This window comes from Hippoglossus hippoglossus, chromosome 24 (genome assembly GCF_009819705.1).
Source record: "Hippoglossus hippoglossus isolate fHipHip1 chromosome 24, fHipHip1.pri, whole genome shotgun sequence".
NCBI lineage: Eukaryota > Metazoa > Chordata > Actinopteri > Pleuronectiformes > Pleuronectidae > Hippoglossus > Hippoglossus hippoglossus.
In genome coordinates this window covers 20,089,400-20,203,689 of record NC_047174.1, presented here as the reverse complement: position 1 = coordinate 20,203,689, position 114,290 = coordinate 20,089,400, and the positions used below count along the sequence as shown (strand labels likewise).

General features: G+C 41.5%; 5 protein-coding genes across 18 annotated transcripts in view; 1 reads left to right on the top strand and 4 right to left on the bottom strand.

Annotated features, from left to right (window-relative positions):
* Positions 1 to 1,967: 1,967 nt before the first annotated feature.
* Positions 1,968 to 72,144, bottom strand: fynb (FYN proto-oncogene, Src family tyrosine kinase b). 5 transcript variants are annotated; one of them, XM_034580432.1, is made up of 13 exons: positions 71,919 to 72,144; positions 57,382 to 57,450; positions 32,040 to 32,296; positions 26,226 to 26,322; positions 21,206 to 21,304; positions 19,705 to 19,808; positions 19,229 to 19,378; positions 13,945 to 14,100; positions 12,031 to 12,210; positions 10,431 to 10,507; positions 9,483 to 9,636; positions 5,770 to 5,901; positions 1,968 to 3,625 (listed from the first exon to the last, which is right to left on the bottom strand). In XM_034580432.1, the coding sequence occupies exons 3-13, from the start codon at positions 32,284 to 32,286 to the stop codon at positions 3,417 to 3,419; spliced, it is 1,605 nt and encodes a 534-aa protein (XP_034436323.1). In that variant the 5' UTR covers positions 32,287 to 32,296; positions 57,382 to 57,450; positions 71,919 to 72,144; the 3' UTR covers positions 1,968 to 3,416. The 5 variants fall into 5 exon arrangements, with proteins under 5 accessions (XP_034436323.1, XP_034436320.1, XP_034436321.1 ...); XM_034580429.1 differs by lacking the exon at positions 13,945 to 14,100 and adding an exon at positions 14,441 to 14,605 and having other exon boundaries at positions 71,919 to 72,141; XM_034580430.1 differs by lacking the exons at positions 13,945 to 14,100; positions 71,919 to 72,144 and adding exons at positions 14,441 to 14,605; positions 59,431 to 59,573.
* A 1,801-nt stretch (positions 72,145 to 73,945) lies between these two features.
* On the bottom strand, positions 73,946 to 76,383 carry LOC117758834 (E3 ubiquitin-protein ligase RNF126-like; the record flags this gene model as incomplete). The annotated part of the gene is made up of 5 exons (XM_034580801.1): positions 76,358 to 76,383; positions 76,174 to 76,225; positions 75,608 to 75,701; positions 75,170 to 75,285; positions 73,946 to 74,137 (listed from the first exon to the last, which is right to left on the bottom strand). Coding segments are annotated over exons 1-5 (480 nt in total), but the record flags the coding sequence as incomplete, so codon positions are not given.
* A 7,208-nt stretch (positions 76,384 to 83,591) lies between these two features.
* On the bottom strand, positions 83,592 to 97,375 carry si:dkey-119m7.4 (uncharacterized protein LOC560629 homolog). Of its 5 annotated transcripts, XM_034580427.1 has the most exons (11): positions 96,710 to 96,799; positions 96,528 to 96,624; positions 95,326 to 95,429; positions 95,021 to 95,175; positions 94,171 to 94,339; positions 93,654 to 93,792; positions 91,439 to 91,545; positions 86,350 to 86,561; positions 86,051 to 86,159; positions 85,021 to 85,233; positions 83,592 to 84,410 (listed from the first exon to the last, which is right to left on the bottom strand). In XM_034580427.1, exons 1-11 carry the CDS (start codon positions 96,733 to 96,735, stop codon positions 84,329 to 84,331), a joined length of 1,413 nt encoding a protein of 470 aa, XP_034436318.1. In that variant the 5' UTR covers positions 96,736 to 96,799; the 3' UTR covers positions 83,592 to 84,328. The 5 variants fall into 5 exon arrangements, with proteins under 5 accessions (XP_034436318.1, XP_034436315.1, XP_034436316.1 ...); XM_034580424.1 differs by having other exon boundaries at positions 96,528 to 97,375; XM_034580425.1 differs by having other exon boundaries at positions 91,439 to 91,548; positions 93,666 to 93,792; positions 96,528 to 97,375.
* Positions 97,376 to 106,163: 8,788 nt separating this feature from the next.
* ccn6 (cellular communication network factor 6) lies at positions 106,164 to 112,462 on the top strand. Its single transcript, XM_034580441.1, has 5 exons — positions 106,164 to 106,262; positions 108,568 to 108,847; positions 110,673 to 110,906; positions 111,546 to 111,739; positions 111,825 to 112,462. Exons 1-5 carry the CDS (start codon positions 106,215 to 106,217, stop codon positions 112,104 to 112,106), a joined length of 1,038 nt encoding a protein of 345 aa, XP_034436332.1. The 5' UTR covers positions 106,164 to 106,214; the 3' UTR covers positions 112,107 to 112,462.
* tube1 (tubulin, epsilon 1) overlaps positions 108,649 to 114,290 on the bottom strand; it is a 13,119-nt gene continuing 7,477 nt past the window's right edge. The window contains exons 11-13 of one of the 6 annotated variants that reach the window (XM_034580438.1): positions 113,442 to 113,616; positions 112,670 to 112,830; positions 108,649 to 108,755 (exon numbers count right to left, since the gene is read on the bottom strand). In XM_034580438.1, the coding sequence (XP_034436329.1) occupies positions 112,672 to 112,830; positions 113,442 to 113,616 (334 nt within the window). In that variant the 3' untranslated portion in view covers positions 108,649 to 108,755; positions 112,670 to 112,671. Of the gene's footprint in view, positions 108,756 to 112,003; positions 112,145 to 112,510; positions 112,831 to 113,441; positions 113,617 to 114,290 lie in introns of those variants that run through there. The other 5 variants (XM_034580435.1, XM_034580436.1, XM_034580437.1 and 2 more) reach the window with 5 other exon arrangements.

The window sequence follows — 114,290 nt, the reverse complement described above, 5'->3', positions numbered from 1 at the left end:
ACAGCAAACAGTCATGGTTTTGTTGAATGGCTAGCTCGCAGTGAGGGAGCAGCAAGCCGATTGGCCGATGCAGGGCGGAGTGGACGGGCTGGGGTGTCAGGTTTGAATATGTCCTGGATGTAGACTGGCACAGTACGCAAGTACTAGTGTCTCGAGACGGATGCAGGCAGCCACTGGTAACCAGTTAAGGGAGCAGAGGAGCGGAGTAGTGTGAGTGAACTTAGGTTGGTTAAAGACCAGTCGAGCTGCTGCATTCTAGATGAGCTGCAGAGGTCGGATGGCACTAGCAGGTAGACCTGCCTGGAGGGAGTTACAATAGTCTAGGTGTGAGATGACCAGGGCCTGGACCAGAACCTGCACCGCCTTCTGAGTGAGAAGGGGGCGTATTCTCCTGATGTTGTGCAGCATGTATCTACAGGAGCAGGTTGTTGTAGTAATGTTGGCAGTAAGGGAGAGTTGGCTGTCGAGTGTCACACCCAGGTTTGTAGAGGTCTGGGTGGGGGCTACCATGGAGTTGTCAAAGGTAATAGTCAGGTCATGGGTGGGAGAGTCTTTCCCTGGAAGGAAAAGTAGTTCGGTCTTGTAAAGGAAAGGTTAATTTTCAGGTGGTGTGCAGACATCCACTGAGAGATGACAGTCAGACAGGGAGAGATTCCTGCTGCTACCTGTGTTTCAGATTGGGGAAAAGAGAGAATTAGTTGGGTGTCATCTGCGTAGCTGTGGGAGGAAAAGCAATGTGAGTGAATGACAGAATCGAGAGAGTTGGTGTACAGAGAGAAGAGGAGGGTACCCAGGACGGAACCATGAGGGACCCCAGTAGTGAGAGGACAAGGTTCTGACACAGATCCTCTCCAAGTTACCCAGTAGGTACAGTCATTGAGGTAGGATGAGAGCAGGGACAACAGCAACCCCATATTTTTTTATTCTTGTGATAGGAACAACTGGCCCACCTAGCTCCTCCTTGTTTCACATCTTTTTGAGGCGAGTGTGAACTCTGGGAAATAAAGCATGCATTGCAAATCTTCTCAGCTCATGAGTTGATAAACGAATGACTTTGGGTGGGCCACTCAGCGACAATCAGAAATCTGTCCTGGATACTTAAACGCTTTCTTTTCTCGTATTATTGTCATACATGTTGTTAATGTCTTTAATCATTATTAAAACTATTACTACATCGGTTCCACCATTTGATCTTATTTTGTCTTTTAATTATTTTACGTCTTCTGCATATTTAACCTTGTTTATATCTAAAACATATTGATCTTTTCTTACTTATCTCTTGAAAGATACACATTTGTTATTAGGGCAGAACCTGATTATATTTAATACTGGGTTAATTTTAATTAATGTGTATATCTCAAATAACTGAGAAATAGATTGATTACACTTACATTCTTTACCCAAATATTTTAAAGTTACAATCTCACAAGGCCAAGAGAAGTACAACATTTTAATTCTATCAACGCAAACACAGGCACAGAGCAAATCATGCACAAGAGAGTCGACTGATTATCTGCCTCTTCAACTAACGATGAAGCATTTTTGAAATTGTTATTTTCTTGAATCCGATTGCAGATAAAACAAATCAATGAAAGAATGTGTTAGTTGGGCTCTGATGCAGCAGCCTCACCCTGTCTGAAGTCATCACTCTGTGGTCTCCATTAATGATAGCTTGTATGTCATGAGTAATCCATATCAATACTGAAGTCCAATATTTACACAGATAGATACTGAAGAACACATTTCCTTAAGGGAGCAGTAGTATCCACCTGCAGACCACAATACAACAAACCACGCCCTCTATAAGTAACACATATCACTGGTCAGCTTCAACTGGTTAGGGTCACAGTGCCGGTCTCCACTCCTGTCATCTGAGTCGCAGTGAGACCCTTCCCCGGAGGAACAGGTCCAGTGAGCGACACACACGCAAAAGGCAAGTATACAAACACTGGCATGTAGAAAAGAAGTGTCTCGGAAAGAGTGTAAAATGTTTATTGTTCTTTTCTGAATTTCAAACGCCAAATCACTGAATTAACAAAACAAGTTATATTAAAAAATGGAAATGAAAGATATAAAGGAAGGAAGTTAGCGACACTTCAAAAATATTTAGCCATACAACTGAAAAAAAAGGGCTTTTCCTTTGTCATGAAACAATCTGCTGTAAGACCTGATCCGGACTGGGTTCAATTCTTTTTCAAATCAGTGGTTTTATTTATGAACTTGAACCTTAAAATCCTTCTTCTATTCAGTTTTTGTGCATGAATTGGCCCCAAAACTCCTCTGAACCAACAGAATAACTGACTCTTGAAGGATCACTTAAAAGGTTAAACAAGAAACATAATCTGTAAAAAAAACTATAACAGAGTCAAATACTGATCGAATAAAACCTCAGTTAAACATTAAAGCAGAAATAACTGAGAAGGTGAGTTGGTCCAGGTTCGGCTGCAGGTCAGCACCCTGCAGGCTCAAGTGGACGATGTGCAGAAGACAAGGGAAAACACGACAGTCCACACACACCTCCCCCAAAATAAGAACACAAGAGTGACAGCTCGAGTAAAGGAAGTCAACCTTTCTTTCTTCCAGTTAAACAAAAAAAACACGTATGGTACAAAGACAGAAATATTCCACCCACATTGTCTCAAAATTATAAGCGAGGAGGGATATGTTCCAAACCCCTGTGACAAACAGTTTATCCTGTTCCATACAGCAACATTCTAACAACTACCGCTCTGAGGAAGCTTTGGAAGGGAGCAAGAAAAGAGAAGAAAGGCAGATGGAGGACTGCATCATGCTCGTCCAGAGAAGCCTCAGCAACACCATGAACTGAAAAGTCAAGAATAAAGCAATAAACTGAGGGTGAGTGATTTTACATTATGGCAACAAATTGAAACTTGAGGCTTCCAATTCAATCTCTAGAAAATAATACATGGACTATAGTATAATACACGTACAGATTAACTGTGCCCGCTCAGGTGCTCGTCTTCCTTTGCCTTTATTATTTTTATAATTATTATTTTGTGCAGGAGAAAATAAAATTCTTATACGGAAGCAAACAAATAAACTAAAACAAGCCTTTTATTTACATTGAATACATGTATTTCATTGCATTATCACAACCCCACTTGTTTCTGTCCATCCTTCATCCCTCAGCTTCCCTTATTATCGCAGTTGCAGAGTTCAGACAACAGGGGGTGTGTCAGAGACTGAGGGTTGTGTTTTCTGGGGCTTGGTGTAAAACGGAAATACTGGGTTGAGCTGAGGAAGCTGTACAAATCCCTAAAATGCAGGCCTAGCCAGGAGGGTTCCAGAGTTTTTTTTAACAGCACGGATTCGGTCAATGTGGTCCCAGCCCTGAGCCGCCCCCCCCCCCCCCCCCCCACCCACCCACCACCAGATAGACAGAGTTTGCAGGGGGCCTAGAGGTTGTCCCCGGGCTGGTACTGAGGCTCAGTGGCTGTAAAGTAGTCCTCCAAGAAGGCCTGCAGGTACTCGAAGGTGGGCCGCTCCTCTGCGTCCTTCTTCCAGCACTGCAGCATCAGCTCGTGCATCGAGATGGGGCAGTCCTGAGGGCACGGCATTCTGTAGCCCCGCTCCACCTGCTCCAGCACCTCGCGGTTGTTCATCCCTTGAAAAAGAAAAGAAAAAGAGTGTGAGTAAGCATAACCAGGGGCTCCTACACTGATCCATGTGACAGCTCCATAGAGACCAAGCACTTTGACAGTGAGCGTTAACATCCCAGTGGCACCAGTCCTAACATCTTGAATCTGTAAAAGCCTTTTAACAAGACAAGTAGCTCATTTAAACTAATAGGTCCACTGAGACTAGAAGTAATAAGTTATAATTATTCAATTACATGTACTAAAGTAACTTCATGTACTTGTTTGTATAATTTGAATGTCACTTTTTCACTTACTCAAGAAGATTTGGGGAGACAAATGTATATTCTACTCTGTGGAATTCAAATACACTTACTACTTGTATCCATTTGTAGTGTTTATCCATATGGTATTAAACGCACACTCCTTTTGTGCTTTCCTTTGCAAATTTCTCTAACTATATATGTTTATGTGTATATGTATATGAGCGGTCGTCCTCCAACCAGAAGGTCTGCAGGTCGATCCCAGTCTTCCCCATCTGCCCAAGTTTCCTTGGGCAAGATGCTGAACCCCCGGAATTGCCCCTCAGAGAAAAAAATAAAATAATTGCTGCTAATAGATGCACTGTATCAATATGTGTGTGAATGGGTGAATGGCAAACTGTACTGTAAAGCACTTTGAGTGGTCATCAGGACTAGAAAAGCTCTGTATAAATACAGACCATGTACCATTCCTAGTGATCTTGGGATGTGAAAGCTGATCTGAGAACAGCTACCTCTGAGCTGACAATGTAAACTCTGTGTATACTGTCCTGCTCACACATTCAACACTAAACATCTGCAGTATGTTAGTGTGGCAGTTGACCATGCCACAGGGCTCTCACCACAGCAGCCAGAGACAAACCATCCACTCCTCAACATTTTCACTTGCTTTATTACTGAGCAAACACAAATTCCAAACAAACATAACCTTTTTCAGGTTTATTGGCTCTGCTCAGTCTCTGTGTCCACTCGTGTGTCTCTGTCCGTGACTCTTGTGTCTCAGTTCTGAGTGTCTCTTTGAGGCAGCTCAGCCACTGCCTTTTAAACCTGAGGACCAATCAGCTAACAGCTCTCCCCTGCGCTGACTGCTCTGTTGTGCAGGTGAAGGTGCTCTCCCAGCCCCCTCACCTCCACAATTAGGGGTCAAACCTAAGACTTCTCTGGCTTTCTCTCATAATCTAAATAGAAAGAAGTGAGCCATCCTGCTAAAGTTGCACTGCAGCATGTCGTTAAATCAGGACGGATGACCATGGACTCTGGCAAATGACGTCACCAATGCAAAATGGCAGCGCTCATATCCGGGATATTTTGGATTTATCTTTGTACAGTGGGAGAAAATGGAGAAGAGTCGTCCATCTTTACATAGATGATCCTCTGGGTACTTTGCATATTTTATATAAATCATAAACCAACCTTAAGCATGTGAGGGAGTAAAAACATATATGGGATGGTGCAAACCAAAGAAGTGCAGCATTAAAAATGTGTTTACTTACTGATGTGCAAATATAAAATAAACTATATCATACTTTTATGTGTTCATGATCATAGCTATGATATAATATGTAATGTATACATATGTATAATACATATATGTAATAATATAATTTGCGACTAATATTATTTTGCTAATAACTAATCATGAGGTGACGATGTTACAATACATCACAAAGTGACAGTAAATACAGAACATGTGTTCTCTTATTTGCCTGAATACCAGTATGCCCACATACAATAAAAGAAGCACAATGCCAATATTGGAGTAACAGATATCTGCTAACACATGTGTTAGCATGATGCTACTCCCTCAGCTGTCCTCCTCCCTGCAGCACAACCAGCTCCACCTGGAAAAACATGTGTTCTCTCCCTCTAAAGACACTCTCAGCCTCTCCCTCACTTTCTCTTTTTGGTTCTGTCTGAAATTGAACTTGTCCCACTACTGAGTGGCAGAGCTAATGGGTTATCTCATATTTTGGCAGGGAAAGTACTCTCTCAAACAGCAGGAACGGCCCCCTGATGTCAACTCTGGGTTTCATATGAGACGTTTGTCCTCATTAGACCACTTCACTGACATGTTCCCAGTGGTTTATGGTGAAAGCTGAGCCACACTGAGCCTCTAACTTCAGTCCCCTCACCTGGGTAAGGCACCCGGCCCTTGGTGACCTGCTCCGTGAGCAAGATGCCAAACGACCACACGTCTGACTTGATGGTGAACTTCCCGTACAGCGCAGCCTCCGGAGCGGTCCACTTGATGGGGAACTTTGCACCTGCAGGAGAGCAGTGAGACGAACAGAGCATGTCAGTAAATGTGTGTCACATGTCATCTTCTCTTGCTCGTGACAAAACATGTGATGCTCTGGTCCAGCTGGCCGTGCAGGTTTCTGTGCTGCTCTATTTGTTTGTTCTTCACTTAGAACTATCCCCTTTATTTAGGTTGTGCTGCTCAGCCTCTATTCTATCTCCTGTGACTCTAGAGCAGTGGTCACCAAAGAAAGGCAGGTATGCAAATGTATCTATTCAATGAACAATATTCACATTGATATCAATTCATATTAACAGCATCTGTTCAATGCACAATATTTATCTTCTCAGTTTAACATGTTCTGCAGCACAATGTTTTTACATATAGGCTTTGCCTTGAATTTGACTATAAATATGACTATTTCCTTGTATAAAAGTGTATGAAGTCCTGTGTACTCAAATAAATACCAGTACTAGACAGTATGAAGCCGTGCATCTTTCACTCCTGCAAATATTTCACGATAAAACCCCTTTTTTTTTTAAACAAAAGAATGGATTTGGTAAACAGAAATGCTGGAGTACTTATTTTGAAACTTATACAGAAAGTGTTGCAACCATTTATGTTTGTGACATAAATTGAACAGATAAACATTAAAACTCAGGTGAAAGATCATTTTCTCAGTTTATTCTTCTGTGAAACACGATGTTCATCTGACTATGACACAACCGTATTTCCAACACTTCCCGAACCCGTTTCAAAGTAAGAGCACTCCAGCGTTTCACTTTCTGAATCCATTCATTTGTTCTAACAGGGCTTTAATTGTTATCGCAAGAGCAGAAGAAGCACGTCTTCATACCGTAGTGTCCTAGTGTTTAGTTTAGTACATGATCTGAGTTGTATTGAAGGAAATGCAGTAGATAAAACAGCAGCTCCGCCGCCAGCAGCGGACACACTGCGCGTGTGAACAACCGACAACCGACACACAGCTGATCTGCGGAGTCCAGAGAGTTCGGGGATCGACAGTGAAGGTTTTAGAGATCAACCGGTAGATCGCGAAAGACGGGTTGGCCGACCACTGCTCTAGAGCAACTCAATAAGTCTAAAATCATTTTTACATTCAGTATGGCAATTAATATTAAACTATATGTACTTTATCTTCCCACCACTAAATAGGATGACAATGAGGCAACTTGAATATTTCCTGAAAATGTGGGCTCTGCAGGTGAGAAGAGGTGCTTTGGTATGAGTTGTGTCCACTCTGGCAAGTGGGTGACTCTAATCTACAGTCGATTAGAGTCAGCGTTTAGTAAATAGTTAAACTACTTGCCGTCACAGGCAGTTGGCCATGTGTGCACCATTGCCTGTAGCTGTGCACCTTTGTGGAGTGTGTTTCCTCTAGTTTAAGTGCTGACCATCTCCCAGTGATAACATCCTGGGTTTTATGGAGAGCGCTGGCTGATGCCACAACAATAAAGTTGAAGACTTATTACAGTTGAAGACAGGAATGTTTATATATTATGCATGTGCACTATTACATTCAATTATGTTTTTAAAATGGAGAATGTTTTTATGCTGGAAAAACCTTCCTCCATGTAAATGAGACGGTTTTTGGTTACGGATCGGACAATTTTTCGGATCAGAAGTTTCATATGAACTTAGAAAAAACCTACACTTCTCATAATAAAATAATACTTCTATAAGTTAGTGTTTTGCTCCTTTGATTCCTTGTAGAGCTGCCTGAAACGTAAAGTTATTACCATCCACAAAGACAGCAGGAACTCACAGCTACAGCTGCAGCTGTGCACATAGCTGCGAGTGGCATTCAATGCAGCTCTCTCAAACTCTCAAACTTCTCAATATTCTGTTTACCTGACACTGTGGTGGTAGCGCGGTTGCGCTACCACCACAGTGTCAGGTAAACAGAATATTGACTGAATCAATTCTACAGGTCAGGTCCCTTTCAATGTGGGGCCATGCTAGATGTATTGCCATTGTCATGCGGCTTTCATGTGGCACAACGCTCACATACCTCAACTGTTTTGTTCACCACCTTTCTTCTGTCCTCCGTATATTTAACTGGAAAGCCTAAATACTCTCATATGTGACTTAAATGATGCAGTTTGCTCCTCCAGTAGCCATGGCTTTAACCATCAACTGCTTTTACCATGCACAGTTCATGTGAACACAACTGCTTTGATTTAACTGCATCTCTGCATTGAAATTTACGTAATTACTTTAAAAAGTGAAAGCGACATTAAAACTAAATTTGAATATGTAAACTTTGCATTTAATTCGCTGCTCACATACGCTCTGAACCATGGGGGTTGATCCATTTGGATCACAAATCATTACTGGCCCATTACACAGCTAGTTGAGGTTGATCTTTGTTTAGGTTTAGAAAGTAGATCACTTTTAAAGCATGTGTTTATGTGTCCTTTATCAAGCAGGGAAGGAGAGATGTAATTGAGCTGTACCGTTTCTGCTTGACTGCAATTAAGTGGGTCGTTTGGACTTGACTGCATCTCTGCCTCTTCTACTTCAAGGCTCCTGTGAGTCCTGCACTTTGGGCCTTATCTTCTAGTGACACACCAACTGGCCCAAGCTGCACTCTGACAGCCTCTGTTCAGTTCTCTGGGGCGGTGTTTTGGAGTCAAGTGCAGAGTGCACAAGTTAATCTGTTTTTCGAATTTCTAATTTAATATAATGTGAATATGTGCACCATGTGCATATAACTCACACCAGTGGGAAAGAGTACATTTTTTTTATAATGGAAAAAATACCACACTATGGTTGTATGCCTTCGCCCACCAGTGCAATTGTCATCGTTATAAATTTGTTTGACAGATTCATTGTGACCATAACCTTTGTCCACTGAAAAAGAATCAGTTCATCTGAGTCCAAGTGACAACTGATCTTTTGAAGTTGAAGAAAATATCTTGAGATACACATTCAAGAGGCCAAAAACATGTTTTGTGAGGCCACTGAGACCCTGTCCTCTGACCACCAAAATCTAATCAGTTCATCTTTGAGTCCAAGTGAATGTTTGTGCCAAATATGATCTTAAGATATCACACAATTTGTGAGGCCACTGTGACCTTCACCTTTCACCTATGGCTACCAGAATGAAATCTGGTCATCTGTGAATTTAAGTTAATGTTTGTACCTAATTTGAAGAGATTCCGTGAAGGAATTCCAGAGATATCAAATTTACAATAATGGGACGGATGGACAACCAGAAAACCACTGGTTTATTAACAAATAAATGAATGTAGATTGTCAATGTCGGCAACTATTGATAAAGGACATTGCTAAAAATTGCTTCGCTTATCATTAATGGTTGGTTTGGATAAAATAAACCGTTCCCAAGACACAAAAAAGCTAATCCAGTCCCACTGTCAGTAGAAAAAACACAAATTTTCTTGGAAACTCCGGAGCAGCGAGACTGACTGACTGTGATTTCATTGCTATTTGCTCGTCATTTTGATTGAAGCACATTGAGACAATATTCTCTATAACCGAATGCAGTCATCATGTGAATGAATGTGAGTGTGAACATCAACAACATAATGTGTGTATGTGTGTGAGTGAGGAGTGGCTGAGCCCCACCTTGCCGAGCAGTATATTCATTGTCTTCAATGAGCCTGGCCAGGCCAAAGTCTGCGATCTTGCACACCAGATTGTCTCCCACCAGGATGTTGGCGGAGCGCAGGTCTCGGTGGATGTAGTTCATCCTCTCAATGTAGGCCATGCCTGCTGCCACCTGCAGCACAGTGAGCACACTGCATCAACGCTCGAACACAGCTCCCCTGACATTGCTTCTTCTGAATGGTTGTGATTTGCTTCAGGATACTTGGATACATATGGAGCGAGGCCTATCTAAATCCTTGTGATTGCATGTAACTTTCATTTAATTCATTACAACTATTCATATGATTTGGCAGGAAGTGAAAACACAACTTCCAGGCAGGTTAATAAAAAGGATTTTGGATTGATTCTGCAGAAAGGCAGTTTGTTTAGGATCCCACTGTGAATGGAGCACAGCATTGTAGCTCATATTCTGACAGTTTTCATTTAACTTTCATGCTGTTTCACCTGCAGAAGACAAAAGACCTGGTCTGGCTCAGGAGGCTTAAACTCTTAAGGTGTCCTTTTACAGATGACTTATTACCTGCTAGAAATCTGGGTCAAAACAGGATGAACTGCTGTGGACTGAACCTATTAGTTATGAAGAAATGAGTGTGTGTGTTTCTACAAAGTAAATAACAAGCATGTACAGAAAAACTACAATGAACTAAGTTAAAAATGGGGAGATTTGTACTAAAATACATAGGAAATATAAAAAGAGGGAAGTGGAAACACAGTCAATTAACTAACAAGTCTGTTTCAAGTGAAGGCTCTGCAGTTACGGTTCGCTAAGGAAGTAGTATCTGAAGTCTTCAGTTGTTTTCCAGAAACCAATGATGAGAAATAAGTCCTCTATTCTGGTTACTAAATGTAACACAAACACACAAGAGTTTACAGATAAAACATGGAAGGTCTATGTCGAGGGTTTACCTGGGCCGCCATGTCCACCAGGTTTGGCAGCTTCAACCCTCGTCCTTCTCCGTCCTTCATGAACTCCAGCAGGCTTCCTTCAGAGGACATAAACACATGACAGTTCATGTATTCATATACACACTGAGGACACATCTTCCTGCTGTGTCCTACATCCATCAACAAATCAGCGGTGCCCCCACCCTTCTACAGGAACTGTTTGTAAAGCTGAACATTTCAGAGACAGGAGGTTTGTAATTTGCCGGTTCACCTCCACTTTCTGTCCTAAACAGTGATGACAGAGGATAAATACAGGATGACTGAATACTTTAACACTGAGAACATTTCCCTCTGCTTGTTCCTTTTTGAAAACACATTCTCCAAGTTAACAGAGTGACCTCGATGTGGCAGCCTCTTCATACAACAGACATCAATGCACATCAAAGTTTTCAATATTGTGCTCTTTGCTGTTTCATGTGACTCTTTGTTGTGGGGTTTCTAACGTCCAGGCTTTTGCAGTATTGTTTTGAAGGCTTTAATCATCCTCAGTCTCTTTGAAACAAGAGTTTTCCATATCAGATCAGTTACAATTATCATGACAGGAGTAGAACAAAAACACATAAATGAAATACACTTTAAAGAGCCTGCACACATGCATGTGCACAGTGCCATAGGCTAAGCTCACAAACAAATTGCTTTAGATTTAGATTTTCACATGACACGGTGTTATTATAAAAAATGTTTCCTCCGGTCAAACAATGCAAAGGGTTGAGAATTGATGTGGCCTCCTGCAGCTACCAGGACTGTGCATTGATGGTCCCCAGAGGATTATTTCAAATTATTGAACGGACCCCTGGTGACCTTTCTCGTGTATCAAAATCAGCCTCTTCAAGTCTAATAGCAGATATCAATTCCTGCTAAATTCGCAGAGGTTACACATGCCTCCATGATCACCCCATAATGATCAATACTTTTCTTAAAAGAGTAAAATCTTTCTTCATAGCTTCGCACATTCATTCTTGAATTCGCTCCCTCTTGACCCCTCTCTATCTCTAACTGTCGCCCTGACACATGAGAATGATACATATTATGATATTACAATTTCAGTTTCCATTTTTTCTACAAATGTCAATAAATGCTGCTGAATTTATTTTCTATTGCCTGAGATATCGCATAAAGAGAGTCAATGAAAATATATAGGTTAGGAAGGGTCTTTCCAGCTCACCAGTCCCCTGGCTAACAAAGTGCAGAAGGTCACCATGATGCCCTTAAATGCTTAGAGGCACATACTGTGGTGTAACACTACATAAAGAGAGTTTATTGAAAACTGACTGACAAACTGACAATCTAACATTTGATCTGTTAAGTCTGTGTACTACCTTGAATTGTACAACAGCATGCCGTTGACAAATAGATGATTTGATTTGATTTTAAGCCAAACTGGATTTGGGATTTGTTCAATTAAGTTCTTGTCCTTTACGTCTGAGGTTGATCTATAACTTGGGTTTTGTTTTCACGAGACTCTCTAAAAAAAAATCTGTTTGGTTAAACAGAGGAAAATGCCATGTTAACGAGTGGTGTATTTACATCTATGCAGATATTTGTATGTATGTTCATTTACCTTTGCCCATGTATTCTGTGACAATGTAAATGGGCTCCTCAGACACCACGGCGTAGAGCTGCACCAGCTTGTCATGCCGGAGTTTCTTCATGATCTGAGCCTCCTCCAGGAAGGACTCTGGAGACATGGTGCCAGGCTTTAGAGTCTTCACCGCCACCTTAGTGGTGCCGTTCCATGTTCCTGGCACACGCAAAGACACACACACACATAAGTACACAGCAAACATTGATTCATATTCAAATCAAGACCTCTGAGAGGCAACTCTAGTCCAAAACAAAGGGAACAGATCTTTTAAATTACTATGAGTTGAACATGCAACACTGAATGAGATCAGGAGACAGTATGAGAATCAGTCCATCTTTGATTCTAATACACAGAGGTTGTGCTGAAGGATAATTAAATGGGTTCCAGATTTAGAGTGGACCTTGATTTGAAATGGCTTTTAAAAGCAGGGAGAGCTCCAGCAGGGTTTTGAGAGACACAATACTCCAACACAGGAGCAGATAATCCTTTGTAGGATGATTAACTAAAGCAAGCCAGTAAGCTCCTCATTGCTTGTATGGCAGCTACAGTAACACAGGATGGCTGTGCCACCAATGTGGCACTGTACACTGCCTCTAGCTCCTGTGTCAGAGTATGCATGATAAGATATGGATCACTGTATTCTCTTCAATGGAGTAGTACTCCCTTTATCTCATTCTGTGACACTAAGGGATGCAGGGATGTTAGTAGTGACCAAAATAGTAGACCATCAATGAACATGTTGTCTCCATGTGTTTGGTGGGTTAGGGGGTTAAGGGGTTAATGTACGAGTAAGCTCATCAATCAGAGTGGGCTTCTTTAGTGAAGCAGCTGTGCAGATATTTTGGCTGATGATCACCTGCTGGGTTAAGATCCCAGAGGCTGAGTGTCATCTGGGAGAGGACTGACTGTGCCCCGGTATCTGTCCAGCTGGAACATGGTAACAGTGCACACTCTTGTGTTCTGCAGTATGGAAGTCTAACAATATTAAAAACACAAGTTATGTAATAAATATTGAATATATATAAAGTAAATCAACTGATGAATTGTAATGGTATTGATTGCTTTGTTACAACTTGACTGATCAATATGAAACATCATTTGATCATTCTCCTAGTGAAACTGTTTTGTTTGATTTTATTATAGATGTTTCTATTTCAAAATGTCACCACAAGCCTTGCTGAGAAGGACCATTGGGTTGTATCTGTGTCTCACAAATATCATTGTCAGGCAATGATGCAAGTCAAGTTACTGCTTTATAGTAAATAACTTTACAGTTACAAGTGTGAAGTTTGACAGGAAACATCGAAGCAAGTCTTTAGTGAACATAGAAAGAGAAACAAAAGCTCTCTGAGGGGTTATTCCTCTCACAGGAGCACTTTCATCAAAATAATAATGATTTATTTCAATACTTTTGGTTCTTGTTTTCTCCTCAAATTAGGGCTCAAAATGTGTGATTCATTAAAATACAATTTCTAAAGTGTTTCTGGTTAATTTACACTCAATCTGTTTGCTTTTAGGGTATAAAATCCGTTTCTGGTTTATCCATTTGATTTCTTTGATACTATTTATGCACAATTATACATTTATCTAATATTGAAAATTTTAGAGTGCCATACTGCAGAGCATATTCAGTGAATTACTGGAAAAATCAGCAAGGTAGAAAACCATGAACTGGAGCTGTTTACGTTTTAAATCCTGTGGGAATGTTGCAGAGCTATAACACAACATTTGCTTTCATCCCCAATTAGTTAACAAAATTGCTAATTGTTTCTTGGTGCCCTTAAGAAAACATAAAAAGGATGAATAAAAATCTTCACATTTATTTCCAGGGAGGCTCACCGTGAGAGTTAAAAAAAGAAGAGTACTTTTTCTCATTAAGGAGTTTCTTACCATAAAACACATCAGCAAAACATCCTGTTCCCAGCTTTACTTCCAATTCAAGTGTGTTTCTGCTGATCTCCCAGGAATCGTGATTCAAGCCCACAGTGTCAGGGACGTAGTTCACACACACGCCCGTTAAATTAAAGCACAAACCATCCGCACTCTCTACAGGGGGAGGGAAGGCAAGGCACACAGGGTTAACTAATGGGGAACATGCAGTAAGGGACATGGAAGGAAGCCATCTTTAAACTGTGAGAGCAGAGACTCCAGACACACTGCCTGCTTTTTCCAGATGATTCTGAGTGGAAGGGGTCAGAAACCTGAGGTTTTTCCCTGGCAACATCCCCAAACTAAGAATTATCAAAATGTCTTAGCCTATTTTCTCATTTGATCCCCTCCCAGGCTAAAGTATGTTCTTGTGCTTTGGAGCCCGTCTGGTGTCTCTGCTTGTACAGTGTGGCCCTTTCCTTGTGACCCCGTCTCCTGAAGGCGACCGGATCCGTACCCATCCAGACCTCCCCAAACTGCCCATTCCCAAGACGCTTGATTAGCTGCAGTGACTCCCGTGGGATCTCCCACACGTCTTTGGTTTTGACGGACAGGTCCGCGAGGCGGGGCATCCCTTTGTGGCAGGGAACCACCAAGCGACAGCAGAGCCCAGCAGCTCGGTCTGCACACACCGCCCAGCGAAGCACAAACAAGCGCATAGAGAAAGGTGTAAAGAGAGTTAGCATCAAAGCAAAATCTAGAAACAAAGATGACCAGTGGTGGAGTAATCATAAAAATCCCTTCCTGCCTTTCTGCTTCCTGGATGGCACACAGGCTGCTTTCAGGCCAGATGATCCAGCAGTAATCTAATGTGCTTTCCCATCAAACCAACCAGAGAGTTGCCTGGCAGCACAGGTTTAATGCTACTACTCATTTATCTGCAGAAGCCAAAGGTTCTTTCACAGTCCCAGAAAAATCTGCAGACTAAAACACGGTGTGGAGTTCTGTGAAATGAAGGATCTTGTGTTTGTGGAGCTTGACCCTTCCTAATGTCACACCCTTACATTCATGTCACAGAGCTAAGTATCTGTTATCCCAATACTAAGCCGAGCACAGCAGGCTTTTGAACAACTCTTCCCTGTTCTGGAGGCATTTCTACAAACACTTGAAAAAATACTTCATCTGTAGCAAGTCTCAATTTAGGAATATTTCTTAATCCAGACAAAATGATTTTTTTAAATAAATGAAAAAATCTGTTATTTTTGTTACAAATATTGGATGAACTTGTATATTCATAGCCCCCAGAGGATTAATTTTCATTACTTGAGCCCCTGATTTTTCATCTATAGCCACCATGAAGCTCTAGGCTCTTAAAGAGTGTTTAAATCTGCCTCCCTAACATTATGGAGCTCCAGCAGTCAATAAAACACTGACACCATGGTCATTCTGACTGTCAGATGTGAGTAATCACCACCAACATGTGTTTTTCCCTAATGTTAATTATTTTAGAGACAAATTATAATAACTTGTTATTTTAGGCCCAATATTCTCCACTTGATGTTGACTTGTTATGGTGGCCCAATGTAGCTGAATGACAAAACAGCAAGTATGGGTGCAGGTCATAGTAAAAGTAAAGGCTCTATGTTATGGCTCACTTTGGCTAATGGCATCTACAGCTCACATACACTTTACGATAATGGGGGTAATTCATAAGACATAGCTGCAGACCTCGCTCACTCATCGGGACATTTACATGTACAGTTGTCACAGTGGTTAAACATAAAGATAAAGTGCAGGGACTTTATGCACCATGAGAGGCATTAGTAGCCGTGCGTGTTTGGGCGGATGAGTGGTGCTCCAGCTGCTCTTTCCTGCGTAAGGTTGTCACATTAACTGATGACACCATGTTGTTGTGTCATGAAATCAAGCATCTCTTGCGTTGGCTGCAGAGGAAGTGCTCGTGTTTGCCAGCCATTGATTAAACCAGTGAATTAGGGCAGACTTTCCACTGATGCATCCATACTGATATCTAGATGAGCTGATATCTGGTTGTTGTAGTGAGGGGCTGTGGGAGGAGGTTCCCCAGGGTGTTTGCATTGGGCAGTAAAGATGAGATAAAGGCCCGTGTTCAACATTCAACTCGGCCATTAAAGCCCATCTGGCCTGCCTGCTGCACTCCGCTCAGACATCAATACAGTTCTGTGTTCACAGAGCCTGTCAATATGTGGACCCCTGCCATGTAGTAGTTAAAAACAAAATAGACACCGATCCAACCTGTGAACAATGGATGATTGGACCGAAAGCAACACACTGACTACAAACATCCTCATCAGGGTTGTCACACAAACAAAAACTTATATCAGTACAACTTTAAAAGTGCTATTATTGACTATTATCGAATTATTAACGACAACATGTTAGGACTTTTAAAATTATTGGGATAAAACCATTTAACTTTCTATATGTAAGATGTTAAAAGTGTCAATATCTTCTAAGAAAATAACTACAAATTAAAATGCTAAATGAATGACAAAAATTAAAAACCAGACAAAACCAATATGTACTTTTTACATAGTGAGGCACAATGACTGGATGGCTTACCACTTACTACAAAATCTATAAACTGCTTTTTCATGTCTAACTTTTCATCATTTGTTTTCCTAATGGAAATGGGGTCTTAAAGTCAGAGATATCTATCTTAACTTTACTAGAATTCACCAACATAAATCACTCAATAGCTAAGGCAGCAGCAGCTAAACCGAGAAAGGTCTGTGTTTTAGGGTGACTTTTTTCAGCTTCCATAAAGTCTCTTCAAATGTGTTTGCATTCAAACTTGCAGGTAAATAGTTCTATACTAAGTTTTCTGACGTCTTAATGTACATGTGAAGATTATTCTACAGTACACGAGGCCAGATGTCCCACTTAGCTCTTTAAAGACATGGCAGATCGAAGAAAGCAGAAAGCCATAAAAGCATAAGCCCTGAAAAGAGGCAAGGTTATTTGCAAAGGTGTGGTGTTCTCTCAGTATGTCCCCTGGAGAGGTGATAAAATGTATAAGGACAGTTAATGTTCCATGACACAAACACATACAGAAAATCCATAATGTTGATTTTAGGGCTGAAACATTGAAATGTCAATGTGCCAATTAGAGCATAACGGCAATAATATCCCTTTCACAGAGAGGGAGAGTGATAAAACAGAACAGACGTAAGAGGACAAAGCACATATGCTCAGACATACGTCATCATAGCAAGCAGACAGAGACACAAATAAGAACAGATTCGAGAAGTGCAAGAGTAAAACTAAAACAAAAATCGCTGTCTCATCCTGTAAATCGGATTAACAAATATGTGTGTCAGCAGCACAGATGCAGCGGCCTGCTGTCGAAAGAGCACGCGGTTCAGAAGGAACACGCTTAGTACACACATCTGGATGAGCTCACAGTGACGCAAGCTTAAACTCAGACACACTAACTCCCTCTGCCTTCCCACACTCACTAGAACATTGTGTTTCTTTTTGGCTGCATTAAAAATGACTGCGATTCTAAATAACTCAATGTAAACGCAATGAAGGCGGCGAAAGCCAATAATCCAACATAGTAACTTTCTTTTCTTCCCAGTTATAAATGGCACCTTTTAATTCTGAATGTGAAATGTGCTGGCAGACTAAATGCAATTATATAATGGAACAGTGTCTGCTTAATGCATTCTGGATCGATGAAGGAAATGGACACCGGGCAGACTTTAACGTTGCTATTTGGGCCTGTATCAATGAGGCAACCGTGTCGATGCTCTGTCACCATGACAAATCTCTCTATGGCAACGTCTCTCTGTTCCCCTTTTAATGGAGAGTGGGCCATGCTGCCCTTTCAGTGCCTTTACCAAAGGAAAGATTGCAGCCAGACCATTGAGCGGCAGCCTTGTTGGTTTTCAGGCTCTTTAACAGATGCTATTCTTTCCTGTAGACTTTAAGCTGCACAGGTCAGTGAAGCCCAACAGAAACACGAGCAAGATACATTGCCGTAAAAACATATTTGAACCCCTCCCGACTTAGTTCTTGGTCACATTTAAATGTTTCAGATCATTTTTACTTATTTTTCTCTTTTTCAGAACTTAGCTCACTTCATGTTGCCAGACAGGTTCTATTTAAGATATGTTTAGATTGAACAGTTCTGGTGGTTATCATGCCTGGTGTGGGTAGTGATATCCAACCAAATTATGGCTATTTGGCTGATTTAGAAAGTGAGGACGCAAGTGAGGACGCAGCCAGGCAGGTTTGAACCGTTTCTTGTCGTTCAATAAATAAAGTCATTTCAAAACTGCATTTTGTGTTTACTTTGGTTATTTTGGGCTAGTATAAAAGTTTGTTTGATGGTCTGAAACATGTATATGTGAGAAATATACAAAAATAGAAGAAACCCGGAAGGGGGCAAATACCTTTTATGCAGAAATGAAAGAGAATATATCCTAAAACTCACCAGAACAGAGTAAATCCTTAAAAAGACAGATAATATCTGCCCTGCAAGATCATTTGTATTATTATTATTTTTTTTAAATTTCACAATAACATTCAGGGGTGCCATGGGTGCTGATCTCTGCCATGGCAACAACATCCATAGAAGCACTTCCTCTTACGGAATTCTGCCTACAAAGTAAAAGCACAATGTTGTTTTTTTCGTTGCAGTGATTTACTTTGAGCTAAATTACAGACCTCTGAAATAGCCGCCATGAAATATGTGGTAAGGATAAAACATTGGTGAGTAAATCTGTCAACTTGCATTCAAGTCACATACATGAACAGCAACAAAGCAATTTAAGTTGTATTATATACAAAAACATTGACTACAAAGTCTGTTCATTAAAATGGAGATTAAAACCGATGGATGTTATTGCCTGGTACACATCTCTCAGGGAGTTTCTCAATATTCACTCCACAGCACTACCCGCTGGTTACCGTCTGTATCTATACACACGTGTGTCTTAAGGTGTTCAGTGTTGAAAATTGGTGAATAAAGACACAAGTCAGATTATGTGTCACTACTACTGTAGGCCTTTTCCTTTATGCTGGGCAAAACCAGGACACCAGCGCACATCTATGGCTCTGTTTGTTTCTGACTGCACGACACAATTTGATGACAGCAGAGCAGTTCATTAAACAAATGTCTGTCACATAGTCCAGGTGTATTTTTGTATTAATTTCTTGAAGCGGCCTTTGACTTTTGTTCTGGTCCGACATCTAATGGCCAACACGCCGGCCCCTGCCCTACATACAGTGCAAATGTTGGTGAGAAGATGAGGTTTCGTACCTGAGTAGTGCTGAACGAGTTGCTGCAACGCGTCAAACTGAGCCCTGGTGGTGATGTAGTAACCGCCGCTGTCGAGCTTACGAATCTTATAGTGCTTGACGTGGTCCCCTTTTACATCGTCCCAGTCTCTTATGGATAAGGAGAAGGCACCTGGGAGACACAGATCAGGGATTATGTCTAAACACTGAGAACTTGTCTACCTAAGATAAAGTAAAAAATGGATAAAATGATCATTTAAATCGGGATGTATTTAATCACATTTTACAATCAAAAGACTATGGATATGACTGAGCATTCAGTTCTTACTTTAAGTACAAAAGCCATGCAAGAAACTTCGAGAAAAGTAAAATTCCACAGGTTCCTCCTGTATTTACTGAGGCTGATGTGAGCTGTTTTCCCCCAGGTGTCATTGCATTAACCACACACCACTCAGAGTCCCAAAGGTTAATGGTGCGAGATTGTGTTTGTGGTTTTACCCTTTGTGGTTTCACTCTCCCGAATGAGATAGGTGCCTCTTGGGTTGCCTGTGGACAGCAGCTGCCTCTCTGCATCTTTACGGCCCAGTTTACCAAAGTACCAGCTGCAATTAGAAGACACAACATGTCAACTCTAACAACAGATTTACAAGACCATGATGAACTGCAGGCTCTTTTACTTCGGCTCTCATCCTGCATGTACTTCAATGGAAAGTACAACCCATCAGCAGTAAACAGGATTTTCTGGTTCCTTCTTAGTCAACTCTGTGAGATCCTATATGCGCCATCTTGATGATGTGAAGGAACTTGTGTTGTGAAGACTCTTCCGAATACGTTTTGTAAACCTCTAATATCTACCTAGTTGCACTCAGGACACTCCATGACTGTTTTCTCTTCCCCTCCCTCAGGACAACATATAACCATGTTTTTCCCCGTGCTAGGTAAGACTTCCTTCTAAGACTAAGTCACTGCAAGCTGTTAATTCTGACCGAGACTTTCATACTGTGGGATGCCATGAACACTGCAGCCTCTTGGAACTGTTAGTGGGACTTGAGAAGTTTAGTTTTGTTGTATTTAGTAGTCCTTGTATTTTATTAGCATTCGACAGCTGTACAGTCATACAGACTGTGACCAGTTCAAGGCCTGCTGCCTTCTTCCCTGCAGACCTCCGCATAAATAACTGTTTAGTCACGGTGTCTAAACCTGGAAGAAACACGTTACTCATACAGAGGCAGTAGAAACCTCCCACAATGCTTATTTGTTTCTTGTGACACTGCAGCCAAAATCAAAGGCAGATGTACAAATTAAACATTTATAAAACCTCATTGAAACATTTGTCAGACAACAGCTTTTCAGAGAGGTTCTCACATGGACTGAGACTACAGAGAGAGGACATGTGTGCAGCATGACGGCACAGTGCGTGTTTCACAGAGGAGGATGTGCCTCGATAAGAGGAGCTGCACCTACTCCTCCCCTGTTTTAAATCCCAGCATGCTCTGAGTGGGCTTACTGTGAACTGATATCATCTTAATTCACAACCCTCAGTCTGACTGAAGGGTCAGGGTGGGGGCAGGCGGGGGGTGGGCTTCAGGTCTGTGGCAACAGTTGATGCTGCACATCCAGACGGAACCACTCGCAGGATGAGGAGCATTTAATTACTTTAATTTTCTCTTTCTTTTCCATTCATCATATGTCTGAGTGGAACTTAGTTATGTGCGCACACATTTCCATGCTAAAAATGTATAATTTAACTGTAGGATAGAAAGAGAAGTCCCACCAAAGATACATTTACCTCCCAGCCACAGTCTGGCTGACATTTCAAATTGTAAATCTATTAATATAGTGTCACATAAATGTCATTTTATCAGGCCAATAGAAACTGCTCTACAGGGAGAGAAGAATTCTGCACGTTTGCCGTCGTGTACCATGATTCTCCGAGGATCATTCATACACATACACGTACACAAACGCACGCACGCACACACACACACACACAACTTACTCCTCAGCCTGGATCGAGTCCACTGGAGCCACGTAATTACTGGGAATGAAGCCGCTGCCACCAGTGGTGAGCGAGCGAGCGTCCCACCAGTCCCCTTCGCTGAAAGAGAGGGAGTGGGGAGGGGGGAGGGGAAACAGTAGACACACATTAATACACTTTACTTCATACTGTGTGTGCGACAGTCTCTGTGCCACTGAACACACAAAAGAGCAGCTTTAGTTTGACCTGCTCATTTCTGTCCATGTGGAAGACATCCAGGAGTTTGGAGTGAGAGTAACACGGCTGTAGAAAGGCAGTATGGGGTTAGTCGAGTTCTGCAGCCACCCATACTAAAAAATGCTTCCACAAAGAAATGGGAGCTGCCTAAGTGTATTTCAACATTTTGGGAAAGTGTACATTTCACATAATTATGACAGAGCTGCGGGAATAAACCTTAAGTTACCCGCTGCCTTCTAAAAAAACATCATTAGACATCGATATGGCAACACATAGAACAACCAGTAAACGTACATTCAACATAATCGATGATGAAGTTTGTGATCTTCAGTTATCCGACCTATATGATTTTCCTAGAGTGACTAAAACTCCGAAACATTTGAAATCATTCCACAGAGAATTTAAATTCCTAAAAGATGTTTTTTTCACTTTCCTGAATGACAATTGTTCAACAAGCATCTCTAAGGTTCACACATAATCTGATTGCATCTGGGTTGTTGTAGCGATAGGAAATAAAACATTGATTTTAAGTATACTATCATCTCAGAAGTCAGAATAATAGGATAATAGGATAAATTGTACGTATTATTTTAAGAAAATGTAAATATATCAAATGACTTACTGGTAGAAATTCAATGTTATGTCATATATTATGTGTTTGTGAACTGTGACTTACACAGACATGGGATTGTTCTGTCTGTGCTGGAAGAAAGCATGTACAAGTATTTCACTAAAATCCTAAACTATTTTGTAAAGACACATTGAACTTCACAGTGTTTTTCAGTGTCTGCAGTCGATTGCTTGTGGCTGACGTTTGAAGTTTAGCTGCTTTGAAACTGTTGAGAGGGAAAAAGAGGGCAGAGGAGGAGGGAGGCGAGGCTCCTTACAGACCTCTCAGCCTGGACACCCACACAACCATTTGTGTCTTTCTCTGATGTGCATCTCTTCCTCACCAGCCACGGCTCTTCTTCAGCCCGTCTGTTACTCTATGAGCCTTCGACTCTTTCATCTGTCCAGCCTCTCAGCTGCTCATCTTCCTCACATTTCACTTTCTTTCTCAACTTTCATATTGCCTGTGTCTGACGCCCAAAATTCCATCATACTTCCCCCAATATATGATTTCACTTAAAAGCCATTAAAGCTCTTTATTTGGGCACGTTACTTTGAAGTACCTGGATGGTTAAAGTCGTATTAAACCATTACATTACATCTAATATTTGTAAGATTTTCAAAAGCAAAAGACTGAATTACTCTGGTAGCTTCACTCGACACTACTGGCTAACTTTAGGTGAATTCTGTTATCTTCTGTCTGATGTGTCATCTAGTGTTTACTGTGCTCCTATCAACTGCTCAGTTTCAAAAGGGTATGACGCCACCTAGAGATATTTTCAGCACAGGTATCTTGGTACGGTGTTGTTCCTCCATGATTCCTCCCCATTAGTCTTTCTCTACTAATAACCATTTTAACTGCTAAGCATCGATGTGTTAGGAATTAATATTAAGAAAACCCCACAATACTTTAGTAACTCTGAATTTTAAAACCACACAAAAAAAAACAAACATTTGCTAAAAACGACAGCCAAGTTGTTTTAGAAAATCACTGAGCTGGGTTTTTTTTTATATATTCGTGACCTGCTCAATGTGCTTGTGAGAAACTGAGAAGTACTGAGAGGGGGACATGTTCAGCCAACATCTATTACTACTTTAGGTTTTGTTGACGGATAGAAAACAAATAAATAACCTTTGATTTCATTAAAGCAGAGAAGGCAGCAGTCAAACTAAGTGATGGCGATTTCTATGCTGTTACTGACATCCACTTATGTTTACTCTGACTTCTGCAAAGACTCTGTACATCTCCACCCTCTCCCTTCATGCTTCATTCCTCCAAACCTCAGTATCCAGCTGCCCTTAGAGACAGATAGCAGTGGTGGTTTACTGTCCGTCATTACCAGTGCTTACACATGAATGCACAATCACACATGTCCATTCTCCTTCCCCCATCCCTGAGCTCTGACAGTGGTCCCTCTCACACACTCTTCCACCCTGTGCTTGCTTCTATCACATCCCTTACACACCAGGAGGGATTGTCTTTAGGCGTGTGTTTGTGTGTATGAGAGAGAGAGAGAGAACGCAGTAGAGGACGGGGGGAGGAGAGAAGCATTGTAGGTCCTTCATTTATGCTGGGTGCAGCCATGATAGGGGATCGCCTGGGGACGACATCCCAGGCAGAAACAGGCCTGCTTCCCTTTTTGTTCGCAGAGGATCCCTCAGGAGGGGAGGGAGGGACTCAACAATCTGCCTTCTGAGGGAGAAAAAGTATGTCTGAGTCAGGGGATGTGTGGTATGAGATGTGCCGGTATGTGTGTTTGCATGAAGACAGAGAGACATAAACAGTCAGGGCGGAGTAGGCCTCAGTCTGTCCCGCTGCCTCTTGTCTCCAGAAAACAAACCCCCTTAAAGCAACTCTCCTCTACCACAAGAAGACAGAGGACAGCAAGAGTAAACAGAGAGCCTCCCTCCTGTCTGGAAAAGGATTCAGATCCTCTCCACGTGGTGACGTGCTGATGAGAGAATAATTAAACACACGACTGTGTTGACACAGGGGAGGTGCACAGTACAGCACCATTCACTATAACACACTGTGTTTATTCATAGCCTGCAGCTGAATCACAACAATGCTATTTCCATTTACTTACAGTGCAGACTTGTAGCATTCAGTAAAAACAGGAGCTATTTTTTGACTATGTCTGAAGAAGCTACATAACAACACGCTCACAGTGTTTCATAAACAGCCCGAGCAGAATGCAGAACCTTGTAAACATTCAGGGCAGGGGGCCTGTTTCCTGGAGGATGTCATCCCAAAACAAAAAGGGACAACATTGCCATGTGTCAGCTGAGCCAGTACCGCGATCTCTGCCCACCCTGCATCACATGAGCCCTGCCTGTTTGGGCATCTGTCACTCACTTCCTGCCAACTCTGACATGCCGGAGCAGATGAGGATTTAAGGAGTCTTTCCGCCTTTGTCCAGTAGGGGTCAGTGTGGCTGGGGAGAAGAAGCCCTCCACGGTGGAGGGCTTCTTGTGGCGGCAAGGCGTGGGCAGATAGAGTGAGGTGGAGAGGAGTGAGAGGGAGGAGGAGAGAAGGGGTGAAGATGCAGCTCTGTCTGGCTCCTGCTGAGGAGAGGAGAGGAGGTGGAGGCAGTCTCGGCAGCTATGACAGTGTCTTCTTCCTGCTCTGGCAGAGGCCCAGCAGGGACCCAGGTGTGTGGTGGAATGTGCCAGACGCCAGCTTGGACAGGATGCTCACTGGGTGTGGGGAGGAGGAGGACTGACCTTGCGGGGCCCCACACTGAAGCGATAAGGCAGCCGTGTACAGTTGAGCTGTTACAATTCTGCAGAGGGTGGCTGACAGTACATGCCATGAACTTTAACTAACCATCATTAATTTGACTAATATTAGCAAACAATGCATCACCACTAAGCCAAGGGTGTGATTTCCACTGGAGACGTCTGGGAATGTTTGCCCTTTGCCCTGGATTTGAGCAGCTACAAACAGGCTCCCTCCACTGAAGCAGTATCGTAGCCTGGTTCTTAGTAACAGTGAGATGATGACTCCCCAAAACATCCCACCGACACCATACAGGTCTGCAGTTCTCAACTCATTTCATATGAACTTTCTGGCAAAGAACTTCGGTTCTCTGGTAGAAACTATAAAGAAAATAATAATTTCTCTGAAAATAAAACCATTTACTTTTTTTATTCAAATCCAAATAAATAGTCAATTATCCATAATTTGCTTTAGGGAAACCATATACTTCATATATGTTGAATTGTTAGCGTGACTGCCTAGGTTAGGCTAGCAATGACTAAATTAGAATGAATTCATTAGAAATGCAATGCTGACTCACTTTCTCTTCTTTCAGCGTATTTAAAACCATAGTGGTTTCCAGGAAACCTCTTCACTGAGACAGATTAGACAACTCAAGCATGTGCAGAAATGAATGAACACCTGGAACATATTTGGAACAGTTCTAAAAACAAGTTTGATGAGTGCCAGTATCCAGTCCTACTACTATCATTATAAAAAGCACTACTAATAAAGTCATAAAGTCATACTGTGTTATCTGATACAAATACCATTTCCATGGCGTCACTTCTGTTTCCACCAAATAACAACCAAATAAAACACACACGCACACACACACACAAATACACCCACAAAGGTTGTGTGCAGTGCTTCTGACTGGAAGAAAGCAAGCCAATATCACAGTTGGTGTAATAGGTCACTTCCTGTCCAAAATCAGCAGAACACCACTCTCATCACTGCTGGCTGGAGAGAAGCTGCTCCACCCTTTGGAAACCTTAAATAAACTTCTTAATGCTGATTGTCATATTACATGTTCATCCCACCACTTTAACCTCATTTGATTTGCCTTGCAGCCTTTAATGTTAATGTTGTACCTTATATAAAGCTGCTGCCAATCCAGACTTTCTGAAGCTATTCAGTGGATTTAAGCCTTTTTTTCATAAGTAAAATGATTCACTTTTGGAGGCTGACAGGTTGGTAGCTGTATCGTTCCACAACGTGAGGTAAAGCTGATTTATTTTGGGCTCCAACTTGCTCCAGATTATGATACCAAAACACTTGATTTCCATGGAGGAGCTGCTACTTTCACCTCTGCTGAAATTGTGAAGCCCTGCCTGTTCCCCTTCTAGCAGCTAGCGCCATTCCCTGTAAGACAGTGATAAAAAGGGGCATTCCTCCCGAGTGCAGACAGTGTGATAAGCAGCTGCAGCTACTTACGTGCTGTTGATAATCTGGAACCTTTCTCCTTTCCTGAAGGTAAGGTCATCTTCTGTCCGCGCCTCGTAGTCGTAAAGTGCCACAAAGAGGGTGACTCCTGCAGGAGCAATAAAAACTCAGGGTCAGCACTCGGCAGATTAGCATGAGAAAATGAAGCTCAGAATTCAGAATCACACGCTGGACTGACGGTGCACTGGAAGCTCCTGCACACTGAACACATAAGGACCAATCTCTGGATTAATTGCAAGTCTGTTGTGTTGAATTTAATATGGAAGTCATCAAATTTAACGGTTGATAACAGAGAAGCACTTATCTCCCAACAATTACTGTAAATGTACTTTAGAGGAGGTTACATTTGGTCAGAATAGGATCATGAATGTTTTGGTCATTCTACCACTTTGATCCCGACAGAAATAGCTAGACTATCGAATTTTTATTAATAGCTATTCATGATTCCCAGAGGATAAATCATTATAATTTCTGTCCCTGATTTTGATCCAGTGCTACCAAGCTATCAGTTATTCAGTGGACATCTTTTAGCACTTGGTGAATTGGTGCAGTTTTGTTGATCCCTATGTTTCAAATGAAATGTCTCAACAACTGCCATGGTGCAGAACTGTAATAACTGTGATAACCTGTGACTTATCATCAAGCACCATAATCTGCTGAAAACGTATCACACTGCCATCAGCCCCATCTGTACAGAAGTGTGTTTCGTGCCAACATGCCAAATGCAAGACACTTTGAGAAAGATAAACCCCCTCAATCATGTTAAACCCCTTTGTCTTGTTTTATATTTATTATATATTAACCTCCACTTACTGTTTTACTCCAGCTTTGATGATGGCAGAATAACCTTTGACAATGGTGCTGCGATCTCGGGGGTCAAACTGAATTTGTGTAATCTGTTCAATTATTCTCGGAGTAAATTAAGGTATAATGTAAATTGACTGACAGTTTCTTCTTGCTTACTTTTAATTGGGGGGGGGATAGGGATATATAGAAGTCTGAGGACTGTGATTGATTTTACTGTCAAACCTTGATGAGCGAATAGGACACTGAAGTCTTTCGCTTAAAAAGTGCATCAGATAAAACCCTAAAGTATTTTAGATAGAAACAACACTGCCAAGCGTTTGCCTGTTTCAAACACCTGAGTTGCACAAACTGACAGTAATGTGAACCAGAGCAGCGAGGGAAAGTGCTTCTGACACTGAACTGTCCAGGGACAGACTCTGGGATTTGGACTCTCTTACTCCAGTTTGACTGCCATTGGACAGGGAATCTAAACCTCTCTAGATAAAGACCAGTGACCTGAAAAACCTTTTCAGCCATTCCATTATCTCACCGACAGCTCTGCAGAAGGACACGGCTGGAAGCATCACAGTGGCCCCAAATATAGAATTTGTTTGCAAAAAGTGTTTTTCCAGGTTTTCAGGTGAATTCCTTAAAGCTCATGTCTATTTACCATTTAGACAAAAGTGTATAATCTAGTTAAAAGGAAACTATAGGATTATTAAAGTGTTAAATACACCTTAAGTCTTCATGCAATGGTCAAACTAATGTTTCCAAGTTCTCAAGACTGAACGTTCTCTGCAATGTGCGAAATACAAAAACAGAAACAATCCCATATGCCTATCTTGTTCTGTATGCAGTGAGAAATGTAAGAAATGTAACTGAAACGTTTTAACCCTGCAGAATAGGATGATATTTTTCACCCTCTGTCCAGACTCCTGCAACTTTCCAATTTTGCAAACCTGCAAAGCTCAGCACCAGAACTGAGCCCTTTGCTGCAATTATCTTTACATCCCTTCTGGACCCAACCTCGCCTGACACATTAATATCAGACTTGTGACCTGCTGCGGCCGCTGGACAGTACACGTTGAAACTTTAGGGACAAAACAACAAGGAACTAAGCAAATGATAAAATAAATACAAAAAATAAATACAAAATGACCTGTCATTGATAGGTTTGCAAACACTCCAGTGTATTATTTTGTTTTGAGATTAAAGGACAGTTTTTTTCTGAATAATAAAAGACATTACACATAAATGAAGTGAGGGGAACAGATGTGTGTCTGGAGGTTAAAGTTGAACCAGGTGTTTAAACTGGGATTGATGTTACTGATGGACAGTTTAGATGAAACATTTTACTGTTGACTAATGTATCTGTGGGTTTGTTTCCATGGTGTCTAATAGTGTGATGGCTCATTTTTATTTTTAATACTGTTAGGAAATATAGTCAAAGCTATCAAATTAAGACTCACATTGTAATGAAATAGAATTATCCTTGAAAACATTTGGAGCGCCATCTATCTCATTATCTTAGCAATAGCTTGATTCAGTTTGCCTCATAACATGGAGCATGTTGAGATAAGACAAAAAGTGTTTTTCAGCTGTTACATGCCTCTGAGTGTTTGACGGATGGAAGTTAAATGGGCACTTGTTCAAAGTCCACTTAAGCTCTCTTTATAGCATTTATTCAAGTCATTTCACTTCAGACACTCTCACCAGGCTGAGGCTTTCTGGGAAATGTTGATATGTGAGGCTCTTGCCGATAGGTCTGCAGATAGAGAGGACCTGCTGCTATTCATGTGATTACAAACAAAAGAGGGGGAGGAGGTTAAAAAAAGAGAGTCTCTGATTGAAACACTTTGCTTTTATAACCTTCACAACAGTAACAAGACCTTGAATGCATCTCTGCATGCGCTGTTAGGATCTTCCATTAGGTCGGCAAAGGTGGGTGCAAGGTATAAACCGGTTTGTTGATGCACTTCACAGTTGTCTACCAGGGTCCCACTCAGTTAGTTATATAATATCAAAGGCGTAGCAGTGACTTTCCATTTGGGTGAGAAACGTCATCAGCCAAAGATCAACTGATAATCAATACACTGTCTGCTGCCAGCTGCAGTTTGGGCTCCTCTGCAGTGTGAGTGTGGTGGGGTGACTGTAGCTGTTAGGGAAACAAGCTGGGCAGCTGTGTTCGAACAGAGGTTGGGAGGGAAGGGCGGCTTATGTCCAAATGTTCCCACTGGGAGAAAATTAAAAAGCTAAACCTCTCTCTCCTCCACTGCCACAGTGTGGATTTGGATTATACAGCGCAGAAAATAATCCATACTTTGAGGCAGAGGACTCCTGCCAAGTTGAGTGGAAATGCTGAGTTCCTCTGCACAGCAGCCCGGGCTCAGTCAAACATAAAGGATATCCTGAGTAGGAATATTCCCTACATACACAATGGGCCTACTGCACAAAGCCCTGCACTAATGCCTGCCGGACGTTCCTGACAGGGCCAGGGTGGGGTCGATAGTGGAGCTGCAGCAGTGGCTGTGGTGATTGTTAGTATTTTGGATCCAATGGGAAGTGTTCAACAGCAGAAGCAATGTTTGTGCTTTTGCATTCAGAGGTGTGCGTATATCATATGCAGGCAGCTGGAACAGAACACGATGAGAGATGAAGATGAGAGAAAGGACTCTCTCACACTTCAGTTTGTGTGGCAGATATTTTCTCTCTCCTGTCAAACAGTTAAGACTAATTTCCCTAACAAGGACCCTTCAAATTAATAATCTCCCTTCTCACTTTTACTTGTTATTTGGAAAATAACATCTGTCTCAGTTTCTGTCCACACCTGCGCCTGTGTGATTGCTCAGTTGTGACAGGAAAGGCTTGGGCCAATTTTTTATCCACTGATTTGTTTGGGGTAGCTGTGGCTCAGGGGTTAGAGCGGGTCATCCACTAAGCAGAGGATCGGCAGTTTGATCCCTGTCTCCCCCATACTGAATGCCCAAGTGTCCTTGGGCAAGAAACTGAACCCCAAAGAAACTGAACCCCAAAAAAGAAAGTTACAGCTTGCACTGTGTGAGAGAGTGTGTGTGGGGGGGTGACTAGGTGGATGGCAAAACTGTGCTGTAAAGAGCTTTGAGTGGTCATAAAGACAAGAAAAGTGCTGTATTAGTGTTCTACTTCACTTCTATAGTACTTTGGAAAACAGGATATTTTTTTCATTCCTCTGCAGTACTGTCTGGTCTATTTGCCACTGAGCTGTTCTGTACCATATAGCACATCATTGGTTGTGCAGGTGCATGGCAAGCACTGCTTGATATCCCCCCCCCCCAAGTTACCCTGCTTCTGTGGTGATCAATCTGCTTCAATTGAGGTATTGCTGGGGGGAGTGTCTTAAGCCTCACTGCAGAATCAGGGGGCAGGAAACATGCATCCAAGTTTCCACAGAAAATACACCAGTTATGCCCATTTATGCAACAATTGGACAATGGAGTGAGACGCTACGGATGCTTTCAAGGAGAGTCTCTCTGAAAGTGTGAACTGTATTTCATATTTGTATGATTCATGTATGATTCACCCTGTTAAAAGTTGTTTTGTTTTGTAGTTTTTCCTTACCCTTGTTGAGGGTTAAGGGTTGTGGTTTGTGAATATGGGCTGCACAAATAAAATTTGATTGATTGATTGACTGATCCACTCAATCAACATTGCATTTTCGAGGCCCTAAACTTGGCAGCATTACCTTGCACTCTGTGTAGCACTCTGTTCAGATTTTACACCTCACTGTGTTTGTTGCTCAAAGTTCAATCAGTTTCAACTCTGACATTATTTGGCATTGACCTTTCAGTGTGCAACTAATGTGATCACAGCTGTCCGTGACATAACCTGAGAACAACCTTTGATAAATTGTCAGCTAGAAAAGTTAGCTCTGGGGCTCCCAGAACTCTACAACACATAATATCCCACCATCTTGGAATGAAGATTACAGGAACATGGAGAACCAGTAAATAAAAAAGTGGCACTTTTCTGCTGTGTGGTGCATGTAGCTATCATAAACCGACTTTGCACTGTGATGTGTCCCGCCTTGTTGTGTACGTGCAACTTGCACGTTGAAAGTGCTTCAACGTAAACATTTGTGTGTATGCTGAGGCTTAATGAACCTGCTTCAACGAATCTATAAAGACACAAGGACAAAGGAAGGAGACTGAAGGAAACAGAGAGAAGTGGAGTCGAATGAGTTCTGAGATCAGTCGGGGGCTGGACTGAACACAAACACACAGGCACCCTCACATACACACAGCACTATGTTGTTGGCAGCAAGCCTACAGCTAACATCTGTACAGTTGGTTCACTTGCTGTTTGGTGCCAATAAACACAAATGGTCCAGCTGTCAAATGTGCGTGAATGTTACCTATAGAGTCACGATGAGGAACATGAACAGTAGGACCTTTGAGAGGACTTACTGCTCCTTCATGTTAAATTAGCTAGGGCGCTTCAACATGAACCTCTCTGTAAATATGTCGAGTTGGGAAAGCTTCAAGAGGTTGAACCCATAAGATAAAATCCCCAGTGAGCAACTATAGGACATAGGTACTGTAGTTAGAAGGCTACCTATTCTTAGTCTGAGGGCAGTGTGACCTGGAAACGGATCAGCATCAGACATTGGATGTGCTTTTACTTCTCTAGTAACTGTGCCACCCCCAACAGCAAATCTGTTCTACTGAAGCATGTTTTTTACGATAAACATGTACTGTAGGTCCTCTTCAATAGCTTTTTGTTACTTTCACATTCATTCAAGCATGTAGTGTAAGTGATTATGTGTTGTCTTCAATCCGCTGAAAGAAAATAAACCTAAATGTCATTTATCATTACTGTTTACCATTATTCATTCAAGTGTGCACTGACTGAGCAGTTTTGATAATATAAGTTTGAGCAAAATGTGCAAGCAGGAATAACATGTATACTGTTAGTGGTTTTCTCACACACTTCTGATCAATTCTGTTCTGATATCTTTGAACATCACATCATCATGTCCCTTACCCGTCCCGACGCGGGTCCTCAGGGATCCAGTGTGGGAGGAAGTGCTGACCCCTCCGAAGACGGTCATCCCCTGTCCAACTGGGGCGTGGAAGTTGTTATAGTTGGGGATGGCGTTGACCCCGAAACTGGGGTAGTGCTGCGGTGTGGGCTCGGCCCCATAGCGGTAGCCGGGTCCCTGGGGGATGCTGGTATCTCTGTCGTCTGTGAGTTTGGTTGCTTCCTTATCCTTGCATTGCACACAGCCCATTCTCTATAATCTGAGCGAGAACGACAAGAAAAAAAAAACATTAGCTTGGTTTAGAAGAAACTGGACTTGAGCGACAACACTGAAAGAGAAGTGGTTAGAAGAATCAAAACACATGAAATTAAGATAAATACCTCAGGAGATTTATAAAAGACCCCAGGTTAAGGATGTGCAAAGAAGCATTTAGATCATAAATTCTTCACTGAATGTGACGGTGGATGATTGCATCAACAAAAATAAATAAAATGTCGAAATTATAACACGAAAGGGCAAACAGAGCCTTAATGCAGGCAGTGAATTCAACTTATAGACTATAAGCTTGACTGCTGGATCGATAAGATGAAACACGCCGTCTGCAAGAAGAATGAGCTGAAAGAAAAGCACTCGGCTGCACGGCACACCAAACACAACTGAACTTATCGTTACCCCTCACACTGCTTTCTCTGAAGATGACATTTCACACTGGTCTGGGAGGAAGACACCTTTTTTTTATAGCCTGACACACAGCTTGGTCTCTGGATGACTCATACAAGCAGTCTCTTTTAGGTCAGGGGAAAAAAACGCTTCTCATCACATTGATGTCAAGGAGGCTGGCCTGTGAGAGATGGAAATGTAGAGACATGGCACTTTCAACCATGTTAATGCTAAAGGTTATATAGATGATTTTTACGTGACTATTCATGAGACTGGATGTCTCTCCCAATAGCACCAAAACAAAAGATTTGTTGAGGTCATGCCGGGAGAGTCTAAATGAGTTGCAAACCCAAGTGGGAGTGGCCCCCCTAAACACACACGCTGAAGCACAAAATAAATAGAGTTACACAGTTGAATGCGAAACAATGTAAATGTGTTAAATAAATAATTTCAATCTCTCTCTCTCTCTCTCTCTCTCTCTCTCGCTCTCTCTCTCTCTCTATAGAAGTAGTAATTTCTTTAGTAATTTAAGTCTAGACGATTTTTGATGGGGCTGCACCTTGCTTCCTATTGTCTGCATCTCCCAGCATTCTGCAGCTCATATATTTTTTCCTTTATTTTCTGTTTATAGAAATATTTCTGCATTTTCCTCTTCTTTCTCAGCCGTGTGGAGGGTGTTTATTTGAACCAACTTAGCAGGGATTGTTAATGTACAAAACCAAACAGGGGGTTCCGTGTTTAGGTTCAGTGTCTGTGTTTACAGGTCCTGGCTGTGCAGGAAATGTACAAGGTGAATAAAAATGCACAATGTGTGGCCTGCGTCAGGAATGTGTTCACCTGACAACCAGATCTTCACTTGGACTTTATGTTGAGAGAAAAATTCAGAATTTTTGACAGTGTGTGATTTGTTCAAACTCTGGTGACTATAAAAGGACAATGTATTTAAAAAGGAGCTCTCCACCACTTTTACATGTCAAACTCTGTTTATAATTCAAACAGCAGTATAATATGTTCTGTGGCTCTGTACGAGCTGTCAGGTTTGTGAAGTCACACAAGTGACATCACTGGGGTAACTTAGGTGTCGTTCGGGCTTGGAGGTGAAGTTGCATTCTGGGAATTTTAATAGGCTTTTCAAGCTTGACCCCTGATCTCAGCTCCTGCTGTTTTTTTTATTTCACTTTTCCAAATAGGACTTTTACAAGTCCCCCAAACCTTATGGAAGTGCCAAACAACTACTGATGTGGTAACTGTGGTGTGGTACTGCATAAAATCAGACTTTTCTTTGAAATAAACCAAAACTTGTGGCTTGCAACAAAGCAGCAGACAACTATGTTTCAGAAAAGAAGGAATGTTTCTGTTGTACATGTGCTTGCTGTACTTACAGCTCCAGACGACTTCAGAGGAAACATCTTGAAACGCTTGCTGAATAGTTTATTCATGACTAAACTAGGATGGTCTTCCCCTCAGCAGAATTCAATGCTCAGATATAAAAAAAAATGTCATAGTGCAGTCGGTTACAAGGCTACCCTCAGACAATACAGCGCACTCCCAGAGGAATTAATGCCATCAAATTATTTCTCTGCAAAACAAGGATGAAAATAACTGTGTGTGGTTTATCAGTGCAGACACAACAGACTCTCCTCTCAAGACAAAGTCCCAGTCTTTTCCTTCAGCTCCAGTCTGTCCTCAAATGTGTGCTCTACATCATGATAATCACAGTGTAACAACAAGCTGCTGGAGATGAAAGACTGTAACTCACTAAATATCATGACAATGACGCAGTCTTCTCCAGAGGATGATTCCTCGTGGTTTCACCACCATGACCGTTCCTCAGGCCAACATCGGAGGTTCATGTGAAATGATCCACTGCTTGATGTAGGCAGACTGTCCGGAAACATGCCGAGCACGTTGCCCAGAGGATGAACTGTTTCCATTTTGACTGCTCCATGACCTTTTCTCTGGCACCAGCTACATGAAAAACATCAGCTGTGTTTAAGTCCTTCAGCCCAACATTTTCTTTTGGGAGGGTGTTAGTCTAGTTATTTACCTCTGTCCCAGCAAATCTAAGGCTTTGTTCTTTAAGCAACTACTCAGAGCTGTTGGCTGTGTTATTTTGGTTTTACCTCTGGCTTATAAAATCCATACTTCTGAATAAGGAAATCCCAAATTTGCAGATGACAGCTTGAGAAAAATAAGGTGAGGTGTTTTAAATCTCTCTTCCCCATTTCTCTCCTCTCACCCTCCCCCAACCACACTCCATTATATAGTATGTTGTACATTATTTACCTCAATGTCTATAAATGTTCAGAATGGTTAAATGGATTCATCCCTCTTCAGTTTTACAGTCTTATCCAGTTTAATAAAAAAAATAAAAAGTTGCCTGTAGGCGGACAAGGAGGTCTTTAACCTTGTAATCCTGTTGACATTCCATGCAGCTTTTTGCCTCGCAATCAAAGCTTTCACACAATGATCAAGCGCTAACCTCTGCAGGCTCAGGCCTTGTTAATCCCAGAGTATCCACACAGACAAACCTTCCACCAATTAGCACAGAAGCCCCACACTGACTGACACACCGTGACCACTCTCTTTCAACATCATTACAGACTGATCCCTCAGATGGCACGCTGGTGCCGACAGAGGCCTAAATGCCCGTCAGTACAATCAGAGGTTGTCACAGGAAGTGCGGCTGTTGAAAGCAGGGAATCTAACCGTATTATTTGTGTGTGTGTGCGTGTGAGTTTTTGTCAAGTCTATGCCAAGTTTCAAACTGAACACATTTCTTTTCACTTTGTAGAATCTTTCACATTCATGTTTTTCCTGTTTGGGTGTGTTACTTTTAAAATTGCATGATGTTACATGATTAGAACAGAGAAGAGAAAGAACAGTAAAAGTAAAAGAATTTGGATCCTTTTACTTTTCACAATTCTAAAATGTCAGAGCTGGTGTGGGGATAAGCTTTTCTTAGTGTGACCTCTCAGAATTGAGGTAACAGCAGGTTTATTCCATATCTGCATTTATCATGCCAGGTAGGGAGATTGTTAGTAGCAATCAAACACATAAAAGATGAATGGTTAACTTACTAAATAAAAAATTAGAATTATATCCAACTATAAAGCCAGTTATTTTGTCCACAAACATAAAAAAACAAAACAATGTTACCTCGTGGCAAATCCCCCAGAAGTAGGTTGTACACATTTACAACAGCAGGGGGTGCAGTTCTTGGCCCAGGAAGAGAAATATCACCTTGATGCTTTTTGTAATCCACTTGGTTTGGCCCATGTCAACGACCTAGTATCAAACCCACGGGCAAAGTGAAATGGCCGTCTCACATATGCAGCAGCAGTGCCGTAGATAATGCCACGACAATGCTGTCAACCAATGCTATAATCCTGTGTGACAGGACACGGGCAGGCAGGGGGGGGGCAGGCAGGGGGGGCAGGCAAGGGACCAGGCGACAACAGCACCAATGCTACGCTCAGTGCAAGACTGCACAGCATCTCTAATCGTATATGCTCACGGCAGAAGCCAGCACCGAGTGAAAACCACAAGCTGCTCTGCTCTCTGACTCCTTACATAACCCGCGACTGGCAGAGGCAGACTGAATCGGCTTTTGGAAGGGAAACAAGTGTATTGATCCCTTTGAGCTGGAATGAAAGCTGTTCCGGTGCAGTTGTTAAATGATAATCTTTGGACGAAGGACAGATAGACATGCCTACTGGTTGTATGGAGCTGGATGTAGCTGCTTTTGATAGACGTTTGAATATGATTACGGGCGGATCACAAATGATGACAGTCACAAAAACACATAAAAATACACCCGTCCATGTGCAAGCCCACAAACACAGTACCTCTCACCACAGTGATGTGTAAAGTACTGTGGAGGCTCTGCTGTCACCTGGTGTGACATCACAAGTCAAACTGTAAGTAATGACTGTATCTGCTGCTGCCAGAGGCCCAGTTGGATCATTATTAATCTATTCTGCTGCTGCAGTGACAGACACAGCACACAGAGCCAAAAACACCTAAATGGGAAGGTTACCTTAATTACCCACTCCTACATTACCTTTTTACATCACAGACCTAATGAATCAATTGATCCATTAAGCTATTACCGTGTTGGGATAATTATACTGTGAGAACCCCTTGTGATGGGCAGTAAAGGTTACAGATACTTTAGATTGTTTCCAGACCTCAGAATCACCACACCACCAGATTTGTTCAAGAATTGAAAAAAGGTCTGGTGCTCTGCTTGATGGCAAGTTTCAACTGGTAGAGGAAATCTAATAATTAGAGCTGTATAGGCATTGTTTAAGAGACAGGGTGTCAGGTTCCTATTTAGCAAGCTGGCTGCCTCATGCCATCTGTACAAAATGGCATCCACGGGGTGGCCCAATAGCTGAATAGTTTGGGCACAGGCCACATGGGTGCAATACGCAACAGCCAGATTCATTTACTCTCTCCCCTGTCTCACCCAGTCATGTCTCACCTTCTAATAAAAGCCCCCAAAAAAACATGCAAAAAAAGCATCAGCATAATTGCCACAAAACAGGCAACACGCCTGGATAAAGTATTTGGGTATTAAATTTTGTATATTTCTGTGATTTAAGTGAGTAATGTTAAGTAAAGCAACTGCTACTTCATTAGCACGTTGACTTAATATGATTTGCTATCTAGTGAATTTAAATCAGAAAACCACACTCATCACATTTCTTTCCTGAAACTTGACTGGTGTATTGTGTATGTGACATCGCATTCTTCCAGTACCACCCACTTCAGACCATTGTGAAGAGAGCAGCCAAAACAACACTGACAGAGATCTCTTATGTGGAATATGTTGTGTTCGTGAAGGAGCCAATGCTCACAGTAAGAAGCTGATTGAGAAAAGGTGGTTTTCAGGGCTTTAAATGGGAAACTGTACTGGACCAAAAATGTATCATATACTGTACAGATGAAATGAAGAAATTAAATGTTGATCCACCATGAGCCTCGAGAGCAACTTCAATGCCTCTTGTCACATGAGTTCAGATTACTACATTCTGTAATTCAATTACAGCAACTTGAATCAATTAGAACAATGGTTTAAACTGTCAGATTATTGCAATCATGTTAAATGCTTTCTGACAAAGATGGCTGTGACAGAAGGCTTGTCTTCCTTCTCATCCCTCTGCAAGCCCAGCGGTGGCCAATGTCATCACTGACTGCTCTCTTTGAACTGAAGGCCCTTTCATCTCTTTATTCCCCCCCTTCCTTCCCTGCTTTTCACGCAGACTCCTCTGCTGATTAATTATTCCTGCTTCACAGAAAAAGATGGCACCTGCTTGCCGTAGGGGCTGTTTTGCTCTGCGCTCCTCCAGGTCTCCAGAGCTTCAGGAAACAGCTCCAGAGGCGACTAAAGCCACATAAACTGATCATACGATCATTTCACTAAAATAAAGCGTGGTAACAATATCAGCAAACATGAATCTTCATCTTCTGCCAAACTTGACAATGCAGCCAACACTACAAAACTTTCCATATTCCCTCATGATTCATATCTGATCAAGTACCTCCTCCCATGTTTCAGCCACTTTCAGCATGAAATCAATGAACCCTCAGGGAAAATCCAATTACAGAACAGGACATGACCAGTTGTGGAGTCGGATCTATAATTAGTTAACACAAAAGGTTGTTCACATTACACTGGATAGGGAAAATTCATTAGCTTCTTTAATTGGAGCCAAAGACCTGAAGTACCTGAAGATGTAAAGAGTGTGATTCAAACAGTTCATGGGATGAAAAGCATTGATTAACTCAGCGTGAAATAAGTTGCCAGCTGCATGCGCTCCATGTATATAAAAAGATGGAGGGATGGAGAAGGATGTAGGTGAGGGGGGGGGCATCCAGAGGCCCACCCTCGTCCATGTGCCACTTCCAGGTAAATAATTCATGGGACAGAGCTGAACGTATGTGATGGTGTTTGGGGGAGGGATCCTTCTCTGCTGCGTTTGTATTTGATGATGAGGTGATAGGGTGGGGTTCATTGAATGCAGGAAAGGAGGGAGGGGGATCTGAGGGGCTGCTATAGGAAGAGGTGGAGGGAACACTGGTGTATATAATCCCCTCAGGGGAAGGATTGTTCCATCCCTCTAGTCATCAGGGTCTGGCAGGAATGTGTCCGTCTGAATAAAAACACCTCCGGAGAGAGTGGAAACAGGGTGGAGGGGCTGGCTAGTAATTTGCTTCACACACAGATTGGAACATACATGTGGAAGCATATATCCTTGACAAGGACCCACTTAATTCACCACAACGCTGCCATTCTAGCCTGTTTCCTGATTCCCCCTACCTGGTGCAGAGGTGAGGGGGCAGTTTTCTGAGGGGTTGTCAATTACATCACATGGTCACATGTCCCTCTGTCCATATAAAAAGCTTTAATGTGTGTTCCTCTTTATCAAGAGACACTATTTTTTATATCTCACAGCTGGAATTTAACATATAATGACCCAATTTGTTTAGTAATTTCTTTCAAAAGCTGTTCACATTCATTTTCCTCCCCCTGCCCATATCACTACATAAAGATCAGTTGAAGTTGCTGTGCTTTGACGCAGAGGGACTTACAGCTTGAATACAACCATAGCCAGCTATGCTGCTACAGTCACACAAATATTTTGTAATGGCAACATTTTAACATTCAATTTCAATACAGCTGAATTTATTACTCATGTATTATAAACTGTCGCAACAGTGGTGACCTTTGAGAGCAACAGAGAGAACCGGAGAGTCCAACATGGAAGACGCTATCATGACAGCAATGTGGCACCACCTACATGTTGACTGAATATCTCTACACAAAACCCCCAGCACCACCCACTGTATTTATACTCCTGTGTCTACAATGGCCCTCTTCTCCCCTGGTGAACCAGCATTGCCACTGATAATGCAGACAAAGCTGCCGTTTTCGCACCCTCTCTCACCTTCCCAGAGAGAGGGAAGGAGGTGTGGAGGTCTGCCTGGGGTAATAATCAGGTGGAAAACAATTACGGGGTAAGATAAAAGAGCACAGAGTGGAGGAAGAACATTGGCTGATATAGAGGAGGTGAGAGAGAAAGAGATGGAAGTCAAGTAAAAGAGAGAGTTGACAGGGGAGGGGAGAGAGTGAGGTGAGTGATAGAATGGACAGGCAGGGGGAATGGAAAAAAAGACAAGGCGGGTGCAAAGGAGGAGAGCCACTAATGACAGGGTGTCACCTCTGCCCTCCCAGAATTCAACCCTGACAGAGTCATGAAGCATCCTGCGGAGGGAGGAGGTCTGTGCCACTCAAGGTTATCGACTCACAAACACTAGCACACAAAAAAAAAATGGAGGAATGTACAAACAACCACATCGAATGCACCACAAAAACACATTCTCTCTCCATCATGGCACATTTGATCAATTCCTGCATGGACGCACACTCACATGCGCACACAATGCCACAATTTGGTGAATAACCAGCACAGCGGCATGTTGCCGTTTGGGTCAGATTATCTGGACAGAGAGCTGGGTCACAGCAGTTGACTCATCACTTTAGCATAATATTTACTCAGCCTCACCGTGAAGGTATGTCGTTAATCACTGTTCACTCACAGTGTGTCGGACACAGAGGAAGATATTACAGAGACGATACAGAATGAAGCGTTACCTTTCATGGCAACGTTGCTTGATTTTCAAGTCTGAGAGACAGTATGTTATTTGTAAACTACAACAGTGGGGTTATAGGTTACATTAGAAAAGGCTGACACAGACACTGAGTGCCAATAGTCACTGAACCGCTACATCAGACTTTAGGGTTGAGTTGCAGCTCGGTCAAAATTAGAAAGAAAACACCCCAAACGGTATACAGTAGCATTGTGCATTGAACTTTTTCAGATTGAGGTTTTAAAACGTTGCACATAATGGTAGTGGACGTAATGACATGAGTCATAACCAGACTATGCTCTGTAAGATATAAACAGGAATATGAATGGAATATTAACAACATAACATAAGTTATGTCTTATACTGAATAAGGTTGTGTATTTATTTGTGTTCCAATAGGACACTGACTGAATTTGTCCTATACTTTTCAATAAACAGTATAAAATTACAATGCTTAAAATAATGTGTTGCTAATCATTTAAAATAGGCTCATACCCTCTGAGTGTAGCCCTCATAGCCAATCATGGTTTCATAGTGTGGCGCGTCACTGAGGTTACCTGGCACATTGCAGAGGAAACCCTGCAGCTGTGTTCCATGCCTCCCCATACACTCCTGCTGCCTCCCGGGCAGCCTCCGCCATGCACGCTTAACCATAATAAGAGAGAGCAGCCTCCCTTTTCCTGAGGAACCAGGCTAGCAAAGCAAAATACACACAGCTGACCAGAGACACTTACCAAGAATTAGCTGGCTTGAATTGAAAAGGAACATTCTCAGCACAGCTATTTTTAGTTGGTCTGAAATGTGACAGGAGCAGTGGTACAGCTGTAAACGATCTATGACCTTGAGAGGGTGTCAGTAAAGGAGGACATTTTAAAATAAGTAGAAATAAAAACAGAATCACATCGCTTACAATTTTTTATATGCCAGAATACTGCAAAAACACTAAATACTTCAATTAGGCGAACTTCCCCCTACATTAGTAGCTGCTACTGGCCTTGCCAAGGTCGACGTTAAAAGAGTTGAACACCTTATTTTGGCCTTGAGTGAGCATTCCTGTAATTCAAAGCCTAGTGCCTGCAATGTGTGGTTTCAGTTTGTTTCAAAGAGGCTGGGTGGAGCGGAGTCTACAAAGTGAAGGAGCTGGACTCTTGTTTTTACAACACTGTTTATTCATGGCATGTGTCCCTGCAGGAGGTGTGTCTGAGGATGATTCCACCCCCTTCACTGAAGAAAAAAAAAAAAATCACAGAATATATTCTGTTTAGATCCCTCAGTGTCAGCTCCTCTGCACAAACAGGTCGCCTCCCAGTTTATAAAATAAGCTGTTGCCAATGGTGAATTTCAGTCAGCCGCCTCTCCTCTGTGACTGCCGGAGAGTTCTGTATTGTCACAACGCAGAGAACCCTTCCGCCTGCCGTACACAGGCGAGCCCTGTGGTTCCACCGGGGAAGTCGAGAGGCCACATACTTGTCTACATCTCTTCCTGCTGGCTGAGCGCAGATCACAACAACACAGGCCTCAGCCATGCCTGCCCACATGATCCTATCTTCTCTGTCTCCCTCTCATCTATCTCCACACTGCAGAGGGGTGCCAGCCTCTGTCCTCCCTGCTCCTGTCAGTCAAACTCAAGCTGGGCAGGGCCGGTGGTGACACCATTGTGTCAGGGAAGCTCAGCATCAGCAGCAACAGCAGCAGCAGCAGCACTGTTAGGAGCAGCAGGAGGACGACAAAGGACACCTGATGGTGCTCTGACTCAGAGCTAACTTTCACTTCATGAGACAAAAACTACACTTTTTCACAGCCATCTATACTTTCTTGATCAAACTGTGGGGCTAAACGCTATCACTAAAACAATTAGTCAATCAATTGATTGGCCATTAAACAGAAAACAAATTACAGCCAGTTTTTTTTGCAGATTAATAAATTGTTTGGTGTCTTTGCTGAATTGTCTGGGAGGAGTAAGGTCACTGCTCCATCTGGGGAGGGGGTCAAAACTGTGAATTGTTCACCTGTACATATGGTGAGTGAAGCCTCAAGCCACAATGCTTCTGTAGTTTTGTCAGTCTCTTAATTTTATTTAAAAACTCACCTAAATAATCAAGACTACCAGCTTTTTCCTGACACGCTGCAGTCCACCAAACTGAAGCCCCTTTTGATATAACAACCAATATTAGTCGCATAAATAATGTTTAGGTTAGGTAACATTAACTAAAATATTTTTGGGGAATACTAACAATGAATACAAAATAATGACAATTGCTGCTAGGTCACATGAAACTTAGAGGTAGATCATCTAAAATGACTCAGTTCTCAGATCTGTCTGCTAAGATGATCTTAATTAATTTATCAAAGTGAGAGTTTGCCGCTTGACGACTTTGAAATATTGATGCCATGTGTTTAACGGAGGGATCCAAAAGACTGTTTAGTGTTTACTGTTCATGTTTAGAGTTAGTTCACTGCACAGACAGTGAACGCAACAGGAGACTGTTGATTATGACCACACTAACTAATCTAACACTCTAAAAATGAAGCCATCATTGTTTGTCCACATGATCTCACGAGAGCCTTGATGTAAGGACTTATAATTGCTTTGGACTTTTTGTCTGTGGCTCACTCAAAATAAACAGTATTAATGTGTGTTTTAATCATTTGAAGATTCATTTTGGAGACTTATCTATTCTGGAGCCTATTTCTGCTGTTGCCCTATAAGCTAATCGTGGGCAGGCCCCCGCCCAATACATCATATACATCTTATTATGGCAAGGTAATAAAAGTAGTTCCAGATGCCCTGTGGATTATATGCTCCTTGTGGTCTGGCTTTGTTTTATTAGAGCAGGAAAAAAGCTGAAAGCAAAAGAGAAGGCTTGTGAACCTTCATTAAATGGCCAACAAGGTTACAAACATGTCAGCTAGAGGCGCAAAATTGAGTGAGCTGCTTGATGTGAGCCCTGCAGACGTGTGCTGACAGCTGACCTTCTGTTAATAATGCAGCTGTGTCCAGGACTTGACCCGAGAGCCCCCACACTCCTTCCTTCCCCTGGGCTTGGGATGAATCAACACAAGATGTTGCCTCTGCTCTCTTCATTCAAATATTCATCTGCTCCTCAAAGGAAACCCTCAATTATCTTTCCATTCCACTCAACTGCTGTGCTTTCATGGCACCAGACAGGAAATTGACTTTCCAATGTAGTTTAACATATAGTTGCATATGCAATTTTATCATGCTGTGACTACATCAATGATAAGCTGAATAAAAACATTGATCTGTCCGTTTTAGTTCCTTGAGTACATAAGCATATTGCATTCATGTATTTACGGTGGGCACATGTCCTTCACTTCTCCCACTGAGCTGCTGCTTGTTGTGCAGTGACAGTGATCAGTTTGCTGCACAGCAGGCTGGCAGCACCAGTGAGCTTTGGCTCAGGAACAAAGCCGCACATAAGCAGAGAAAAGATTTCATTTTCTAAACACCCCTTCAAGGAGTAGGTCATCTTTACATGTCTATTAATGTGTGTACCGCAGATTTGCTTTTTTTTGGAAAGCAATCTGGAAATTCCAAAGTTTTGTCCATTTTAATTCTTTTATAAATAAAGTTCATCTATTGAAAAATATTAAGAATATTACAATTTTACATCATATATTAAAGGTTGTAGGTAAGAAAATGTATAAAAAAGTGAATTAACTTCTAAAATACAGAAGTATTCTTTCAGTTTGTATCATCCAATAGGTTCACCATCTATATAAGTTAACAAAGTACAAAACAACAAATGTCTTATTTAAAACGACTATTTATCCCGCCCCTCTCACTAATAAGCCAATAGTGTGATTTATAGAAGCCGAACAATGATATTCTTGTAGTGATGACTATACTGATGTTCATGTAAAAAAATATCCGGAGAAAAGTGGTTCTTAACAGGATTGACTCATAATTCACATTAAGGTATTATTTCAAAGTGACTATTGAAAGTACAGTTAGGGCTCTCTACCCTTCATTTGGATAATAACCCAACATAACTACCAGGGAGCATTACCTCGATGGCTGCCAAATGGCAAGACTTGACCTTTAGGACCTCGTCAAACCTCAGCCTGAAACTAAATACTGTCAATTTAGAAATTGTAGTGAAAGGCACTACATGGTTTTGCACCTACGTATTTACTAATTTATACATAAACAACCAATAAAATTCCCAAAAAGTCTTTAAGATTTCCAGGGGGTGAAACGTTGTGTGTATTGATAAGCAAAATGTTACATAAGAAACAAACTTAGAAATAAATAAATCAGATAAGGGTGGAGAGATGAGGAGACTACACCCTTCCTCTATTGAATATGTGACACATATTTCTTCAGTGATTTCCTTTGTGGTTTGACCCTATCTTGTTATGGCCTCTTTCTCTACAGTGGTTTAATGGTGCCTGACTGGAACATTAGCACCACGAGCTGTTCATATTGATTAACCAACTTCTAATTTTCGCACCTATCTAGCCTGTGATGACTGGAGCCCTCTGGCACTTTTGCTGTTGTTGTTGCAGCTGGAAATCCACAACACACACAGGGCGTAAAGAAGATACTTTTTTATTACGTGCACAGACATTTGACATCTCCCTAAGGACTTGTAATGCTATCAGCTGTTCCCATAAAATGTCTTCATTACATTAAAGAACTATATATATATATATAAGTTTTGAGCTGAAAATGGCTTTATGTCAGGTACCGTGGAATCAAGTGTTGCATGTCCTTTGAAAGGTGTAACACTCATTAGATACAGGGATATAATTCATTTTTTTATTCATGATTACCGATACTATTATTATTACCATTATTACCAAGATTTATGATGTTTGGATCACACAAGTTGTAACCATTAGTTTCATTGTAAGGTGAGTCAGATAAAGACAAATTACTCTACTAGAGCAGCTTGCAGATCAACAAAGTGTCCTTTTCAACTTATTAAGAGTGAAATAAACAGGAAAAGCCCGAGTGTCAGATTACTGACAACATCCTGAGGCGGCTGCTGCACTGACGGCATGCTTCACAGGAAATAAACAATTGTTAGAACATATTTCTGTCCTCAACATCATAGTGTCAGATTGTTCTGTATTTAAAAAAGGGATTGTTAGAAAAGAAACAGCTTTCTCTGAGATGGGTAGAAGCAGCTGTAGCTGGCTTGCTACTGGGGCCGTCCCCATTAATTATATATGGTCTTACAGTAATGCAAGGCACCCAAGTTGGTATATGTACATGCATGAATAGAACAGCCTGTAGATGGACACAGTTTGCCAATAACAATGCTTGAGGGCCCACAAGCCCAAAGGAACTACACCGATTTAACAAAAACAACCCAAAGGTCAGAACGTACCAAACAACAAAAGCTGCACTATAAGCATTTCAAATTGTGGGCGTGGAACCAACCGAAGGATGTGCAGATGTGCAGATGTGCAGGGAGTGCAACACTCTGCTAAACCTCCATGACAGACAACCATCTCAGCGTCATCATTATGACTGCCTACAGGATGTGGTTCAAAGCCTCAAATGTGCAAAAGTTTCCATTCACCTAACTGTGAACAATGTTGTGCGAGAGCTGTGTAATAATATGGCTCAGCCCCATTATGCTGAGAATAACCGCTGACTTCTTCCACTTGGAGGAAGGCAGACGTGCTGATGAAGTGCCTTCCAGCCAAGTCGATCAGTCCCTCTATAAATAGGCCAAGGAGGCCTCTGTGTCCCGCTCCAACTCTCCGCAATTCATCTTTACAGTTTCACTTGGTTGACTCGGCCAACCTGGGTCTGACTCTGGCTCAGGCTGCTCCTCGTCCTTCCTGCTCCACCTCATCTGTGCAGGCAGCCTCTAACACCAGAACAAAGGCAGAACGCTTTCTTGTGAACTACACAGCCATTCACATTAGCCATTATGCCTTCCCCTTTACAGCAGATGCATGTTTTATTACCCAGCAGCCACATACATTCTTCATGGCCTTCAGACTGGGTAAATGAGTTTGATGCCACACTGTTCTGTTCTTGAGAACCCGCCTCCACGATGCAGATGAAAAGGAAGCACCACAGTTACAGACGGCATGTTTTACCTTTACCTTATTAACTTCTGCTCTCTGCCTCATATTGACACTGAGAACAAAAATGCAGTCTTCGAATTTTACTCACAGATGGTGCTTTCCGAGTTAGAATGTGGTTTTCAAATGATCTTCTGCCTTATCTTTTAAAACATTGCTTAAACAATTCACAGACTTGCTTTTATGAGGACAAATTAAATTCAAACTTGTACCTGTAATGCTGGCTGACAATGGCAGAATACTGTCGATAGAGCAAAGGGATGCTGTGGTTATATGGTATGCATCTTAATCACTACTCCACCAGAACAACCCCACCCACCACTTCTAACCTTAAGCACTCTCTGCTTTAATGTCTGTTTTGCTGGCTTGCACTTGTTTTTTATACTTTTATTTCAGTCTTTTTCACAAATTAAAAAGGCTGCAGGTTCAGTTCCAACCCGGCCCTTTGCTGTATGTCTTCCCCATTCTCTCTCTCCTTTTAAAAATCTCTCCTCTAAAAAGGGAAATTGTGCCATTTCATATTCCTGTTTGCTACAAAGTAAACAACAGATGAGTAGTAATATTAAAACATCAAAACATGTATGTTCATGACGGACATCTGTTAAAGCTCAGAGGGTGGCATCACATGTGCCCCTCAGAAGCAGGGTTTACCGATGAGGCGTGGTTGCCCATCACCGACCCAACGCAGTGATGTGTTTCTATAGCCGCGTTGCTAGGTTACCACATTCCAGAGCACAGTGAGTACTATGGGTCCCTACTCTGCTGGCAGAGCCAGACTGGAGTCTGGAGAGTGAAAATGACGCAGTAGCCACCATGATTTAAGAGCCTATGAATGATGCAGGACGAGGAGACACATTTTGGTAACTAGTGTCGGCAGTGACACATTACGTCTTTGACACAACTGCTTCAAATATGTATCAGTAAAGATCAAAATATACATCTATGTTATAATAACAGTGCACGTGGGAGTGGGTGACCTCTGATATGAGAATACAGTGTGCCTCTGAGGAGACGGCGTGATCCAGCTGTGACTCCCTGAGTCAGTGTGTGCAGCTGCCTGGCTCAGCACAGCACGTCCCTGCACAGAGAGGCAGCAGCGTCTAGACAGCACACAGACTCCGAAACGCCCCCACCGCTCAGCATCTCCGAAGAAGATTGTGTTCTGGCTGGGGGATAATCTTTAAGGCTCATCATTCTTTGTCTTCAAATGGTTTATATGGATGATATGCATGAGTACACACGCGAGCAAACCCAACACAAACACAATGAGCTAAAAGAATACCAATGCTACAAATTGACAGATATGATTTCAAATTAAAGACAGTTTATCTATCCCTGAAATTAAAGAAATTAAAGAAAATCAAACAAATATGCACACACAGTATATAGGCCTTGAAGATAAATCAGTGTTGCTGTTTACTGACCTGCAGTTTCGGTCAATATGAGCATACCATCCTATTGTTTGGCAGGATTCTTTTCTAAATAAATAATTTAAAATTATGTGATGGGAAAAGCTTATTCCGACTGAGAGTTGGATGAGAGGATTGAGAGTCAGTCAGTCTCACGGTCATGGTTTTCATGTTGACTCACTGTCATGACTGGGAGTCATTGTCGATGTGATAAATGTGCTTTCACTTACAGATAGCATGTAGGTCTGAGCTCCTGAGCTAAAGGTAGGGTTGGTGAGTTCTTTCTGAAACACTTTTTATCGGATTTTTTGAAATCCTCTTCAGCTCCCGATAGAACATCAATAAAAAACTTTGTGTGAAAAGAAACGAAAAAAACTGTCTGTGGCCCTTGCATGACTGTAATAAACACAATCAATTCATTCAGACTGTATTTGCTGGTGTACTTGTCACTTACTGACCTGTCTGCACACAACCCGCCCATGCTCTCACTGCGCATGTGTCCGGAGAGACATACACCGTGGAGGCAGAGACCATAAAAAGTCGGCTTGTAGCAATAGTCAGGTAGTAGGCATTCATATATGCTTTGACGACAGGGTTGATGGAAGGGGGGGATGTATCAGTTAAATCAAAGTGTAGCCGGCCCTTTTTAGCTTTTCCAGGATTACAAAACTATATATGATTGAGGACACCAGGGTCAAATTCCACATAACAGAAATGTTATAACAGAAATGTTGTGTGGAATTTGACCCTGGTGTCCTCAATCATATATAGCCAAAACCTTGATCAGGGACCATAAACTGTGCCACGACCATACTTTGTATTTTTTTTTCTTACTTTTATAAAACAACTACAACATTGTGGTGAAAGTGTAACTAGAGCAGAATCCATCATTGGAGATACAGTAACTGACAGCTGGGACAGTGATGCTACAGGAGGAGCAGGGCCAGTTCTGCTGGTTTGAGGGCAGGCTGAGTGTTGGGCTGCTGGGGCTTCCTGTGTGATTGATTGACCATCAATCATAGTACAATCATGTGAAGCCACGTGGAAACGAACACAGCCTGTCAATCCTGCTGCTGCTGCTGAGCTCGCTCTCTGGAGAGGCCTCATCTGTCCTTAGGTGGAGCGACATCGGGCACAAGCAGCCCCAGTCAGTACATCTATAAATAGCTTTAAACATGAAACACAGATACTGTAACAACTTTAAAATTCCATGCACCTTGTGTGATGGAAGCATTATGTGTTAAGTGTCACAGACACCAAAACTGTATATTCTTTAACTCTTAGACCAGAGTCATTTTATATGAGGGAGGCAGGCCTGATGCAATTTGCCCCCTGTTGGGTTTCCTTGGTTTGTATTGCGGCTACAGTACAGCAGCGGGTGGTCTCAAGTAAGATCAATGAACAGATAACGTTTGAAGAGGGCTATGATGTTGATATAGCAGTAATGGCATGATGGGAGCCTGTCAGATTGGATAGTAAGTGCTCACATAGTCTACAGAGCTTTACTGTTTCTGCTACAACTGTACAGGCCGGGTGGGACCTGCTAAAGACAAAACAAGGACAGAAAAAATGCTTTTTTAATGCCCCAAATAATTATTCATTCATTCATTCATTCATTACACATCCATTCATTCTGAAATCAATAATCACTTGCTCTTAGGGGGTATCTTAATTAAAGTGGAGCCTGACACTATGGGATGCAGCTTAACCAGTGGAAAAACCTAAAGACAATTGAAAATCTGACTGGGACTTGTTGAAGAACCTTAATGCATGGTTGTACCAGACTATCTACAGTGAGTTTCGATTTCTATATATTGATCTTATCAATGATAAGAATATGTTCGACATACTCAACATTACAGACTTTACAGCCCCCCCACATCCTTCTTCCTGTGTCGTTTCCTGTGCATTCGTGAATGTGTTATTTAAAAATCTATGGTAGATTAGGGGCCATTCACTGAAGCTATTATCTTTAAATTGTCCCTCTAGATAATGTTTACAGTACAATGAGGACTAGAGCTTCTAAATGTGCACAGTGCAAACAAATTGCATGCTGACAGAGGTCACCATGCTGAGAATGTTGAGATCATGTCATTGATGGCAGTGGCGCTGTCATGGATGGTATGTTGTCATTGTTGTGGTGGTTTGTTCTATCTGCTCCGTAGCATTATAACACCACTGTTTGTGTGCTTCTATCATGTGGCTCTTATAGTTGAGGGGCAAATAAACAACTCTCCAAAGGAATTCAGGATATGTATGTGACCCACAATTGTATCCGTAGCAAATGCAGTCTGCCAGTTGACATTGAATGTACAGATATTTGGGTGAAACACAGTTGGCAGATGTCTCCTGCGACAGGTGAAGGTTGTCTGTGTGACTGTGGAAGTTATTCAGTCGCAGAACTTGGTCATCACATCACAGGCTTTGGCAGGAAATAAAAAACATACAGCGTGGATGTGACCGTTCTGTGTAGTAATTATCACACAAAGAGGACCTAAGTATCTGGTCTTGAGAGCAAACTAAAATGTGAGCAAACTGTAAAATGTATTTAGTGGCATGTGTGTTTAAAACAACAGCAAAATTCAACACAAGCAGCTTCTTTGAAAGGTTGTTAAAACAACAGTAATAACTATGATGCAGTCGATGCACTGACAAAATGACTTGATTTCATGTGAACCTCGGGCGGAGCTCAGAGCGACAAAAAAAAGCTGGACCAGTGAAGTCCCCTAAAGAGACTGAGAAGACTTTGGCCTTTATGACCAGGAGAGGTGTTCATGTGGTTTATACTCAACAGTGCAGCATCCTGGGTGCAATATTATTTTGCTAAAACAGTGAATATCTCTTGAAACTCAGGGGAAAAAAATACAAAGGATCATTAAGCTCTAATGCTTTTAATCAAGAAAAAATCTGTGACATCCAGTTTCTCAGTTTAGGTCGGTGTTTGTGTAAAACCTTTAAATAAGAAATGTTCTGTGTAAAGCATCAGCTGTCATTTGTTATCGACATCACAGGGTATACTCACTCACTACTACCCCAATACTTTTTTGTAGTTAGGAAATGTATGTATAGTATTAAAACCTGTTCAGTGGCAAGCTGGCACAGATTCATAATCTTATTGTGTCAATCAGAATGATGTTCTTATACAGCTGCTTATGTGTGAACTTAAGCTTCTTTTGCTAAATTTAAAAGAGGCGTTGTAGAAAAATGTCAATATAAATAATATACGTGGATGTATAATACGTGAAGATTTAATATATTTCTTCATTTTGTTTCTAAAATAAGTAAGGTATTAAAAGAGTAGGGTGTTGTTATCAGTAGTGAAACTGCTTTTGTATTGGTGCCAGTACCAAAAGGGCCCAATGATGAAAGTTTACAGTTTTTAGACTTTTTTCAGTAGAGGAGGAAACAACTGTGATACTTTCATGTTAGGAAGAAGAAGGTTAACATGTCTGTTAACAGACATGTTAACCTTCTTCTTCCTAACATGAGGTCCCACCCTCCTTTTCTGCACCTCCACTTCCTCCCATCAGTGGCAGTAAATCAGATGAGCAGTAGGCCTCTTCCAGCAGTCTAAACACTGAGGTTAAAGTAGCACTAATTCCTGCGGGGCTGCTCATTAAGCCACTGGCTTAGTCCCTGGGGACCTAAGGCCTGCATATGGCCACAGCCCAACAGCCCCCCCCCCCCAACATTATAATTAAAACCACGTCGCCACAAAACTTCCAACATGTGGAGCATTGATGGAAACTGCGTTATTGACAGTCCAAACTGCCTGGAGCAGAGGAAGCCAGTGCAACATCAAAAGTGCTCTTTTCTTAGCGTTGGAGCTGGCACCATTTAACAACACTGGACCACTTGACAACCCTCAGTCAGCACATGAGTAAATAACACATAATGACATAGGTGAGCAGGAACACTGAGAGCATTGAGCAATCAAAGTGCAGTCCAGACGATGGATTTAAACAAATAAAGCTCTGTGAAGTGATTTCTGAACCTGATGGAATTTATGGGGTTGTCTTTGTGGGATCGATGGCCATCTTGCCTGGGTGGGTTAAGATTAGGATAATTTGCAAGGCAGAAATGTGTCTGCGTGAGGTTTGCAGCGGTGCCACGTTCAAGAGAAAGACTTCATTGTTAGCCTCTGTGCAGCCTCGTCCATAATAAGCCCATCCGAGTGTGAAGCCTTTGGGAGGCCTGGTATACCCAGAGCTTCTCGAAGCTTCTGTGACAATATACCTGTCATGGCTCTCAGCGGGCTAGGCAGTAACTGCTGTTCCCGCCCCTTCTTTTTCAAACTGGCCAATAAAAATCCATGTTATGTTATCGTCTCCTTGGCCATATGGTAGCCTTGACATTTCATCTGCATACATATAGACAGGGAGCTCAGTCTGGTCTGTCTCTGTAAAGATTTATTTCTGCTTTGTGACATATGGCAACATAAAATGCGCTTACACCTTCAACCTCTGCTAAGAAATGTGAACTTGCAGGAGGGAGGAGAATTGTTGAGATACACACACACGCTTGTACTTCCATCTTCCAAATCCTAAAACTAAGTCTTATCCCTCAAACAGCCCTGAGAACCCGCCAAAATGCCCTCACTTTCCAAAAATATACACACACACGCACACACACACACACACACACACACACACACACACACACACACGCACACAAAAAGTTAACCCATTTTTCTGCTTTGATGTATATTTTTACATTAAGAAAGAAGAGTGGCTAGTTCACTAACCAAAAGGTCTCTGGTTAAACTCTTGACATTAAACTCTTGAATCCATACACAATACCAACACAGACTGAATGTATGTGTTTGTGAGAATATATACAACGCTTTGAGGTCGATAAGACTAGAAAAGGTTAACAGATCCCAGTACATCACAGTCAGACGGAGAAAAGAGCATGACTTGTGCTTTTTGTCAAAACTCTGCCCGTTGTCTTTATTCACTGACTGTTGTTACCAGCTGAAAGTACCAAACCATTTCCAGTTATTGGACCAGTAGCTCATTTCAGCTCACAGCAGTTTGAGATGATATAGCATAATAAATAAGAATAAACACGAAAACACTAAAGTTCTGCTGTGGGACATGAACCTTAATAAAGACATCCGACAAAATGTCTTTCCTCCTTTAAAGTGTAAGATATTTACATTCTGCAGTATGTGTTGTTGACACATGAAGATGTCACACGTGGATATAGTTACTGTAACCTAGAGCAATTATTTCAAGCAGACAGCAGCAGTGTGACATCTCTGTCCCCGCTTGCTGAGTGTGGATTCCCGGATCCGGTGCAGCACAGCGGCAATTTGAGGTTTTCTAGAGCTGACGTCTCTCAGAGGGGTCGAGCAGAGCTACTGCTGCGGCTAAATTGCTGACGTTTCCACTTTCGCAAACACATGACAGAAAAAGGTGCTCTCCCTCTGACATGAGTCAAATTCATGGTCAGGACAGATTTCTCCTCCTCAAGCCATCAAATGGGCAAAGGAATGGTAGGGGCGGATTCTACGTTCAGAATCTGCTGGAGATGTGCCACGCTGAGGTCTCAAGAGGTCTCTTCAAGCCTTGGGTTGTGTCAGAAATCACTCACTACTTCACTCCTACCTACTCACTGTCTAGAAAGATAAAGAGCTGCATTGAGCTCATCACATCTGTCAGGGGGGTTCAGTATCTTGCCCAAGGACACTTAGGCACATGCAATGGGGGAGCCCAATTACATACCTTGTGGTTAGTGGACGATCTGCTCTACTTCCTGAGCCACAACTACAATTCTTTTTTTGATTTCAGGTTCTTCTGATTGCTGCTGCCTTTTATGAGCCACATTTGAAGGTTTTTATCCATTTCTCACACAGTGTTGCAAGTTCTATTCTCACTCTGTCTTATTCAGTTTTAGCTCTTTTTTTCCTATTCTCTTAACCATTTTCCTATTCTCTTAACCATACATCACTACTAATCATTAAAGAGTGGACTATATGTAGTAGGTAGTGAGTGATTTCTATCACAGTGTTAGTAAGAAGCAGGGAGAGCTGACATGTATAGGTCATCCTGTGTGAACTGTGGTGGGACACAGCTATGGTGGTCTTGATTGGGCGGAGGAAGGAAAAGCAATGCCACCAGATGTGTCAATATAATGGAGTGAAGCTTAACTACGTTCGATGAAGGCACCTTGTGTAATTACTGACTGCATCTCCCTACCACCAGGCAAACTGGAAACCACAATGAAGCTCCAGTCTGATGGCAAAGCTGACATTTCACAGTTGCTCAGCCCACTCTGGCAGTCATTATCCTGGATGCAACAAGAAGGGAGGAGGAGAGCTTTGGAGCTGTGATGATGCAAATGGCGAACACAAGTGTTTGTCTCATGGCTGCAAATTATTCTAGCGATGAATATCAATGTCTGGATAATGTGAGGATAATTATCACTGTGCAGTTCAGCTCTTCTTTCTGCACAAGCAAGGAGCACGAACACACGATTGGAACCAGTGTCTCATTTTCCATTTCTCACCAGCCTACAATGCCACCCACCCAGCAAGAGCACTGAGGCGCACACACTTATACATATGCAGGCACGCACACACACACACACACACACACACACACACACACACACACACACACACACACACACACACACACACACACACACACACACACACACACACACACACACAGTATATCTGCTCCACGTTCCCACAGTCAAAGTGTTTTTGATGTGCTACCATTGCAGCTTTGCAGTTCGTCTTGTGTGCTAATGTCGTTGCGTCTAATGTCCACTGTGTACTATGACATGTCTCTTCCGAAATAGTGCTGAGTCACACACAAAACTGCGATTCTGCACCGAAACAAGCCCGCTCTGCTGGCTCTATTGTCAAGCAGTGTAACACGCAGAGGCACTGTAGGGAACTGTAGCACACATAATAAAGGAGCTATTAGCGCAGTGATGACTGAGCATGCAAGATAAACCCACTTGCTATGAATGTCGGATCCTCAGATGACTCCAGTTTCCTGGAAGACCTCCGTTGTTCAGCCTGTTTGCACCAACTCATTGATAAAATCTACCCCCCAAAAATGCTCCATTTATAGTTGTTCCTCTCACAATGCGTCTTCTTTATCAGAATGCTGGAGGTTCCGCTCACACTGAAATAGAGGAAGCTACAGACTGAGACGCCTCTGACCAGGCCGGACACGCTCATCTATTAGGCTTCACAACAGGTCGCACAAGAGAAGCTGTGCAGAACAGAAGGTTCTTGATGTGAGCTGTACTCCATAGAAACTGCTCAGGAAACTAAAAATATGGTGAGGTCTGGTAGAAAGCGGTTTGGCAGAAATGGGTTTTGTATCAGAAATCTTGTTTTCAATGTGGAGATGGAAGATAAATGAGGTGAAAAAAACAACATTAAGTGTCTTAGTAAGACTTTATAGCAAAGTATTTGTGTACCCAAGGTTGGGCATGAGTCTCTATGCTCATGTCATAGATACCTACTTGAACAGCATTCTTCTAAAAGATATTGATTTTGTGCTCTAATGGCTTTAGAGTCATGGCAACATCTGTGTTTAGATTGGTTTCCTATAAGTCTTGCCTTCACAATGTAAATCTGTCTGCTCACCAAACCTCAATTTACGGCACAAAGAAAACGCATCCATACTCCATAACCAAAGCAGGTGTAGGAAGGTGCTTTGTTATCCCCTGGAAACTTTCACCAGGTCAACGGTAGATGGTGAAAGAACTGGTGGACACTCGAAGAAGAGGGAACCTCGGATGGGCATTGACTCAGCAGAGAGAGCTCCAGGACTTGACAGGGCTCAAAATTGACATTCAGTGGCATCCTTTCTGCTCTACCAGAAACTAAATGTGCCTACTTATTAGTACAAGAGGAGGTTCCTCTGCCGTTATCATAGTACAGATAATGAGCTTCGCTGGGCTGTTACCACGAAATGATCCATCATATTTATCAAGCCATTCACATGGTCCTGTGCAACACCTGCTTTTATGTATTTCCCTCTCACATATTGAGACTTTTTTCATTTGTTACTCACCTTTATGCAAGAAAAAAACAGAAAACAAATACAAATTTGGTTGAGGATGTTCTCAATCATCCCTCTGGCTCAGGTCAAGGTGTATTACATAACATTACATTTCATTTAGCTGACGCTTTTATCCAAAGAGACTTACAATAAGTACATTCAACCATGAAGGTACAAACCCAGAACAATAAGAATCAAGTAAGTACCATTAGCTTTTTTTTTTTAAATCAGCATCCAGGATTTAACAAGAAAACAAGCTAAAAGTAAAGAAAAGTCAGAAAAGTTGCACTTATCTTTTTTCTGTCTTTCTAATCCCCATATTTAATATTGCTACCCAGACAGCTTCGGCAGTTGGACCGTTGTTGTCAGTTGCCAAACTATGCAAACCAAAAAATTTGTGTACCACTACACTCTCAGTCAGGACATATGTGACAGTCCCATAATGTGAGATGTCTTCAAACTACAAACAAGAAAAATCCAGGTCAAAGACGAAATGAAAGGGACATCATGTTCCTACCACAGTCGCAGCCCTTCTTCATATAATCAGTGAGTGGTGTTAAAGAGCACCTCTTTTTCCTTCTCAGTGTCCATGGAAGCAGGTACATCATAGACCTGTGAAGAGCTGCTGTGGTCCTGAACTGTGTCACTGCACTCTGACTTGCAGAGGCAAAGAACACACAGCTGCTAGCTGTCAATGTCTAATCTGACATCAGTGCCATCGTGTTCCAGTCTAACCTAGTGAGGACCCGGCATGCGAACACTTGGATTAGGAAATAACTGAAACATGTTTCATCCGCTGCATCTTTAGCCCGCATATGTGCTGCATGTGATAGGGCAGAAAAAACATTCAGATCAGAGGAGAAACATGAGAAATCAGATACAGTGGCGATTGAGTTCCAGCTGACTGGATGTGTTGAGAACTGGTGGATCCCCCCTCGTGCAACAACATATGGGCTGACCTAACTTGCTCAAGTGTGGGGTAAAAACAGCAGCAGCAGAAATACACATTCGAGTTAGGTCATATCCTGTGTAAGGACATATGGCATCTGCTGTGCTGCGAGTCAACCTGTAACATAACAGTGCTGCTTCAGTGATAAAAGACACACAAGGTGGCATTTTCGATTCTTTCTTCTTATGAGGGAGCTGTACACCTGCTGCACCCTACAGAATACACAGTCCACGCTAATGCACTACAGGTTGTGCATGTAGTTGGGACAGTAGACCTGCTGCTAGCACACAATCTCAGCTAGTTGCTGCCAGCTGGTGGGCATCTGTGCGTGGTTTAATGTACAGAATGTGCACGCGCTTGCCCTGCAATCCTTGTGACCCACATGCGTATTAAGACAAGGAAAGTTCTCCAGAATGAGCTTTACCATCCATCCATCTGCTGTCATCATGCACAGTGCATGAGGTTATTCTCACAAGGTGATGTGAGTAAACACGCCTGAATTCACCTACAAGCGTGTTTGTGTGAAGTTACAAATGTGTGTACACAAGTCCAGTGGAGTGTGTAAGAGTCATACCTCTGGTTTTCAGCGTATCAGGTTCTTTATTTCCTCCACATTGCTTTGTGTGACGCCAAAACAGAGGCCCTGCAGGGATACAGAGATGCTCAATTATTCATCGTCCCATTCAATAAAACATGAATATCCACAGCGTGTTCCAACTGCCATCATTCACGCTTCTTCAAGAAAACAGGTCTTGCAATTTGTTCCCCCCAGAATGCCTTGGGGTAACGCCAAGGGACTGTCAGACTTAACTTCTGTTAGTACAGCGTTTTTTTGACCCATTACCATGGTTATACTAAATGAAAGTGTGATAAACAATAAGAAAGAGGTTGATATATTTTACCAGGTGGAATGACCCAATCACATTTGAAGAAAAGAAAAAAAAAGTCACAGAAAGATAATAGATAATATTTCAACTAAACAACAGGTTGCTGCAGTATGAGCAGTCAGATTTATTCAAACGCCTGCATGATGGCCCCATTTCACTGCTAAGTAGTATTTTTCTCCGCCTCTCCAGCAGATGGGTGGAGGTTGGAAATCCATTCACTTCTCTAGGTGTGAATGAGTTGATTCTCTAAAATTTAGGACACTTAGGAATGTAGGCTAAAAAAAATATATAACTCCCCGATGCCATCTGGCAACAGGGATTGTGTGCTTCTACAGGCAAGAAGAAATAAAGAACAAAAAACAAAGTGACTCTAGACTGCTTCACCTGTTCTATCATTTAGCTGACGCTCTCATTTATGGAATTCCAAAACAAACAAGACTTAGCATATCAGACAATTAAAAAATGTTTGACTTAAGTAGTGAACGGAAATAAACAACCATAAATTCTGTTTTAGTTACTTGATGTATTCAGTAGATTTGTGACCTTTGCTACCTTTTGTCATTGATAGAGCCTTTACATAATTTCTACAGTAGACCACAATAAGTGGTTTGTAAATCTAAAAACAGTGAAGGTAACAGAGCTGCAGAACTAAACCAGACAGAGCATTTCTGACGTGCTCAATGGTTTCTCTGCATGGTGCGTCTCCAAACTGCCCTTTCTTTGCTGTCTCCACTGCCAAACATGGTAGAACTCATTAGCTGCTGATTTGACTTTAAAGCTCAGCCCTGCTAATCTAATTTAATCTGTCTCCGCGGCTTCACTGATTGCTGGAGCATTGAGGTAATGACACTGCAAGTGCCTCCTCTGCTGTGATGCAACTGTTTGCACTGCAATGGCAGCCACCCACGTGGAAAAGCTGTGGCCGCCTCTGTCGTAGATGCTGCTGGTTTGGGTTTTTGGGGATCTAGTACTTGAAAATCTCCTGTCATTGGTTGTATTAGGCCTCCGCAGACTGAACAGTTCATTTGACTTGGTTTGAACTGCTCGGATATCTTTTATCTATGTCGACAATCATGCTCAAGTAGAATGGTTTAGTAGATTGGTACTGCAGCCACCTGCTTGTCACACACACACACACACACACACACACACACACACACACACACACACACACACACACACACACACACACACACACACACACACACACACACACACACACACACACACACACACACTCAATCTACTATTAATAAAAGCACCACCTTTTATTTAACATCTCCCAGTGTGACCGCTAAATGGCTGAGGCGAAGATAGTGAAGTGCTACAAACGAAGCAATGTGCTGACTGGCTCTCAGCAGACAACACAGAACACAAAGACACACAAAGTAGTAGAAGAGACAAAAAAAATCTGAAAGATGATGAACAGGATGAAAGAACTCCGGTTTGAGACTTCCTTTCCACTGAAGTCTGTGGCGTCTTGCAGGCACCTTGAATGTCATCACACATCTTTACTCTCCCCTCTTAAACATTTTTGATTGGAAGGTCAGAAAGTACCAGGAGTACTAATGGTTACTATAGTGGGATGTGCGTAAAGTGGTAGTACCCAAATGTTCAGCCAGAATCCAAACAGCTTTTTTAGCTGGTTTTCCGTCTATTTTAGACATCTGCACATAAGGACTGTGAGGCTGTCCCAAAATACTCCAGCTGAAACATGTGATTTAAGTCTTTTTTACCAGCAGAAAATTGCCATTTGGCTGCTCCACATGTCTGAGGACTCCTTCCTTCCTTTTCTCCACTCTCTCCCAATCGGTCCAGGAATTCGTGGCGACAGGCTCCCAGCAGGCTTTGCTGCGAGTGTGTGCTCCCCCCTAGCCCCTTAGCGAGAGCTGACTGTCTTTTCATCAGCAGACCCTTGCAATAAAACATAATGGCAGTGGGGCAGAGGGGGAAGTCATTGAGCCACACGGCGCTGTCACATGACGAGCTGAGGCACAACGGGTTCAGTCATTCTGCTGCTGCTCTGCTCCTGGGACGGAGGAGTAGGCCAGTGAACGGTTCAGACACACAGCAGGATCTATACAGGAGGTACCAGACTTGTGGGCAGGAAGGCAGGCACACCGCGTACAGTATGTACACTGCCAATTCCAAAAACTGTATGTATCCATCGGAGCCACTGTCGCTGCCAACCCCCGTCTGATGGCCTGGAGTAGCTGTGGCATATTCTGGCAGTCATGCAGTACCTTCTGCAATCCTTTTAATGCTTTCATAGGGCTGCAACTGTTTAGAATATTGCTAGTATCAATCTGCCAATTTATCAAAAATGTTCTGTATTGCTTTATTAATAATTTGGTCTAATTATGCCAAATTGTAAAAAAAAAAATGCCTGACTCACATATGACAAGTACACTGATGACCACGAGAGAATGAACATATAAAACATAATGATCTTTAAGGACATATGCAATTGAAATTAATAATACACTTTTACACTGTTTATGTTCAAAGTTAAACCTGTAAACCACTACAAATGTTACTATCAGAGAAGTTTCAGAATCATTGTAAATGCTGTGAATCCAGAGCCTCACAGAGCCACCTTCGATATAAAAAAATGTAATGGAAATTACTCATCAATGAAATAATCCACGGAAAATGTATCAACAATTGGAATAATCAGTTCATTTTTCTTGTTATTTATCACGGTATAGTAAAAATTTCTCGATTTAATCACTATTCATCAAAAAATGTTATTAATTGGTTCGAGTGCTATAAGAAAAAAAGATCCCCAGTTGCTGTCCTTGAAAGCTGTTAAAAGTTTTATTAACTAATACAAGTAACAACAGGAAAGACTGTAGATTAGAAGGTTTCCCACTTTAGGAAACGTTAGTTTTATTCATAATATGTTTTATATTAAACATACTTATACAGCTTTTATGTGTATGTCCAGGCTTGATATGCCTTTCAAATTCATAGCCACATAATGAAAAAAGAAAACTTATGAACTCTTTTTTTTTTCTTGGAGTTAAAAGTTTTCCAAAACGGATGCAGACTTGGCATATCGGCCTGATTTCAGAGAGCAGCTGTCACCTCCTCTTATTCACTTTCTTCCTGCCCTTTTCACTCGATGAGGACAGGAACCAAGCAGCCGCCCTCACTGAATGGGTCTGCAGAAGTCACGGTCTCGGTGACAGGGACACTGTCCCTCAGTGGCTTCCCACCCATGAACACAGCCACTCATAGTCTTTGGGGACCAGGGGTCAAGCCGGAGGTGCTCCTGCTTGGAAATGAACCCAAGTCTCTAGTGGCGGCGGGCCACCGCTTTCCTTGTGCGCACAGACACATCATGGCCTGTACAAGTTAGAATAAACCTCTCTGTCAGCCACCCACTTCTGGTTCATTTCATGGCTAGTCTCTAAGGGGTAAGTAGGGCACTTTGCCATTTCAATAATAGCTGCATTTGCAAAGCTTGCAGCTGCAGGCTACGGCCTTTATATGGATTTAGAGCAACCTTACAAGTTGTGGGGTAGTACTGTAGTGGCATGTTCTCCTGCCTGTGGTTTTTCTGAAACAGTGTCATGGTTTTCATGGTAAATCTACATGCTAGAGCATTGTTCCCATGAGCCCTGAGGGGCTTGATTTGATTGACAGGTCAGGTCAGTCACTGGGCTACCAGCCCTCAGTGAGAGGCTGACTGACAGACACAACTCAGGAGCAGATGAATCTGTGCTCTATCGGCACTGGCTCTCTGCTTCAACCACCACTGTAACTTCATATTCCAAATTCAAACATTTGTGGAAAATGTTTGAATTCTAGAGAGTCTGAAAAGGTTTGGTGTTCAAGCAGAGGGTACTCTTAAAACTCACTAATTTACCGATCAGGAAACTCTATTGAGTAAGGATTGCCACAACGAAGAATCTATACACCAGTGTATGGAAGTGAGATAGAACATTTATGAGACAACGTTATGAAAACTTTACAATGATAACATATCTGATGACACAACCTGCTAACTTGCAACCTGGGTAAAGCTGCAGAGGTGCCAGAAACAAGTAGAGCAACAATGTCGAGTGCACAACCAAGCTGCTAGGGTATCAAAGCATTGTACAGGAAGACATGAAATGAGGGTGTTTTGACTGAGGCACTGAACAGCTTTTGTGTTAATAATAATAATAATGTATAGCACTTTTCTAAACAAGGTTACCAAGTGCTTCATAAAAATCCATGGCAAAAAGATGAATGAAACTAGAATAACAGGTATTCAATTCAGTTCATTCGTAAAGGGCCAAATCACAGCATAATAAAGTCAAGACCTTAGAAGTGTCTGTTCATGAGAAGAGAGAATTAACAACTGATCTTATTCCCACAGGAGGGTGCACTCTGAGTATCCCTCGGTTTAAAACTCCTGAATGACTGGCAGTGACCAGTGTGGACAAAATCCTCCATCACACTGTATGTGATTGTACACTGTGTTATCAACACTCATCAAGCACTTTATTAGAAACACCAGAACACATGCTTGTTTATGAAATTATCAACTATCGTGTGACAGCATTGCGGTGCATAAAATCCTGCAGATACAGCTCAGGTACCCACAACCGTACAATAAATATGAGCTCACAGAACAGTATTTGTGATTGGAAAACCATCATCACCAGAGAGCATTTTTTGCTCCACGTGCACATATGTGCAATCATTCCTGCCATCATTGAGCTGTGATCAGTGCTCACTTGACTGTCCCTTTCATATTGAAACTCTATGACGCTCGCTCATCTCTGCTCACCCACATTCTGGTCACCCACAGTCTGTATCCTGGAGCTGGGCCAGGATACCATCTTAACTACTTGTAATTGAATAATTCAATTTTTAATGGTCACAATGGATTTTTGTGGATATTCAAAGTGACATTATTGATATGTGGGATGACCTTTAGACATTTTAGATATGCAATATTAAAGGAAAAACTGTATTATAACATTTTGAAATCGGAATATTTTCTAGTAAGACCTTTATTAAATATGTTAATTATGGACATAAAAAAACTCTAATTGTGGATATCAGTAACCCAATAGCCAACACATGAACGGAAAGAGTAACATCATTTGTTCTAGGATGAATGATGCTGTGGATATCTGAATAGTCAGTCAGTGTTCTTTTTGACTGCTATTAAATTAAATTAGCTGTTAAATGTTACAACCAGCCACTCATTCTTTTTAACGTTTTTTTTAAGAGATTGTTGTTCAGTTTTGACTGACAAAAGTGCGTTTATAACAGAGAGGAGTGTGGTTTGATTAAATGTTAGAACTTCTTGCCATAACTGCCACCAACTCGACTGAAGTGTGGGACTAGAGCTCATGCATGTAGGGGTGGGCGATATATCGAATATACTCAATGTATCGCGGCTTGTTCCACGTGGGATGTATAAAATGACTATATCGCAACCATCAAGTATAAATTGTCACGTAAATGTTCTAAGTAGCATTTTGCTTAAGTTTCGCTTCTCTCTTCTCATGCCCCTCTCACAGCAGACTGCTCACTCCCCCGCCCATTCAGATATGCGCATGCATATTTGTGTATCAGGAGGGAAGAGAGTCAGAGAGCATGGAGAGAAAGAAAGTGAAGAGTCCCAGTGAGTTTACAGAGTTCAGAGAAGGTTATTGACAGTTTTGTTCATATTCTTTGTGAACGCTGAAGCGAACGAATCAGTTTACAAATGATGGATGTGAGCGGTGTTCACTCCAGCGAGAGTGAATGCTTGTGTGTGTGTGTGTGTGTGTGTGTGTGTGTGTGTGTGTGTGTGTGTGTGTGTGTGTGTGTGTGTGTGTGTCTGTCTGTGTGTGTCTGTCTGTGCTCAGAGCAGCCGAAACAAAACCAACAGTGAAAACACAGAATTCTCTCTATGATCCACAGCTGCTCAATGATCAGAAGGCCCCGGCATTTATATTGGACTCGAAACGAAAACATTTACACCTTGTTTTAAGCCGAAATATATATCGTGTATCACGATACAGCCTAAAATTATCACGATACCCTTTTTAGGCCATATCACCCAGCCCTACATGCATGTCAGTTATAAAAATGAACAGACAGTCAAAGACAATGGTGAGTATTCTAACCAAAAGAGCCAAGACTGTCCCTGTCTGAGTAAGACTGAGAACAATACTTATATAATAAAGAAGTTGCTATATTTCCTCATCTTCATTAACAAAATGTACATTACATACAAAATGTTCACAGTGAGAATCACATATTAACATGTTACAGAGCATCCTGAAGACTCTGCCAACATGGGTTTATGCCTTGGCGGTGACACGGCCTGCATGGGGCCTGGTCAAGGCCCAGGTCTGGTGTGCCAACATGGTGCTACAGCCAGGACAAGCAATCATCTCCTTTGTCAGCATCTTGCAGCTGCATCAGCAATGCAGAGAAATGACGCTGCACAGTCAAAAAGAGAGCAGAGCATCACACAGAGGGGGGCAGGGGATGCAGAGTTCACGAGGCTGTATACTGCAGTGGAAAGTGGAATCTCTTGGCGAGGAAGAGGTGGAAGCATAGTTACTTTCTGAGATGAGATGAAGGCTTGAGTTCTCCACACAAAGCCTCTAAGAGAACCAGAAGCAGCATATGGTCACACTAAAATTCCTAGAAAACATAAAGCATAGTAGCTGCTTAGCATTGCAGATTTTCTGACAAAGTTGGACTCATCCGGCACAGGCCTGCTTTGTTGAGACAGAATACAGCCTTTGTCACTCACATGACATTAGACAAAGCAGAACATTTCACAAGTTAATTATGTATGAAAACGCTCAAGGCAATTAACATACGTTCAGAGTGCACTTTTGTTTTCCTCTCAAAATGCAATCACTTGTCATCAGTCTGCCTGACACCACGGTGAACATACCATTAATAAATGATACAGTGTAGTGAACTCGCCCGTCCCCTCAGCGAGGAGATCGACATCCACATGATGACTCTCTGGCAGGCAGAGAGCCTTAGGATGCCCCAATGTTCACTGTGCTTTTAAAGAGAGTGGCTAATCCTTAACATGTCTCATCCCAGATATCACATACTTTGCATGAGAAGAAGGGGAAATCTACTCCACATTTTTAAGCATAAATACTCATCATAGCCACACAGAGATCAGAGAGTATTTTCTTAGGATTATGAATAATGTTGAGATTAAAAAAAAAACTTAAAAGACAAAATTCTTGTCTACTTCTTCTACTCGATGGTAGTCTGCAAACTAGAAAACGCTTTTCATCCTATAATTGTGTCATCACTAGAGCACGATAATAATAAAAAGGATTACAAATAAAAAATTACAACATATGTCAGCTGAACAATCTGCATTATGTGCTATAACAAATGTCTATCAGTCATTTTGTGTTGGTCATAAAATGCAACTTTATAAACTTTCCTCTGTTTCTGTTCTGTGGCAAAACTGTGTTTTGGTGATCAGATTGAAATCAGAAAGAGCTTGACAACATGAAAGAGCAAATGTAAATGCATCCAAGATGCATTAACGACAGATTGTGATCCGATCAGCCAAAACACAAACTCCAGTTGACACAAGATTCAACGACGAAGTCGAGCAGCACAACAAACTTGGCGAAGCATCATTAAGACCGACACCCTGGTCTCTATGACAAACTTTGAGAGGTCAGTAAAGCTCTCGTTTCAACTACATTGAAGTATTAAACAGTTATCATAAAGGTTAACCTGGCTGGCTGCACACGTTAACGTAGGCCGTTTAACTATTGGAAATTAGCCAATAGCCACATTAGCGTTTTTTTAAGTTGTCATTAAGCTAGCGGATAGCGGCTTAGGCTAATAATAAAACGACTGACGTTAATGTGGGAGCAAGGCAGCAAAGGTTATCAGTCCTGCCCCTCTGTAACGTTGAAAAGTCACTTCTAATTTAACAGGAAAACACAATTTTGTGTTTCTCTTAAAGTCCGAGACTGAAGCTGAGAAAAGTCGACCAGCAACTGGACGTAAACGGTGATGTTGATGTTATTGTCTATTTTAATGTTATCTTTATTAAAATAATTGTATTTCCCCCATGATATCGAAAATGGTATTGCGTGTAGACTTTGTATAACTCAGTATTTGCTGTAATTAATTTCTAAACAGTATGAAACATATTTTCTTAATCAAATACAATGACGAGAAATAACCATCAAAATTTCTCAACATCTTCGTACAACCAACAGGTAACAAAATAAAAAGACTGTTTCAGCTCGAGATGTCTGCTTTTATTTCTCTCCACTAAACTGTACACAGCTGATAGATTTGAAGTCTGGCTGTGTTACTAGTGAAATGACACAGCAAAAATATGAAAAGCCACTGGTTGTTGAAAACACACTCAGTAATTTCAGCTGGACAAATATAGCGTACAATACACAAGAAAAAGTCTTGAGAAAGCATAATCCATGGAGAGAGTATGAACTCTCTGCTCTCCCAGCTGCTCCTCTAACCACCACATGCACCACATGATGCCTTGCATCTCTGGCTAGCTGCTCAGACACCCGCATATGGCTGAAAGCTGTTATAGGAGCCTGCCACTGGCTTTCCACTGCTTCTGCAGCAGTATAAACTTTCAGGATGGGTGGTGGCTGGCAGAATTAAAAGATTTCTGCTCAATTCATTCAGTGGTAAGGTTTTAAATATAGTCTGAGGCGCTCCAATGCACTACTGAACTCCTGAATAAAGGCTAAATGGACTTGAGAGCTAAATGGAATTGGAGAGATTAAGAAAAAAAAGGGAGGGAGATTAAAAATGGAAAATGTTGAGCAGGATATGAGAGGAAGCTATGCTTGCTGGTGCTCTCATTCCCTGCCTGTGCTCCACATGTAAATGAGCAAATGTGATTCTTTACAGAGGAAATGAAGCCACACTCAACTACCAGCGACTGATTACGCTCATTTCGAGACAACGTGCAAGGAAACAAACGTAAAGACGAGCCGTGGCAGGTGGAAGTGGTGGGCTGATAAAGAACTGTGCACGTTCTGATAGGATCTGTGTCACTCCAGCTCGGTGAAGTCAGAAAAACAACCTGCTAATTGAATTCCTTTGAAGAAACCCTCTAAGACCGACATCTCCGTGGGCCCAGTTCTGATAAGCTTTCATGCAAGTGTATCGCTTACACGCATCATTTCCTCCAATGATATCGCTTTAACAATGACCCAGCGGCATATGCCAGGCTCACAAACATTCCTGTTCTTTAATGAAGCTGACGGGTTGTGTAAAATGTTAAAAGAGGAGAAACCTCTGGGTTTTAAATTGGCAGCGTGAAAAGAAAAGTGGGAGTGGTGAGAGGGAGATGCTGGAGGGATCGCAGGCGTTCGGAGGCCATCATATGATCTAGCTCTGCTCTCACATGTCAGTGTACATCCCCCCCAGTTCCTCACAGCCTTCATTCGTCTGTGTTACAACATTTATTCATCTGTAACAATAACTTCGTTTGAGCCCGACTACGTCACGACTCAGCCACCAACTGCAGGGAAGAGAGACACATTTCATCCCACTCCACTGGAGGCGTGACACAAAGGACAGCATTGTTGTGGTGTCTCTCTGACCTCTGAGGTTCTGGCGTGATGCTGAGCACAGAGCAGAGGATGACTCTATTCCACCGGCGCCATCTAACCCACTGCGAGCTCCATGTGATGACGTCAACCCCTGGACTGGAGTCTACAGCTGAGAAGTTGTTTTGTATTCTTCTTTTGTTAATGAGATGACGATTTAATTAGGAATCTAACTGGGTTTCATTCAATAAGCAAGGATTGTGTTTAACAGAAACATTGACCTTTTCCACATAGAAAGTGACAATAAACTGACCGGCAAACTTCGTAAATATTCTGAGGACTGGCCAATATGGCCTTTAAATTATATTTTTAGGCCATATTTTTATATCACAATAAACGATTTATATCTCACTATTTGAAATCTCTGATGCTCTTTAGTGAGGCAGGTACAAGTTCAAAAAACTGGATTCCTGAAGACGTATAGGCAGACAACACGAACAAAGTGTATCTTCTGCTTATCTGCTTGAAAAATGAATTGTACATTTGATTTCACCTGAAGACTGATCACCTTAGTTCTTCTTCCCATTACTAATTATTCAACAGTCAGCAAGACTTCTGAGATCTTTTTAGTTTTTCCTCTCTGCAACTTATGTCTGCATCGCAGATATTCTAATTTCATGAGTCTACACACTTCATACTTCACACTAGCATATGTGTGTTTAAAGTTGGTTTGGTGTGCACTTGTTTTAATATGTTAATATGGTATTTATATATTCATACTGCGCAAATAAATTGTAAAAGAAAATTCATGGTCTACTTGCTTTGTCTCAATCATTTACTTAGTTATCATGGATCTCACTTGTTATTACCTGACCTATGTTATTAACTTCAAATGAGTTTGACCAGCTGCCATGACTTGTGGTACAAGGGTCCCATCAAGACCTGTGGACAGTTGAGTACAGTTGGGACAGTGTATATTTGTTAAGTAACAGAGATTAGCAGTAACATGAAGTTTGGAGCTTCACCATGGATGATACCAGCTCTGTGCACTGGCTACGAGTCAACACCAAATCTGTTCAGCCACACAGTACAGTGCACGGTGACCAACGTGACATGAGGGATGATGTAGCCACTGTAAGTTTGCTTCACACCCTCATGCAAGTGTATTCCCCTCTCTGAGACACACAGAAGACAAATGGTATCACCGTACAGTGATACAGTACATCTGAAGTGTACAGTTCAGCACACCTGAGCAGCAAGAATCAAACTACATAACAAGGAATAATGGGGGCGGGAGCAACATCAAACCAACTGACTGAGCAAATTCCATGACCAGGTGCTGCAGGTTGAACCAGCGTGGGTCCAAAGTGGGTCAATGCCAAGGCAAGACTTAGGGTAGGAAATCAATCCAAGAGATAATTCATGAACAACCACAGCACAGTTTTTCAAATGTGTTATAGTGATCACACAAAATAACAACACTCAATCTTCATCCAGATCTGCACCATGTTATGCAAAGAGATACATGTGTACATTATTTTGGTTCCAATGCAGTGACAAATGTGAAGCATAAAAACATTAACCCTATTGTTCAATTTCAGTGAAAATGTTCAAATTTTTTTTTTACTTCCTGCATTTGTAGAAAAATCGGATCATTTGGCCCATGGCCTATTGCACCTGAATGAATTTCCAGTTAAAAGATGGGAAAAAGGACCTCACAGCAAAATAGATCTTCAAGACTCTTTTTTTTTACTTTAAATTCCACAGTTAGAGAAGAGAAAATGACACTAAGACCATCAGCATGGCCATGTGTAAAAGTTGTCTAATACTGAGAGTCCACCAGCCACAATCAAGCTACTGACACCAGAATGTCCTTAACAGAATCAACCTAAGAAAAACATGGCGCTCACTCCAGCATTGTCACTCCAGCACCAACAGAGACAGTGAACATGCTAACTAACTCATGTCTAAGATACAAGTACAGGGGTGGGGGCAATTTCAAAATAGACGACCGTAGTAGGGTCCTGGAGGCTCATCAGCCTCCAAAAAGCAAAGCAACCTCACTGTGTGTCAGTAAGTTTGCACTATTTTGTAATTTTTAAGTTCCTGGTTTATTTCCTAACCCAGAGGCCCTGTCTCAAAGAGGGCCCATGTGTAAAATATTTGAAACCAGTGGTATTACACATGGCATAAACCCTCTAGGGTCTAGGAGGAATAACTGATTATTCTGGCCATATCCATTTATGAAAACAAAAAACAAGTCCAAGATATCACAAAAAAGACTGCAGTCCCACAAGTTTATTATTGGAACGATTGAAATTACAAAAGCAGCTCATTAGCAGACACTACATCCACACACTTCTTCTACTGAATTAGGTTTCCTGTGCTCGACTGTCCTCTCTGTGATGACCTGCCTGCTCAGAGCTCTCCTGCCGGCCCAAAGTATCCTCCTGTCAGTCAGTGATGGCATGAATTGTGATTAGGAACAAAGCCTCTTTGGCAGCGTTTCACCAAGTGCAAAAAGGATGAAGCTGTTTAAAACTGTCTGTCTAAATGGGCCAATGTGCTTAACACAATGGATTTCCCTCTGTGATACCGGGCATGTCTCTTCCTATTGTATAGGTCTAGCACAGAGAATAAAAACGAGCAGCTCTTAACTCATAACTCATCCTGACAAGAGCAGTTTTTCCCCCTGCTACAAGTCAGATGGGGACATCTGCAATACAGAGCTCCACTGAAAAAAAAGCCAAATTTCACACAAACGTGGAAGTAAGGATTTCATTTTTAGAGTTGGAATTTTGAAATTTGGCAGGATGAATACAAACTTCCAACAGATATGAAATAAATAATCCTCAGACCGAGAGAATGCCATCTGCTCTGTGAGTCTGTGTGCCTATATACAGCTTCTACAAAGAACAATATTTAACAATGCGCACTTATTCCTGAGCTTAGTTTTCAAGACTGCTGCATCTGGATCATGATCATGACGGCGTCTGATCATTGATTATCATTACAACTAGATTGCTAAGATATACAATATGCCTACCCACATATATATTATTGTCAATACCTCTATCATTACAATTGTCACAACTGCTCCCTTCCTCTTTGTCAGACATTTTGTTTTATACATATACTAAAAGCTGTGGGAGAGGGATCCCTCACATGTGTCTCTCGCTGAGGTTTCTCTTTCTTTTCTGCCGTTAACAGAGTTCTTTGGTGTATTTCTTCCTTAGTCTCGTTGAGGGTTAAGGACAGAAGATATATTACACCTTGTTAAGCCTGATGATACAAATTGTGAATTGTGGATATGGGCTATACAAATAAAATTTGATTGATTGATGCTCCTGGCAGCAGAACCTAACAGTACCCTGAAACCATTCCACATGCTGCACCCGCAGCACCTGAGCTCAGTAGACATCAGCAGACCATATCATCACATGGTCATAAAAAGAACAGCTCGACTCATTGGAGACAGCAAACTGTGGGCCAGATGCTGGCACCGCTCAAAAACCCAAAGAGGAGAGCGATTCCAATGTGACATCACACAGTAGTTTGGACATGTTGCTTGATCGCCACTTAAAATGAATGCATTACCTTTAGCGACCCTTGCCCTGTTAGTCGCATGTTGTCAAACAGAGGCTGCTTCATTTAGGAACATGTCTTGAGGAGGGAAGAGTGCTCATGTAAGAGAGAAGGTGTCGGTCACCTAATGACAGTGACCAGCAATGTGATCAATTACACCAATTTAGCAAAGAGAAGGTGCAGAACAAATAGCTGTGGTTCAGACCTGGGCAGGTTTAATGGGCTGGCAGGAATCGAAGGAGGGCAGCCCATCAATGTTTCAAAAGGAGACAAGAGGTGACATGAGAGGTGCCTTTCAACTGGATTCCCATAGGAGAGGCGGGAGAAACTTCCCTTTCTTGACGGGGGAAGGCTAGAGGGAAAGGGCTCGTACTTCAGGGGAGTATTTCTGTTTTTCTTAAATGCAGCATTGTCATGCCAAACTCTGCGACGTCTTGAAAAGAGTACACACCACATTATCCCGTGGGAAATCACAACCGAACGCCTCAAAGACTGGGCTTGACTGTATCGGAGTGATGCAAGTGCACGTCACCTGCATCACCCAGCTCGTGTGAAGGAATGCAGCCGAGTGTGTCCCCCTCCGCCGCATCTGCACGCACAGACGTAACAGCACACCGAGATGTGAACCTCCGAATCATGTGAGGCTGTGTCCTTCAGCTGACTCCACCAACGAGCATCACAGGAGATGCTGGTGGTGGTGGTGGTGGGAGAGGGGGAGACTGGGAAGGGGGGGGGGGACACCGTGGTAAACAACGGAGCCGAGAGGATCCAAAACCAATGCGTCAAGATGATGTGAAGCCGCCTGTGCGATGTTAAACACAGCTGCTCGCGTCGTCTGCCTCCTCGCTCCGGCACAGCACAGCTAGATGTGGATGTTTCACCGAACCCACACGGAGCCTCGCGTTCCCAAAGCAGCCGACGCCTCACTCCATCTGCAGCTAACACGCTGAGCACGTCCACGGCGAAGACACGTCAATAACAACAACGATAACGCCAGGTTCCCCACAACAAAAAAAACAACAACAACAACAAACCCCCCAAAGTGATTCATTCTGCTCCAGAGATGGAGGCGAGTGGAATTGTGAGAGTGGAAACACACGCGCGGGGGGGTCTCTTACCGGTGGAAGCGCGTCTAGTGGTCCGCGGCGCTGTCTCCCATCGCCTCCGTGAGATGACCGTGGAGCTGTGGCGCCGTGGAGCTGCTGCGGTGGCGCTGGTGTCCCCGCGCTGCCTCCTGCTCGTGTCCGCTGGTGATGGCGCTCAGCCCCGATCTCAGCAGGGCCACGGCGAGAGCGCTGCTGCCTTCACGGGCTGCGGGACATATCCCTACGCGCGTACAGGAAAAAAAACCTCACAACACAACCAATCGGCGTAGGGGGGGGGGGAAAACCCCCCAGTATAGGTAGGGTTCAGGGTTGTATGCTGTCGAGGTGTGACGTGCTAAGGGCAGAGGACACCAATCTGTGCTAATTATTTAACTTAATGGGAAAGAAACTGCAACAAACGCCTTTAAAACATATAGCCTTTTAACTGCCTCGCTCAAAGAAGTGTTGTTATATGTCAATGTTTTGATGATTGTTTAAAACAAAATAAAACAAATGTTGCTTTTTAAAAAAAGGTCTTTTGCATCAATTGTTACGTTATCGCTTTTATTTTCATACCGGCAGAGTACATGGCAGAGTTTTCTAAGGAGCATTTAAAGACAAACCCGGGGTCTGGTCCATTGACTGGCAGCACGGCCGTCCAATCAGAGGATAGAACATTGGCACTATGTATGTATATTTTTTGTACTTAACATTGTAGCGCCATCTTCTGTCCAGACAGGTGACGGGAAGCGGCAAGGGACAAGACCCGACGTTTGCGACACCTTCATGACCTCGTCGGCCTTGCCTTCTGGACTGAGAGCGCATTTAAAGGTTCAGTGTGTAAGGTTTAGGTGAAAGGGATCTATTGGCAGAAATTGAATATAAAATAATCCTAGTGATGTTTTCCCTACTTTGTAATCATCTCAATTGTTTGAATTGTTGTTTTCTATACCCTAGAATGGGGCCTTGATATTTAAATACTTTATATTTACATCAGGAGCGGGTCCTCTCTGCGGAAGCCGCCATTTCTTTGAACAATAGGCTCTGGATCATGTAATATGTGCTGTTTCACCTCGTTCGTACATCTTGTTGAAGACGCTTGAGCGGCATTTCCAGCTCCATTTGAATGTCCTCCACGTGATAATAAACAATAACATGGTAATAAAACAAGATACAATAAATAATAAGAAGAAATTATGAAATAGATATTAAAAAAATTATAAAAAACACAATACTACATCATAATAAATAAAAACTGTGTAAATTCTAAAAAGCCATACAAATGATAAAACACTCCATGAAAGCCAGGCTGAAAAGATGGGTTTTAATTTAAGAAGAAGAAGACTCTATCTGCCAATAAACCCCAAAAAAGAAGAAGAACCCACATTTTCAGCACAATTAATTCAATGAGTTGCTCTGTAATAATCTTTCTCTGTTAGTTTCTGTAATGTTTCCTGCAATGGCACACTGATCTTCATGGCCCTGGTTGTCTGTATGCATTTGTCGTACTCCTTTCAATCAATCAATCAAATTTTATTTGTATAGCTCATATTTATAAATCACAATGTATCTCACAGGGCTAAACAATGTGCCTCATCCTCTGCCCTTAACCCACAACAAGAGTGAGGCAAAACTATGGAAAAAACCCTTTAACAGGAGAAAAAAAAACACAGAAACCTCAGAGAGAGAGACACATGTGAGGGATCCCTCTCCCAGGACGGAGAGAAGTGCAATAGATGCCCCGTGTAACAGAGAACAGCAAAATGAGAGTATTTACAACATTGATTGTAATAAACAGTTTGTAACATAATGGAAAGGAAATTAATTGAGGAGTTATTGTCAGTAATGTAATGCAATGTGAGTATATTGTATATCAAGCAGTCCTTGTATTATTGTTGAAAATAAAAGTCCACGATTAGCTGCCACCACGATCAGAATCCACCACCACATGTTTATGGTGGCCATAAACACGTGGTGACACTTGCGTTCTAGTTAGTTTCCTCAGTGTTCTCATTGCTAGATGAACTCGAGGTGGAGGAAGAAGAGGAGGACGAAGAAGAGGAGGAGGTGGAAGACAAAGAAGAGGAGGAGGAAGAAGAAGAGGAGGAGGTGGAAGACAAAGAAGAGGAGGAAGAAGAAGAGGAGGAAGAAGAAGAGGAGGAGGCAAATTCGTCCACTGCTGTTAACCCTGGTGGATCTGTGGCGGTGTTCTGTTCATTAAGACCCTTCCTGCATACAGGACACGTATCATGCTGTGGGAAAAAAACAAAGAGTCCTTAGTCTGTTCACCATCAATATAAATGTTATGAAGATAAATTCCGATGACTGTTTTGTTCTGGATGATCAACAGTATCCCCATGTGCTACATCTGTGCTACAGATGTAGCACAGATGTAAGGGATGATCTGATCAGCTTTTTCTTTGCAGCCAGTTTGAATAATTCAATACCAAGTGTATTCAAATAAAGAGTCAAAATCTAATATTGTTATTTTCTAACATCATGCAACAGCACACAAATTACAATTAAAATCACTCCTATTGGCATTGGATTGACAGCTACCTGAATGGTGTCATTTCTATCTCATATAGCTCTAGTGACAGCCATTTCTCCTGGTAGAGCAACAATTGTCCCATCAGAACTTGGAGGGTAAGACTGAGCATGGGGTTACCGTCTCTAGATTGATGCGGCTCTACAAGTTGTAAGTATCAACTCTTAAATTGTCTAATTTTTTAAAACAATGCCACACACACACACACACACACACGCACACACGCACACACGCACACACACACACACACACCCAAACAGGTAAAATTTTAACAGTTACTAGTTCAGTCTAATTATCGGTCTAGCGGACACATTGAGTCTTTCCTTTGTTACTTTCCAAATTATATATTAGTGCCTTTATAGAAAACATCCTAATGTTGGACTGCTTTTCCTCTTTGCCTGTAAGAGAACACTGACGTTTCAAAAATATCTTTAAGCTACAGCAGCACCAAAGGAATGTCTTAAAAATGAAGGCAGAGATTAGTGGGTTTTTTACCCAAAGTATTGCTGCGTGTGTTTTTGCTCAGTAAATCACAGTCTCTGCTTTACCGATGCACTGAAACTGCCAGCTGCTGGTTGTTTGAGTCGTGTTGCAGTTTAGTGTGAGGAATACGGTCCAACAGTTTGATATACAGTTTGGTGTATCTGATACCAATCAAACACTGTGATCAACTGTGATCAATGTCTGATACCGATCATGCACACATATTTTTTAAATCATTGAAAAACATGCATACCTGTTCCAGCCATGGCACTATACAGTCATTGTGAAACAAGTGACTGCACGGCAGCTGTCGTACACTCTCCTCAAGGCTGTAGCTGTCTTTGCACACAGGACACTCTAGACTAGCACCTGCACAAACACCAAAATGACATTACAACATTACTTTGTGTGTTTTGTGTGTTTGGGAAATATGTATTGTGATTATGTTCCGTTGTCTTGTTAAAGAGAAAATGCTATTATTGAATTGATTTACAGGGTTAGGATATGTGATCGTTTCTATTGTTAGTAGGTGTGTTTGGATCCATATATGGAGCTAGCACAAAGGACAACACTGATCCAAAATGACTTTTCTGATCACTCTAGGAAGCAGAGGTGCTCCTTGTGCAGAGTGGGTGAGACACAGTGAGTATGTTACTGTGAGTGAGAGTTAGATAGACATGCAGGCACTCACCCGTATGTTCCTCTGTGATGGAGATGATGGGTAAACTCTGAATACTTTCTGTGTCTGCAGGAGGAGGTCCCATGTCTTCTAAGTAGTTCGGTATCTACAAGTGAAAAAGAGCAAAATCGTATTAAATGACTGAGGTCATCTGCATGAAAACAAGTTCTATAAACCACACCTTTAAGACATACTTTTTAAATATTTAGCTAAACTATATGGCCATTATATCTCTGATTTGATGGAATAATTCTTAAAGAAGTTTGATCTTCCAGCTGCAGAGCTCCATTCTGACAAAAAAGTTATATTTGTTTTTCGTGTTAACTGCCAACACAGTACCTTCCATGTATCCTGAATTCTGAAAAAAGGCCACCTCCTGAAATGGATGTGCAGCCTAGTCTCATTATATTGCTATAAAATAACCATCATTGTAATTAATTATTTCTTATGACACTTTAAATAAAGCAAGTCCTTGGGATCAACTGAAAAGCTCTTGGGAAACTATAACTGTCTGTGTGACATTCATTTTTATTTCCAATGTAATGTAAAAAAAACAACACCAAAAAAACTTTTTGTACCTGTCCAAGTACACCCAAGATGAGGTCCACTGGATTGGCATATCGCATGACCCTGCAAAAGTAGACAGAAAAACCAAAACAGAATAAGAAAACAGCAAACATTTTTATCTCAGTGACATTTGACAAAACTAAACAAACATTACACAGTGTACTTTACATACAGTGTTGTGTGTCTTACACTTACCATCTTCCTGTCCTGATATGTGGCATGGCTGAAGGTGCAATAGTTCCATGTAGTAACTGGTGGAGGAGTCTGTTGCAGGAAAATTGTTTTTCAACAAGATACCATTGAGAAATTATAGAAAATGTCTGTACATATTAACAATTTTATGCTTAAAGAAATATATATATATAATAAATATAGATGGTAACACTACATGTTTGCTGTTCAGCATTTATAGAACTAAATATAGAATACATGCTAAACATGCTACAATTATAACAACGAATATTCGGTGTTTTATTTTATGAATGAGGTATTTTTAAACAGGCATAACACATCACTACATTGTATTTTCATTAGTTAAAGGGATAGTTCACCGAAAATGAAAATTCACTCATTGTCTAGTCACCACTATGCCGATGGAGGGTCTTTGTTCGAGTCCACAAAACACTCTTGGAGTTTCAGGGGTAAACAGCGTTGCAGCCAAATACAATACAATTGAAGTAACTGGTGACTCCTTCTGCTCCTGTCCTGTCAGCTAAGTTTCCGTAATTCCCGACATTCATATTCAACTCGAAACGGCGTCATTTACACCATGTTTTAAATGACGCCATTTCGGGTTGAATATGAATGTAGCTGCTTCCGGACACTTGGATGACACCACAAGAGCAGTAAGGAGGCATTTTATGTGTTTTTTTACGTTTGGAAAATGTATCACTAGTTACTTCAATTGTATTGTATTTGGGTGCAACACTGTTTACCCCTGAAACTCCCAAAGTGTTTTGTGGAGTCAAACACTTCACCCACCCCTCCATCGACATAGTGGTGAGGAGATAATGAGTGCATTTCTTGAACATTTTTCGGTGAACTATCCCTTGAAGTATAGCTCTTCATCTTAATGCATCATGTCACTAAAATTACAGGCTGGCTGTGGCTGAGTGGTATAGTGGTCGTCCCCCAACCAGGAGGTTGGCGGTTCGATCCGATAAAAGTGTCCGCTAAAAGACATGTAATGTGAAGTCTAAAACTGGAAATGTTGGATAATACTGGATAAGTATTGTCTGCTATATTTGTGTCCCACACCAACCTCCCACACATAATCATCTATCTCACCCGGGGAAACCAGCCACACCCCATCTTCGCCTGTATCCTGGCCGCAATGCCATTCCCCGTTCCGTCCGCAATTGTAAGGCAATTTCGCCAATATCCCAAACCAATGGATGACGCACGAAGGGAAATGGGATTAAGTATTGATGATCCATGTTCTAGTGGAAAACACAATGTCAAATCATGGGGCAATGTGCAAAATGTTCTTGTAGCTGAGCTTAGTTTGTATAGAGCCACTGACCTCTAAGGGTGCGAGGTTGAGAGCATTGCTGGAGGATGTGGCTACAGGAATGTTTTCAGAACTGAAGGAACACAGTTGTGAAGAAAGTAAAAAGCAGATATGCATTTAAATATCAAGTGAATACAAAATAATCTTCCATACCTTTGCCCCTCAGGTAAGTCCTCAGTGAAAACAAATCCACAGAGTGGACAGGTGTATTCCTGCAGTGAAAATATGAATGTCAATATTTAGTAGATATATGCCATGATATATATATTTTAAAGTCATAAAGTTTAGTTTAGAGAGTAAGACAGGTGTTGATTAGATTTTATTTTTATTTTGAAGGCTTGGTGCTGCTGATGAATTGTATAGTGCTATACAAAAAGGTTTAGTTTTAGTTTGGTTCGCTTTTTAAAAATGCGGTACATCATTGTTGCCTAAAAACCCTCCAGGAGCTTATAAAGTTGCATTCTCCACAAAGAAATTCTCAATAGCTACATTTACACACAGTAAAAACCTAAACATAGACTCATTTTCACACACATTAGAAACACATCTCTAGTTCATGAAAGTATACACAAGCACATTAACAGACTAGTAACACTATATATGTGAGTAAGAGTTATCACATGACAAGTTAGATAAAAGAGAAAATAATCGCTAACAAGGACAACACACAATATATGTAATATGAAAAGCCATTATACTAATCTGACTAAAGCAAATATTGATTGGACACATCTTATATTGGCAGTTCATATGGAAAGTATTTGTGAAGGCAATTTTTTTAAATATTACGTGCACAGAATTCCATATCTTGGACCCTCTGAGGAGTATGCTGAACTGAGATTGGGAATTATGGGAATGAGTGGGTCTACTACCAAATAGTCACAACACTAGGGACATAATGGGCCTCATTTACTAACAGTTATGTCCCTAGTGTTGTGACTATTTGATAAATTTAGGTACGAACATATTGATGAATCCCAGATTCGTGCGTCAAACGTTAGCACAAATCTGTGCTTAAACCATGCGTACTAACGTTTGACGCACAAATCTGGGATTCGTCAATATGTTCGTACTTAAATTTGTTCGTACTCGGCGAACAAATTTAGAACTTCCTCAGACCATGCCTACGCACAAATGCTGAAGGCCCAGCTCTCCTAGAAAAAGTACACACCCTTTTGACTTAATGCATATTAAAACTATATTTATTCAAATAAAAATAGTAGATAGACAGCAATCATTTAATTTACTAATGCATTGACCAAATGTATTAAAATACTATGAAATCGACGCCCTTTCATCTTCATCATCACTATTAAAACCTACTGAATTCATATTTATGTTTCTGGATAAACGGGGCTTCGCTTCTTCTGCAACACTGAAGTTGCTGCAGAAGAACCTTCATTGCAGGAGAGGAACTCTTCTGTCTGCAGGAGTGTGTGTGTGAGTCTGTGTGTGTGTATTTGTGCTCGTCTCTGTCCCTCCTCACACTTATACTGATAATCACATGTATTTAGTTATTAATCGATGAAGTCGGATCATGACTCCGGATCGTTCCCCTCACTTTAACCCTGATGTCCTGTGCGCGTCACGTTACGTCTCGTGTTGTGTAGCAGGTCTAAACGTGTGTCTCATAAACTAGAGAATCAAACAAACACAAAGTAAAATTCAGTCCTGTACGTGTCCTAATAACTTGTGATCAGTGATGGTGTTTAGCACACCGCTGCTCTCAGTCAACGCTGTGTGCACGAATACACACACAAATAAAACAACAACAGAAACAATATATAATTTCTACTTCTTCAACCAAGCAACCGTGGCTATTGGGTTCTTACCAGTGAAGGCGGACGTATCTCTGCTGAACACTGGTGACAATGAAAGTGTCTGGGCTGTGCAGGAGGTTCAGACATTTCTGACAAGAGGAGTAGTTTGTATCTTTAGACGGTGCCTTGCCAAAAAAGGGATTGTCTGCCAGAAACTCAGTCCGTTAAAGTTGTGCTAATACAGATGCATTTTAGCCCACCCAAGTATATCTCCATGGTGAGAACGAAGTTATAAGATAAGACAAGTTAATTATTACCGTCAGAGATCAAAGGCATTAAAGGGTAATAAGAGTGGCTTCAAACTGTAGAGCAAATGCAATCTAAAGGAAAACTGGCACTCAAAGGCATTCCATTACTTCCCATTTTTCCTTTGTAGACAGTAGGTGGCGCTAATACACTTTGATGTTGGTTGCCACTCACCAATAAAACGAACGAAGAAGAAGGGGGCACCAACACAGTAGGTGGCGGTAATGCACCTTGATGTCTGTTGTCACCTGCCCAAAAGGTTTTCGTTACACGGTCTGACCGTGGCGTGGTGTCAAAGTTTACATGGTCCAATTTACTCAAAACTGGACATGTATGACATCTACACAGAAATCATCACTTAAAATCACAGCGCCCCCTGGTGGCAACAGAAAATGTCTTGTTTTTTGCACGGCTTACACTTTGATGTACTCCTCCTTGTCCATTGACACAACCATGTCAAACTTTTTGAGAAGGGCCTCAAGACATTGATGATGAAGTCTTATGGAAACTGTGAGTTTTCGTCGAAAACCATTGTAGTGGTAATTAACTTCAGTGTACTTTGTTCAATCTCCCTCAAACTGCATTTGTGTAACAACAGCCCCCCCCCATTTTAAATTAAGTGGCCATTTTTTATAATTTACACATGTTGTATTTGAACAAACCCCTCCTAGAGCTTTCATCAGATCAACTTTAAATTCAGATAGTGTCATTTTAACTCCATGGAGATTAAAACTACCTTGAATTTTTAGTGTTCGTCACACGGTTTGACCGTTGCATGGCGTATAGTGTATACGGACTACATCCCTCTTTGCTAGCAAAAGGTGATAATAAACGAGAATGTGCGAGAGACACTGTAACCATGTGACCCCAATTTAAAATAGAATAATATTTTTATGATATTAAATGAATTTACCCGAAGTAAGTAGGTTGTAAGTGCATTATTTTTTCTCATAACATGTCAAATGGCTGCCCAGTCTATATTTCCAGTATAATTTTGGAAATAACTGAAGAGTGTGTCTGGTAGGCTTCATAATATTCTGGACTTTTACACATTGACATTGATCGATAAAACTAAATCTAATTAATATTATTAGCTTTATTTCACTTCCTTACACTTTTATCATTATTACTAACAATAGTAAATATAGTAAATTATATATGTCCCCCTCAGATATTGCATTTAAAATGTGTCCCCCCCAACAATGAGTGGAAACACGTAGTCTCGTACTCTTCTATTCCGTGTCATTATTCCATATCAAAGTTCCAAACACTGTAGGAAGGCTATTTCAAACTTTACGTAACATTACATATCATTTAGCTGACGCTTTTTTCCAAAGCGACTTCCAATAGGTGCATTCAACCACGAGGGTACAAACTCAAAACATCAAGAATTATTATTATGTGATGTCAATAGGGCGCTCGTTCCACCATTTGGGAGCCAGGACAGAAAACAGTTGTGATTTTGTTGAGTGGCTAGGTGTCCCTCTCAGTGACGGGACGAATCAGATTGGTCGATGCAGAGCGGAGTAGACAGACTGGGGTGTAGGGTCTAAACATGTACTGGATGTAGGCTGGGCCCGATCTGTTCTCAGCACGGTGTGCAGGTACCGGTGTCTTGAAGTGGATACGGGCAGCCACTGGTAACCAGTGAAGGGATCAGAGGAGCGGCAAACTTTCGTATGAACTGTGGTCAATCAAATACTTTAAATTCTTTATTTTTATTCTATTGTCCTTTTTTACATTTCTTTATTCTCTTGTCTACTTCATTCTGACCTGCCTGCTGCTGTAGCAAGTGAATCTCCCCGATGTGTTGATCAATAAAGTTCTATCTAATCTAATCTAATCTACACTTAAGTTTATCTTGCTATACTATGAACCTATGACCTACTAATCTGTACGTCCTTTTTAAATGCAAGTCATCAACAAAAGGTGAGGCACCTGTATGAACCATTTGTAACAACTTTCAAAACTTAATTCACTTCCATTGCTACAGAAAATGTCAGAATGTCAACCCATTACTTAAAATGTTGTAATTGTCAAGTTTAAATGTCTACCTCCACCAAGGAGGGTTGTGTTTGTCAGCAGGATTACACAAAACAGACTGAACAGATTTCCACAAACTTGGTGGAAGGATGAGACATTTCTTTAACATTGATGAGGCTTTTTTTTTTTTTTTTACATTTTCACCACTTTCACATAGTTAATGGATCTTGATAAAAAAAATCTTGATATCTATGTGTCTGTGCAATTTGGTGCAGCTTGATTGAATTGAAGGGGACTGTTGAGCCTTGTGGGAGGTATGCGCCCCACTGTGGGCCATTCTAGTGAAAACAGTGACATGACATGCACAAGACTGAACATTAGCCAGCATGATGTCTATTAGCTAAAGATAAACATGAACTATGAACTATATTTTAGGCCACAGACTATATTTGAGCTCTATAGCACAGTGCTAAAACAAAGTGTGGAGATGCAGGAGTATGGTTAGTCGAACACTATGTTTCTGTGAAGTAAGATTTATAGTGTAGTATCTTTCTCAGCTTGATAGTCAGCACACTGTTGGCGCTGCAGGGGAGCAGAAGGGACACATTGAGGCAAGGCAGTCAGGAGTGAGCTTATTATTTGGAAAATTTGTCCAAGGGCCTTTATATAGAAATCATTCCACAGGCTATACATTTTTAAATTACAATACAAGTCTTTCACATATTAGTAGTAAAAAACATTTTTACACATATTTACAATCATACTCCTCACACCTTCCAACTTCCATTCTGTGAAGACATAAAGTTGTGTTGTCTCCAAAGCAATAGACATTCACTTCATCAACATCCCTGCTGTCTTTCAGATGTGTTTATATCTGGACTTTGGGACACTAAGGCCCAATCCCATTTTACCCCTTGGCCCTACCCCTTCGTTTTGCGCGCTCACGTGTAGGGGTAGGCTGTCCCAACACCTGTAACACCTTGTGTACGCCACTTCTAATGTAAATGTTGGGATTTATAAAAACAAACTTGACCGGAGAATGTGCGCACTTCCATGCTAACTCTGACCCATGCGTACAAACATTTTGGAGATGGGAAAATGACAATGCTGACGTGAAGTGGTGAACTGGAGCCAGATTATTGATCCACTTCATCATTAACATTAAAACCAACAGTGTTATTTGTGCTCGTAACTGTAGGGCCGAGGGGTAGGGCCGAGGGGTAGGGCTGGATACCCCTCCAAACAGAGATTTTTCAGACCCTCACTTACCCAGAATCCTTGAGAATCATCGGCATGCTGGGAGAGAGACCCACAAATGTAGTATTTTCTCCATTAATAAGGATTTGAAGATTACGATAATGATTATATTATCTTAGTTTAATATAATTTCAATGTATTATGGGCACTTTTTTCACAACAACCTTAAAAAAAAAAAAAGATCGCGCTAGCGTTTCCTGCATGATAATCCCGTATTTTTGCATCTACTACTGATGACGTGTCAGGTTTTCGCGACGACTACTGGTGATGTAACGGCTTCTGGAAGGGCTGTCCCAATTCAAAGGGGAAGATTTCAACCACTACCCCTTGTGACTCCGTTTCAAGGGGCAAGATAACCCTTGAAAACAAGGGGTAGGGGTAGGGCCAAGGGATTGAAATGGGATTGGGCCTAATTGTTCCCTTGTAAATTTCTATTTTCACTTGACAGTGTTAAGAATGGCATATCTGGTACAGATTGTCAATCACTTTTCACTGTCTCTACTAATCAGACAGATGACAATGCCTCTCTGTGTTTATAGTGACTTGTTGAATGAACTTTGCCTCCAACACCTGGAGACAGCAGTGTTTGGCTGGTGTCAAGCAGTTTATGTACATACATTTGAAATGACAGAAATATACAAGTAAAAATAAACAAAAGCACAGAAATCAGTAACACTAACCCCGTGGCTGGCGAGGGTTTGTGGTCTGTTACATAGATGAACAAGACAAATACACATTTCTTCTTTCTGTGCATCATATCATAGTGGGGAGTGTGTTTGCGTAAGAGAGGAGGAGTAACTGACTGCACGGAGAGGGATGTAGACTTACTGTACATGTAGCACTGATAAAGCTACAACTTTCAAAACACAACCAAGCTGAGACTGAGTGGAGAAACAACTCCGGAATCATTAATGTGCTGCCGCTGTTCCGACCTTATGCTATGTACGTATGTGTTGAAACCTGTAGTTTTCTCCTTTTCAGAAGTCCAACACTGAGGATTAGTGAGATTTGTCCTGTGGTAAAACAACAGCAGAGATGCACAGGTGGGGGGGTGTCCAGGCAGTTGAGTTGGAGGAAGAGGCTTGAGTGCTTGCATTCATGTGATTGACCAATGCGAATCACAATGCAGCAAAAGTTGCATCAGGTGTATCAGGTGTTTTTGCTCACCAATCTCTATGCAATTGCAGCAGCAGGGAGCTGCGTCCAGCAAAAAAGCTTTGAGACACATAATGTACACGAAATGCTGAGTCAGCACAAAACCACAAACAGACAATTGTCTTTGGTGCAGTACTGAAAAACATGGAGCGCCTCATGGGATGTAGCAGCTCATACTGATGCTGCCGTTGTTTGTCAGTCCATCGTGGTGCTGCCGGTGTTCATGTTCTTCAGAGACGTGTCAAAGATGACTGGCTTCACTCCGCCGTCCTCTTCACTGACAGAGAAAGACACAACAAGATTTGAACTGAATCTTTAAACTCTATCACTACATTTTTTGAGTACACAGAACATAACCATATGGTTTCCACTCATTAGTTCACCTTTCAATGCTACATTATTGCACTAATTAATAAAATCCCCTGATCCCAATGTTTAATGGTATACAAATTCAACATACAACATTTAAAGGATCAGTTCACCAAAATGACAAAACAAAAACAAAAAAACATTCTCTCGGCCCCATCGTGGTATCTTTCTGTGCAGATAGTCTCCAGATATCACTCTTTGAGATTTTGGTCTGTTCCAAAATACAGCGGAGATGAAAATTCAAAGTTCAAAGGAACATTTACAGCAGCATCTCTTTAGGCAGATCATCTGCCTCATGCAAAAACATTTTCATAGTCTTAACCCAATATATTTTTTTTTTCTGTAATACTCGGCAACTACAAACAATAGGTTGCCTTAGATGGCAATTTAATGTAGGCCGATCATTTCAATAAAAAAACAAACACACATCTGAAGCATGGCTCATACCACTAGAGTTTTTTTTGACTTTGGGTGAACTGACCCTTTCAAAACAATGTATAAAAGTGCTGGTGTCAGACCTGAGGTTGGTTCCCTCTATATCTTCTATAGTGTCAGGTAGGGGCTTATTGGCGGTCTCAGGCAGCAGCAGGGTGAGGGCAGAGCCCAGCAGAGGGCAGAGACCACAAAGCAACATGGGAGCCTGAGGACTGATGCTCCTCAGCAGGTACATCATGGGAGCCAGGACTCCTCCAGTGCGAGCACACATGGAGCTAAGGCCGATCCCGTTCTGTCTGTAAATTAGAGTGTAATGAGAAGAAAGACAGACCTGAGTCTGAACCTAAAGGCAAATCATTACTGCGTCTGCTGAGTCACTTATTCTGTGCCCTGTCTCCATGTTATTATAGAAGGCCTTCAGAGAAACATCTGGGGCCTCATTTATAACCGTTGCGTATGCACAAAAGAAGTGGCCTGAAACTTGTGTACGCCACTTCTCACGTAAACGTTGGGATTTATAAAAACAAACTTGACCGGAGAATGTGCGCACTTCTACGCAAAACTCTGACCCATGCATACGAACATTTTGGAGATTATTGATCCACTTCATCATTAACATTAAAACCAACAGTGCTATTTGTGCTCATTACTGTTCCAGACGAACCTTCAATTGAATAAGATATAAAACAACTTACAGGAAATTACGTTCAGATACCATTTAACAGCAGAGTTTCAGAGACGAGTCATTAATTATTATTATTAATAGATTGCTCTAAATATATAAATACTGCGGTGACACTCGTGCGTAATGCTGTGTGATGGATGCATGCACATGGAAGGATGAGGAGGAAACGAGTGTTCCGTGATCACAAAGATTTTTTGTCCCATGACGATGACTGATCAGCTGATGTAGAATCTATAGATCTGTGATCTTGGATCTTTGTGCTGAACTGAGTCCAGTATCACACGGATCGACCAACAGAAAAACTGATGCATTTGGCGCTATACCAATAAAATTGAATTGAATTGAATTTATTTCAAAACCGATGAGACACATTTCTGGCTCAGGAACTTTGCTGGCACTCTTGGAGAGAAACATGAAGGCCTACACACCTGATCACAGTGGGGAACACCTCCGCTGAGTAGACATAAATAATGGACAGAGAAGCTGTGATTCCAAACTTCCCAATCATGGCCAGGACTGTTCTGATGACAGATAGTTCTAGAGGAGCAGGCAAAGAAAAGTCACACAGACAGTAGGAAAAAAAACAAAAAACAAAATAATAAAACTACCTTCTATCCAACCAACCATTTTAGAATAGAAAAAAATCACCACTGATTGCAGAACTTTACTACATTTGGCTCTCACTAATATATGCTAATTTCCTGAGTAATGACGTGTGCGTCTGTACCACTGGGGATGAAGATGGTCAGCAGGCAGGCTGTGCCGCCCACAGCTAGGAAAGCTAGCTGGGAGATCTTGCGGGAGCGGTTGAGGGTGAACAGGGTGATGGTGCGTGCAGGCATCTCCACCAGGCCGAAGATAAGCTGGGTCAGATAGATGTTCATCCCAAAGTCAGAGATGTTGAGGGACAGGCCGTAGTACACCAGCACGTTGACGAACCTGAGACAGGCGGGGAAATGGCATCATTTTGGATGGGAGATTTCATGTCATTCACATAGTTGATCATATAAAAAACACACTGTCACTGTCCCAGCTCACAATATTGGGCCTCATTGAACATGTGTGCAGAAATGTTCCTTCTCTGCTCACAAAAAGAGTGCTTGCTCAAAAATCGCAGCTGGATTCATTTTGTTCTCACCCCCATGCGTATGTTTGTGAGTCAGAGTCATTCTAAATTGACAGGCGCATGTCCGCTCTTTTCAATTAGCAAACTGCCACGCCTCTATATCTCCATATAAGGACATCCGTTTGTCATGACGATAGTGTGTGCTGAACAGAGAAGTGGAAGACACACACACACACACACACATACTCCGACTCCTGCAGACAGAAGTTATGATGCAACAGAGTGTTTTAACTTCATTGTTGCAGAAGAAGTGAAGCCCTGTTTATCCAGAAACATCAATATGAATTCAGCAGGTTTTTATAGAGATGATGAAGATGAAAGGGGGCGTCAGTTTCATAGTTATTTAATACATTTGGTCAATGCATTAGTTAATTCAATTATTGCTGTCTATCTACTATTTTTATTTAAATAAATGGAGTTTTACTATACTATGCATTTAATTAAAAGGGTGTGTGTTTACATTTTCGCATTGTCTGATGAACTTCTAAATTTGTTCGAACAAAGAACATTAAGGTAAGAACATATTGATGAATCCCAGATTCTTGCGTCAAATGTTCGTACGCACGGTTTAAGCACAGATTTGTGCTTATGCACTGTTTTTGAATGAGGTCCAATGACAAACCTTCACCAAAAAAATCTGTTGCTTGACACTAACATTCTTAACACCACCACCAGATGGGGCCAGAGTAAGGCATTTTCAAGTCCTCAACAGAGACTTAAAGGCATAGTTCACTGAAAAATGAAAGTTCATTCTTTATCTTCTCAACACTATGCCGATGGAGGGGTGGGTGAAGTGTTTGAGTCCACAAAACTCTTCTGGAGTTTCAGTGGTAAACAGTGTTGCAGCCAAATCCAATACAATAGGAGTCAATGGTGTTCTCTTCTTCAGACCTAATAAAACGTGTGTGCCTCCATACCGCTCGTGTGTCCGGAAGACCCGACATTCATATTCAACTGGAAACAAGGTCATTACACCAAGTTTTTATCCTAAATGTCTTCTGATATCTTTCTACTATGTGCGTTCACGGACCCACGGACACACCATTGTTTAGTCAAGTCCGCTAGTTTAGCTACTTCCGTCGGACTTTTAGACTTAAAAAACGGTGTAAATGACCTTGTTTCGTCTTGGATTCTGCTGCAACTCTACCCCTTAGACTCCAGAAGTGTTTTCTGGACTCAAACACTTTCACCCTACCCTCCATCGGCATAGTAGTGAGTAGGAAATGAGTGAATTTAAATTTTTCAGTGAACTATCCCTTAAAATATATCCTTCCACTCTGGTAAAATGAACAGACCTGTATGGTATTCAGCATAATATCATTTAGAAGCTGTTGTGGTTATAAGTCTGATGTTCTGGTTTTATCCTTCTTTGTAGGGCATTTTTTTGTGTGTTTTTTGAAAGGAAAACCATTCAGTTTTACAACAATATGACGCAAAAATACAGGATTTTATTAAATCAAATGTAAATTCCTCACTGTTCCAACAATCTCACACTGCATCTTAATGAATATTCAGCTGCAACTTCAACATATGCCATGGTAACAAATTAGTTTCACTGGAGACCAAAGGTAGAAGATGAATGAAGACTCCTTTAAAAAAAAGCTAAACTTAAACTTGTGGTTTGCTGGGGAGACTTCAAAATACAAAATTCACCCTTCACTCATGGGGCGCTGGTGACTCCACACTACCTCAAGTAACTTACACTCCAGAGTCCGGGTTCAAAGCCAAATTATAGCAGATCAGTTTTGGTCACAGTTCATTCGTGACCTTCTTCCCAGTTTACAAGTACGGAGCAAATGGCTAGCTACGGAAAGCCTCAAAGAAAATTATGTGATACTGGTTTTGGATCCTCAACTGCCCCGAAGCCAGTGGCCTAATGGGAAGATCACAAAGGCCCATCTCAGTTCGGATGAGTGAGTCAGATCGATGGATCTTCAATTCAGGAGCGGGCCTACACCAGAGCTGTTGCACGTCTCATCCCATTACCTTCATTACCATCCTGACAGCATCAAGGAATTCATTCCCTAGCTCAGCAGTTGGACTCCTGTGGGGGCGGCTGCTGTGAATGAACCTTAACAAGACCGAACTACTTTGCCTTCAAGGGAAAGCCTCTCCCACCCACGACCTGACTATTACCTTTGACAACTCCGTGGTAGCCCCCATCCAGACTGCAAGGAACCTGGGTGTGACACTCGACAGTCAACTCTCCCTTACTGCCAACATTGCTGATCGTGTATATGGGCTTGCTGCTCCGTCACTGCGAGGGACAGCTAGCCACTCAACAAACGACTGTTTGCTGTCCTGGCTCCCAAATGCTGGAACGAGCTCCCCATTGACATCAGAACAGCAGAAAGTCTACACATCTTCCGCCGCAGACTAAAGACACATCTCTTCCGACTACACCTTGGCTAAGAAGATGATGGTCTTATAATAAAACATAAATAAACAAGTTGCACTTATATATTGCACTTACATGGAGCACTTTGTAGTTTGGCTTTTTTAAGCTAGTGTACTCACATGATTCCTGCTGTTCTGGGTTTGTACCCTCATGGTTGAATTCACTTATTCTAAGTCACTTTGGATAAAAGCGTCAGCTAAATGATATGCAATGTAATGTAATGTAACACCTGAGCTCCTTTTTTAATGCAAACATGGACCAGTCACTTTTTCTAGTCATTACACCTGTTGTCTTTGTTTCTACTCTAAATGCTGCTATTATACTTCATCTGCTGTTTTTTTTTAACAGTTTTTTTTTAAAAATAATTCTGTAGATGTACATTACCTTTTATTTTGCACTTCTCAAACAATTTCAGCACTATTCCGGTTTGCACAACTCACATCCTACCTAACCTGTGCCTTTTGACTGCGTACTATGTTGTGTTTTTATGTCCCTGAGTACTTAATATGTAGTGTACTTATATGTTTTGTCTACTTGTATGTTTACGCCAGGAGTTCCAGAGAAACTGCATTTCAATCTTGTCTATGTCCTGGACATTTTGCAGAATTAACAATAAAGTTGACTTTTTGACTTTGACTAAACTTGGTCCGCTGAGTCTGTTGTTACAGCTGTCAGGAGTCCTGTTCCTTCTTGCCTTGTTGATGCTCTAGGAATTATACATATATAAATAGCATTTTACTTGCTGACTACCTGCTCTTGCTGCAGCATTAGCCTGTGAGACTTAATGTTCAATCCAAAGTTATTGCAAACACCCATTTTATTTTCATATATCCTTTCAGATTGTTTGCTGTTGGTGTGTTTGTAAACAGGATTATGCAAAAACGACTACTTGGATTGGATGAATAGGCGGATTCAGAACTTCAACATGGCTGAGTTTTATTGATATTGAGAATAACGCATAAATCTCAATAACAAAGAATACCTGGCAAATTTATGGGTGATATCTGTTGGGATTTAAATGTGGTTTTATAAGGGGGCCTGGGTGCCATTCTAGATAAATTGTAATTTATATTCATTTCATACAGCAAGTTCACTGCCTGTCTCTAATGAAAAAAACAAATGTAATATCATGTTCCCATCAAGTTACGTTTGCATTTCAGAGAAGAAAGCCAGTTCAGAGACCAGTTTTAGCCTTGAAGCAAGTCATAGGGCTATAAATCTCAGAAAAGTCAAAAAGTGTTAAAGGTAAACCAGCTACGAACGTTTCAAATTGTCAGTAGATGAGTTTACCTTTCGGTGTAGAGACTGCGAGGGAGCTGCTAGCTGTGATGCAGACTGGTAAAATGGATCTATCATGTCTCATGAGTTCCTATATTAATGTATAAAACCTTGTGTATTCATAACATGTATAAACAACCCAGAAAACATCTGTCCTCACTAAAGGCACCGGTACATCCCATCAAAAATGATGACTTGATGAATTATTTACATTCAAGCCTATACTTCATATAGTGACTGGCTAGCTGTACAGAGGTGAGAAAGTAAGCTAGGACTTCTCTCTGTACTCTCTTCTTGTATAACTGTTAATTACTTATGTCTCACAATAGCACAATGGAACACAACCCTCTGACTTTTCCCTTCACATGTTTTTGGACAAAACGTCATACAAAACTTGTTTTTTTCATTCATTATCAAGCTTAATTCAAAATTGCTGTTTAAGTATATGCCTGCATTAGCACGCCAGGTTGTTATATCTTTATCCACAATAAAAGTCCAGGAACAGCGATATCTTTTCCTCTTTGTCCTATTTCACTCTGCAAACAGCCACAGATAACTTATAAGCTGCTTTCTTTGTTGAGTCTGTTTCCAGCCAAACTCAAAGGTTCTCATTTGCATACAATTCAATGAGTATAAATTCTTATTTGACTACAGCCCATAAATGCTAACAAAGGTTGATGGCAGCTCTTGTGCTGCTGCTGTCACCAAATAACTATGTAACCATTAGTCATCTGACAGTGGCAGCATAATGACACTTGCACTATGGAACATGATCACGAAGGGGCAGAATCAATATACATTTTTTCCTCTTGAGTCAACTGCCACTTTGCCCCAAACCATGTGTGGGCAGGCTTATATCTTCATTTGAATATTGTGTATAACATTGTCATAGAATGTAAGGACAAAACAGACAGAAACATTTAATTTCAGATATACCCATGGGGATGTATTGTTGGTATGTAATGTGTATAGAGAGCAATGTAATATACAGTGTAATGTTCTGCTGATACTCACCAGAGATAAAAAACAATCAACGACTGCTTCCTCATTTTTGGGGTTCGAACAAGATCTATGCAAGAGTGAGTTTCCTTCACCTTTGTTTTCCCTTCAGTTTTATAGCCCTGGTGAAACAGTGAAGAACACAGTGAGTAGGAGACTTTGGAGAGAGGATTATAAAGTGACTCAAACACAGGGCTGTTCCAGTGGTTTGCATATTTAAATGATAACCAGTGATCTAAACGTGCATTCAAAGTGGTAAGTGTTTGGTCAGCCTTAGCCACATCCATTTGTTGGACTGTTTCAGAGCTTGTTTCACTTTAATATTTAACTCTCACTGCTAGAAAAGCAAGAGGAACTACAATGATGTGTTGCACTACTAATGATTTTGAAGTTCTTTTGTTATAAAATACAAAATAGTTACATGTTGACAGACACTACATTTACTTGATGGCCTTTTGGTGGTCAGAGACAGTATGCAATTAACTATGTTGCTATCAGTAGTAGTAACCCAGTGTTACCTCCAAGGTCAACTGTTGTTTGTTTTAAAGCCTTGTTCACAACTACCATATCCACTGATTAGAATGTCCTCACTTTGTTCTGTACAAGTTGGTCCTGAGGCTGTCAGCGTTTTGACGGGTCTCACTATAGATTGGGTGATTTTCACGACCTCTTTATTTATTTTTTTTCAGGAAAATAACTACCAGCAGACTCACTTGAAGTGAGCTGTCAATATTTCTCAGTAGAGGGGTCAGTCAGACAGACTTTCTCCACAGTTTGCCTGTCACACGTGCACAACGCAGCAGGGGATTGTCTACTCAGCCGCATTTTCTTTTTTGCCTTGAATTCTGCAGAGGATCTCCTGCTGTGTTCTCACCTCTTCTCCTCCGGACATTCTCTGGACTTTTTTATCGGGCCAGGCGTAGAAAGTCCGGAGACTGTGGCCTCCCCTCAGATAGAATGTGGACAAAGCTGACCCCACACCCAACTTCTAGTTTCCTGCTAAATGTGAGTAATGACATCAACGGTATCGATGACAACTCTTGTTGAGTTAAAATACATTGTTTAGAAATATGAACAATTGTGTAAGCTAAGCAGTCAAATTGGAATATATTGAAACTAAATATTAATCTGACATTACATTTTTCATTATCATTCTTATTTGATTAAAACTCTAAATGTTTAGGGAACATCGGACGTGCTAACCTCCGCTAACTTGGCCAATGACGCGGTTTCAAGTCGAATATGAATGTCGGGGCTTGAGGACACTTGGATTACACGACACGAGCAGAATGGAGGCATGTTATGTTTTTTCTGTTGTTTTATTACATCTAAAGATTTGGTCACCAGTTACTTCAATTGCCTTGGATTCGGCTCTGACACTGTTTACCCCTAAGACTCCTGAAGGGTTTTGTAGACTCTAACACTTCACCCGTCCCCCCCATTGGCATAGTGGTGAGTAGATAACGAATTTCTGGGGGAACTATCCCTTTAAGAACTCAGTATGATATATTTTTTAAACCAGTCTTGGGTCTAATATGTATTTCTTATTATTCCTGGAATTTTCAATCAAATTTGATTTGTATAGCCCATATTCATGAATCACAATTTACCTCATAGGACTTAAAAATGTGTGACATCCTCTGCCCTTAGCCCTTGACTAGAAAAACCACCAAAGAAAACCTTTTAGCAGGGAAACGTAAGGGAAACGTAACATTTTGATCATGCACAATGTAATCATGTTAATTTCCCCTTTGATTGATCATGATTGAATCTTATGCAATGTAACCTTGATCATGCTGTATCCTGTACAACTAAATGAATCTTGGCCTGATTGCCTAAACTAAGGCATTGTTGCCTTGATGTCATCAGAAGATCCTGACCGTTGGCTTAGAAACAACCTCAACCAGGGGAGGAAGGAGCCAAATGTATAAAGAGAAAGAAGAACAGCTTCCCATCGTGTGCATATTACAAACCAACCTTTTTGTCTTGTGCACCATGCTCTGAGCATTAAAGTGTGACAATACTGTTAAAGATTTGTGTCTCGCTCCTCGTTGTCAGAATGGGATTGCAGGATTGCCACGAAAGAAGAAAATGTAGAAACCTCAGAGAGAGTCACATGTGAGGGATCCCTCTTACAGGACGGACAGAAGGGTAATAGATGCCACATGTAAGGCAGAGCACATCAGCGAAAACATTTTTCAAAGATTGAATAAATAAAAATAAAAATTACTTGTTGCAGCTGTACCGGATACAATTCGTGATCTTTGGTGATGGGCTTCCCGTTCATCTGCGCTGCTTTCCGGATCAGCTCCCATGCTTCCTCTTCCCTGTCATTGGCCATTAACCAGCGAGCTGACTTTGGCAACACCCTTAAAAGAGAAAAGTACGGGACGCTTTGATATACATTTTACACCTTAGACAAATTGACTAGAAATGGCGAGAAAAAGGGCAGGTGTGACAAATAATGCTGGAACACCTATAATGGAATACAGTCATTATTAAATTATAAAATTTATCAGGAACAGTTTGTCTGGCATGCAACGATTGGCACCTAACATACACTGAGCTTTAGCTACACATTTTGTTTTCAATCAGAGGGGATGAAAGGGGTTTAAATTTATAATAGACCTCCACAATCACAAGACATTTCTCATTAAAATTATTGGTGGACAGTTTTGGAAAATTCTTTTTACCGTTTTTTTCTGGACACACTGTATCAAATACAGCTCACACTGCTGTCCACTTACCAGATGTAGAAGACGAAGAGGAAGCCAGGAGCTGAAATGGCCAGCTGCAGTTGTCGCCAGTCTCTTATGAGATATGCCAACCCGGCCAGCAGAATGTAGCCAAAACCAAAGAAATAGTCAGTTATTATACCAGCCAGCATTCGCTGCTTCGGTCCTGTCCATTCTGTGCCTGTATGGAACATAAATATGACAAGAGATGCACATAATATGAATGTACACACAATAACAACATTGAAAGTGTATATTGGGCTATGACATTAACATACCATTTTCTATTAACATTTCATCAAGTTTTAAACTGTCCTCAATTCTGTCAGTGTCATGAGGCTTTACCAATTATGTGTTTAATGTGACCAGTAAATATCCTAATTGCTAATACTGATGACCAAAACTTCCAAGTGCTGTGCATTAATAATTGTAGTCTCACCCTTGATTATGAATCCCTTTTAGGGTAACACATACTGTTAGAGTACTCCCAACCCTTTGAAACTAAGCAAGTCTAATTAATTCTGTCAGTTATACCCCCCCCCCCCCCCCCCCCCCCCCCCCCCACCCCCCCCCCCCCCCCCCCCCCCCCCCCCCCCCCCCCCCCCCCCCCCCCCCCCCCCCCCCCCCCCCCCCCCCCCCCCCCCCCCCCCCCCCCCCCCCCCCCCCCCCCCCCCCCCCCCCCCCCCCCCCCCCCCCCCCGCCTTTCTATCATCTTGACTGTCACATAAAGGCAAAATGTCAGTCCACAATTTACTTATTTACAGGTATCCACAACCTGTTAGCCAGCTCGCTGGGATTTTGTGAATAGCTTTCTTTTGTAAATTCAGAGGAAAAATGCATACAATTTGTACAGCGCACTGACCTAGAACAAACGCATTCATGATAACTCCAGAGATGGATGTTCCAACTATAAATCGAAGGGCAGTGTACATGTAAAAATTTGGCGCGAAAGCCGCACCAACCCCAAATACTGCCTGGGTGGCCAGGTTGATGAGGATGATGATCCTGCGGCCGTACCTGGAAAAAGAAAACATTTTCACAACTTGGTCATCAAAACGAAACTTTAATTATACCGACGCAAAATTCTACTTACAAAATAAAACCAGGGAGCAAGGACTTCAGAGTCATGTCATACATTAGATGGTGCTCTAAAGATAGATTGCTTACTTATCAGCTAAGCTCCCAAACAACACAGCACCAACAAGGAGACCAAACATGTAGATGGAGGAGCCCATGTTGTTCAGGCTAGCATTGTCACACACCAGGTCCCACTGCAAGGATCAAAGGACAAAATGTAAAAGCAATTTCCATTTCAGAAACTCTCACTCAGCCTGAAAGAGTTGGGCAACAGTAAAAGATCTGTGAATGTAAAACTGTTGTTAGTTTGACTGCTGGAGTGAGATAGCCGATGAAGATGAAGTATATTCATGGTCCTCAGAGGATAATGCCTGATAAATCATTTTTGTAACACACCTGGACCTTTTCTTTTGTGCCAGGTTATGCCCATTTTTTCCACATGAAAAAAACACTTTGGCTTGGTAACTGAAAACTTAATGGGTGCTGGAAATCCATGTTATTACCATTGGACAATCATAGTGGGTTATATGAAGGACTTAATAGGTTAAATCTGAATGATGTTGGTGCTACTTGAACATTTCCTATAACACCAAAATTAGACCATATTTTCATGTATATATGAAAATATCATATATATGATAAACCTGTTTGATTTTGATGTCCTCATTGCCTTTGCAGTAAGCCAGAGAAATATAGTATAGCTATAAGAATCAAGAAACTCAATACATTGCAGCATAACATTGCAGCATTGCAGGACAACTCTTGAGGCTTATGTCCCAGACAACAGTACTATTTTTGATCCATGTTTTAATAAAGGCACTAGTTATGTGATGGCTAGATTTAGGACATTCATTGTCCTTGAGGTGGTATATAAGCGACTTGCTCTGTTAGAGAGCAAGCTACTGTTTAAACTATTTCAATCATTGATATTATCCACAGAGCCCCGGCCTACCAGGGTCCACAGTGACAGACTGGACAGATTCCTAAGTCTTCTAAATCAACGTCAAATGTCCTGCCTGACGTCCGCTTACTGTGGTCCCTGCTTTGTCTGATCACTCATGTAACCACTAACGTTTCCCACCCTGCAGTTTCATGTGTTATAACCTGGCAAAGGGGCAAGTAATATAAATGCCTGCACTGCCGGCAGAACCCTCGCCTTATTTAACCCTCTCTCAGATATCAGTCCACTGTGAACTTTTAAGCCCCTAGACTTTTCTAAGCAGCATTTTAAACCCATCAGGTGAAAATGTAGATTCAAGAAAACTTAAATCCTGAATCATAGAGTAACTTACCTCAGTTACTATGGTGCTTTTGAAAGTGTTGTTGCTGTACTCCCAGTGTCCCTGGCAGCTCCCAGGAGGATGCCCATCACCAAGAGTTACAGCATCGCTGTGGTTCAAGGGGACAGTGCATGACAACTCAGACTGGCCATCAGGCTGGGTCAGAAGGCTGAAGTTCAAAGTGGCTGGCATACCTGTTGAGGGCCAGGTTGGGCGGCATAAATGAGGAGGAACAGCCCCGGTGAAGACAGAAATCAGCATGTGGAATGCAAGAAAGATCTGAGGTAGACAGATCCATACATACAATGTCTTCTGGAATTTCCCAAAGCCTCCAATAAGGCCGAGGATTTCATCAAAATTCATTTTGATCACGCTTTGCAGATGCCCACTTGAAATGGGCAACACAGTGTCCAAAACTGCTCCTAAGATGAGGCTGCTGAAGAGGCACAAGCAGATAAAGGTAGAGAACCAAGCGTCAGTCAAATGCAGGATAAAAGGTACAGAAATGTCCTCATTCAGATACAGTCACACCTGCAAACACTTTGCACTGCAGCCTTGGCTATCTGTAGTGAACTGTGGAGCTCTCTGAGGGTATATAACCTCAGTGGGATGGGAGTGAACAAAAGCAGGAGGGAGGTGTTTGTCCTCTGAGGGAGGAGCTGCAGACTAAGCACCCCACCTTCTCACTCAAAATCTTACATAACATAAAATGTATCTGATGAACCAACTTTATGATGATTCTTCACAATTTTGACATTGACCAGTTGTTAACTGGTCACCTTTTGACATAAGTGACACAAACTTCCCATGTGTACATTCGGGGTTGGGTGGTGAGGGATTTTATGTATTCAGAATAATAAAATAAATAAAATGAAGGATTGGTTTACCTTTTTTTATTGCTTTAGCTTGAATTTTGTTTCAATTATCTCCACCACAATGTTAATTAGCCCGTCCTCTTTCCTGGAGTCTGGAGGTTTTGCTAAATCAGCTGCCTCTCCTGGATGCAGGGAAGGAAATTGCGACAGTAATAGAAAACATTAATGAAACACTGAAACAATTACTGGATGTCCTCACAAATAAATAAGTGCATGGCTGAATATGTGTGTGTGTCATTTGCTTTAGAAAAATAAACCCATAAGGAAAAGTGAATAATTTCATTACCCTGGCATGCTGTCTCCTGCACAGCCTATGGCTAATGGTGTCCCCATCCCAACCGGAGCACTTTGTGCCTGTCTGGTTTTGCTTCTGCTCCAGTTGGGAAGGGGATACCATTAGCCATAGGTTGTGCAGGACATAGCACGCCAGGGTAATTCTGCACACCTTCTTAGGTGTATAAAGGAGCTTGCTGCCAGCTGTGTGCAAGAACATCGAGTGACTCTTGAGCTGCCCAAATATGTGCTCTATTAAGGCACAGGGGGGGGGCGTGGATGTCATTGTAGCGCACCCCTTGAGGGGTTTGAGGCTTGGCAAGTTAGAGCAGAACTATATATTATATATATTATATATATATATATAATTTTGTAACCTCTCATATATGATTTTCTTTTGCTACTTATTAATCAGTTAAACTCAACTACAGATGCACAATTTCATGGAACTAGAAATTGTTGGGTGTGACCTATCAATTATAGGACAATAAACAATTTAACGAAAGCCAAAACTGTTACATTTAAATATGAACATTCTCATACACTCTATTGTAAACTAAGTAAACTATCTCAACTGGTATAGTTGAAGATTTGAATTAAGACAAGCAATGATGAGGATGAAAGGGCGTCAATTTCATGGTAATTTAATACCTTTGGTCAATGCATTAGTAAATTCAATTATTGTTGTCTATTAAAGCCTTTTTTAATTTGAATAAATGGAGTTTTAATAAACTAAGCATTTGATTTAAAGGGTGTGTGTTTACATTTTCTAGGACAGCCGGGCCTTCATCATTTGTGCTTACACACGGTCTGAGGAAGTTCGAAATGTGTTTGTACTCTGCGAACAAGTTTAGGTAAGAACATAGTGATGAGTCCCAGATTTCTGTGTCAAACGTTCGTAGGCACGCTTTTAACACCGATTTGTGGGTATGCAGTGTTTGTGAATGAGGCCCAATGAGGCCCCATTTTGGCAGCAGGCTGAGCATTGCCCAGCAGCTCGATGAAGGCTACCGGATTGGAATATTGTGTGTTGTGTTATTTTTCTTGAGTCTGGCCTCAGTTTGTTCAGTTATTTTGAAGTAATTTGAAAGAAATCCAAAAGCAGATTGGATAACATTGTTCTTAACGTTTCTTTGTAGTAGTAAAAACAGATTTTTATTCAGCTACTGACTATATCTAGACATTGTTGACCAACTGCAAAGGTATCATATTACCTTTTTTTTCAGCTGCCAAAAGTCAGTCAGTAATACTGACTACAGACATGCACATTCCAACTGAACTTAATCTACCCTGGGATGCAAGGGGGTTAGGCATCTAAAATGGGGACACAGAAGAAGTAAATAAACGCAGCGGGGAGGCATTTAAGGGAGGTTCTAACTGCCCCACAGCCCCCTCCCATCATCACTGGCTCTCATATCTCTGCCTCATCAGAGTATCTGTTTTGACCTGCTGCCGCATCACTTGAACATAGGAGTGATTCTTTTTGTGTTTAAGCCTCGAACTACTTCCCAAGTTCAAAGTGGACAATTCACAAAAGTGGAACAGAGCTCCTGTTGGTAACTGGAGAGGACTGACATTTGGCATTCTTTGATGAAGTGTGGGGCCCCAGTGTTCAAGTCTCATACTGTGAAGGGACGGTCCATGGCCTCTTATTCAAGGGGTGTATATTCCCAGCCCCAAAACACAGTAGGGCATGACATTAAAGCAGTTAACTTGGTGCAGAGAAATAGTGAATATGCTTTTCTAAGTGTCCTCCTGAAAGTCATTGACACAGACAAATGCATGCATGCACGCACACAATTACACACACCAGTTGTGTATCAGGTGCAACTTGGGGTTCAGTAGTACAGCTGTTCATTCTTTGATAAATAAAAAACCTGGATAGAATCTATATTTGTCTCGTTGCTTGAGAGAGGAGGACGACATACGGCCTTGTCATCCAATGATATACTATAGGATTATCATTATTTTTTCTCATCTGTATTGTTACTGTGGTTTTTTTTGCTTTACACATTGAAATAACATCATATGTTCACATCAAAATACATTTAAAAAAAAAGAATAAACAATAAATCTAGCTCAAATGTAGATTTTAACATTATGCATCAAATATGAATGATCAATCTTTGTTTGTATGTGATGTGTTCAATAGGTAAAGTAAAAATGCTTGCTGATCCAGACTGACACCTCACTCCGTTCACTTTCTCGGTGCCTTCAAAGAGTTCCTCTCCAGAACATGTTTAATTACAGGAGGAGGTAGAGCCTGTATCATATAATAGTGCTGGAGTCTGGGACATTTAGTAAAACATTTTCATTTGAGGAACACACACACAACACTCTCGATCTTATCCACACACACTACATCTCTGTTATCTGGACAAATACGAAATAAAACCATTTAGGCACTGAGTCGACCTGTAAGGCAGATAAACAGTAAACATAAATTGTAAACAAGAAAGTAAACAAGGTGACTGGGGAGGCCACTGATGTTGACTGAACTCACTAATTCATGAAACCAGTTTGAGACTTTGAGACTGCTTAGTGACACAGACCATTGTCCTGCATGATGTAACAATTATAAGATGATAAACTGTGGCCATAGAGAGATGACCAGAGTCAGCAACAATACTACATTGATTGGTATTGAGGGTCTAAAGTGTGTTAGCTAAACATTCCTCATACCATTACACCACCAGCAGCAGCCTGGACTCTTGGCTCCATGGACTCATGTCGTTGTCCATCTGCAGCCTATAAGCAGGAATCCAGATTCATCAATTCATCGGACTAGGCTACATATTCTAGTCTTCAACTGTCGAGTAATGATGAATCTGTGTCACTGCAAGCCTCGGATTCAAAAATTATAATACACATGTATTATGATGTGGAAAATCTGCAGATCAATGGTCAACTCATTAGTGAAGAAAGCGTTCAGGAGCCCTTTGGCACCTTCTGCTGAAATATGTATTGAAGCTTGGCCAAGGAGAAAGTCAGAATTCATCAATACAACAACTGTGCATGATGTCCTGTCATATTCTGAAGTCTGCTTTCCTCCAGTGACACTTTGAACCCCTACAGATCATTTAATCTATGGGTCTGCTAGTTCCTAAACAATCAAATGTATTTTTTAGTTCTGGAGACAGTATTGCCTGCTTACACAGTCTCATATCTGTGGTGTCTATGGGAGTGAAGCCTGTGACCTTCACCAATCTCTCGCACTTCAAACACGACTGCACTATGCCCCAGAGAAAATTCCATAACATATTGTTCACAATCACAGTTTCAGGAAGAAGCACAGCACCAGTCAGTAAGATGTTCGTAGACTACATATATTATCCACTTGTTGTGACTCCAGCATCATTATACTTTTTTTTATGGTTTTGACAACTAAAGCACTTGGTTAGGGTCACAGAAAGATTGTGGTTAATACAGAAAAGGTTCACAGTCCCTTCAGAAACAAAGTGTCTATTTGCATTTAACCTAAACCATGATCTTTCCCTAACCTCAACCAAAGTCCTTGCCTCGTAAAGGACTCTGGTCCTGTGGACAGTTGGAAATACTATAGTCAGCCAGCCCACTCATATTCTATATATTGTAAACTGCCTCCAAATCACTGAAGGACATGTTCTCAGTGTTAACTGAAGATGTTGAGTTAAAGCACAAGAGATCCCAGTTATTTGGTCTCACTATGTGTACTAACATGAAAAACAATTAGATCATCCCATTAAGTCAAGTGAATCTCGGCATGAGGATTATTTTGTCACAATATAATAATGCGGAGATACAGGGGAATATTTTTGGAAAGTGCTGACATATTATTTATCTGTAAATGATCTGTGCACTGTCAGAGTAGGAGGTTTTCACCTGGAATGTTAGACTAACACTAAACAAGGAGAACAACTGTAAATAAAGCTGTAAAGGTGAGATAAGGGAAAAGTTGGACCCCCCCCCCCCCTCGAGCGCCACGAACATTTAGTCCTGCCTGTCCAACTGTGTCTGATTTCACACACACACACACACGCACACACACACACACACACACACACACACACACACACACACACACACACACACACACACACACACACACACACACACACATTCCATTACTGAGGAGGGAGACTCTCTTAAGAAATCAAACCTATCCATTCTTACCAAACTGAGGTGTCTGGACACTAATGACACCTTAAATCCCTGCCACTGGGAGAACTGTGTGTATATGCATTGTTGGGACATACGACGGGGGACTCCCTCACATTCCAGGAGGGGAGTCATGCTGTTGACTTCATGATGTTGTGTCTGGGGACCCAAGTCTCTTCCCAAGGGGCAGGATCTACCACCTCATAGCAATAAAAGCACTTTGCACTTGGGTCACACACCTCAAGCAGATTTGGCCAGTTAACATTTTTATTTATTTACATTTTTTTATTTATTTAAAACCTTCCTTTACGATAAAGCTTATAGTTAGAGCCGGTCCAGGCTTGTCTTAGACCTGCTCTTAGTTATGCTGTTATAGGTCTAGAATGTCGGGGGACACACGACACATGGAGCTTCTCTTCCCAGCTTCTCCGTCCTCTTCTCCCTCCTTATCACATCAAAGAAATGAATATCTCATCAATACATGTTACTGACTTGACTTCTTCACCGGAGTCCCTTTGCCTGATCGTTTCTTTTTACCCTGTTAAAAGGTTTTTAGTAGTTTTTCCTTACTCTTGTTGAGGGTTAAGGGCAGAGGATGTCACACCTTGTTAAAGCCCTATGAGACAGATTTGTGAATATGGGCTATACGAATAAAATTTGATTGATTGATTGATGACAAAGGGACAACATCTGTACATTTATTTTAGAACCTTCTGTTACATGATATATAAAATGAAAATCTTTCATCTTTCAGTGGAAATCAGCGATCAGCATGTGTGAGGATTTTGACTTATTTTTTCTGAAGTTCATTTCACCATTTCAGTGAACAAGGCATAGATAATCCAAAGATAATTGGAATTGGAGACGTTTTATTAACAACTGCTTTTGCTATTTAGAGCTAATTGTTAGAGTCACTGTCAAGAAAAAAACATCTGTGGTCTCGAATTCAGTCATAATATTGAGAAACGTGGGAATATTTAAAAATCCTTTTTGACAATAAAGAAGAATGATTCGTCAATCTCATTTCCTGACAGTCCATAAAAGCTTCAGTACCTTTCAACAATGTTACTGTTTTTACTCACTAAAGACTTGATACTGGATACAATAACCAGTATACAGGTCTGGATTGTGTTGCTATATCACCTGTGGCCCTATCAGATCTCTCTTCTTCCTCCTTCTGTGCTTCAATTAAACTGTACAACATGTAAACAACATCAGGCGCTGTCCTCTGCTGAATCTCAGGTAGTTAAACCTCTGCTCTGTGTCCTGCTCTACATCTTTAGTGTTCAGTTTATGCAAACAGATTTTTAGTCCTCATTTAACTTTTTCTTCTTTGTATCATTTATTGCAACAAGCATAAAATAGTTATTTGATTTGTTTCCAAGGGCGTAGCTGTGGCTCAGGTAGTGCAGGTCGTCCACTATCCAGAGGGTCGGTAGTTTAATCCCCGGCTCCTCCATTTTATGTTTCGAAGTATTCTTGGGCAAGACACTTAACCCTCCAAAATGCTCCTGACAGCTGCACTGGCAGTGTGTGTGTGTGTGTGTGTGTGTGTTTGTGTGTTAGGGACAGAACAGTAAAGGCTGGGACACATGGTTAATTTCAAATCTTTATTTTGCCAAATCAATCCTTCATTCAAATAAACAAAACAGAATTGCAAATGTTTAGAATACTATTAATTGTGGGTCATTTAACTAAACTGAGGTTAACAAACCATCTAAGAATCCATGGCTGCATTCAGGAAGTGAAAATAATCTCCTTTCCTCACCACTATTCCTTGACCCCAATGGAAAACATCACAAGGTCAAGGAAAGGCCGTAAGGTGTTAGGAAAGGAGAACTACGGTGTGAATAAAACCTGACTCCACTTACACTCAGTGCTTTTCTTATTCATAATTGAAGATCCGCACAGACTGTGTGGTATAGGCTGTTCTCTTAGTTAAGTTTTCTGTCAAAAACAGAAAGACATACAGAGGGAACATTTAACCATCAGTTACTCACAGAACAAAATAATAGATTTTATTTAAAACAACAAACAGGACTGAAATGATAAAATAACCTAAAAAAGAACTTATATAAGTGAAGAAGAAAATGTTGTCCATTCTGGTGGATTGAATTTCTGGGGGATTGAACTTACTTTTATATTTGTATTTAGTTCTGATGATGATGTTGTGAACTATAAGTTCAATCTGCTTGTTTATTGTCACTCTTGACAGCACAGATGTGAAGAAGAAGAAATCAGGAGCTCAGAATCTCTTGCTGCGTCGTTTAAATGTGAAAAACACAAACTCTGTGTAAAGTCTGGACCCACTTGTGCACATTCTCTGACAGTCATGTGCGAAAACTGCTCCTTGCTGTTCCCCGTTCGTAGGATTTCCTGTTACTAAGCAACCAACTGCAGACTAGACAATCTACTTCCTGTTTACACTGGCCCGGTGTACGTAACTGGTCACATGATAAACGTTCAGGGGCACATTTAATCTCAAAAAGGTTTAGTACTATTTGGCTGAAATATTTAAATGTAACTACACTTGAAACGGTCAGATTTAGGCTAGTTAAAGTTTTAAAGTAAAAGTCCTTGTTTGACCGATTATTATATTATTTTATTAAGCTGTATGACATCATTAGATTATTTATACTGCAGCTGTGTAAGCAGCAAGTGAAGCTACAGTAAAATACATTATAAAGAGTATGATATACAGGGATGTTAGATTTAATGTGAGAGGTTGTTTCTCCCTTTGATTTGTGGTGAGTTACTGGATCATGAAAGCATTTGAGAACTTCTGAGGGAAGACATTTAAAATAACAGAATTTCTTTTTCAGAAGCAAACAGTCTTTAACAATGTGTTTTAACAGCTTGTTATATTATCTATTGTTTAACATCTTCATTTTTAATGAACTAAAGCTGTCAAATCCAGATAATGGGATATCGAATACAATCATTCTCTCTGAAATGTATCAGAGTAGAAATATGTAGTGCTTACATGTTGTGAAATAAAAAAAGAATACTGTGGCCCTTTTTGTGAATTAAAGTGTGGATTTGAATGGACTACCTGAGCACCTGTGGGTATTTCACTTACTCCTCTGCTTTCTGGGAACTTCACCTGATGATAGAAAGCTACAGTTAAGCTTTGGTCAAGAGTGGTAATCTAATGTAAGAGATTACCTTAGGGATTATTATAGTATTTGTGTGGAGTTTGACATATCTGAGGTCTTCAATCATTGCATTCCCATGCACACTCAGTGGCTGAGTGAAGATCTGCTTTGTGTATAGTAATGATATTTATATGGTGGGTTTAGCAATGACAGCAGGGGATTTGAGAAATTCAACGTCTTCTTCCAAATTTCCCCTGGAGAAACACAATTAGTTGAGCATGTATCTTCAGGTTTCTGCCAGGCTAAACACATGTACACATGGGCAGGGCAATTACAGCAAAAGTCCAGAGTTAAACTCAAGCACAAATAACAAAGTATCCAGTAAATGTCTACATGGGTTACGTTCTATTTCTCCCAGTGGACATTTATTATATTTTGTTGAGTTGTAAACATTTGTGCTATAAGAAAGACTGTTGTCTAACAGACAAACCTGTTTGAGTACAGTTACAATTAACGAGCAAAGCTTTTTAAATCAGCTCTTAGAGGACAAATCCGACTGGTGACTGGTGATTGCACACATTACACGACCCTGGACCTCCGCATGGCTCGTGTGGACACTGTATGACAGACACGCTGGGTGCAGGCTGTCATTGTTAGTTGGGAGCATTACCGGACAAATAGGCAGTTTTTCTTTTGGTCGTTCCACTTGAATTCTCAAAGAGGCGTTGGCTTTGCGTGGATGGAGGAGGAGGGCTGGCACTGAGAGGGAGCTCTTTACTCTGAGCAAATAATCATGGAATGTGGACTCAAAAACATCAGTCCACATTAAGTGGGCTCATACAGCTTTGGCACCACATTAAACAAACAACATACAGTGACTGCATTCACTGCCTGCACCTCAACTCATGAATTGGGTTTTTGTCCATTAAAGAAAGAAACTAGACAGTATTGGTTGAAATGTACCTCGCAGAGAGGTATATAGCAGCGTGTCACACATCGGTTACAGATTTACGTTAGTTAGTTAGTAGCACCCAGGTAAATGTGAGCGGGGTCCGCAGACTGAGGTTAAACAAGTGGGCAGGACTTGAAGGCCACGGAATGGCCCCGCAGTTATGAAGACAAATATTCCCCCACTGGATCAGTAAGGGACGGAAAGGTGTGTTTGGAGAGGAGACAGAGGGGTGCTTTGTCCCCTTCTCTGACAGGTCAGCTCTCCCAATCTCCCCCCATTCCTCTCTCCCTCTCCCTCAATCCCACCTTCCTGCTCCCTCGTTCCCCTGCACTCTCCAGGAGCTCACACAGACCTTCTTCCTTGAAAGATGCTATCGCTTCTCTGCCGTTCCCTGCTGCTCATCCTTGCTCAACAGGTAGGAAGGATATTTTTTTTTATTCTAATACTACAGACAGACTGGGGTTTCTGATAGGACAACACATGGAGACACTAAATACCTCCCATTCTTTCTCAATAATGAGTAAGTTTATAATTATTTTTTAAAAGACTTTCAGAAATTTGCATTTTTATTCATAAACTCTTGGGATGCACTGAGTGGTTCTCACTCTTGTTATTTCATCTGTAGTGCTGGTAAAAGAGAAACCAAGTCGGAGGTCTTCATACTCAAAGCTCCCGTGGACCCATTTTCACACCATGAAATGAGCTCATTCAGTGAACCTGGCAGGCAGGCTTCAGATTTTTGGCATAACCCCCAGTGACCCTTGGAAGCACTTAGCAGCCAGGAGAACTGAAGCAAAAGTGGCAGCACACAAGGACTGCAAAAACTAAGCAGACCCAAACTATTACAGCTCTGAACACTGTTTATCAGCTGCTGGGATGCCGCCACCGCAGCTTTCACTTCCCAATACTGAATCTGCAGCCATCCTAAAAGATTCAGCCTTTTGATTTAAACATGGATATCTAAGAATAATAATAGAATACTAGAAACACAAACTCAACAGTTTAACTTGACATTAACTGTGGAAGTAGTGAAAAGAAGTTTAGATTCTAGCTTATGCCCCTTTTACACCAAAGTTAGCAGGTATATGTGTTTTTTTAAAACGCAGATAAACTGGCTAAAAGACGGGAATTGACTCCTTTCCGATTGCCAGTAGAGGAGTTACTTTGTTTATTTCCCCCGATGCGCCACGTTTAAGATTGCAAATGTACTCTGAAAACTGAGGAGCTCTCTCACCTCTCGGTCCTGTCTTCACCCGGCGATGTGTCTCCATCACTGCCGATCAGAGCCAGAGTTGATAAAAACCTGTTACTGCTGACCGGGGACGCCCTTTGCAGACAAAATCCAGATGTTAGTGGGTTTTTGACCGCCCACAAAGGTAAAATCAAACATATAAATCCGCGTCCTCCACATCAGCAAATGGGACGAGGATCAGACAAAAAATCTAAATACATGGATACATTTTTCCCAAAGATAGTTTCTATTAAATGTTCTTTCTTAGTAATTTGATGCTATAAAAACGAGGTGAGACACTGTGATTGGCAGCTGAGGTTGGCTCTCACCTATCACTCTCACCGTCCTGTCTACAGCAGGTTGTCCACTAATCAGTAGGTTGCTGGTTTGATCCCTGGCTCCTCCACCGAGCTGGTTGTGTGTGAATAGGATGTATATAACTGCATCTACAGTAGCTGTGTGATGTGACTCGTACTGTTTGAGTGGTATCTAAGAGTAGAAAAGTGCTAGATAAATGCAGTCCATTCACACAGCAGCAACCGTTTAGTATGTTGCGGTATCTAGTAACATATGGACTGAAAAACATGTTTACTTGCCAGTCTAAATGAATCCCTTCAGCAAGAGCTGTATCCAGTTGTGGAAAGCAATTCTAATTTGAACTCTTGTTTTGCTCACTTCTTAGCTTCTACTGTAATTAGCAAGCTAACTGTAACCTCACAGCATCCACTCTGGAGACGTGGCACTGCTCAGAGCCTGAAATACATTTAGTCTTGTATCCAACGATATGTGAAGTTCACCACCGCCCGCTCCTGGTTACAAATCACGTTCAGACACAGAGAAATCTTACAAATAGCACATTTAAGGTTTCTGAAATTCAAACATACTACCTCATACGTGCCATGCTCTTACCACTAAAACTGGTATCATGGCGGGTGACTTGATTCATATTTGTTTTTGTCCACTAGTTGACCTAATGTTCTGATCAAAATATGAATTTTACTAGCTCACCTGGTAGAGCTGCTGCCCCAACGAGCCTCAACCCGCAGAAGCCCGGGTTCGATTCCGACCCGCGGCCATTTATGCATGTCCTCCCCCACTCTCTCTGTCCCCCCTTCATGGCTTACTTTCCATCCTATCCATTAAAGGCAATAAAAAGCCCCAAAAATATAATATAAAAAAATGAATCTGCATTTTACAATAACTGAAGATATGAACCCACAATGTCAATGAACAAAATGAATCCATGACCTATCAATATGAATATATATGTATAAACACATACTGATTCATAGTAAACTACTATTCTCAGTGCAATAGAAGCAGTGGAGCTGAACTGGTATGATGTTCTGAAAGGGTTAGGAGTCTGTTTGTGTTATGTGTGAAAAATGTATTTTCAACTGTGACAACTTATTACTTTAAAATCCAGGGTCAAGACTTATATGCAAAGTGCACTTAGAACCAATCTGACTGTGTCTCTCTCCTCGTGCAGTGCCTCAGCAGGGCTCAGAACAATGGCCAGCAGCCTGCTCCTCGAGGTGGACAGTCTGTGGCCGAAAGGCGCCAGTTCTGCCAGTGGCCCTGCAAGTGTCGGGAGAGACCTCACTGTGCCCCGGGGGTGAGTGCCGTCCTGGATGGGTGTGGCTGCTGCAAGAGCTGCGCCAGGCAGATTGGGGATCCCTGCAACGAGAGGGACATATGTGACCCGCACAAGGGCATGTACTGCGATTTCTCAGCTGACCAGCCCAAGTTTGAGGTTGGAGTGTGCGCATGTGAGTGGCTCTCATCTTTTCTTTAATTGGTCATCAAAGGGTAAAAAGTGACAGGGCAGCTACACATTTTGTGTTTCAAACTAAATCTATGATGTTAGCAGGTGTTTAGATGGAAGGCTGCCCTGTATTCAAGATGCCTGAGGGACTGCCTTGTTTTGGGGTGTTTTGCAACAGTGAGAAAATGAAACGGAGTTGAGTATGAATGTCAAACATTAGAATTCACTTTACAAACCATCTGCATGTTCATTAAGCCTCAAGGAATGATGCTAAGCTGTGAAGCAATTTTTGTGTAGTGCCTGCAAAGGGAACCGCAACTTCTGGGTCCAAACATTGTCTGTAAAGCGCTTTGAGAGGTCATCAAGACTATAAAAACGCAATATAAATACAGATTATTTACCATATCTTATCTTTTGACAAAACCCCCTGATATGATTCTTCGTTCTGAAGAGTATAACAAATGATTTAATCAGTTCAGTGTTGGATGTGCACATCAAATCTGAAAAAATGAAGAGGCTATTGCTGCATGTGAATTCTGTGGGCAACTTTATTAGAAGAAACAAAGGTACAATCTTAGAATGTCTTTGTATCCATTTCTGCTTTGTAAATGGACTGCAGTTGTGTAGTGCTTTTTTAAAGTCTTATTGAGGACTCAATGCAGTAGACACTACGAGTCGTATTCACCATTCACTTACACATTCATACAGTCCTTCTTTACACAGGGAAGTTTCTATCTCACATCACTCACACACTGCGGACACAGCCATCAGGGTAATTTAGGGTTGGGATAGATGTGTTTCAGCTGCAAAGTGCAAACTTGGAAATGATAATTGGTAATTCTGAGGTGTCTTGCGCCACAGCTGCATGTCTACAGTTTTTTACATGCATCTGACAGAACAGATCACATTTCTCACGTCCTTTCCATTCTGCAAAGGTTTCAGGCACCTTATCAGTACCAGAATCCACAGAACAGACAAGTATCCCGAAGAGCTGTAAAAGAGACAAGTTGGTGCTGTTTCAAAGGGAAAAGGGAGGTTTCAGCTACACTTTATATTTATTACTGAATAACATTATCCCTACATTGCATTTCAAGTCTATATCCTTCCAGGTTTTGTGTGTAACTACAGGTAGTGAAAGAATAGTAAAATCACTACAAAAAAGCCACATGACTAAAATAAATGTGAGTTTAAATATACACTTGTATTAATTATTTTTTGTAAAGAGACTATAGAATAGAATAAAGGTGGATTTAATTACCTCCACCAAGGAGGTTATGTTTTCACCCCTGTCCGTTTGTAGGTTTGTTTGTTTGTCAGCAGGATTTTTGCTAAAATCACTGAATGGATTTTCACCACACTTGGTGTAAGGGGCATGGGCCAAGAAAGAACCAATTCAATTTTGATGTAGGTCAAACAGGGCGGATCCAGACTTTTTTTTTTACCTTAAAAATTGGGAGATTTTCTTTTGACATTTTCATAGATTATAAGTGTGTGAAATTTGGTGATTTCATCAGGGGACTGTTGGGGCTAAACTGTTGAATGTCGTTTTGAACAAATGTAACCGTTTGCAACAGGGTGATGAGGATAAAATTACTTTAAGTCAATTCTGAATATTGAATTCTATAAGAAAATAGGAAAATCACAATGACTATATTTTCGAGTTCTTGTCTGCTTCATTTTTCATGTCTGTGAAAAGTATGCTGCAGTTTATGAACAATCACAAAAAAAAGTGAAAAAAAACCCTTTTCAGCTTTTAAGATTCAGTTGCATCCCACAGAGAGGTGATCTGGTGCTTCAGCCGATCCCTGAGACTTCCCTCATTCTTTCAGACATGATGGCCGTGGGCTGTGACCTAAATGGGGCCCACTATGAAAACGGAGAAGCTTTCCAGACCAGCCCCCTCTATAAGTGCACATGTATTGCTGGAGCCATTGGCTGCACCCCTGCTTTCATCCAGAAGCCTGCTGGTCTCTTAGGCCCCGCCCCACTGATGGGCAGCCTGCCAGCTGGCCTCCGCGGTCAGAGCCCAAAGAAGCACCAGCAGGACACTACCTACATGTCAGGTATGTGTTTACACAGTAAACCACGTGGAGGAGGATAGCTGGCGTGGAATGCTAATTGCTGTTAGAGTTTGCTTGATGTGAAGGGGAGAGAGGGCATTTGATTACTCTGGTGGTGTGAGCAGAATAAGGACTGTGGTTAGACCGCCTGTCAAAAGGTAAACAGGAAGATGGATGGTTCCTGCTATAAAGAGCAGGAGGGACGACTTGCTTATTAAAAGTAAATATCTGACTCTGATGCACAACGTTATTTATTTTCTTTGATTGCCATGAAATTCTGATATTAGGAAACATTAATCTGTCACTGTGAGAAACCAAAGCATGTCAACATGATTTTAAATTCAAGAGCTGACATCCAGACTAGGTGGGAAGGTATTTGAAAGGTAATTTTGGCTAAGTGGCTTTGTTGAAGTTAACAAAGAATTGGGCGCAGCAATATGAGCTTTCACTGTTATACCTGCAGCTCAGAGGAAAACAGTTGTCGGTTTAGTAGCGTATATTGACCCCTCTGGTGGCTCACAACAGATATTTGATGTTTGTGTGTTCCTGACCTGTGCTCTGCTCGGCCGTATGCTAGCAAACAGGTCCATTGTTTGAGTAGGGTGTTGTTGACACAATGCCCTTTAATTGTAATACTGAAAGCTTACAGGGATCCTCCTTTAGCCTGGAAGAAGAACTGTCTGGTCCAGACCACCCCCTGGAGTCCCTGCTCCAAGACCTGTGGCCTGGGAATCTCTGTGCGCGTGAACAACGACAACAGCAAATGTGAGATGAGGAAGGACCGTCGCCTGTGCCTGCTGCGACCGTGTGAGAGGAGTGTTATTAGGAGCATTAAGGTTAAAACCTAATTCTTTTCAAATATTTTAATTATTTTGTATAAACTGGTATAAAAAAGGTACTAACCACTGTTTTAAACTTTAGATGCCAAAGGGAAAGACATGCCGGCCTAAATTCCAGGCAAAGAAAGCGGAGAAGCTGACACTCTCTGGCTGTGCCAGTACCAAAAAGTTTAAGCCCACATACTGCGGCGTCTGTACAGACAAACGCTGCTGTGTACCAAACAAGTCACTCATGATCAAGGTCAACTTCACTTGCAAAGGAGGCTCCAACACACAGTGGAAGATGCAGTGGATAACGTCCTGCGTGTGCCAGAGGAAGTGCAACAATCCAGATGACATGTTTTCTGAGCTGCGGTTACTCTAGTGGAGCCAGACACAGGCTCGGAGCCCTGCTGTGGTGGACTAAGGACCGAAAAAGATTTTATTCTCTGGTTATTAAGTTCTCCTCAGCAGAGGTTATGGACCCGAGACTAAAGACAAAAACATAAACTACAAAACCTCATTTCATAATGAAGGATGGCTGGGATCATGAAATGCATGGAAAATCTTGAAAAATGCTGTTGGCTATGATAAAACATTTTACTAAACCATGTCTTCAGGACAAGTACGTGCAATAACGACATGGGCTATGGCCAGTGAAGTAGCTGTAACAGCAGATTTGACTCATAATAGTACCTCATTATACAATGGTCAGGGAGCCCACAATGGCAAATCAGAGTTTAACTCTTACTAATGTGACTGTTTATTTTTCAGACAGAGAAAATATTGAATCTGGTCATAAATAAGACAATTTGGATTTCTAACTTATAAAGGTGTATATAAACGATTTGTTCGTGTGAAATCATTTTTGAAACAAAAAATACAAATAAATAAACAAAGCAAAAAACAAACATTAAAAAAGTTAAATTTGTTAGCAACAGAGTGGACCTTCATCTGGCGATGCTGAGCCTGGCTGCGTCATGCACGAGTTTCCCCTTGGTGGCATCAAGATGATCGTACTCTTCAATCACGGAGCTGAGAGAGTTGAGGGCCTCAGAGAAGCTGCTCTGCTCCATCCCCTCTACATTCAGGTAGTGATGTAAGTGAGCCTTCAAAAAGAAAAAGTCAAGAGTCACTAAATACAAACTTCAGTATTCAAGATTTGTTTTCTTGGCTCCACCAAACAGGGAGGTTACGGGAAATATGATCACAACATTCCCTTCTGTTCCCGACTTTTGATGATATATAATGGCCAGAAAAGTGATTTGCATTTTGATTATATAATAGCACATTGTCAAAAGCACTTTATCCTATGAGACAACTTTGTCTGAAAATTTGTACGAATTACGACCAAAAATCTTTTAATGTCAGAGTGACCTTGGCGACCTAATCTGATCAGCTCATCTTTGAGACCAAGTGAATGTTTGTGGCAAATGTGAAAAAAATCCCTAAAGTGGAGATATTTCTTTCAAAGAGTGGAACAGACGTGTGTAAATGTGAAGGGACAACCTGAAAACAATGTTTTGGACACGGCTTTCCCCTGTGCAGCCAAATGTCTCTTAAATATTTTTGAAATTGTATATACACCCTATCTAATCAATTTGCGAAAAATAGCTTTTTAACTTACTGATAATTGATTAAATAATAAAATAATTGTTAGTTTGCATCCCTAATACATAAATACATCATAGTCTCAAATATGCAATGGCTTTAAATGCACCTTCTTCCTGTAGAGCTTGGTAAAACTCTCTCTCAGCTCCATGAATCGAGACTTCACACATGTGTTGTTGGCCAAGGCTAACAGGGCGTGAGAGTGACCCACAGGAGGCACTGAACACAGGCCCGTCTTCCAGCCTTCTTGGTTCCAGGAGACAAAGGGGAGCGATGGCCTCAATCTAGGACAGGGACAATAAGAAAATAAATATATATAAAATAATTAAATAATAATAATAATTTGAGGGTTAAAAATTTCCTGAAGCAGTTACATTTTACATTTCATTTGATGGAGGAATCAATAATCTCAGATACATTTAAATCAGCTTTACAGCACTTATGTTGAAATTGTATTAATGTGAAAAGAAGAAATACGTAGAAACTTGTTAATGTGCATGCAATCGTGTGAAACTACGTTTTCCAGATGTTCCCACACTTAAATTTGACAGTATTACCTAAATGCATTGCATGCTAGCTAACTGTAGATGCTTCCATTTAGAGATATCCCCTGAACATCTCACATGCAGACCATGAGTAGACACTGCAATTTACCAATGTTCCCTAAACATACACGCTATCCGTGGACGCGACTAAGCAGCTACTTCACGTTTGAGCGACTGGAACCAACAATGTTTAGTAGTTTTGCTTGATAGAATAAATGAGAGTGTACAACATTGTTGGGAGTATAATTTTTGTGAGTACTAAAAACACAGCACGAAGTTTTGAGTTGTTTTTCGTTCCATCAAAAAGGACCCACGTAAAAGGACCAAAATCACAAATTGCTACATGTCCAGTTATTAAATGTGCCCTTGAATGTTCTAGGGGGCAATATTTCTGAGCTATTCCCCCTTCTCCG

Bases quoted from the DNA above. Each gene is read 5' to 3' on its own strand.
- ccn6 (XM_034580441.1), top strand. From the start codon at position 106,215: ATGCTATCGCTTCTCTGCCGTTCCCTGCTGCTCATCCTTGCTCAACAG. The intron at 106,263-108,567 runs GTAGGAAGGATA...CTCCTCGTGCAG, and splicing joins TGCTCATCCTTGCTCAACAG to TGCCTCAGCAGGGCTCAGAA. The intron at 108,848-110,672 runs GTGAGTGGCTCT...TCATTCTTTCAG, and splicing joins TGAGGTTGGAGTGTGCGCAT to ACATGATGGCCGTGGGCTGT.
- si:dkey-119m7.4 (XM_034580424.1), bottom strand. From the start codon at position 96,878: ATGAATTTTGATGAAATCCTCGGCCTTATTGGAGGCTTTGGGAAATTC. The intron at 94,340-95,020 runs GTCAGTGCGCTG...TGTTCCATACAG, and splicing joins CATGAATGCGTTTGTTCTAG to GCACAGAATGGACAGGACCG. The intron at 84,411-85,020 runs GTCTGACACCAG...TTTCTCTGTCAG, and splicing joins ATAGAGGGAACCAACCTCAG to TGAAGAGGACGGCGGAGTGA.
- fynb (XM_034580431.1), bottom strand. From the start codon at position 32,286: ATGGGCTGTGTGCAATGCAAGGATAAGGAAGCAACCAAACTCACAGAC. The intron at 19,379-19,704 runs GTAAAACCACAA...TGTGTCTCCCAG, and splicing joins GGAGAGTGAAACCACAAAGG to GTGCCTTCTCCTTATCCATA. The intron at 3,626-5,769 runs GTGAGGGGACTG...TTCTTTTTCAAG, and splicing joins GGGCCGGGTGCCTTACCCAG to GGATGAACAACCGCGAGGTG.